The 118,171-nt window shown below is 47.0% G+C and overlaps 1 protein-coding gene across 1 annotated transcript; it reads left to right on the forward strand.

Moving 5' to 3' along the window:
- Positions 1 to 14,698: 14,698 nt before the first annotated feature.
- On the forward strand, positions 14,699 to 97,303 carry MARCHF4 (membrane associated ring-CH-type finger 4; the record flags this gene model as incomplete). Its single annotated transcript, XM_084289366.1, has 4 exons — positions 14,699 to 15,145; positions 70,630 to 70,785; positions 78,175 to 78,367; positions 96,942 to 97,303. The coding sequence occupies 4 exons, from the start codon at positions 14,699 to 14,701 to the stop codon at positions 97,301 to 97,303; spliced, it is 1,158 nt and encodes a 385-aa protein (XP_084145492.1).
- Between the last annotated feature and the right edge of the window lie 20,868 nt (positions 97,304 to 118,171).

Here is a 118,171-nt window from a genome sequence, read left to right on the forward strand (position 1 = left end):
AGCTAATCCTATCGCCTTAGTATTGATGTGAGGCCAACTTTTGAGATCCTGTTTGTTAAAGCTAACTCCAATTCTCTGCGTTTTCCCTTCTTGGGGGACAACAGACCCAGAGATACAGAGAAATTATTTAAGCAGAATCATTAGAGGTCATTAATGGTAAATAATTAACTACCAATGTAATATTAATGGCCCTTTGCCCTTGCACAAGACCAGGACATCTCCTTGGAAGTTCTCAAAGCACATTTCAGACCAAGAGGACTTGGCCAAGAGGTTCTGAACTTCTTTGGGATGCAAAGTCTGATGCCAAAGGGGTTTCCAAGAGAGACCCAGGGTTGTAGCACACTAGAGACTTTCCTAAAATCCCTGATCTTACAGTGGATTCAGGTTCTGTTTACCCACATCTGCTGTGGCCTTAGGAGCAACATATCACCACTGATTTACTGAGGAACGTGGACTCAGCACAGGAGTCTCTGCTACCTTAGTCTTCACTCAACCAATGATGCAAGAAGGTTGCTCTCATCTTAGAAACCTCCATGAATGCTATGCATGGAAAGTGAGACAGAATCTGGCCTTGGCAAACTGCAGACTTAAGGACACACTTAACCTGAAGAGTGTACTTAAGCTTGTTATTAAGCCTCCCCCTTCAACAGAGATGATTTTCCTTTATATTGGGAGTCTCATCTGCTACAGAAGGGGGGAGTCACAAGGTGATTTGTTTGTGATATTTTGTATAGCAGCCTGATCTGAAAAGCACTTGCTGTCAGCTGCAGTATTTTGCTACCAGCTTGTCTCAGTGACTTCCACTGGGCTCCTTGGGATGGCAATTATTGCACAACAGAAAGTGCTCTTGAAGTTTCAGGGCAGCATGCTCACAAGGTGCTGCTGCAGTCTCTGCCTGGGTGGTGCTATACATCTCTCCTTATAAATAGCAAGGGCTGTGGGCACTGGGAACACACACGCCTTTATTTATGGGGGTATTTCCCCATTTTGATCACAGTAAGAGTCGTGATAGCCAGATCCTGAGAAACAGCTCCAAAGGTTCTGCTTAAAAGAATGTGACTACAGAAAGCAGATGCTCATCAAGTTAAATAAGGAATTTAATTAGCCTGCATTTTATCTTGTTTTCAGCAATATGATGACAAATCGCATCTTAATAAAATAACATTAGGGAGCAGCACAATTCCAGTGCTTCAGGAAATGAGAAGCAGTATAAGTTATAGGCCTGTTCCCACCGAAGAAGGCATTCTCATTCAGAAATCTGACATGATGTTAAGATGGGTAATGTTTTAGCAAAATGGTCCTTTGGCATTTAGAAAGATTTACAGCCACTTCCAGTTTTAAAAGGCTGAATGTAGGGTGATAGGGGAGAAAGAAGTGGCATGAAGAACTCAAAGGACTAGTAGGGCAATTAATATTTTTTTATTCCTCCACGAATGGAGGAATATGGCACAGGCATGCAGGGTTCTTTACAGGTAAATAAGAAGAGTTGTCCTTTCCTTTTACGGGGCTATAACTAAATATAGATACTGTACACTGTACAACAAGCAGCAGTTTTGCTTTTGTCATGTAGTCAGATATGTCCACATTCAATTACAAGCTCGCATTTGATCGAGGAAATCAGTTTTGTGTAACATCGTTAGCATAAGACTCACCCTGGGAAAGGTTCATGAAGGATCTATAGAAATTTCATTCCAGTCGTGGCTTGAAGGCTGGAAAAGTTTGTCTAAGCTCAGCTGTAACTTCTGGGACTCAAGAAACTAGCATTATTTGGAATATTTCTGTCAAGTAAAAAGGGTTACAAAATGCAAGAGTTACAACAATTAAAGATGATGACAGTTAGTTTAATTATAAGAATACAGGAACTATGCATGCCATTCAGAGTCCTTTCTTTTGTCTCTACCAGGGAGCAGATGCATGCTTTAAGTAATAGCTTGTGGGATTAGGTTTTTAATTGTCCACTATGAAATGCACTGTTTGATATCTCGAGGCAATAGATTTCACTTGCTGATCATGTGTTGTAACAACGTTTATTCCTGGTGGTCCATTTGACATTTTCCATCTTTCAGATTCTCTGGATGCTCCATAGATCTTGTACTAGGAAAGGAAGAGAGTGCATGTGTTGTCTGATTAGACCGTGTCATGCGAGGGTACGCATATACACAGTCAGTCCATGCATTAAATTTATACATGTATTCAAACGTGTGTATATAAAAATACATATATATATATTTACTAATAGGGTCACTTTATGGTTTCATGACTTAATCCGTTAATCTGAGTTTATGCTGCTCTTGCTGATGACAGAAATCCTTCAGAGGTGAACTGGGAGTCTTCTGCCAGTAACTTCTTGGCCTCAGTTTGGGTTAGGATGATGAGGTCTGCAAGCCCTTGCTCTCTGACAGCTGTTTACTGATGTATGTGAAATGAGTTTATGATTCTTGATACAGTTCCTAGAAAACAGACATTCATGCTGCAAAACACGCCTTTGTTATTTAGACCCTCACCAAGACCAACTGGAGGGATGTTGACGACTCTGCTCATCGGTGTTGGGCAGCCTTGTATCAGATAACTGCATAAATATGGGTTGGGAGCAGGCCTCATCCTTTAACAGGCACCAAATTCCTTTTCAAATGGTCTTGCAGGAGCTAGATTTAAGACTGAGAGTGAAATGGTAAGATTTTCCCTTCTGTCTATCAGTGGAAAAATTTTCGAAATGTATTGACCTGGAAAATCCAAGCTCAGAAGCAGCAGCTGGGTTTTCAGCAAGTCCCTTGCTTCTTTCCCTGTTGTCCATCTGGATTCATTGTAACACAGAGAAATCAAGCATTGCCTCAGAGGTCAAGTAAAGTTTGGAAATAGCCATCATTTCCATACAATTCTGCCAGGGTGGGTGGTGCTGCCCCATGCTTTGAGTACAGCACTTGCCAGATACGAAGGGCTCAGGTCTGCAAGGAATGGTGGGGTTGACTTTTCTCATTTGCAGAATTAGACCTTAAGCCCTCCTGGAGCAAATTGTGAAGCAATGCACAAATCAAATCAAGATGCTGACAGTGACTGCATCGCAGCACAATATCATGCTGATAGAATTTGAGGCTAAGAGCACTGACATTCATGTCTGGCGATGTCTAATACATCATACGGTTGTAAAGTGACAACTGAGTCCTGGAGGACAAAGACTCACCCCCTGAAATGCCCCGCCAATATTTTCTACTCCACAAGCAAGTTAAAGATCAAGTCTTGAAAATCATTTGATGGAGTCTGGACTTGATCTCTTAACGGCAGAACAGGTAGTTCCCTCTGCATTTGCACATGCTGACAGGTTTTATTTACGGTCATGACACCATGTGGTATTAATGATCCCCATGGATGCAACCAACTTTTTTATAGATTTTCCAAACTTTCACTAGTTGCTTAATTGGTGCGCAGTAATATAATAAATGGAATGTGTTCCTTTAGGAAACTCATACTTCAGACAAGCACCAGACTATTTGCAAAGAGAATTAAAAACAAACAGGAGAAACATTTTCTGTTGTCCCTGATTCATCCCCAATTTCAGCAACAAAGCTGATATATTGCCATGTGCTGATCCCACTACCTGGGATTTGTCCAGGTTGAGAACTTATTAGTGCTCATTTGAGGGAAGGGAGAGAGAGAGAGAGAGAACACAGCCTGCATAAATCAGATTAAAGTATTGACAACTCCTAGGCAATGCTCATTCCAGGAACAGGCTCACTACGTGATAACGCCACTGCTATAAAAGTAGTGCATTTTGAATGCATGCCACTTTGCAAATACCTGCTGGGTCATGAGTTCCTGCAGCTTACTTCCTAGAAGAAAAAACAGGCTTCCTGGAAAAGACAAATACTCTAGATGAAGATTATCTGAATGATTTAATAGGTGAGAGACTCAACAGCCACTGGACCTTGCTTTGCCTGTAGCTGGTAGTTCAGACCCATCTTGGGTCGGAGAGCATTAGAAATTGTTACAGTTGTTATGGACTACATGAAAAAATAAGGTCTTGCCCTGGGCGAGGTACACAAAGGATTCTAGTACATACCATGATCAGCTTCAGCTGGCACATTAAGCAGGAAAGGCACAGTTAAATGCAAGCCTAGAAGAGCAAACCCCTGTCTCTCTTCTCAGTGTGGATGCTGGATGTCAGGACCATGAAATATTAATAGTCAGTGGATGTTAAGTGTCCCCCATCTCTGCCTGGGCCACAGACAATGTGCATCTGTCTCTGCTTTCAGCCACAGAGCTCAGCTCAAGCTGCAGACGCTGGTGCTTTTCGCCTGGGAGCCCTCGATGCACTCGGCAGCACAGCAGCTTTGCCACTGGTGTTTAGTCTGGGCTTGGCAGATGGCTCCAGCTTTGTGACTACCGCTCTGGCATCTTGCATTAGCACTGAAAACACTCTGTTAATTTTCATTTACATTAGATTATATTTTTTTTCCCACAAAGCAGAACACCAGCAAAGTGTTGGAGGTAGTGTGACATGACCAGACCAGTGATGGAGAGCAGGGTGGTATGAAGGAACCAGGAGAGCTACAATTGAATATGGAGAGATCTTTAGTGGCTCTACCAGTATCCCAGCCCCTTTCCCTCTCCCTCCTTCATGCACACAAACAGGAATTTGAGCAGTGGTAGATGGGAAAAGAAAATAGATAAATAAAAGTGTCAGGAGGATGGATTGGTTTGCACTTGGTCTCCTCTCATCTCTCTGCATTTATCTGCTGGTATGTAAAGATCAGACAACCGAGGGACTTAACACTGACCCAGAAAATTTGTATCGCTTAAAATGAAAATGAATCAAGAAAATCCAAAAATATAGGGAAGGGATGGTCATGGAAGAGAACAAAAGGAGATTGGCTTTTGTTTTCATGCACATCAGGACTTGGGATTTCATCGGGACAGCAATTTTGTAAGGGCGCGTATTGCCAGTGCCACTGCGGCAGCAGCTCGGCCTCAGAGAAGAGACACCAGATGGGAAGGTTCTGCAGCTGAGATCCCCCATGGTTTTAATCTTTATCAGCCTAAATGAGGGCACCTCAAAGGACATCAGAGCTGGACAGGGGCGAGCTCAGCAGCAGAATCCCAACACGTGAAGGATCCAGGCAAAGACACCCCATTTCCCTCTGCGAGCTTCCCCTATATCACGCACCCAAACCAGACCAGGGAGGAAGCTGTACCTCAGGGTACTCTGGGCCAGTTCTGTGGTGGTTTTCCAATTTTCCAATAAGCTCAGTGCCCGGAGGAAACTCCTCTGCAGGGAACCTGAGCAAAGTCCAGGCACTGCACCAGGTCAGGGTGATGGCTGGGAGCAGGGGAAACAACAGCCACCAGCTTCTCCAACAGGGCCACAGTGGCCTCGAGCACTGGTCCCTTTTCCTCCAGGGCTAGATGGGGAGATATCAGGGCCATCCATGGGCTCCTGGGGCCACTCTCCAGGCCCCCAGGCATGGCATGGGAGCCTTGCCCATGACCACAGGCAGGAGCAGGGCTGGGATGGGGTGATGCTTAAATTTGGCCTTGCCTTCTGCATGGCAACCTTCATTTTCAGAACATGCTGGAAACTTTTTTTTTCCTACAGCACTCTCTATCCTCCAGGGCATCCTTTCCTCCTCTCATTGCTAGTTTCTACACAAATGCAGGATCTTTGGTGCTTAGTCACTCCGCTGTTCCTGCTGTTTATTTCCTCCGACGGGCGTAATTCTCCGCTCGGGAGGCCTCTGCGAGTTGCTGTGGAGGAGCCGTGGGCCGTTGTCATCCCGTTTCCAGGGGGCAATAAACAGCAGCAGTCAAACTTCCATGTAACAAAGATCGTGTGGTTATTCAGCTGTAAAAAAAAAGAGAGAAGAAAAGCAGATATATATTGCGCGTGTGTTTATTTGCACATCACACAAAGATGTGCAAATTGCTCTCGGAGGAGAACCTTGCCATGAGGTAAAATAGGTCCCTACGTAGCACTTTGCTGCTGACTCAAATGAGTATTTTTTTCTCTATCCGTGCCTCAGTTTCTCTATAGAAATCAAAGGGCTTATGGGTCTCCCCACATATCAGGGCCAGGTGCTCAGTCATGCCCAGTCAGAAAGGCAGGGATGTGACTTTGGGGGTGACACGGGGAGGGAAGTGTTTCTCAGGGTAACAGCACGTGTTTTCTCCCTCATCTTCAATGAGACCAAGTGTCTGTCTGGGAGGAAGACCCAGAGAAACTGCGTTGGTCTCAAGGTGAAAGGGGCTGGTATTGGAGCCAGTAGGCCACCACAGTGACCTGCATCTGACCTGAGGAATAAAAACCCACCGAGACAGCTAAAGCCCCTTAGGAAAGAAAATCCCCTTCAACGGCAGGGAATTGATGCCTGCATGGAGGCACTGGCTCAGAAGGAAGCACTTTTGAGGGGCTGAGAGACTAAATACCTCAGTTCTGTGTGGCCAAGGCATCAAATACTGCATGACCCGTAGGGCCCAAGAGGATTTCCAGCCCATCAGGAGGGATGGTTCAGGCCTCTGCTCAGCACCTTCCCAGAGGTGTTCTGGCATCATCTATCCCGAAAATGTTCCCCCGGCCATAAAGTGTAATTATAAAACCCCTTAACTACATTAAACTTTATTCTAAATCAATTAATTATCTCGGCGAGAAAATGTATATGGTTTTGAAATCTCTCTTTAATTAACACTAAGTCCGTTTGGGAGTGGTAAATCTGGGCCATCACTTGGAGGTAGCATTCTCTCGCTTGACGTGCTCCTGAAGACCTGGCAGAGTCACTGTGGTGCTGGAGCTCCCTTGTGAATGCTGTCTCTGGGCCACGTGCAGGGCCAAGACCCCTCCTTTCACAGCAAGGTTTCCAGGCTGATGTACTCTTGCGGGGTCCCTCCTTAAAAATGGAAGGGTCAAAAATCAGCTCTTCATTTCACTGGTGTAAATCCATTAGTTTTCCCCACTCACTGCTCTCTCGTGTTTCTCTGTTTCCATCTCCAACAGCCCGGCCTTTAAATCCTACAACATTCTCCACTGTGTGCCTTTCTCTGACCTCCAGTGTCTTGCCCCTTCTCAAGACCCTATATGCAGTAAGGTCACTTAGGGGAGACCTAAAACACTCCTCATGTCTGGATCTTGGCCTCTGCCAACACAGAAACTCATCTCCTATTGATGAAACTAATAAGATTATCTGGCTTGTAAGTGACTTCACTGCCTTGTATTTATGCAGTGTACATGCATTTGCAGGCTGATCCAGAAACAAGCTGCTCTAGCTGAGGAAGTTATCTGGGCAGCCTAAGATGTTAAATCCTAAGATATGGATTTGTAAGACCTTGGGGAAACAGTGTCTCATGTTCAGCCTGCTCATTGTACTGAGGCGGAGCTGCAGCTCAAGAGGGGACCCGCCTCAGTACAGGATTTATCTCCAGGATATCCCAGCACCGTGTCACTACATGTGACAATTTTGTGCCAGGAATGGGTGCTTCCATCTACCAACCTGATTGTGCAGGGCACAGAGGGACCCACCATGGGAGAGGTGCCGTGGGGGCAGGCTGCATCCCAGGGCTGGATGTAAATTTGACATCCTGTGGTTCTCCAGTATCCTGTGGGGAAACAAACATGTAGCACCATTTAAAACAGTTCCCCTTTTTTTGGTGGGAAGCTGAGACACCAGCAGCCTGGATGAGGCCTCTCCTTCTGGCCAAGCAGCAGTCTAGCTTTCTCCAGAGCTGCTTTCTCCAGAGCCTGGAGGCTCTGACCAGCAGAAATCCCCTGAGCCCCTGGCAGAGGTGAGACCTCAGGATTAGCCTTTGCTCTGTTCTTCCCCAGTGCATCTGGGGCTGGGGCTTCTTCGAGCTGTGAAGTGCAAATGGCCCAACAGCTTCTTCAGTTTCTCCCCAAAGGTTAAAGCGTCTCTGAGATGGATCTTTTGCTGAAAGACCCTCCTGAGGATAGACATTCAGTCTTCCCATACAAAGTTGCTTCTATTTCCTTAAGCTGAGTACGGCAGTTTTGTGCCACAGTAAAATCATGATGATCCTGTGGGGAATATCCTCGGTGTTACTGTGTCTGATCGTGAATCCCGGTAGCTAAGCAAGCATCTGATGACACTCTAGAACCTATCAGCTCACCTTAATTTGGGGAGCACCATGTATCTCTCAGGATCTGCCCCTAATGGACCTGTTTAACAACATTACTTTCTCTCTTAATCCCATGTCAGACAAGCAGAGCTAGTTCTAGGAGTGTTGCATGTCACCAAAATAACTGATACATCTGAGAATGCAATTAGAGACTTGCAACAAATGTGAGTTGACTCAGGAGAGAGAGTAGTTGGATTACACAAGGGATTCCTGTGATTATATGTTTTCTCTTTTTTTTTTCTTTCTTTTTTATTTTTTTTTTTAATGTCTAAAATTCCACGTCCTTTTAGGTTTGGGATTTCATGACAATCAGCGCATTCCTAGATAGTTAAAACCACTCAGCATCTGGCTAAATGCCTAATGAAGCTATCCTGAAATGCAGCATCTATTGCAACTGCTGTGTTCAAGTTCTGACTAGTCATCCTCAGGGACAAGAAATTCCCTTGGTATTGGTTACCGTAGGACTTGATACCAGGAAAGCCCCATGCTTGCTGTTGCCTAGTCCTGAAGAGTAGTGCTCTGCCTTTTGCAGGTTTAAATTTGAAATCCTAAAGGAGGAAACATGGGTCTGTCCCCATCAACCTTTGTGTTGTGTCCTCACATACTCCTCATGCACTATGACTAGCCTCAGGACAGCTTGCCTGAAAAAAACAAAGACCTAAGCCCAAGGAAAAAGAGATGCGCAGTTGTGCTTCTTTGCTTGGATTCCTACAGCAGGACATGGCTGATTTAAAAATAAATAAATAAAATCCCTTCTCTTCCCACAGCAGAGAGCAAGCTGCTGTGGAAGTAGAAAAATTTGCTGTGTATCAGCTCAGAGGCAGACCACGATCCTCACAGGAAGAGAACAAATGCAAGTTCAGTCACCGCTTGGGGAAAAAGCAATAGCACGGGGACTCTCCAAGAGCAGAGCCATGCTTTTTGCTGCAGCCCAAGGCAGCAGGGAGACCAAGGCACAGCACTCCAGAAATTATTTCTGATCTCCTTTGCGAAGATCATTCCAATCAATACATGGATTATTTCTGGATGCTCGGAGGATGCGTAACCCCCCACCTGCTGAGCTCTGCTTCCCAGCAGCAGCATCCTTTGCGTCGGCACATATGCAACTGCCCAGCAAGAAAGACAGACCAAAGAAAATGTGACAGAGCCCCCTCCAGCCCCCATCTGTATCTGCCCACAAGCTTCGTCAACTGAGTTATGGTAATTACATCACTTGAGATCTATTTAATATCTCCATCTAGGAAAAAGAACCGGGAAGTCTGGCTGTGACAAGCAATCAGAGGGTACTCAGCTGATGAGCAGCTCCCCATCACTGAGAGAGCAGTAGGAACCTTCGATGGATTGGATTTAAGTAATGGTGTGCCAGAGGGACGGGGCCCACACCACGGCAATCAAAGCTCCCCTGCACCATTAAGGAGCTGTAAGTGGAGCAGGAAGCGCAGTGCAGCTATTGACCGAGTAGGTGGGCATGAAAATGGGTTTAGGTAACTGTTTGCTTCCCGAGAGATGGAAAACACAAAGGGATGTTTCTCTGGCAGCTCTCTGATCCTGGCTGTCCACATCAGCATTTGTGTTGTTTGTCTCTCACATAGTCATGCACGATGACTGCTATGCTGTGTTCAGGCTGTGACGCTGCAGTCCACACAGAGTTTTCCTGCTTGCATTTGCCCTCTCAGTCTCTGCCTTTTTCTTTTTTTTTTTTTCTTCTTCATTTTTAATCTCTGGCCTGACAACATCAAAACATCAAAACAAACAAAAAAGATTTCCAATATGATCTGATATCAGACTGCCACACAGGCAGATAAGTATCGCTGCTTGCTCCAGCCACCCTCTTCCTTCCTTCCTTTCTCCACCCCTCTGCACTGAGCAATGGCTTGCACAGAGAGGTGAGGAGAACACATAACCAGCAACACGTCTCTTTTCCTTAGGGGGTGGCAGCTAAGGGCCAGTGGGCCCACGCTCTGCTCCAGACGATAAGAATTGGGATATCTGCTGTGAGACCGACCTGCAGCCTGACCCCCAAACCCAACCTGACACGGGATCTGGAGCAAACTCACCTCCAGGTCTGTGCTGAGTTACCCGGGTGTCTCTGCTTCTGCCACCTCGTAACACGGCCTCGAGAGCCCACGGTGTGGATGGCAGCAGATGTGGTGCTGAGGCCTGGCCTGGATGGGTGTTTGATGGGTTCATCCCCTTTCCCAAGCCCTCTGCCCTATGCAGCGTAGAGGATGAAGATACTCTATGGGTTATTAACGCTACCGCTGTTCTTAACAATAATTAAGGGGGAAAGAGAGAGCATCGTGCCAGGATCCTGGCCTAATTTGAAGGAAGGAAGAAAAGCAGAGGAGAGGTCTCGTTGAAGGGAAGATCTGTCACTGACACAGAGAGCTAAAGGTCTGCAAAAGCTGGCTGGGCCACGCTTCTCAGTGCTCTGCAATGCCCTGACCCTCGGGTCGGTTGCATGGCCAGAGGGGGATGCTCACCCCAGCAGTCCTCACTGCCTGGTTCCTCTTCAGCAGCTGCAGAGCACAATCATTTCTCATTCCCAGATTTTGCAGAGTTCAGATGTCCCAGACTTTTGTTCTTTCTGTACCCAAGGAGGGCAGGGTGCTCTGTGCCAACATTGGTGCCTCCAGTACGCTCCTTCCCAGTGTTACCCTCACAACTATTGATGGGTTCAAGAGACACAGGGTCAAAACTCCCAGAGTTTTCCATTTTCTGCTCCACGCTGCTTTATGTTAGTTAGGCAGCCTGCATTGCCCCCCTGCTCTTCTGGGATCTCACCAAGGAGGCTGAGGCCAGCTCCTTCTGGCCTGAGCTTTCTAAGCAAGGCACCTCCATCCGTATCAAAGGACCTGAATGCATCATCCATGTGTGAAAACATTGGCCACTGTCCCATTTACTGAAGGGAATAATAGTACCCACTCACCTCTGGGAAGCATACGGAGCACCTCCGATTTATTATTTGTTTTATTTATTTTGTCACATTTATCAGCCATTCAACTCTCTGGGCACACAGCCCATACATTAAAACCCTGAGTATAATACAAAGATCTCCTCTATCCTGAGCGCATCCTTTCTGAAAAACCAGGCATGGGCAGGAGGGAAGGATGAAAGATGCTTTGCACACGCAAAGGATGACAACAATATATTTGTCTCCAATTCTGTTTATTGATGGAACCACTCTGAAAACGTTAGCGACATCAGGACAATAGGATGAGGGTAATAACAAGAGGGAGGGGGGTTGGATGGAAAGCCATGCTGGAGGTTGGGCACTGAGACAGCCTCTAGCCAGCCTGTCTCATGCTCAGGAAGTTCCTAAAATGCTCTTTCCATTATTATTCCTCTAATGACCCCATTAGACACACGTGAAATTCTGAGAAGCCTTAAATATGTTGTAGAGATCCACACTGGCGAATCTGCCCAGCTTTTCTGAGAAACAGCAAGCTGCAATGATGAATGTTTTAACATTGCAGCATCCCAATGTGTAATTTATTTGCTGGAAATTAATTGCATGTGCTGGTTTCATTTTCCTGTAGCGAGTAATCAGTTTTGCTCCCTTTTTAATTAGGTAGCAACGTAGATTCCTCTGCTGATCATGGCACAGGGGTTTTTGCATGTCTCATCTTATACTAAAGGAGATTTCAAATCATTGTCTAGGGCCCAACACAACTTTTGAGTGGGATTAGATTCTCCATCAGCTGCACCTCCTGGGTCACCACTGGTGCAGACCCCTTTACATGCCCCAGCTTGAGAATCCAGCCTGGGTTTTGGTGGCCCTTCCACCCTGCCAACTAGGAGTTTGAAGAAACTCTGTGGAGAAGCCAAGTGAAGGAGCCTGCAATCCCAATGGTGCTGACATGATTTCACCAAAAAAGCGTGTCCCATCTGGAGGCAATCCGCTGGCCCACCAGCTGTGACACCGCACTGATGCTTGCAGGACCTCATAGCCTAGAAGCTTTTGGATAATCTGTATCATTAATAGGGTTGGTCCACACCACACCCAGCACCTCTGTGAGCTCTTCCAGCAGGACAGAGTGCCATCGGCAGCCTCGTGTTTGTTGTGCAGCCGGATGGGGCTGTGTGGACACACGGAGCACGTGAAGGCTGAGAAAGCCACCTCTGCTGACGTGTGCAGGGGAAAGCTTGATGGACTCCAGCAGCTTCTACTTAAAATGTTCAAATGGGATGAGGAGAGTAACTCTCAGCTCCGGCTGCCCTTGGTCGCTTTCAGCAAACGTCAAATTAAGCGGCAGCGGTCGGACAGATTTAGCTTCCATCGGGGTACAAGGCACCCATGCTTCTGAAATACACTCTCCTGAAGCCAAACAAACCTACCGGCGAACCAACGCTGCCGGGGTGAAACGAGAACAACCGCTTCCCATCGCCACCAACCCGCGAAATCCTCCGCCACTAATTAATCTGCAAGGGAAAAGTTAGTTAGCGGGGATTCCTGCTGCCTGCTGGGGGCCTGCCAAGCGGGGCCCCTATCCCCGGGGCACCCCCCAAAAAACGCTGGATTTCCTCGTTCCCGGGGGCGAGCAGCCCGCGTGTGCCCCGCTGCTGGTGGTGGCGGCGGGAGCGCGCAGCGCGGGGGCGCGCCGAGGCGCCGTGCCCGCGCCCGGCGGAGCTGTCCGCGGCTCGTGGTGCTGAAGCCGCAGCGGCCGCCCAGCCCCTGCCTCCGCCCCCCGCCTTCCTCCCCGGCGGGGGCTCCTGCAGCCAGCCCGGGGCATCAAAGGCTGGGGAGGGTCCTCCCTTTGATTCTTCCTCTTCCCCCCCTCCCTTCCTCATCTTCACCCCGCCTTTTCTCTTTTTTTATTTTTTATTTTTTTAATTTATTTTTTTTCTAAAAGCCGGGGGAGGGAGGAGAGCGCGGCCACGTTCCACCCCTCCCTTCCTGCGAATCCCCGCTTGCACTGCAAACAATCTGCCTTCCCCATTGCATCCAAGGGAGATAGCAACAGCAACATCATCACCGCAAGCCGGATGGGAGAGCAGAGAGGAGGCTGCTGAGGGAGAAAGGCACACACGCACACGCCAGCTCGGTGTTGCCAAAGCGGTGGGAGCCGCACGAAAAATAAGCCATGCTGCCCCGTGTGTCTGGCGCATTGTGCTCCACCGGAGCCTTTTAGGAGGAAGAAGAGAATTATCTGCTCCGATTTTTTATTTTTTATTTTATTTTTTTCCTGCCAGCGAGAGTGCGACAGACTTGCGATGGTTGAATGTCAATGCCTGTGAGAGAGAACAACAGTCAGAGGAGGAGGAGGACAGAAGGGGAGGAAAATGAAGGTGGGGACGGTGGTGGAGAGAAAGAAGGAGCCTCGTCCAATGCATCAAAAGGAGGTCCCTGCAATCGCCGATAGAGCCCTGGCCGCCTTGCCATCCACAATGGTCTGTACAAGCTGCCAATGCGTTTGATGACGTTCCTGTTTTGTGAAAGGAGGAAAGGAAACGTGACCATGTAAGATCCACGTTTCTCCGGTCAATTACATGCGAAGAATAGATCCGATTTCGACGGGTTTTTTGGTCCAGGATGGTAACAGCTTAGGGAATAATACAGCTGCCTTCCCTCACCGATTTTGCTCTGATTATTTTTGGTGTGGTCCAGACAGCTGCTGGAAGAGAGAAGGTCAGAATATATAAATAAATATAAAAATATATATGATATATATAATATATATTATATATATATAATATATTTATCTCAGTACCTCTGGGATTAAGCTCATTGAATGCTAATTATTTCTTTCAGGACTTTTAATATTTACAATGAAATCTTTTAAATGCAACGCTAAAATCTGAAGCCACCTGGGAGTACAGTGTTGGAAACGTAGGGTGTTTTCCCACAAACAATGTGAAGGTCTTTTTGTCAAAGAGGCAATTTTGATAATAACGACAGCTACCAGTTTTGCATTTTGCTAGCCAGACTGGCTGCTATTTTGTCTGGGTGCACACCGGGTCTCGCGTGATCGAGTTCGATTTTTTTATTCGAAAAAAAAAAAAAAAAAAGAAGAAGAAAAAGGAAAATTACTTGAGATGCCAAATACTGTCGACGGAACCACGGCCTCCCTCTACCCCAAACCCACCGGAGACGCGGACCCTTCTTTTTTCCAGGCTTAGGAGTTGCCGGAGCAGAGCCGGGGCTGTCTCCCGGGAGCGCCGCACCCCGCGGTGCCCGCCGCCGCCCCTCGCCCCCGGACCCTTTGGGCGTGGGAGCTGCCTGGGCGCCCCCCGCCGCTGCCAAACAAACTTGAGGAGGAATCCACCCCGCCGGAGGGGGAGAAGGGCGATAAAAAAAATCCCCCGGGGAGCGTGGAGCCGGTCGCTTTATTTATTTAATTCTTTTTTTTTTTTTTTTTTTGTAATTATTCCGACCGCTGTTGCTAGCCTCGCACGGTTGCTGCCGGGGATCTCCCCCCCCCCCCTCCCCGCCCTCCGGCCCCTCTTTTGTCGTCTCCCAACCTGCGAGCGCATCCCATCCCCGCAGCGCTGAGACCCCAGCAGAGCCCCCCGCCCTCGGGGCTCCCGGCTCCTGCCCTTTCTTTTCCCCCCCCCGTCTCCTCCAGCCCAGGAAAGGCACATGTTAATACCACCCGGCGCTCTCCTTTTCTGCTACTGCTGCTGCGGGCTCCTCCGTCCGAGACAGATGTTGCGAAACCAAGGCCTCCTCAAGTGCCGCTGCCGCATGCTCTTCAATGACCTGAAGGTCTTCTTGCTGCGGAGACCCCCCGCCCCTCCGCCGCCCTCGCCGCCGCCGCCGCTCCCCATGCCCGGCGGCGCAGAGGCGGGGGCCGGCGGCACCGCTCCGGCCGGGGGGCGCGGGGCCGGCTGGCGGGGGGCAGCGGGCAGCCCGGGAGCCGAGGAGTGGGGGAGCCCCGCCGGGGAGCCCCCGGCCTCCCTGCCCAGCAGCACCTCTTCGGATGACTTCGGCAAGGGCAAGGCCGAGGACCGCTACTCGCTGGGCAGCAGCGTCGACAGCGGCATCCGCACCCCGCTCTGTAGGATCTGCTTCCAGGGGCCCGAGCAGGTGAGGCCACGGAGGGCGGTTGGGGTTGGTTGGGGTTTGGGTTGGGGTGCTGGATGGGTTCTCCAAGGGAATGTGGGGTGGGGGAAGGCTACACGTCCCCCGCGCTGCAGCTCGTCTCCAGTCTTAGGGCCGTGGTGGGGACTCGCGGACTCGGTGTTGGGGGCTCTTTGTCCCCAAGTGGGGTCCTGGATGTGCTGATCCCAGGAATGATGCCGAGGTTGTGTTTAACGTGCTGTTTGCTCTGAAAAATGTGACGGGTCTGTGTAAACACGTGGCGGGAGGCAAACCCACCTCGGCAGCAGCGCCTGGGAATGGCCAGCAAGAGCTCTGCAGGTTGGCCAACGCGGCCATGCTCCCGGCTGCACTACCTGGGGGAGGAAACCACTGGCTGCAAGTGTGCCTGCTGGAGCTGCAGCCTGGAAATACCCCTTGGTACAGCCCGAGGTTGGGCCGGGGAAGTTTGCTTCCCCCAAACAGGAGAATGACACAAATGCAACCTCACCATAACATCAGGTGCCAACCCGGGGCGTTATTCTCCCCATTTAATGACAGCTGCAAGAGGCTCATGTATTTTCAGGCTGGCAGTAACACAGCAACATTTGTGCTTAACATGTCACAACTGTAGGCAGCAGGGAAGGCTGCAGACCTCTACTTGTAGGATCAAGCCTGGATAATATGCAGATAAACCTTATTGCCCAGAGTAGCTCTGTTACCTCTGGTGATAAGCGATCCTTGCAGGAGCATGGGCTGTGAGGTTGGACTTGGCTGACACCCAGTCCCGTTTTAGGCGCGGATCCTGGCACAGAAGGTAATATCTTGAGACCTTGAGCAAAACAGGCTTTGCTCCAAGTCTTCTTTCCCCTTGGTGGACCTGTGTGCTCTGCTAAGGAAAGCCAGCACACACCTGATGGTGGCCACACTTGGGCACACATCCTGCCAGCCCGGAGGGCAATGCCCACGTCTGCTGGGCAGTCATCGTGTTTTCCATGGTGCCAGCCCGAGGATGGGAGGGAGATTAGGGAAAGTGGGGAATGGGCTCACGTTCATCTTTGGAAGAAGCAGGGCCAGCCACCGACTCATCCTAACACCCCTAGGTCTCACAGATCAGAGCTCAGTGGACTGTAGCCTCCTCTAAGAGCTTCTGCAGCTGACCGATAGCTGCGAGAGATGGTTTTCACCATAGGCTTTTAGATGTGGGCAGGGGAAATCATTCTTTTTCAGAGATGCTCTATGCCTTCCTCACTTGACTGTCTCCTCCCCTGTCTCTTCTGAAAGTTGGAAGCTGTGCAACTCCCTGACTGGGAATTTGCATTATTCCACGTTTCTAGTACTCGTCCCTGGCTTACCATTCTGCTGTGTACACGAGACGTAGCGCCCGCAAGATTGGCTTGCGTGTGTGAACAAATAGAGCCGAAGCAGAATTAAAATAGAGGCAACTCGCATCCTTGGCGAACATCAATGCTTGAAAATAATTGGATGCTAATTTTCACACTTAAAACCTGTGTAGGTTGCATTGTAAAAGTGGGACTATTTGCTGACCATCTGCCAGCCTACCTGAGTGAGAAGCTGAGCAGACGTGACTGGCATCTAATAGAGTTTCAGCAGGATTTCTCTTCTTTGCTTCTCACAGTTCCTGACTGATATAATAAGACACTTACAGCTGGATTCTGCCAGTCGTCCTTGAGTAGTACCTCATTCTGCAAATAATTTCTTCTTCACCAGCACGTCGAGGAGCGCCTGAAACCCTTTGCCCTGCAGCAGCTGGGAAGTGCCAGTCATAATGTAGGCCCAAGGTGTGGGGCTTTAAAACGTGGTCAGATCCTGACACAGTTCCCTAGAAGTACAGTTCAGAACAACCGAGAGCTGAACCAGTGCTACTCGAGACCTGCAGTTTGGTTTATTTGTCCCTTACATCTGACAGGGCTAACTCCTGAATTCCATGTTCTTTCTCGTTATGGTAGTTACTGCTGGTTTAGCCTTTATTTCCCATTTGTTTTCCAGCTGAACAGCTGAGCACAGACCTTCATGTTTCAGACCCTTGCAGCCATAGATGTCACAAATGCACATAATTCCATACCACCCTTGCCAAGATTGTCATGAAAATATCTCCACTTGGAAACAAAATGTAATTGCTAGTTCTTTACTGTGCAGATTAATAACAATGACAGAAATAAGCAGTGTTTTATTTACCTGTCAAAAACATCTGAAACTGCTGCAGCTGTGGGCAAATTTGCAGGGCTGCATCACAGTACCAAGAACAAAAGCCTTCATTATAAATTGACTGTTAGGCGCTCTAAGCTTATTTACCCAGATAAAATGACAGTGAGTCTCCAAAAGATGTTTTAATCCTTTTTTTTTTTTTTTAAATACAACAGCCAGAAAGGTTTCTTACTAATCTGGCTTCACAAGTGGATTTTGTTTAATATCTAATGCAAACCAAAATCTGTAGGGATTTTCACTTTAAATTTATGATTGCCCAACATGCATAATACTTCAGGCTACTGAATTGCTTATATCTTAAGCTCCTCGTGTTTGTTTGCGGCTGCTATGGGTAAACTGATTCTTTCATTTAGAAATGTGCTGAGGGCTGTAGGAAGGAGTAAATCTCATTATTGTAAAACTGCTCCCATCCTTTCATGTTACTCGAGAGAAATCAGTAATGCAGATGAGAAAGAGTGGATCTGATGACCAGGTGAATGCAATGTCTGGGCTCCCATTTTGAGGGTACAAAGAGCAAGCTCTGCTTAGGGCTGGCAGTTGAAAGAGGCCAATTGCTTTTATTGAAGACTAGGGCATGAAAACTGGTGGGGTGGACTCTGCACTTGGGAATGGCATTGCCTGTCAGGGACTTGCTTGGCATTTTCAAATGTTTCACTCAGTAAATGTCCTGCACCATTGTGTCAGCTAATTCTGAGGCTGTGGATGGAAAGGCGAAGCTTGGGGGAGAAAGTGAGAAAGCAAGATGCTGGAATATTTTCTTCTGTTTTGGTTAATGCTCTGTGTTTGCAGAATTGTGTCTGCTTTCCTGGATCTTTGACAATGTTCTGCAAGAGAAGGAAACTAAGATGAGCTCTGCTCTCACAGATGTTTCCTAGTGCTTGGTATAGATCCAAGCTGAAAGCAAATCATGGCGAGTAGCAGGAAAAGACATGGGTGAGAAGTCCCTTCACATCAGCAGATAAAGTGTTTGCCCATGTCACAAGAAGTTAGCAGTACGGCAGGGTTTAGGATCTCCGAGTTGGTGCTGGCTGTGCCAAAAAAAATAGAAAAGCTTTCTTAGATGAAACTGAGATCATTTGGAAATCAGTGTCTCAAGGATTGCTTGTCAGTCAGAGTGTGCATGCATCTTTTCTTACCTGTCGGTTTCTGTCTGTGTTTCTCTACTTCTCTGTTCAGAGGAAAAATACCATAAAGATGGGGATTTGAAAAGTCAGTGTGGATAGGATTGGTTGGCTGAGGAGGATCAGGGAGAACAGACTGTGACTCTTTTGCCAGCAGGCTGCTAGCTTGGACGTAGCTCAGTACTCAAAAGAAATGTTTGAAAATAGACTATTCTTCTTCCCAAAGTCCCCTCCAGACTTTAGGGAAATCAGCTCATTAATATGTGAACACGAAGACCTACAAGGAAACTGGAAGGGAAGACAACTTACATGGATAGTAGGACATGCATTTCTATGTGATATGTCATTAGGCAGTGGAGCTCCTTGCTGCAGGACATTAGCAGGACAAAGTGCTTAACTAAGTTTAATAACGGTTGTAAAGCCATGTGGATACCAAAGGATCTGGAGACATCAGAATTAATGATAACACATCTGAAAGTAAAATCCATGCTTTAGGTCTGAATCTCAAGATCAGGATAATACTGAAGAGGAGCAGAGCCCTAGGGCTGGTCTCTAGCCCCAGGGCTCACCAGCCCCTTGTGCACAGCTGGTGAGATCTGTCCCTCCAGGTGCATGTCTGGGTTTCATGCCTGTGCACGTTCATGTGGGTACCTGCCACACTCAGGATGTCTCTGGAGCTAAGATGGCCACAGATGTGAAGAGAGTCCCTTCCCCTGCACCAGGACTGCACCAGGGTACGCGCAAAGCAGCTCTGCCCCCACCTGGCAATTCCTTCCTTGTTCCTGCTCCTAATTCCTCAGTCTGGATGAAAATGCTATTCTTGGTGGTCCCAAGTAGACGCAATGCCTGCCTAGTACCGCTGAGTCAGGATGTGCCACTGGAAATAACAAGTGACAACCTCAACCCCGTTCCTGTTGCAAATACAGGGACACGCAAAAGCCATCGTTAGCTTGCTACCTGGTAGTGTCTGAAGTCATGAACTAAGCCAGGAAATATTGCCACTCTACAGACTGGGTATCTCAGTAGTACAGAGGAGTGCAGTAAATCACTGGGATGCTTGATTTCTGATTTACAACATTGTAAGACAGGGCAGAATTAGGTACCTCCTTCCTAGAGTGAGATAAAGAGGAAAAGAGGTAACCTTTGGCAGAATTTAGGGCACGAGCGTAGTAATGAATGAGAGGAAGAAGAAACAACTGCACAAGTAGCATTACAAGCAAGTGGAAAGCCGGGCAAGCTCAGGAAAGGAGATGCAGGTGTTTGGTGAGATCTGTCTAAACTGGCTAGAACATCAGCACACTGTTTTCGAACATGTTGAATCACATAATGACAGTGCAGGCGTCCCATCCGAGTCCTTTTCATAGGTGTGTTCCCACATGATTCATTTACATGGTGTTAGAAGGAGAATTATTCATTGGAAAACAGCCAGTCCTGCTAAAAATGAAGTCTAAGAGATCCTGGGATGCAGCCCTTTAGATTTCAATCTGTATATTGAAATACATGGCAGAAAGGGAAAGAGAAAGCTTCCTGTGACATTCAATCCACCTCTCTGCTTTCCTGTCTTTGACTTTCAACACCTCTATGGCTAGTGTCCCCGGATCAAATCTCTACTGTGCAGGCAGAACTTTTTTGGCTTCAGCAAAAGCTTTGCTTGAGCCATCAACTGAATGGAGCCCAGGATGTCATCTATTTTAGATTTAGACTCTGTTGCCACAGAGTTGATTGGCAAAGCTCCCATTAACTTCAACAGCAAAAGGGTAGGCATCCAGTAGCAGGGACTTGACCCCTGTATTTCAATAATGTTGTGCACACAGCGGGGTTTCTATAAATAATACTGAAGGCCACTAATCCCATTGACTTTTAATTGCTCCAGGAGACAGGGTTTTCACCTTTTGTGCCTCCTGAAACTATGATGCCTGACCCATTTATTTTAGTGCCACCAGCTAGCCTGAGGAGCAGTTTTTCTTTTCTTTCACTTTCCCCCATATAAAAGGCGTCGTGAAGGAACTTGTCTGTGTTTGTGTCACTGTTTCTTAAATATACATTTCAGACCATGATTAACAGTGGCTGATGTCAGTTAGTGACAGAACAAGCAATGCAAAAGCATGTAGCTTCTTTGTTTGCATCTGTAAAGTCACTGTTATTCCCACAAAGGCAACACTTGCTCCTGGAAGGGCTCTGTTTGTACAAAACCGACTTGCATTCAGGTTGTCTTTCAAGCAAATATTCATTCACAGCAAGGGCCTCCTGTGTGGCAGCCTTTTCCTCACATTGGTGTTTTTCCATTCAAGGATGGTCCAGAAGTCAGAAGTACGGTTGTGCCAGAATCTGGATGATTGATAGTGTCTGTGATGCTCTGTGTCCTATGTGTCCACTGCGCACGCGGCTCCAAGTCAATGAAAGGTGAATGCATCTGTAAAGCTTCCAGCTTTGACTGCACTCCCAGAGACAGGCCTTGGTCCAAGGCTTCTGGATGGAAGCTGTCCTTGTATCACTTCCCAAGGAGCTGAAAGTGCTCAGCAGCCCTTCAGGTTATGCCCACAGAGATCCATTGCCGAGGGGAGGAATAAACCAGTTGGAGATCATGCTATAGGCGTTTATTTTTATGCAAGAGACAGCAGCTGAACTACCAGCCCCACACCTAAACCCCTGCTTTTGCTGGGCAGAGAAGGAGGACACACCAGTCTCCTTCTAAAGAGGCATTTCAATCTCCGCAGGCAGTTTACTACACTTTAGCTCCCAGCAGAATACCCGCCATGGGGAGGGATGATTTAATGATGTGGACTGAGTTAAAATAATCTGAGCTGAAAAGTGGGTTATGTTTTCCTCACTCCTAGTCCTGGAGTAAGAAAATAAGATAGACCACAATCAGTATTGGTCCATATCTGTGGCTAACCTGTCTCTCTTATTGCTGATTATGAAAGTCAAGAAGCCAAGTGAAGGTGTTAGTTGTTAGACTGTATGCTCATCAGATCTTCTCTACACCTTTTGGTTGATTTCAGTCAGGTTTGGCAGGGAGTGGAGATCTGAAAGGTGTTAAATTCCTGCAAGTTTCAAGATAACCAGCTGGATGAAGAAGAAGAAAACTAGTAGTGTCCTGTGTGGGAAGGGTTGAGCCATTGTCTCCGATGCACTATACACAGTAGAGTCCATGCAGCAGGACAGAGCTTCAGCTGGAACCAAAGCTTTAACTGGATCATGTACCCCATTAGAAAAGGGAAAAAAAAAGAAAAAAGGGTATGGTTTCCATGGAAAACCAGACTCAAATAATACAGAATAGCTTGTTAACTTTTTATCCTTTTCCTTTTCCTTTGTTAATCAGGGTTACTTGCCTAAAAGGAGTTGCTTGATGTTGAAGACTTATTTAGCTTCCCCCATCCTTTAACAACTGACCTTTTATCCTTTTCTGCTTTATCAGTGGTTACAGTAGAACAGATTAGTTTGTTGGCAGTGAAGAGTGATGAGTGATGGCTTTCCTCTGGTGAGGAAAATAAGAGCAAGACCTGGAAACCTATGCGGGTAATAAATCTGCTGTTGCTCTACCCCTTTGTGAAAAGTGATGAGATAAGGCAAAATGTTGGTGGGCAGACTGGCTCCAATGACAAGGCCCAGGTCCTGAAATCCTCACACATCAGTTCTTCTGTCATGGTTTTAAGTTCTTTGGTGCTTCTCTCTCAATTCCTTCTCTTCATCTTGGTCAAAGTCCAAAGATACACCAGACCTTGGTGTATCTCACCAGACCACCCATCCCATCTGGCTCTGCTCTGTATAGGTTCTCCGGTGGTCTATGTTACCATCTTATCCAAGCACCCTCTATTTGCAGCTCAAACACCAGTGGTGCACTAAGTGTCATCTCCCATAACAGTCACATAAGTTTAACCTGCTTCCCTGGGTGGGAATGAAGGAAGGGATGGTGCAGAACGGAAGAAGGGTAACCAAAAATCTGTTTTGCAATTTGTTTTATTCTTTTCTATGGAGGCCAAAGACTGCTACTGTCTTTGTGGTGTCCCATTGTGACATGTCACCCTTAGCAGATGTTTACCAGGAGTTGGCTGACATGATGTTTATGTTAAAGGCGAGGTGAAGAGGTCACCTTTGCAGAAAATACAAATCATTTGGGATCACCTTTAAAGTCTGTAGTGCACTGAGCATTTTGGAATGTCTGCCACCATGTGATGAAGGCAGCCCAGAAGCTGTAGCCTCTGTAAAGTCTTTTCCTGTGACTACCGGAATAACCTCTGCTGCTACGTGGGTTTAACTTCTGTTACTTAATCCATGCACTGATCCTGCCCAAGCACTAGGCAATGCCCAGGTCTCAAGAGATCAATTAGTCCACCTATCCAAAATCCTGACAGAGGCTGTTCTAACCAGTTCTTAAGGGTAAGCGTGGCTGGAGACTCCAGTTGTCCCTAGGCACTCTGTTCTAGGACTTCACTTCCTTCTTGTTAGCAAATTTTATATAAAGTCTGACCTGAATCTTTCCTGCTGCAGCCCATTTCTTCTCGCACTGCCCATTAGGATGGCAGCAGATTATTTTTGCCTTTTGCTTTTCTTTTCCAAGTGGCAAGTAATTGAAGGCGTTATCCGGTAGTTGGATGTAAATATAGCAAAAATTGATCTGCTGAGGACTTACCAAGTTGAAGTGACACCTAAAGGCATGATGCTTCGTGTTCCTCTGTAGGCCAAACAATCGCAAATCTATCTTTGCTCTTATGACATGCTTTCTAGACCTCTGATCATCCTTGGTGTTCTCCTCTGGATTTTCACCAGATGGTCCATATTTTGCTTTAAATGCACTGACTGAAGTAAGAAACAATCATCCAGTTGAGTTCTTGTCAATGCTGAGCCGTGCAGAAAGGTTTTGAGTCCTCTTTAACAGATAATATACGCCATCCATTTCAGGGTGATGTTTGCCCTCTCTTTTAATTAATTTATTTTTTTGAGCAGCAAAAAGTTATTGATTGTTTTAAACTCATGAACCCATATAATATCCATGTCCTTCAGAACTGCTCCCTGGTCAGTTCTCCATCCTGGATCTGTGCAGTTGAAATTGCTGCCTTGGTGGAGGACCTATATGTGGCCCTACTGAATTTCATCATTTTTTTCAGTTTTCTCCATAGCAGCAGCCCCTTCCAGGTAGGCCTGCAGAAGCAGTACACACTCACTGTATTGAATCTTCCATGTCATTAATGACTTGATCTCTTTTCCCCTGAGTCTTGGAGAGAGCTGGGAGGAAGAGGCTGGAGGAGCAGCTTTAAGGATCCCATCTGTCAGAGATGAGCCTTACGGATGGGACTGTTCCTGTCACTGCTCACATATAGCCATGTGTAGGATGGGAGAAGGGATCCCCACTATTTCATTTCAGGTGTCTATACTCTGCCCCCAGCTAAAGTCACTCCCAGTAAGGCTGAACATGATCTTTCTTGGCAAATCCTCCAGCCAGTCCTGCCTGAAATGTTGATCCAGCTACCTATTTCTCTCCTGCTTCTGCAGTCACTCTGTCACTGGTGGGATGGCTAACATTTCCTCCACAGTCCCTTCATGAATTCCACAAAGCTCCTTTCTCTTTGTCCTTCCCATTTTTCTCCAGCTTGTCTACTTCCTCCATTATGCCAGCCCTTAAGGCAGGTTTCATTCATTTCAGTCCAACCCCAGAGGTCTTTCTATTTCCCAGACTTCTCTTGCTGAATGATCTGGCATCACCTCAGATTTCTTTTATCCAGCGTTTTCCTCTGTGTCCACCTTTTTTTCTGCCTTTTCTTGGGCCGGCACTGTCACTCAGGGCATTAACCTTACCCTCAGCTTAAGCTTCTTTCATTTCCCAGCTATGTGTACAGGTTGTGCTCAGATCTTTTGGTGCTTTCTTCCGTGTCACACAAACACTTGCTCAGATCCTCATCTCTTGACTTCATTTCTGTGATCTTTTTTTCTCCAACCTCCCCAGCGCAGACATTGCCTTCCTTTACTTGCGTCAAGACCAAGATGTGAAGATCATTTTCTTTGATTGGTACTTTGATAGAAAAAGAGGTTCCCCTGAGAACCGCCACGTGCGCTTCCCCTCCCAACAGCGCTCACTGTCATTACCCAGGTGGATCCTGTCCAGTTTTTACTCCAGTCCCCAGTCATTGGCAGAGCCAAGAAAACCTTGTAAATGAAACCAATGAAGACACATTATACAGCATGGACACTCAGACATCCTGCTGATATTTCCCCTATGTCACATCAGCATCTACCCTGGCAATTTCATGTGGGTGATGAACTAAAAGTTCAAGGGTGGTTTGCGTTTTCCACAAGTACAGGGCCATGAGCTAAACCTGCTCCTCCAAACACCCCAGAACCTTTAGTTGTGTCAGGCCTTCTTCTCAGTCTTGCATGACCTTGCCCTGTCCAGTGGATGAAGTTCTTTCCGTCTCCTTTTCCCCTGGTTAAGCGCAGTAGGACCTGTCAGGATTAAAGGTGCTGGGGAAGTACAAGCTGATTATTATCCCATTCCAAGTGATATTAAAAGAACATTAAGATGGATCAGATGAGCATTCAAGAAAAGTAGGTAATAATAAAGTATTATATCAGCAGAGAAATGGCAGTTAAGTAATTAAAGAGAAGGGTTTGCACAAGAGGCAGAAGTAAAGGTATGGGTGCTTCTGGCCTCTAGACCATTCTTTATTTTAATACTACGGTAACCTTTAGAGGGTGTCAGTATGTCAAGCACCGTACCAAGAAGGGAAGCAAGGCTTTTCCTGTGCTAGAGAGCACACAATTTAGCACATAGAAAAAAAAAAAAAAAAAGAAACAAAAAAAAAGAAACAACAACAACAAACATTTCCTTAACACTGAAGAGAGGTGAATTCTGACAAGATTTAAGGCCAGAGGGGTATTATTGGACTAGTATAGTCTGAACCTCCTTATAATTGCAGTGAAAGAAGTTCAACCAGTGAAATTCATGCTTGAAGGTTACTAGCTGAGCAAGGGCAAGAGGAGAAATACCCCATCCTAATTTCAACATCTCTAACAATGGGAAGTTGTTGCAGTGCCCAAGGAGAAAATCTGGGGAAACAGAGAACTGAAATTGTCTTTGCATATAAACTTTTGTCTTTTCTGTCACAGAAAGGACCAAATACTTTGTACAAAAAAACAGCTTCTGTAACCCTTGGGCTGCCTGGCAAAGGTTTCCAGGTTTCCCTCATGGAGAAGCTTTGTGTTTGAAGACAGTTTTACTCCACATCAGATTAAAAACAAGAAAGTTTCAGACTGGGCAAACATGCATGGGATTCAGCAAGTTAGGAAAAATCAGTTCATAGCCTCCTCTGACATATGAGAGCAGAAATGTTGTCACCTACATTTAACCCACATTTGGAAAATTTTCTTCATAGACAGGATGGCTACATCATTTCTAAGAAAAAGCTTTCTACAGCCCCCATAGCCTGCAGGAAGGACTCCCGCATAAAATTCAGCTTACTAAACTGCCATGACCTGACCCAGCTGCCATCAGCTTTCTCTTTCCCAGTCCTCATGGGTTTCTTTCTTGCCCTTCATGCAAACATGAAAATCTACAGCAAAGCCCCTGGCTGTGTTATCTTGCAGCTATTCAAGAGATTTCCTCTCTCACCTTTTACTTTATGTTGCCAGGCAAGAAGAGCTTCACCTCTTCAGAGGTGTGCTCAAGCATATGGTGGTGTGCTCAAACATAAGAGGACAGTGGCAATTCTGAGTGTCATAGCTCAGGTCAAACAAAATTACATGACCACAGAATTATTTAGGGTGCAGGAATCTCTGGAGGCTTTCGTCTCCAACCTCCTGCTCAAGCAATTCGTCCTAGGTCAGGTTGCACAGGGCATTGTCAAGCTGAGAGCTGGGTACCTCCAAGGATGGTTGTTGCACTTACCTCTCTGGGCCCCTGGTCCAGTATTTGAATTCCCTCCTGGTGATTTTTTTTTTTTTCTGATTTCTAATCAGAATGTCTTATGTTCCAAATTGCATCTGTTGCCTCTTGTCTTATAACCATGTACCTTCGAGAAGAGTCTAGCTCTGTCTTCACTCTGCTTTTCCGTGAGAAGGCTGAAGACAGCAATAAGATCTCCCCTTAGCCTTTACAGTGAATTTAGGAGGAGGTATACAAAAGATAGGATTAAATGTCTGCTCTAGCTCCCCAGGGTGGATTTGGACAGGGGTTGAAATTTTTGTAATGGTAGTCAGATAAATATCAAGGGAAACTAGCTGCCCAGCCACAGATTGAAGAACAAGAACAAACATTGCTAATAATAGCTAAGGCTCAGATATTTCTGTTTGTCATAGCCAAGACATTTCTTGATCCAATAATCACTAAACCTCCAAGAGGTGATACTATTTCAAAACCAAGTCACAGGAAAACCGGTCGTAGAAAAGCTTGATTGAGCAAGAACTATTTCTGTTTAAATTGAACAGAAGGATAAGCAAAAAGAGATTTGTAACTAAGGTTTTCAACTTCGCAAAAGTAGATTTTGAAAAATTAGGAATCTTTAAAAATATGCAATATAGCAGAAATTTATTTTACATTGCCTAATGACTACCAAAACAGCCATTAGTCTCTTTATAACAAACAAAAGCATTCTGTTACAATTGCTGCTTTCTGGCAGCTCACAGTCATTCTCCCTTCTACGGGCTATTTTTGCTTTCTGCTTTCACTTAATTTGACTGGAAAGCTGGAAAGCTTCAAAGCCTGTCCCAAGATGTATTTTAATAAAAATAAAATAAAAAAAAGAATATTCTTCTCTACCTCTAGCTTGCTTTTCTAAGCAACAGTGCTTATCCATGTAAGTTCTGTTTATAAATCCATTAGACGCACTCAATAACAGTTAAACTTCTTTGCCAAAGTCAGCCACCTTTGACAAATAAAGGGTGCAGAATTCTCAAGCTCTTATGAATTTCATGAAAACATGTGGCCAAGTGGGACATACCCCCAGGCTGGGTTTGTGATGCCATGGAAGAGAACTGTCATAAGAGGTTCACCCCTACTAGACATCAAAGAAGCCACTTTACTCCCAGGTACAAATGTGAGAGACAAATGCTCCATTGCCCATTGCTCTCAGAATTTTTTTATTTATTTTTTTCTCTGTTCTGTTAGAAGAGGCAAGAAAAAGATCCATCTGCTAACAGAGGCTGAGCATAGTAAGTTTGAATATCTACATATTTCAGAAAATTATACATTTCGGAAAACCAAGGAGCCGCATAGTAAAAGTTTTGGATCTTCTCCACTGATCACAGTCCAGGAGCTGTTATTTCAATCATTCTCTTCCGAGAGCACTTCACAACAGGGTGGTCGCACCCACCCAAAACAGTTACCCCTCAGACAGTGCAGACATGAAGGTTTAGTGTATTGCCACACAGGAAGCCCTGAAAGCCTGAACCAGCATCTTTGGTACTTGGTTGATGGCAGCACCTCTTCCCCAAGCCTGCAGAGCCGTGTGTGTCACTCAGTGGCTGTAGCAAACCCAACTGGAGCGGAGAGCCAGGTGCTGGGGTGGGGGGCAATTGCAGACCACTTAAGTGAGTATGCACTGTATGGGTGCGTACTCAGAAATATATCAGAAATAATTCTGTCCTACTTAGTGAGAGGAGGAACTTTGATAAGAGGCAGCCAAAGTGCCTCTGTAAGTGGGAAAGTGAAGTAAGCTGCTGGAACTCTTCAGAAGTTGATATTGTTGTGGTAAACCAAGGGCAGTGCCGAGACACTTACAAGGCTACAGCCTTGCGGATTTCCACAGAGCAGTCCAAGAGGCTCCACATCAGAGATTATTTGCAAACGCAAGGCATACAAATGTGTGTGTGTGTAACCGAGCTGCTCTGTGTGTGTTCAGGAGGATCAGAAACATACGGGGTAAATGTTGCAATCTCCTCTGAAGCTGGCAGGAGGTTTGCTACCATATCAGGGCTCTGTTTTCTGTTTGGGTTGGATCCAGTTATTTTTCCCTTTAGTGGATGTGAGGAGGCCACTGAGATCAAGTTTCTCTGGTGAAGCAGAAAGTGCAGGCGGGTGATCATGGCAGACTGGAAGCGAGAAAATGCGTGCTCTGCTTCTCCAACCAGCACCAGGCTGTGTTGTACATGCTGGATTTTCCCCTATGTGTTCCTGAGGGGATCCCACCACCACCAGGAGAGCCCAGTTACATCCATCTTCCACAGCCCTTGCTTCTTTGTGTCACTCCCAGTTCTCCCATCCCTGTTTGTGTAACTCCTTCCACAGGATTTATCACATCGCCCCTCTCCAGGTAATGTCCCTTTGACAAACCAGGGAGATTTAGCTCACTGTCTTTTTTCACCAGACAATCCTCTGCCCCTAAGCGCTATGATCAGAGCAGCAGTGCCAGCCCTGCAAGGCTACGAGGGAGGTTTTCACCTGCTCTAACTACATCCTGAATGTTCCCAGTTTTTCAGCGTGCTCTGCATTTCGGCCTGATTAGGCTATTTGTTCTGTTGTATTGCAGAAACAAGGAGTGGTACTTAGGCACAGGAGAGTATGTTCCCTCTGTATCCTGTAAAATAAGATAAAATTTGCTCAGCTGGAAATGAAACAACCTGGAGTTCAAAATTCACTTCCACGGACAGCTGTTCTGCATTTTCCATATGCTTACCAGCCATCAGTGTTGGCCAAGGTCTCTCCCCCAGAGTAAATGCCCCCAAGGCACTTAGCCATTTGTATGCTGGAGATGCCGATGAGGCAACAAGAGGCTGTACAAGCACATGGAGATGGGGAAAAACATCCAGATCTCTGCCATTCAGCCTGCCTTAGACTATGTCAGGGGCAAGTCTGGGTCCATTGAGTCACCTGTCTCAGACTGCCCTGTTGTCTTCTGTTCCCAGAGGTGAAATAAAATCTCTGAGTCCTCCTTGCCCACACTCTGCTGCTAGAGTTCGGTAACCCTCTGACACAGCCTCGGATGATGTACCAGGTCCCTCAGTTATGGGTGGGTGGCAGCATGAATAATAGCCCTTCCCAAGATTTATATGCTGTGGGGGGAGAGGGAGGGATCTTTGCCATATATATATCTACCTATAAATGCATATGGCATAACTGCTGGGACCCAGCTGCACTCACATGACTGTCTTTAATCTGTTTCCTTTTAAATCACTGTGTCTACATTGCCTTGAGCTGTTTTTCTTCCATCCTGAAATGCACACACAGCATTTGAGGTAGGTACCTTCAGTGCACTGCTCCCTCCTGGACTATAAAACCCTCCAGGGTTTTCATGAGATGCTGGAGGTCGGGGACTTGGGTTCCCACTAACACACTCCCGGACCCCTCTGTATTTCAAGGATCAGTGTGATTTCCAAGCAGCAGCCACACACTGTCGCAGTGTGCACTGAGCCCAGTGCTCATTATTAGGCAGGGATTTGCTGTGCACAGATTTGCGGCAGTGCAGTGGAAGGCAGATGCCACGTGGCTGAGGCAAATTGGATAGAGAAGGAGATTAAACGGTCACTTGTGGGTCAGCTTTTCCTGCAGAGGGTGGCCTGGAGCCATGGTGCACATCTGGGCTGTTAAGCAGAAGCAGCAGTTTCAGGCTATTGCAAGGCACTTTCTTGGAGGTCTCTCTGGAGCTCACCACAGGACTGGAGACACCACACACCAACCAAGAGCTCCCCATCCAGGGATGTTCCCCTGCAGAAAGCAGTCGTTTTGGAAGGTGACTACTCCTCGCTGTTGCTGGTATGCTTGTACTCAGAGACCAGCTCCTCGGCTGTTTCTGCCAGTACTGTATGCATGGCACGTCCAGTGCAGCTTGTAGTGATTTGCAGTTTGTCACAACTGGGCTGAATCACACCAGCCCACGGGCTAGGCCTGAGTGTCTTTTGTTGTTTTTCTAACCCCTATACTGGTGCTCTGTGCCCATCCACTGAAAAATATCTTTCCATCTGGCTGTCAGCCATCAGGTTCACCAGGTCATGTGTACAGGCTGGCCTGGACATATTTAAGACATTATGACTTGGAGACCAGGAGCTAAGAGGCTGAGGTGATCATTTAGGATACATAGATCCGATGTGCTATGCAGAGTTGAGCACATTCTGACACTGGGATGGATGTCAGGGCTTGACTGTGAAACAGCAGTGAGCCCTTGCTGGACAATACAAGTGGTAAAGAAAACCTCTCGATCGGGACAGTTTTTAACCCATGTGGGGACTCCTCTCAGCAAACAGCACATCATAAAATGGAGGAAAAGCACACAGCCTGCCCCCGTGAGTGCCCAGAAATGGGCAACTCTGCTTTGTGAGGAGCCAGGCTTTGCCTTTCTGCTGGGGGAAAAAAAAAAAGGTACAACAAAGGGTGAGGGGAACTGAGCAGCAAACACAGCCCTAGATAGTTACCCTAGAAATCAGTATTAGCAAAGACCAGGTATTAGGGTCAAGGTGGCAGCTCGGTCACTGGTTACTAAACAAGCCCCAGCCCAGATGCAGGGAGGACACATTTAGAGTAGTTTCACAGTGACAGCTTGACTGGAGGTTCCTCTTCCAGTTCAAGGGGATGAAGGAAGATGAACAACAACCCAAGAATCTCAGCTTCTCCTCTGAGCTCTGTAAACAATCCCTGATCCTGGGCACATCATCAATGCGGGATGCAGCTCCAGACTGCAGACACCTCAACGTGAGTGTCGCAACGTAGGTGTTTGCATGTGGACTGGGTGTCTAGGCAGTGAAAATCAAGAGCTTGACTCATGCCCACACAATGATTTCTTAGTGGAAAACATCTCAAGGTAGGTAATTGAATCGTGCCCCTAGTCAATACAGTCAGTGGAGCTGGAGAGCTAGACACCTACATTTGCTCAGCTGACTCACTCGTGGGGCTGCACTGTCAGCATTGACTAGACCTCCATCGATTATACGGAGCACAGATACCCACTGCACATATAGCTACTGCTTCTAGATATAGTCTGTCTGGACCTGGATTCACCTATGGTGATACATACAGCCATTTCATCCCGTCATAAAATGAAAGTAGGACTCTTCAGTTCCCCCTAGGAAAGCTGTAAAGATCCTTCCTCGCCTGTACCACACCTAAACCCCTTCAAAGCTAGGTGCTCCGTGGATGCAGAGTGATTGCATTATTGTAAGTAAGCAGTAATTTGGAAATGCATGCAAAACATTGAAGAGTAGTAAACAGATGGGAGACGCTGCCAAGTAAGGCCACGCTGAAGCGGTGAGTGAAAATAAGTGTTAGAGACAGTCTGACATCTTTATAAGGAGACAGACGTGGCCAGGGTTTGAAGTGTATAGCAATGAAATGGGGTCAAGGAGGTGAGCTGCCTTTCCTTGGCCAAGTTCTCCTCCTGTGGGGCAGTCCCTTCTGCACTCGGACCAGCAAGTGCTCCTCTCTGCTGGCCTGACCGGGAGTTTTTGAGATGATCCCAGCCTGACCCAGCTCCAGTGGGCAAGGCAGGAAAGATGATCCTGTTTATGATGAGCTGCTGTGTGGGAGAGAAGAGATTTTAAACACATCCTTGAAGTCACCAGGTTACACCAGCTCTGGGCTGAGTTGAACTGACAGGTACTAATTACGGAGAGAAAAATGACTCACTAAAAACCAATAATAATTGTCTTACATCTAATTAAAATGGATGATTTACAGTCAAATAGAAGACTACAGTCTAGGCACAGGGGACACGCAGGATGTGATGGACAACCTGCAGCCCCACATAGCTCTTGCAGAAAGAAAAGTTCAGAAGTTGTGCGAGGCGTGCTCTATTTCAATTAACCGGAGCCCAGAAAGGCTGTTCTGCAAACCTAGGCAGAAACTGCATGTCAGGACTTCCCGGCACAATGCTGAAAGTCCAGCCTGATGCTGCTAGCAGCAAAACTTCCCTGGCTTCTGAGGAGTCAATATATTCCCTTTTCTGGAATATGTATTTGATATATATTCAATATATCAATATATATCCAATATATTCAATATATTTGATATATATTCAATATATTCCAGTTCTGGAACTGCTGCTGGAAATGCTCCCATGGGGAAAGGAGAACATCGGCATCTCACAGAGAAATGGTGAGGGGGGCAGGCATAGTAAGCGTGTGACAGGCATTTCTGAAAATTCACGTGCCTGTTGAAGGCGTTAAAACTATTTCCTGTTGGTGTGATAAGAACGTATGAAATATCTGGAGGGATTTACACGTGCGTGGATTATAAGGAAAGCTCTTGTATTTTGAAGGATTACATACTTTATTAGAGTATACGCTGCATAAGTAGTACTGAGAAGAGTTCCTGTGTATGTGTGTGCTGTGAAGGAGTAGTAAGCAAAAGACAAGTGGTTGTCTGTGGTTGTAGGTGTAATTTGGATGAATAGGCACAGTTTCTCTCTTTTTGGCATACAGAATTTTCTCAGCTCCACAAAGTGACCTGTGGCCTGTAAGAAATCTGAGCTGGCAGCGTTGAGGCTCTCCCTCTTTGGGTGTAAATGCCTCCACCACACTTCATGGGCATCAGAGCTCCGGGGACCCGTCTCTGGATCCCAACTCACTTTTTAACCTTGGGCAGGTCATTTCCAATCCCTGTTTGGGGAGAGATTGCTCAGCAGACCTCGGTGCTGAATTTCAAGCTGCTGGGCCCACTCAGCAACCAGAGATGTCTGCTGGGGAGCAAGGCACTCAGCACCTCTGGAAACTGCACCGTCAGTTCAATGTCATTTTCTTCCAGAAAAAAAGTTGGTTTGGCCTTTCAGTTACTGTTACCTTCCCATGTGTATGTTGATAATTCCTTGTAATTGGGTCATTCCTGTTGGTAAAGCACTTTAAGGTCCCTTTGTACAGTTCAAGGCCAGCGTGGGACATGTGCTTCCCTGAGACAGAGATGTCCTGTTTGTCTCCTCTCCTCTCTCTTTCTCTCTTGCAATTGCTTGAAAGTTCCCTCAGGATCTTGGTTTTATGGTTTGCCCTGGACTAAGAATAGTAACAGCTTTAATCCAGGGGACTTCTCTAATCCTGGGGTCCGAGTGGGAGGCAAGTGATTGCTCTGAGCAGCAAGCCCATTTCTGCAAAGTGTTTCATTCTCTCAGCATCACTGTTGAGGAAGGACGAGATTAGAAGGATATCACTGGCAAAGTGACTAAGAGATTTATATTATTCATAGGCTTGGCTCATACTTAAGGAATTTACATTATTGGGATTTTTCAAAATCTGAGCTGGCTGAATCTGTCCTTCTTCCAGCAGCATCACAGACATTCAAGGGCTGTTTTTCTGTTTCTAGTTCATACCTTCCAGCACAGATGCATTGCTCTCATTTCTTTCTCTGTTGTTTTTCCACGATTGTTCCCAAATAGCAGGAGTCTCACAGCCTCCGCCAAGTCCCTAAGAAATTACCATAAGGCAATTCAGTGTCAAGATATTTTCCCAGATATTCAGCCTGTTTTTTTTTTAGTTTTGTTTTGTTTTGTTTTGTTTCATTTTGTTTTTTCTTTTGCTTAATTAATTTCTTCCTGATTTGTCTGGTTAATACTGTTGGGAAGGATTAAGAGGGGTACATCTCCCTCTGACACTGACATGTCTGGATATTTATAACAAAGAAGAGTTGGGTCTCCTTGAAATTTCTAGGTTAGAGAGCTCCTCTAGAAAGGGAGCTGGGCCTGATCACAGGATGGAGGAAGATGTTTCGGTGCATCTGTCCTGAGTAGAAACCCTCAGGAGGGGATCTCAGGGAGCCCTGGGGTGGGATGCCAGCGCTAGCTCTCAGCTTGCAGCACTAAGGGAAGTCCTGGAGTGCCTTTTCTCTGCTAGTAGCCTGTATTCAGCCAGCCTACTTCTGAAATTGTATCAGGAAAAAAAGCCATACTCCTCTGCTAATAAAGGCTGACACCTTGTTGGTGGCTTCAGAGAGGTGACAGGCTGGGTTGGGTGCAGGGTGGAGGTGGCAGGACTGGGCTGACACAGACGAGTTGCTCTGAGGAAAGGCTGCACGGTACGAGACGTGCAGTGCTGGAAGCAAAATGTCCGTGGTGAACAAAGTCAGACTGAAGTCAGCTCAGAAACTGTGTCCTCCCAGCGTGGTGTCTCCCTGCTCAGTGACTGAACCAGGAGCCGCAGGGACATGCCCATGAAAAATAAAGGAGTTACTGATGTTAAATGAGAGAAGATGGGCATCACTGAAAGGAGGCAAAAGCTACAGCCTTTTCCTCAGCATTTCAGTGACTTTCTGGTCTCTTGGTGGTGTGCATTCACGAGCAAGCTGAGCCCGTCTAAGCTCATGCTGCTACAGTGAGCAGCAACCTCAGCATTGTGTTTCCACCCTTCCCAAGCTTTAGCACCACTGACCATACAGCCAGGGACTTGATCCAACAAGAATCCTTTTTTTTTTTTTTCCTTTTGAATTTTGATTAGCTTTTGCTTGGACCAGCTCCTGGATCTGATGGACAACCCAGCCACCAAGCACCAGCACGGAGGGGCAGGGCAGTACATCAGAGGGCGAGGGGAAGGGAGAGATGGCAGCACGGACTTGGGCTGAGTGTGGAACTGCATCTTAATAGCAAGGATTTAGCTACTCCTTTCTAACGATGATGAAATTTAAGTATATTTGAAGATACACCATGGCAATTTCAAGGAGATTATCGTAAATTCAGCCCAGTGAGAAAGAGCAAGTTTGGGCTCAGCTCTTCTAGAAAACAAGCTCCCTGCCTGGCCTGAGATCTGTGAAACTATCCCAGAAGGGTGTCCCTTTCTAACCCTGTAAAAAGGAGAAGAAAACCAGTGGCACTGGGGGCATGGAGCCATGCTATTTGTGCTCTCACACACTGTATTTTTTTTCCTGTGCAACCCTGAAGTTGTTCCCACTCCTTGCAAGCGGTTGGTCTCTCTCCACATCTCATAGAGCAGGAACCCAGGGTCCAGGACAGACACATGGACACATGCATCTGCCCACTTGCCTGCCTTCAGATGTGGCTGTGCCTGCAGTTTTCCCAGTGGTGTCCCAGCTCCTGTCTTATTGACCTTTAAACGCCTCATCTGGCCCGGCGTGAGAGCCTGCCATAATGAGCACAGCAAAGGCAAGGCCTTGCCGCTGCTTCCCCCCGGCAGCAGAGCGGGGCTGGTGATGGGGCCATGCGCTGAGCTCCACATGGTGATGTCACCCTCGTGGTGACTCTTTAAAATATTCTTTAAAAATGTTACTAATTTCCTCTTTTTGGAATTTGCTCCCATGCTGATTTGGATCAGGTTCCTGCCCCAAATCCTCGGTTCATGGAGGAGCCGTCCTCCTGGTGTCGGCTCGGGGCTGGGCTCGTGCTCAGGCTGCCCTGAAAGGAGAGGAGGCACCAGGGAACGGGTACGAGGCCCCCGGGGAGCTAGACCCAAGCAGAAGTGTGAAATGTCACTGTGCTGGTGGGGAAGGAGGAAGAAAGTGTGCTAATGCTTTCGAGAAGCACGGTCAGGCCGCAGACTTCATTTCTCAGCCATCCACCTCGCTGTGCTGCTCGGCAAACCGCAAATAGTAACACCTCCCTCCCGCCCGTCCTCCGGAGAGCAGGGAAGCAAAATTAACTATTGCAAAGCCCGCCAGGCGTATGAAACAAAGAGCCCAGAACCTTTCCACGGTGTAAATTCTCACCTTTGACGTATTTCAGGCTTTTCATTTAAAAACCAAAAAAAAAAAAAAAAGTAAAAGGAGAGACGAACCAACTGCCGGCGTGCAGAGCTGGACGCGTGTGCAGGGCGGGTTTTGGCTCAAAGCAAGCTCTGCTCCTCGGCTTGCAGAAAGGAGCCCGGCCTCGCGTTGTGCTGTAAGAGACAGAGCACAAAAGGATGCGTTCTGCGACGAAGCAGCGCTGCCTTTCTCTGCCACCATTGTTCCACCTTCGTTAGGGCAGCGCGCCGCCGGCAGCAATTAGGCAGAACGCGTTTTGTTCTCGCCCAGAGCACGGGCGTCAGCGCGGCTCTCGTGGAAAGGTTGCTTTTTGCTGCGAAAACGTGGCTTGGCTCAGGAATTTGCTTTGTTAAGCGGTGCTGCCACGCAGGGCAGGGCCGGCAGGTTTTGTTCGGAAGGCGATGAATGCGAAGCCGCGGAGGGGGGGGGTATGGTCCGGTTAAAATGCAGCGTGGTGGGAAGGACGGATGCTGGCGCTTGGAAGTTCATGGTGCAAATCCCAGCTCCACCAGAGACACCTCCCACGTGTCCTCCAGTGCATCCCTGCCCGTGCGCCAGCACCCGGGGACACTGTGCTGTCCCTTCTCCCTGGGGAGCCCGCAAAGGTAAAGGCATCGCCCATCACACGTCCCCCAGACAGCAAGAAAAAGGGAGACACGCACATGCTCCAGATAGCCACTATTAACCTTGCCTTATTTTATATATTTTTACAGCTGCAGCAGATGTCTGTGTGCCTCCCTGGAGGGACATTAGGTACTTAGAGCCCTTTCAGAGCTGCCTAGAGGAGCTGATGGCTTCTGTCCTGGCTCCGCCAGGCTCCCTGCTCACGGGCAGGCTGATTGAAGCCGGCTGAAATGTCCCTGCCTTGAAAGGGAATCGCCTGCGAGAGCACGGCTGGATTGCAGCAGCCAGGTCAGTGCTGGCAGCCGCTCACCCAGCTCTAATTGCAAGCTGGGGACATAAATAAGACAAAGGATAAATAAGGAAGGATACGCTGGGAAGCCTCACAAGAGGAAATAAGGATATTATTATTGATTAATAAAGATAATAACAATAGTTGTTATCGACTCAGTGTTGCAGTGCCGGGCACACCAGCCATGTTGTGCTAATGCAGGAGAAGCGAGAGGTGCAGCAACCCCTGCACACCAATCACGCAGCTCATTTGCTCTCGCTGAGCGGAGCTGGAGGGAGCACATTTGTAAAATGCAGCCTGAATATCACAAGCTAAAGTGACCTGTAGGATTTTCCCACTACAGCTGGCAGCAGTAGTCCAGAAATATTTTTTCCATGGCATCAGAGCAGAGGGCTGTGGGGACCAGCCGTGCTGCCTGTGCCCATACATCCACCCCACAATTGCCTGGCCCCACCTGGGCTCCCCCTAGCAGAGCACAGATGATGCCCATGCCTGAGACTTGCTCTTCCAGGCAACCCGGATTGAGCAGGGACTCAAAACAGCCAGGAGCTGGATGCCCTGGTGGGCAGCTCCCCACCCCATTCATGGCCCCAGCATGGGCTTCTCTAGTCCTGGTCCTGCCTCCCACTTTCTTCACTGGCTCAGTTTCCAAAATGCCAGTAGCTACCTGGAAATCCCCGTGTCAGAGTAAAGGAATTTCCCAGCCCCTGGAGTTGTTTTGTAGGGCAGGTTTGGATGCAGGATAGCCAGAGCCCTCCACATCCCATCTCTGCAGTTTGCAGCTGCTCCGTTTGCCCTGCTGCTACCTCACCTTCCATTGTATGGGAAGGACAAATGAGAGTAGCCAGCTTTGAGAGGTGCTTGGATGCTTAATGCATTAAAGATCGCATGGCATTTAGATAGCCTTGGATGAAAGCAAATGGAAAATGGCTCCACATGTCTATTAACATCTGCATTTCTTACCCTGCGCTGTGTGCTGCCTCCCCAGGGCTACCAAGTCTCTCGCAGACCCAGTACAGGTCTCGTACTGGGCAGTGCAGGGATGCTGTGGGACCAGTTACAGGGCCCTGCTGTGAAATGGGGGGGCTCAACGCTGGCACAGCTGTCCCTGGAAATGCTGTGTTGCAGGACACATCCCTCCCACTATGACTCCCACATCCTGGCCCCTGCCCGTGGTGGGACTCAGCCCTTTCTGCGGGGCAGGGAGAGCACCCAGCTGCCCACACAGCCTTGCAGGAGCTGCAGGAAACCTCCTCACCTGTCCCATTTGTAAGGCAGGTAGCTTATAATTGAGGAAAGATCTGGTGGGAAGCTGCAGCAGCTGCTGGCTTGGAAAAACAAGTTACAAACAACCTGGGAGGGGAGGAACAAAGAGCGCAGCTGAGCTTGCAGGTGACCCTGGTGCACGGGGATGGCAGCAGCCGTGACCCGGGTACCAGGCTCACAAGTCTTAGGGTGAGCATGTGTCAGGCTGCGTGGGATCAACCCCAGTTTGCTTCGTCCTCCCACCCCTAAATGTGATGCAGGATGGCCTCATCTAATTGGAAAATTGCTTTACTTCCCATTCCTTTGGTGTTTTGGCACATCCCCTTGGCCACCCTGCTAGCACATGGATACACGTGTGCATGGAGGGGTGGTAAGCCCTTTGGAGCATGAAATGTGCTCGTCCTCCCCGCACACGGTGAACCTGCGCTGCAAAGGGAGGTGGAATTAATTGCACAAACCAGAGAAGCTGCCTGACAGCATCACAGCGGTGGGGAGGTAAGTCTGCAAAGGGGTGAACTTTATCAAAAAGCTGAGAATCGGCTTAATCGGGAGGGTTTTTCTTCAGCCCTGAGTGGGTAGCTGGAGAGCAAACACATCTGAGGGCATTGGTGCCTGAAGGCACGTAGGGAAGTTGGCCACAGATAAATCTCTGGGAATGCAGGCTACAAACGAGGGCTTGAGATGGAGCTGAAATCCCAGATTTAAGAGTGAATGTTGCAGGCGACAGTTCTTGGAGGAATCTGACCTGGCTCGGAGGATGAGGGGCCCTTAGCTGCCGATTCCACGTGAGATTCAGGCTGGTGTTTCTGGTCCTAGAGCATGGAGCTACTGCTCCAGGGTAAGGCACGGTGCCAGCTGGAGTTGCCTTTACCACACCATAGGCAACACGGACCCTAATCTGCCCTCTGACCCTCTAGCCCACTGCAGGAGGCTTTATCAATTATCACCATAAACCCCAACCATTTTGCAAAACGTACCAATTTGGGTTCCCCATTAGGACCCGTTCCTCTGCATCCCCAACCTGGAGCCTGTCCCTCCTCAGTGGCACCATGGAGAGGTTTCCTCGCATACGACCACCCAGGCTGATCACTCCAAGGCACACCGTACTGACAAACTGCCCCGTGGCTCTGCCTTTTGTTGCAGGGCTATCGCCACCTTGCCCGTGACATGCACATGAATCATTCTGCCCAGTGGTAGGGAACAGCCTCCTCCAGAACTGCTGCTGGTTACTCATGCACAGCAGTGCTACGTGCTGGCTTAGTGCTCCAGGTGTCCTCTCCAGCTGTAGCTTCAAGATGCAATTTGGAGGGGACTTAGACCTGCCCCATGCCATAGCTGATTGGGGTCAAGGCCTTAAATGTGCAGAAAGAGGGGTAGCAAATCGCCCCTGTGTCTTTATGGAGAGCAATGCTGCTCAGGGGTTCTGCTGAGCATAAGGAAGAACCAAAATTTCCATCCTTGCGTAAAATCCTCCAGGCTGATCTCAGCAGGGGCAGGACTGGGCAGCAGGACCCTCAGCCCCACTTCAGCTCAGAGCTGCTTCACCACCTGACACAAGCAAATGAACTCGGGTTTGTTGTCAGCGGAGACTTTCTCCCCACACTAATCTGGTCTGGCAGGGGAGGCAGAGCGAGGTGCCAAAATGGGGCTTTTTTCATTTCTTTTCCATCCTCATTTTAAATGGCAGTTCAGCTGATGGGCAAAACACGGCCTAGAGTAGCATTTCAGGCAGCAGAAAATTAGTTCAGCTTTTACCCTCATTAGCTGATTGCCAGTAATTAACATTTTGTCATTAACTACAGATGTTTATGGCCTGGAAGAGAAGTTTGGGTGTCTCCACATTAGCTCTCAGAAATGCACTGATTATCTCCATTTAATTGGCTGGCTGTGCCTCAGTTTCCTTATCTGTTCAGGGAAAAAAAAGATTCTCATGACTCATCCCCATCCTCCACTTCACATCCCAGCCTATAAGGGCTGTCAAAGGAGAACCTGCTGCCTTTGGATATGGGTCTTTTTAGGAAGTTCAGCTTCAGGAAATGGATTTTTTCACTCCCTCTAGCTTGCCAGCCCTGGCCTTTAATGAGCCTCATTGTCCAATAGATCATAATCTCCTTGGCATTAAGTATCTTTCCATTGAGTTCCTGGGGCTTTATTCAAACTATTATCTTCAAATGAGTGTAGATGCCCACAGGTTCATTAATGCCTGTGTGTTTTTCTTTTTCACAGCACCAGTCTCTTTTGCAACTGGTAACACTGAGGTGCTTTAATGAACCATAGCTGTGGCCCAGGTGGACCTTCCCACCCTGAAGACCCCACTTCTGGTCTGGAAACACACGTGCAGCCCAGCACGTGGGCCCCAAACCCAGTGGGATACTGCTCAGAGGTGGTGGCAGGCTTGGGTACGAGGGGACCGTGAGGTTTCTGGTTCAGAGGAGCTCGGCCGTTCGCAGCACGGGCAGGGCGAGTTTGCCTGTGCCAGCAAAATGGCACATCGATTCAGCCTCACACACCTGCAAAGCTGCTTTGGCTGCCGGGGCTGTATTTATATCACAGCGGCACCCAAGCCGCGCTGTTAATAGGCGTCAGCATCAGCAGAAGCAGATCTGACAGCCCCCGGGGAGAGCGTGTCGGGTAGATCAAGACGTGAGGGCACGAGAGGTGTCCGGGCTGGGGCTATTCAAGGCAGGATAGAAATGTTGGTGTGGGAGGTCAAGCACAAGCCTGTGTGGAGGGCAGGAGCAATGGGCTTCCTGTGATGATGCCCAATCCTTGGGTTTTCTTGCCCCGTTTCCTTCCCTCAGGCAAAGGGCATGGTATGGCCACGCCTGACCTGGGTTGTGCTGGCTGTCCCACAAAAGCTTTTTCTCACTATTTTATTTTTCTAATAAAAAAATTTAGTTCAGTCCATTGATTTTCCTACATTGGTGTTTTTTGTCTCTTCTATGTAGTTCCCTATTTTCAAGAAATAACAGCAAATTTATTATCTTGAAGACCTCTAGCTCTTGACAAATTTGGTCATATTTAAAGACTACATACCAAAGACTTAAAAAGGAGTTAGTGGGTGGTACACAAACATTACCAGCAATGTAATAAACCCCATTAACATTATTTTTATTAACCAATGTAGTAAACCCCATTAAACATTACAAATTGTGCTAAAAAAGGGACAAGCAAAACCTGGTGGGACTCCATGATATCTGATGAAATGAAGAAAGTGGTGATGGGGGGAGACAGGAGCCTATACAGTTGGCAGTGATAAGAGAGCAGAGGTGTGGTAGTCCTGAGCACACAGGAGAGATGGAAGAATTAAATTTGGCAGTGCGTGAGGCCACTGAACTTGTGGGATGTGTCTGATGTACTCAGGCCAGAGCGTGTGCTGGGATAACCAAAAAGACTCCGCAGTTCTGGCCAAAGGTTGATAGTTCAGGAGTGACTGAGCACTAGTCTGAAAGCCTCCATGCTAAGATCCTGTGGATGTCCTGGAGTTCAAGCTGCACAACCCGGACAGACCTTTGGCAGGCACTGGGAATGTCAGAGCAGGGCACTGAGTGGTGCACACATTTCTGCACACGTTATTGCACAAGCGCATTATGCCCTGGGGAAGGGCTTCAAGGTTGGACTGCCAAGGTGTCTCAAAGAGTTTGGACACGAAGGTCTCTGGCAGGTGCTCCGTGTGCCAATGAGAATGGAAAATGCCTGTGGGACATCTCATTGCATAACTGTGAAAGAATTGCCTTGATTCTCTTGACAGCACTCCCATGTCCCTTTGGTCACCAGATGGATACCAGCAGGACCATTTTGCTTCTGAGAAGTGTTTCAGTTATTCAGAGCATAATGACTTATCCAGAACAACCACTTCCAGGTGGGGCTGGAGAGGCATCTGGGACTCAATTGTGAGCCTCTGCAGCACATGGAGATCCTCGCCATGCCCCAGCAAGCATGAAAACAGGGATCACAATGTGGAAACACGTTGTGAATGGGGATCCAGATGTTCTGGCTGGCTCAAGGCACACTCACAGCTTCTGAGCAGATCCAGGGGGGAGGCAGAAATGTAAGCACCAAAGAGATCTGGGGAGAAAAGAATGCAAAAAGAGCGTGGGAACAGACTAAAAGAGCAGGCAGGTTATTCTGGTCATGTACAGGTGTGGAGAAGAGGTCACAGTTACTGTAGGGCCCTTGAAAACTGAAGCAGGAGAGGAGGAGTATGTGCAGGTGATTAAGAGCCTGATTAACATCCTCCCATGGAGAATATGTGTAACCACACGATGCACAACTCATGGCTGGAAGGCAACAGCTATTATACCGAAATTCAGAAGCCTTTAGGAAGCAAAGGTAAATTCACAGATTTTTAAGTGGGTCTTTTATGAACCAGCTGTAGTGATTTCTATGTGAAATCGTAGCAGGTCCCCTCACTTCAGACCCGGTGACATCTATCATTTCAAACATAATGAGGTTTTGTTTAAGACTTAAGGAGCTGGGGGACCTGGTGCATCTCTCCATAGGTTCTTTAATGGCTAATTGCTTTCACTGCTTCAAACAAAAATGCACCTTATTTCTAGACTGTAGCTGCCCACCTTCATCTTCCGTCCACGGGATCTCATTCTGCCTGACTGCCGGATTAAAAAGCCCTCCACTGTTAAAAGCCTTCTCCCAGTGGTAGTACTTAACAGATTGCAGTCACGTCACGTCTTCACCTTCTCTTCATTAAGCTAAGCAGATTAAGCTTCTCTCTCCACTCACCAGAGAGACAGGTTTTCACAAACATGGACACGCAGCTCTGCTTTCCACTGCCGAAACTGGAGCAGGGCTGTGGGGAGTCAGGGTATGCTCCAGATGGCCAGACTAACCTTAAGTCTTGAGGACAAGGTGCTGGATGTTTATGAGGCCCTGAGCATGCTCTGAGATGCTGATTTGCCAGAGTCTGGTCTGTGGAGATGAAGTATCATGGAGTATGGTCATGGAGACCCTTCCTCTCCACCGTATCCTCTTCCAGGATGTTTTTATAGGAATTGGAGGTCCAAGAACATTTCTTAACTTTCCTGACTTACAGTGGGTCCTCCCCATGTCTGGCACTCCTTGGGTTAATCTTGCACTTGGAAGTTTACTGATTTGCAGAAATCTCCTGTTTATTTCTTGTGTACACTTTGTTAAGGAGAGGCCCATATGTCCTGTCTGCTCAGCTAGCATGAAGAGGATTGACACAAATGAGTGGTGCCATCCACAGCCTGATCATACTTGGCATCCTTGCATTTGGCAGAGGCTATGGATCTAGTTTTAAAAAAGAAGAAAGAAGAAAAAAATGTACGATGCTGTCAGCTCAGCTTTCCTAAAGGGCTTATTAGAAAGTATGTTGTAAGAATCTGCTCAGCATTTTTGTGATTTGATCAAGAGTACCCAGGAGGGATGAGTGAAGCAATCTGGAAGGAATAAGAATTGATCTGAGGCTCAGCCTGAAACTTATTGGGAGTCTGTAAGTTTGAGCAGATTCACGTAACTGTTCCCATAACTGGTTTTGTGAGCTCCTGCCTTGCTAACATGGGGAGCAGGGTCCCAAATAACAGCAGAGCTGCTTTAAAACCAGGAGGTGCCCTGCCTGACCAGGCAGGCCAAGACTTGAAAAGGATCTCTGGCTGTGGGATTTCCGGCCAAGCCACACTCCTAGACCACATGTTCCTCCCCCGGTGTAAATGCACATTTTCTCATCCTGGCAGTCTGAGAACATGCTGTCACTGCTGCCACCCGGAGCAGTGGGTGGGATAGGCCTCTGAGCTGGGGACTGAAAGGTGTCCAATTCTGCATCTTCGCATGTTGTTTGTGACGTTGTCTTTGAAGCATGAATCCCTTTTTAGCTCACTCAGTTTAGTTCACTCAGATCATTTTTTGTCTCAGTTACCCAAAGTGTTTCTGGTCCTCTTCTCTCTGAGGAGACTGGAAAGGGATGTCTGACCAAAACCTTGGAGACTGCCCAAATTTGCCAAGGACTGAAGTGTCCTCAAGTGGGATGGCCAAGAAAGATGTAGTGAGGGAGAAGACTAAGAAGAAAAAAACTCCAATCTTCAGTGGGGAGAAAAGGAGAGCTGTTGTGGTTGGAAGTGATCCCAGTGTCACTGTAACAAGCCTGCCTGCTGCTTGGGGACCCCCTCAGAACAGACCAACAGACTGCCTGAAGCAGCATTATTGAGTTAAGCAGTTATCCCCCACCTGCCTCCAGTCCCCAGGGTGGTATTAGGGCTTGTGTTTGTCTCAAGAAACCTGCTTTTGGTCAGAGTGGAAGTGCCCGGTCCCACCAGCAGGAGTGAAAACTCTCATGATGCTTTTGGAAAGGACATCCAAAGAACAGCGTCCTGGTGAAAGGGCATCCAAACAGCAATGTGCTGGCCACTCGCCAGGCTGGGGAAATCACTGCTCTTGCAGTCTGCCTACATCTCTCCTTAGAGATTTTAAATTGTTGGAGGCCTACCAACACTGGTAGCACTGAGGGCAAATTACTACTTTTAGTAGCAGTCTGTCGCCTCTCTGCTTTGGGCCCTAATCTAACATGTTTTTAGGTACCTACTGACATACGGACACCTCCTATCCAAGTGTCATGTAGGTAAGATATACACTGAGCAGAAAATTCAGTGCCTTCAGGTGGCATTGGACCTTGCAGAACAATTCATCTCCTTTCCCAGGGGGTGATATGGTGACAGTTGGGCAGTGGCCCAGGGAATGCCTCCCATGTGTCACACCATGCGATGGAGAAGTGGTTGCAGGATTTTACGCCTAGCGTGTGAAGCTCAGCAGATACAAGGCTACATGTTAATCGTGGAGTTGTGCAAATACCACCTGCAAAAACAGGGCCCAATCCCCTTTCTCTCCTGTTAGCACAGCAGAAGTGAAAGGTATTAGGTATGTTACCCACTGAGCTGAAGCGCAGATACACTCAGTTATGGACAATGTTCAGACTAAAAATAATTAATCCTTATGAATGCTGAGAAGGAGTTTAAGGAGCCACCTGTCTGTTTGATTATAAATCCCAACTAAATGCATTTACAGTCAATCAAATATGTCACTTAACACATGGTATATTTCTTAATAAGCAATGAGATAATCAGGTGTCTGGGCAGGAGGAGTGGATCAGCGTTGGTCCTTAGAAGTCAGCACTCCTGGGGTGGTTAAAATGCCCCCTCCAGCTTCAAGTCATGGGTGATAACTTGAAGCCTGAGGAGGCCTGTGAATGCTGTACCTACTAAGACTACAGAAATTACTGCTCAGCTTTGAGGAAATCTTCTGCCACTGCCTTTTCCACAGAGAGCTCAGGGGTGTTCATAGTATATACCTGTATGGATTCACCTTCCTTTTTGCACCTTAAAAATCACAGAATGTGAGAAGGCTGGGAAAACACAAGGTGTAAAAATAAAAGGGTTTCTTTGCAGAATCAAAGAAATAGTGACCACGGCATGGGCAACCTCTTCTGGGGGAGCCTGGGCAGAGGATGGCTTCTAAGGTGGCCATGGGCATGAAGACCCCACATGATGAGAGAAAGTCATCAGTGACAGGTTTAGCCTAAGAAAGTAAAGTCTGAAGGAGAGAAGCTAGGTTATTCTGGGGGTGGCAAACCACAGCATGAAAGAGAGATATAAGCTGGGTATTCAGGAAACAGGAGAAATTGCTTGTGGTTAGAAGAGAGCTTCTAACCAGCAAAGGAAAGTCCAAAGTAGAGCCTCTCAGTAAGAATAATAAGGAATGGCAAATGACTTTTATGAGGAGCTTGACTCCTTTATTCTGGATTCAGGCCTTTGTTGGGTGTCGTGTGACTTGATCTATCCAAGTTCAAAGTCTCTTCTACATAAATGGTCATTTCAGAAAAGTGTTATATGTATCAGCCTCCCAGAGCGTATACCCCAGAGCCTGTAATCCTATTGTCCACCAACGCAGCACCCATTTGCCAAAGATAACACGTAAGCTGGCTACAGGTAGGAAGAAGGTAAGATAAGGTTTTATTTGAGAGAAGATTTGCAATCCCAACATTAAGTACATATTTCTTTATGTACAGCTGATAAATTCCAGCTGGGTTTGTTTGTTTTAGTCATTCAAGTCATCCACTAGCACAAATAAAAATAACTTCAAACTTATGACTATTTCATCATCTCTGGTTTCTTCTTCCTGATCAAAAACTAGAGCTATAAATTAGTTCATCTTTGAAATCCACATCCAGATAAAGAAATGTTCCTCTGAACACAGAGCATTAAATATGGGAAAGGTCTAGGTCTCCACACATGCTCTTCATCACACCAAAGTAGCCTGGTCTGCTGTCAGGAGGTGTGGAGAGGAGCTGAGAGTTGTTGTGGTCCAGCTCCTGCTCTTGCAAACAATGGCACAGCAAGCAGATGCAGTGCCACGTCCTGGCTTTGCCTCAGCTCTCATAGCAAGAAGAAAAACAAGACACAAGTCATTCAGGGCCATATTTAAACTTCCACTCACTGCGCAACTGGTGGTCTGCCAAGATATGGCTATCTAAGGACACCTCCAGTTAATCAGCAGACAAGTGGGTTTTGTCTTAGCTGTAGCTAATTACCTCTAACTAGTGCAGGCTCTTCAGAGGTAGTGTTGAGTGATGGTCCCATTGTTGTCCCTCAGCCATCTGTGCAAGGCTGTGCGACCTCTCCAGTACCTGAAGCTATGAACGTACCTAAAGCCCTCTGCTAGAAAATAAGCAAAACACTCCCAGGAAGCGCACCTGAGAATCAAGCTCTCTGCACAGGCCTAATCGAGGGGCACCAGATGCTATTCCTCAAGCTCTCATTCCCTCTTTCTTCCACCCAGGCCTCAGCATCATACTCTTTGCTGAGTATCAGCCAGCTGTGTAAGGGCTTGCTGCCCAGCTCTGCTGTAGGTTCATTGCAGGACACCCCTCACCTCCACGTCACACTCCCAGCTCCTGCCCACCTGGCACAGCCTTCCCAGGGCACAGTGGACCCACTGCACAGGCTGCTTTGTCCACAGCTCCTTTGCCCCTCAGCTCTAGCATGGACTTAGGAAAGAGCCCTCAGTTCTTCCCAGCTGAACACTTAATGGCTTGAGTGCGCCCTGCCCTCAGCCTGTGCTGTGGAGAGGTATAAATTACCCAGCCCCTGCCAGCTGCATCGAGAGCATTAAATGACTCACTAGGCTTTTCTGCCAATTTGGGCTATTTTTTTTTTTTAAATCTTTTTTATTATTATTTAGCCTGAAAAAGCATTTTTGGAATCCTCTTGTCTGCTTTTAACAGAATGCATTTAGATTTCCTTTTTTTTTTTAATTATTATTATTTTTTTAACCCAAGATTAAAGCAGGATTTTCTGTTTTTAAACTTGGGGTGGTCATTATCTCTGTCAAAATTCTTGGTATGTCTGTGGTTTCTTTTCTGTGTATGTTAGAGAGCGATGGACTTGAAGCAAGAACAGGCGTCTTACATTTAGACACCGTGCCTGCCATGAAAACCATCTCTTTTTGAAATGAAATCTCGTTATCTCAAAGATGCCTCTTATTTCTGCTGTGGCAGCTGCCAGAGAAAAAGCATTCCCCTTCCAGCTTATGCAGTGTGGTTGTGGTGGTGTGTGTAGGAAGGGAGGAGCATTTTTCTGGAAGGACCCTTTCCCCGGCTGCGGATGCCCTTCCAGCATAAAATCCTTGCAGCTGGGACAAGGGACATCACCAGCAGGGAAGGTGGTGTTTGCTCCTCAGGAAAACATGGGAAGAGTAATTGAGATGAATGGTGTGAGCATGTTGCATTTTTAGGAAGTCTTTACTTTCACTCGGCACTGGCTAAGGCTGCCATGCCTGTCTAGGGGGACAAAGGGCCTCTCAGTGCCTCCGAGAGGAGCAGCACAGCGCTCAGTGCCCACCTACACAACAGCACATCGAGGTCTCATTCCCAGCCTTTCCTGAAGCCTTCGCCAGCCCTGGAGATGGAGGCGTGTGTGGATGAGACGGGTGCCTCTCGGTGCAGCTCTCCAAATTACATCACTGGAAAAAAAAACAACAAGGAATGCAGGCAGGGCGCAGGGGAGGCAAATTGGAAGGATGAACCCAGGAGAAGGCAGGGGAGAGGAGTTCAGCAGGATGCCAGGAGCAGAGGCCAAAAGATCGCTCAGTGCTGTTGCCTCAAGCCTGCACACAGCCCAGGAGGATCAGACATGGAGCTTGGGGGTCCCGAGGACTGTGTGTGGCTGCCCTGGGATGTGTGGGTGTATTTGTTATCTGGCAGAGCCTGTGCAGCAGCAGTAGCATCTCTATCTAATATCCTGATTGTGATTAATGCTGTTACATGGCGTATCCAATGAATTTACAATGGCTTCCCACTTGTGGCAGCTCCCAGCCCGGCAAGTACATCAGCTCCTGCCTGGCAGGTGCTGGCACTGGTGTTGCTGGTCCCAAGAGCAGAGCTCCCCGCTGTGGTAATACGGTAGCTGGGGCACTAGCAAAAGGGCTGGAGGAGATGTGCAAAAGGCCCATGTTGGTGGCAAACCCAGCTTTGTCACAGGACGAGCAGGATGGCCCATTGTGCCAGCAGAAATGACAGCAAAGGAACAGCTTGCTGGTTGAATGGAGCAGAAGGCTTGGGGAAGTATGAGTTGCCCATCAGGATCAGGAGCCTGCATGCCTGCATCTCCCCTCTTCTGCTCTCAAAAGCCTTCCTGGTCCTTTGCCCACTGGCAGCCACGTGGGAACAAAGGAGGGTGGTGGATTAACAGCCGCCAGTGCCTCCCGTTGCAGAGGATGGGTCTCCCTCTGCCTTCCCCTCACCCAGGGACAAAGCCACCCTTTGGCATCCCCTTCCCTGCTGCCCCCCCATTGCCATCACTCCATGTGATGTCTATTTTTTGTGGATGGTTTTTGATAGCTGATAACCTGTTACCATGACAACCAGCCTCTGTTGTGACATCGGTCTCGAAGCGAGCCCAGTCCCACGGTTTTCAAAGTTCCTGCATGTCTCGAGCAGTCAGAGGGCTGCCTTTGTGCCCTCGTACATCCCTGGCATGGCTCCGAGGCCGAGAGGAGGAGGCTAAAGTTTCCCTTTAATGAGGGCAGTGGGTGCCTGGCTACATTTTTATGTATTAGTGACTCAGAGAAAGATTAAAAGAAAGAGGCTCCACTGAAGGATTAGCAGATTTGGGTATTCAACTATCTGTTTAAATTATTATCCCTTTAATTATGAGTATGATGAAAGTCCACTTGGTGAGGGATTAGAAAAGTCAGATACAGCACTTGGGGCTCTTGTGCTAGCGCCTGGCTCTGGAGAAGATCTCCATGTCGTGCTTTTGTCTGCTCTGCTCTGCCCTTTCTCATATGAGGTGGGGAACAACTCACTTAAATGTGGGGCTGAGGCCTGGAGATTTTTTTTACTTTATTTTTTATTTTTTATTTTTTTTTCTGCTCTGAACCCAGTGAGATCTCCCATGTGTAGGCAAGCAGGGGAAAAACAAAGGTGGGCAGGACCCCCATCCCCTTCCTGGCTCCCTGTCATCTCCCTTTGCTTCCAGCTCTGTTTGAACACGGTTTCTTTGTCTTCCCACCTCACAACACGATCAGAGCCTCGCCATCATTTGCAGAACCCCTCGGAGTCCTCACATATGCTCCAGACACAAAAATTATTAGCGTTTAAAACCCATTCGATCTTTGCTACGTGCGGTTCTTTTGCATCTGCTGCATTATTTTCCACTTAAAAGGGCTTCAAGGACAGGACTCGGGTTCCTGCAGCTGATGGTGCTGGCGGTGGGAGGGAAGCAGAAGGCGACTGCCACCAAAGACACAACAGGTCAAACACGGCCAGACACGGGCAGCGTTTGGGAAAGGAGTGAACAGAAGGACAGGGATTTGCTTCTAGGAGGAAAGCTGAAATTTGGGCAGGAGTTAGGGAACAACCCACCTATCCCTGCAACGTGCATGCAGAGAGGCTGTAGGTCACTTTGGGGTGCTGTTACCCATTTTCCTTGCAAGCTGGCACGCTCCTTCCTGGCAGTCTGTGGAGGCTGGAGTGGGGAATCAACCAAGAGGCAAAGATGAGCACCGGGGACCAGAAACAGGCCTCAGCTCATGGCTTGTTCTAGTTAAGCTGCCAGTCACCTGCACGGAGGACTCATGCACCCTCCAGAGGCTGAGGAGGGCCAGGAAGAGGGAGAAACATCTGGGGTCAGCAAGGCTGGGTTTTGGCAGAGCCCCATCCCACAGGACAGGCAGAACTTGCTGGCAGCTGAGAGGGGGACCCTACAGCCCGGTGTGAATTGTACCTGCCCTAGAGGTCTAGGGACAGCGTATCAGGAGCCCCAAACCCAGCCACTGCAGTGTGGGCTCGCAACATGTTTGACTGAATAAAATCTTTTTTTGGCTTTGGGCGTTTGGGGGTGGGGGAGGGAAGGGTAAATAACTGGCAAGAAATGGAAACGCAGCAATTAATAGGATTAAAGTGTCATGTTTTACAGGACTGCGTACATGATTTACTATAATGGGAGTTGTAATTATAAGCACTCCCAACTGACGGGGAAGGCGCAGCTCCGCGAGTCGGAGCGCCTTATCCAGCACGCCACAGCATCCCTTTGGGACGGGGAGGAAATGAGCAGCACTGCCTAGGAGCGGTGTCATTTTGGGAGAGGAGAGGGGCTGTTACATCAGCTCGTAGGTGAAAGCTGAGCGGTCCCAGGTGGGGGAATGGAAACCCCATCCAAAGCAGCATGGGCAGCTGAGCATCATCATCATCATCAGACTACCAGGCTCCAGGTTATGTCACGGTGACCACAGCAGTGTTGCTTCCAAACAGTGCTAACCGTGGTGTTGCTGAGCTGTTTGCAGAGGACAGGGGAGAAGATCAGAGAGGAGGTGAGAGACCATGCTTAGATCACTGCTTTGGCTCAGCAGAGACGCGTGATCTTCTGGTTTCTCTACAGCACTGACTTTAGGTTTGTGCATCTGGTGGAATGAGAGGGGATGGCATGCAAGGAGCACTACAGCCAGAGGGGATGGCAGCTTAGGGGACTTAAAGGGCTCCTTGGGCAGGACTAAGACCCAGTGCCTCACGCCACAGACATCTTCCCACCCATGTCTCTGCATTCTCCCCAAGGTGGCTCCATGCTCAAAGGGAAGGTCTATGGGGTGTGCTTAAGCCATTAACAAAAGCTGAATTTTACCTGCTAGTTTGCAGTCCTGGCACTGGTTTTGTGCTTCTGTTGTGCTGTGGCAGGTCCAGACTCAACTGGGATCGAACCAAGAGCCTGTGCTCCTCAGCACCACGGTGATTTACACCTGCTCCCATGCCAGCACTGTAGGAGCAAGGACATTCAGGCAGGATCTGCCCCTTTTGTTTGCCTGCCAGAAAGCAGTGGAGCTTCCCATAAATTGTTCCCTCAGTACCATGAGTACAGTCCATAAAGGTCTCATATTTCCAGAAAGGAAGCCAGGATCAGGTTCCCCATAAAGATCAGCCTTGGCATCAGCAAGTCTCCAGCTGCAAATAGGGTCAGGCTGCTCTCTGCATTGTCTAGAACACCAGAGCTGTGACCTCTGGCTCAGTAGGTCCCAAATTAGGGCTTTTCTTAGACAGTGGGGTCATGAGCCCCTTGGAAATACATTCATAAAGCTATGAAATGAAGCCAGAAATGGTCTAGGAAGTGGATCGTTCATATGAAAGTCCAGAGGGTGGGCCAGGTTTCCTCAAATCCAATTTAGCTGAGATTTTTGTATGTGTTTACTCTGAAATTCACAGCAAGGACTGAACGGAGCTCGTGCAACACCGGCTTCGGCAAAAATAAGTGAGCAGCTCCACCCTGGGGGGCTAATTCCCTATGGACAAGGAGAGCAGGAAAGCAAACCTTCTCCAGGAGGTGACATGCCCACCTTCCTGCAAGGTGCTCTGCAAAATCAGGCCCCTCCTAGCTCCGTGCAGGTGTTGCCCCTGCTCCAGTTCTCCTCCAGGCTGGTTTTCTGATGTCCAGCACAAAGCAGAGCAACTGCAAGCTCCCTGCCTCTTCAGGCAAAGGCTTTTCCACCGTGTTTCAGTCGCAGCATTCAAAGTCACACTCTGCATGGATTTAAAGTCTCCCTCTCACTGATTTAAGTGTTTCACAGCTTGCAGAGCCTTAAATGAGTTGTGTATTATGAACAACAAATTACATCACAGCATGTGCAATTGGGCTCAGCCTAAACATGAAACACTCCTCTTCCTGAGTCAGCGAGTTTTCCTGGATAACTTTTAAGGCCATTTGTGTTTAAATGTCATCCGCACAGAGGATTTGGGACCTGTCTCATCAAATGCTGAGGCCAGTAGCTGCCTGCTGAATGCCAGCAAGAGCAGAAAGGATGCCAGTTATCCCCACTCCTTTTGCCAAGGAGCTTATTGCTTTGTTCACAGAAGTTGTGTGTGCTGGGGCTATTATATGGGATACAACATTATACATTATAAAATACGACAGGAGATTGTTTGGTGGCTGGAGATCTGCGCTCTGTTTTGGGTTTGACTCTCAAGTCCATATTTAGTCCCCTGAGGCATTTACTCCTCCCATGACTCAGTTTCCCCATTGGGAAATTGGAAACAGTGGTAGACCCTCCATATAAACTGCTATGATGCAGTTCTGGAAAACATTTCAAGAAAGAAGGGTTATATTTCTCAATACAGTGTTAATAAATACTGCAATAGGAATCATTCGGTAGCCTTACATATAATTATATACGCTCCTTAATTATTGAGCAGATGTTTTAATAAAACATGAATCAAATAAAATCTATTCAAGGAAAATAGATGTGAAAAAATTTTTCCTGTAAATATGTACAAAAAATAATCTGTGTATTATTTAAAAATCAGAGCTGTCCCTTGCTCTATCTATAGAGAATAATTGAATAGAAAAATATTGAAGTTAGTAAACAGCAAATTAATAATTCACGCAGTATTTACAGTCACCGTAGACCATATTTTCTACCAAGTGCACACTCTCTTTTCACCAGTCAACTGAAGAGATGCTGCAGTCGAAGGCACCAGTGGCCAGGCACTTTCGTGAGCTGTTTTGTGGCCAGGGGATGCTGCTGTGAGAGGACTTGTCAAGTTGTCCTTCTGGCATCGTGACTGATGGACACTTGCCAACGTGGAAAGCCAAACGCTGACCAGAGATCTGCAATGTTTCAGCTGCAGCATCTGGAGCAGAGCACATGCCCTGCTTCATTTGAGGGCTAATGATCTCATTTGCATACCCTGCATCCTGGTGCTGGTATCACAGACTGGACCCAGCTTACGGCATGCAGAGAAATTGATTTTAAATGAATTTGTTCAATTCTGGCTCTGCAATGGTCAATGTTGGAGGTGATTGTCCTGTGTTAACGTTAATTTAAGGTGCTCATTTAAAGAGGAAACAAGGGTAGGAACCCAACTATCCCCTGACCACCTGTGGGATCTTGGTGAATCACTCAGAGCCAGCTGGAAACCATCAGTGCAATGTGTGAGATCAGGGGAAAAAGGCCTAATTTGGGTCACCTGCTCTCCTGAGAGGCCTGCACCCTCCATACCTAGATATGGGGTGCTGAGGTCTTAGTGCTTAAACAGGGCTGTAAAGGGGGTGGTTGGAAAGCCATCACTCAATTGCGGCAAGACAAGAAGGTGTCTGTAGAGCACCTTGTGGACAATCACCTCGTATCCCCCAAATCCATCAGCCTGGGCATCGCCCCCATCCTTGTCCCCAGCCACGAAAGGAGAAAGCCATCCTCTCTCCCCTTTTACCAGAACAACTCAGACAGATTTAATGTGGGCAGCACTTTGGGGAGGGCTCCAGACTTGAACTCAGCAGCTTTTGGACTCCTTCTGTTAGGATCTTCTCCAACTTTCTGCCTTTTTTTTTTTTTTCCCCTAACAACACTACCCAGGGCAGGTCTCCAGAGTTCAGTGTGTTTAAAAGCCATCCTTTTCTGGTGCTAAATCTTGGGGCTGAAAGCCTTTTTAGAGGCTCTTTGAACAGGTTTTTCTAAGGTCTAGGCTTCCATTGTGCTCCTTCCCTTTCTTCAGGTCTGAAAATTAAGTGCTGCCTGACTTTTCCAGGAATTTATCCCCCGAGCGCTCAGGTTTCTCTTCCTTTCTGAAAACCCAGAACATTCACAGCATCGGTGAACTCAGGGGTCTGAAAACGAGGAAAAAAAATAAAGGTTTTTCCTTTCCAGCTCACTGTCAGGAGAGGAGCTGAACCCTTCAGCCAGGATTTAGGAAAGGGCTCAGCCCACAGGGGTGGAGGTGTCTGCGCTGAGGAAGAGGAGGCAGAATCGTGCTCCTGACCACACGACTCCAGGCCGCGAGCCCTCAGCGGGAGTGTCTGGATCTGCTGATGAGGGTGGGGAGGCGAATCACCAGAGACCGGCATCAGGGGTTATTTTTTCAATCAGGTTCCTCTCCTGTTTCCTCCCGAGAGCCCCTGAGCGGCAGCTCTCCGGCAGGGAATCGTGTGGTGCTGTCAGTCATTCATTACCGCCGGAGACGTTATGTGCTGACGGCAGCCGCATAGGAGCAGGGGGTGTCTGAGGGACAGGAGGTAAATTTAACTCCATCTATCATCTCCCCCTCCTTGCTGGGGCTCGCGTGACTTTGTATCCACGTTGCAAAGCCAGGGCTATTATCTTCGTTTCTGTGACCGGATTTTAATGAGGCGACTCTTTTATTTCTGCTTTACATTCACTGAATGACTGGATGCAGAGAGGAGGCATTGCACAAGGATTAAACCAGTAGCAAATCTGCCAAAGTGGCAAGCCAGAGCTGCCGTCTACATTCCCCATCCCAAATCTCCCACAGGGGCTGTGATGGCCACCTGGCTCCAACCCACAGTCTGGGGTTGTGGTAGGGGATGGTCAGGGGTTTTGGGTGAAAGCTGCCCTTGAAAACCCACTTCTTACTCTTCAGGATTAAGGCTGTAAGACCACAGAGCACAAAAGACAGCCATTGTTTTCACAAATGTTGCTTTGCCACCCCTGCAGACGAAGGATCTGGGTAGAGATAATGACAGGAGACTCCGCTTGTGCTCCTATGTGGTGAGAGCTGGTAGTGCTGAGACTAGAGATATGTTGGTTACATCCTGGTGGAAATGAACCCTTTGGTTCCTCTCCTCTTGTGAATTCACCTGGACGCACAGAACCACATGAGATAAAGAAGAGGGAAGCAAAATGATGTAAGCCATACAGCAGCACCCACTGTTTTCCCATTCTCCATGCTCTCCCACATGTTTGATTCCCATCATCTGTAACCTTTTGCTTGGTCAAAGTCCCCACTACAAGCCTTGCCTTGGCCAGAGCATGATCTGGAGAAAGATGCTGTGGGTTCTACATGGTTTACATCTCCTGGCACCACTGCTATTGTCCAGTCATGGGGACAGCCCTGGTACTGTCCCATTCTTTGTGCAGGTGTCTCAATTTAAGGGTTGACTGTCCCTGGCAGTAAGATCTCCTCTAACATCCAGGTGGAACCTTCCCTTTTTTAAGGGGATGCTCCAACCCTTTATAGTTTTATCACTGCAAATACTTTACATTGCTATCATAAGAACCCTTTTTCTGAGCCTTTGGCATGTATTTAATGTATTTAGCATCTGCTTCCTGCTAATGCTGCTGTTTGTGTTTGCTTATGTGAGAGCACCAAAAGAACTGGTGAGGTACAGATTTTTTGTTCTCCCAGAAATATAAAGGGCATTATTCACAGTAAAGATATATTTAAATCAACTGCAACAGAAAGTCCATCTCCTACTTTATGTACATATAATGTAATTTCAACTACAATCTAAAAATGAGGAAATTTATCCCTATGAAAGCTAATTATATTCAAAGACAATTAGTATAAATGAGATGTCAAGTGATCAAAAATATTTTTGCATTTATAAAAGATTTATATTCTACTCAGCCTGATTGTGCAGGAAAAAATAATATCACATTTCAGATTTCTTGATTGAATTTCTGCCACTGAGATCCAAGAAGAGAAATTCCCAGGCGCACAGGGAAGGTGACCATGCTGCATCCTGCATACTTCCAGAAATGTCCAGAAACCAAGCAGAGTTGGCCCAGGACACTATTCTCAGTGATTACTCAGGGATTGATAACAGATATGGCACAGTGAGGGAGCATCAAGACTAATTCATTGGCCATGGCTACTTAAAGGTTACTGCTACAGCTCACAGCCTGAGTCTCATTTGAGTATCATCACATCAAAAAGCAGGTGCCTGCATCTGCCTCAGCCTCCATTAGGGCTGCAGGGCAGGAATCATCTCCCCAAAAATAAGTCAAACCAACCCTGCCCTCTCTCACCTGTCTTGGCAAGCCCCTAAATCAGGGGCACAGGGAGACAGCCTCAGATAGAGATGTCTGCACAGGAACATTGCATGTTAGATGTGATAAATCTCACCCTCTGTATCTCTCAATTGAGGCATTTCTCTTGCTGTCAGTGACTTTCTCAATATTCCTCTCTATTTCAGGTTTTTTAAAAAAAGCTGATGTTGTTGCTATCTATAGGTTATGCAAATGAAACTTTTTCCCAAAAATACACTACCTTGCTTTGCTATGTTTCTAGATAGAAGACAGCTAAATAACTAGATCACCTTGACTTGGCAAAGGAATAATAGTGGGGGACTATAGGATATAAATATAAAATTAAGGATAGAGTGGAAGAAGAGAACCTGTAACAATTAATTATTCACTGCTTCTTCCAATCTAAACCAAAGGAAGTCCAGATACCTGGTCTGAACACAATAACAGGAAAGTGATCCCACAGCGCATCAGCTAGGCAACTCATTTCCTCAGGATGTTGCAGGAGTGGAAAAAAAAAAATAAGACACCTGAAAAATGGATTGGAAGTTATTAAACTCAGTAGTTCAGAAGTGACCTCTGTGAGCTTTTGGTATGGCCCTGTTCTTACAAAGGTTGCTGGTGTGAAACATCAGCTCCAACCACTACCGCAACCCCAAGAGGGATGCTAATTAAAATGCAGTTCTCCAGTCCAGGGCAGAAGGTGCCTGGTGGTGATGGGAGGAGATTCAACAGATATTAGCAGCTTTAGAGGCAACATGGTCTTCTGTCAAAAAGACAAGGAGCCCAGCTGGACTCTAGGAAATGGGAGGCTGATCTGCTGTGTGGCCTCAGGCAAACCATTTCCTTGGTATTGTTCTTGACCCCAGTCTGTTTTATTAATACGATGGTAACCCCTGTAGGGCAGGAGCAATATTTTACCACTTGTGTGTTCATTTCTTAGGAGAAAACAACCCATCTCTCAGACAGGGCCTCTCATTGTGCTTGCAATATAGACCCAAATTGATAATTAGGTCTTTTAAGGAAAAAAAATCCATTCCAATGTGTATTTTACCCTGCATATTTGAAGCTGTTCCATTTACAGACACCCTCCATGTGTCACTCCACTTAGAGTCTCTGATGCAGATGGTTCAATTATTTATTAATTTGGTTTTCAAAATATCCTCAGAGCATTTCAGCAGGAGACACTTCCTTCAAGGTCCCATTTCCACTAGTCACTAAGAGTTTTGCTGTTGAATTTGATGGAGATCAGGATCAAGACTTCTCCCATCCTTTCTGACATTTCCTTTCACACACAAACAGCATCTTGGGCCCGGAAAGGTCAGTTACTCTTATGATGCACTGATATTTTTAAAATGTCTAAAACTGTGAGGATTACAGCTTAAATTTCTACTTCCATCCCTAGAGTGTCCTCACATCCTCATAAGCCATGGCAGCATGGACATGAAAAAAAGGCATGAAAAAATATGTAAATTATGTGCTGAAAAGCTGGTTTTCTTTCTGCAGTCCATCCCGGAAGACTCAGGACACCTGGGATGTTGGCTACAGGCACTGGTTTTAGTGGCAGCTCTTTGGATTTTGCCCCACTCTTTGCCAGAACATGAAGCTGACCAGGCAGTTCATCCAACTACAGCTGGATTGGGCATGCCCATGACTCAGGGTTTTTCCTTGCTGTAACATCAAAGATGTCTCACTGAAGAATAAGCATGGCCCATCTCCATTAACTAGCCATGGAGCAGGCCACCAGATGCACTGATGTGCTAGGACAGAGCACAGAAACCCAAAGGCCAAATTCATCTGGACCATGGGGGATTCAATCATCAGCTTGGGTATTATGCCCTTTCTGTGCAAAAAAGGTAGGGGAAAGATGCACAAAAGGGGTCCAGAAGGCGCTTGACCTATGCCAGCAAGCTCAGTGCCCTGCCCCACATGCAGGAGCAGCTGGAGAGGTATGGAGGACATGGACAGGTCCTTGTTTGGCCCCATGCCCTGACCCACCTCTCAGAGTGCCTGTCATCCAAATTCAGCCACAGCCAGGTTAAGCCCCCTTTTGTTGCACTGAGTAAATTTAGAAGCAGTTAGTTAATTGGTACATTTGTCTCACACACACTGAATTACAGCACAGCAAAAAAAAAAAAAAAAAGATTTACCAGGAATAAAATAATTGTGGAAAATGAAAGGAACTGTTTAATTACCTTCTGCAATGAATTATTTGGACAATCCAACATTTGAACCAACGAGCAGCAAACAAAGGAGTTCTGCTGTTCAGAAGCGCAGGTTCCCCTGGCACTGGTCCCCCATGTCCTGGGTATGAGCATCACTACACCTCAGGAGGAAACAGACCATGTAATGCCACAGAGACATAAAACAGGGCTTTGTTGAAGGAAATCTTCAGCCCGCCTGGGCTTTTGCTGCTGTGCCACTTCATGTTTTTTCTCTTGTTTTCAAACCTCCTTGTAACCAGGCGTTTCTGCCATATAACAACACTTTGTGCTTTAGGAAAAGCTCTTGCTCTGCCACTAAAAGGAGGCAGCATGCAAGGGAACAACTCAGGGTTCAGTCACAGATGGGACTTTGGCTGGTCTGGAGTTGATCTACTGGTGAGCAGTGCCAGAGATGTGGCACCCTCTCAGAAAACCTAAGTCCCTAATGCACAAATATTAGAAGTTTGATAAACATGAAATTTTCCAAGATAACTTCTGAAGTAGGCTGGTCTCACAAGGCTCTGATTTACAAGGTACCATACAAATAATATTCCTACACTTGCTACTGTAAAGTCCTGCAACGCATCATAGGAAGATGTTCATTTCCTTGCGTCAGACATTTCTGCCCCCAGAAAACTGAAAAAAGCAGAGGAAAGGTAACTGAGCTCCTTGAGAAAGCCTGGTATCAGCTCACTTGTAACACAGAGAAAGACCTTGGTGGAATAGTTGAACACCAAGGTATTTTTGAATGACCACAGTGCTTATGGGCTGGAAAAACACAAGTATGATCCTGCAACATGGTGAAAAACAGTCCCCTGCATCATCTGGGCAGTATTAATGCCTCTGTCTGGCAGCTGGGAGGGCCGAGCAAGGACAGTGCAAGGCACAGATCACCCCTTCCTAAAAGAGTGCTTCAGCCCAGGAGCAGGCTACAGACAAACACAGCAAGGTGAGCTCATGAGCAGTGGGTCCAAGGACAAATAAAAGCTGACAGGGGACCCAATTTCCTAACAGGGAGCTCTGGAAGGAAAGGAGCTGTTCAAGCCCCTCCCCAAAATATTTTGCAACAGGAATACAGTGGCTAGAGGTACAGCTGGAATGAATTTCAGTTGGAAACTTATAAGCAAGTTTCTAAGTGACAAAGTAGAGAGGTTTCCAGAAGTTGGGGCATCAAATTGAACTGATTTTATAGTGAGCAGAGCACATTTGCAAGCAAATTTATATGGCATGCAATAACAGGAGGCTGAAGCTGGCTGCTGAAGCAATCTCTGCAATCTTTTATCTGCCTGTTCAAAGCAGACTCCAATTTCTTGAAGTACAGGTGAGTTAGCAAGGGGAGATGTGTGGCTGTCCACCTGCACCAGGACCTTTCCCCATAGCCCAAATCTGCTCCCCACCATCTGGGATCTTTGTGGATATGGACTGGAGGATGACAGGTCTATGGAGATAGAGTCAAGGTAGAGGACAGAGCAACAAAAACCTCTGCACAAAAGAAATGCCTTCCTTCTAAAGTCAAACCAGCTGTGCTCTTCCCAGAATAACCTTCCTCAAATGCCTTTGGGCCTGTTTCTCTGGCTACAGGGATAGAGCTGTGATTTTTAATCCAGAAGCTGTTCAGAAAAGACGTTATGGCTCATGATACATGACGGTGGGCCAGAGTCAGAGCAAGGAGACAACCCTGCCCAGGAGAGCATCACCCAGGTTAAGGTGGCCTCATTTCTTCACTTTCTCACATTGCTTTTCTTTGACCTTTGCTAAATAAGCAGTCTCCCTCCCTGGTCCTGCAGCTCTCAGCAGGCCACATTTACACTGGGCTACCTGTTCCTCTCCAGCCTTTTGGAGGACTTCTATCACAGGCATTCTCCTCTCCTCCAAGTTTTGTAAGCTTGAGTCAGGGCAAGCAATCCTCAGGTAACCACTGAAAGCAACCAGCTCTAAACTTGCACACTTGTGAGGGATGAAGTAGACTTCAAATTGGTAAACAGCTTATTGCTGTTATTATCATTCAGCAAAGCTCCCAGTTCACTAATATAACTGGGTGATTTGATTCCAATTATCATTGAGTTGATGGGAAACAATTGCTAAGGAGCATCCTCCAAAATCATTCTAGGTAGGTGGCACTTGCCTAGCAGACAGCTCTGAGCATCCCCCAAGTGAAACAAGTTCTGTTTCCACCCAAATAGGATTTAGCAAGCCACTCAGGAGAACAGAAAAAGAGTCTAGGGGAAGAGTCATTGCTCTGAAGAAAACATCCCAAAGAAAAAAAACAGCCTCTCCAGCCTGCTGCTGGCAGAACTTGCCCCTTGGATAATACAGGTCAAGAAGTAGTTTTATGAAAGTGTGAGAACTAGTTGCTTGGTTTCCTTGAAGAGTAGTATTATAGCCCCAAAACTTACCTTGAATAACCTATCTGCTCTAATGTAGACCCATCCCAAGCAGATGCTGAGCAGCAAGACTTCAGAGGAGGAAGAACAGAATATTGCAGCCAAACCCTAACCCTCCCCTCTTTTCTGCTCTTAAAGGGTATACATGGGATGCTCAGGTTCATCTAATAATGAGGGACCAGGCTGGGGAAATGAGCCCGATGACATGACACAAGTGTCTTTAATAACTAAATTAAGGAGAAGTCCTGGGTGGAAGTCCTAAGACCCATTCTGGATATGTGTGTTGTTGCAGCAGCTGCAGGGTGGCACTTCATGAAAGCTTGCATGGCATGAGGGAAGATAACATTTTGGAAACAAAATTTTAAAAAATCATCTGCTACTGCTCATCCACTTCAAACAAGGACACAAAAATCAGACTAAGGATTTGTGTGTGAATGTATTGAACAGGAAAAGTCCCTGACTACACGGACGTGCAGGGCTACGATAACTTCTTTTCCCTCAAAGGATCTGTTCCCTTCCACACAACATTGGCAGTGCTCTGAAGGGCTTTCCACATAAACAGGTGGACAGGGCTGCCCAAATGGACAGAGCAGACATGGGCTGCCCTGGTACTCAAGGCCAGGGCATGCTCTGACTGCCTTGGCAGCAAATGCGTGCCAGCAGAGCTCATTTTCCACACAGTCTGGTGGCTGGCCACATTTAATCACCTGCACTTCAACAGCCTCACTTATTCAAGATTTCAAAGCCCCCGACAAATGCTGATAAATGAAGCATCCGATCGGCTGTGTGCAGTGGATAAGCATCATTATCCCTGGATAAAGCCAGGCTCAGGGCATGGAAATTGCCCCAAACCCAATGCCACTGGAGCTGCAGGAGGGGCTGGGGCCTGCCCATGTTGGCCTGGGGGCACCACGGGCCACGAGGAGAGCTCGTGGCTGCTGCAGCTCTTTCCCATTCCCACAGCATCACCGTGGAGGGTGATGGCTGGTAATGAGTTTCTTTAGTTTTGCCTGAGTGCTTTCAGCTCTGCAGACACAACTTCTCCGTGTTCAGCACCAAAGAGCAGATGAGTAGCTGATTACACACTACCTTGCCCTGAACACAAATCTTCACAATTAGTGGGACTTCTCTAGGTAATACACATCTGTAAATAGTGATCATTTCTCTGCTCATCTCTTTACCAATCCCAGTTCTGCAAGGGCTGGGGAAAAAGAAACGTGAACTTGCAAAAACCTCTGAAAATCCTTCTAGAATAACAAAGTGCAGGAATGGTGCGCTCACAGATCTCAGGGCCCTGTCAGGGCCCAATCCTCAAGCCTGTCAGCTGGGCCCGTGTCAACCTCATGAAGTGCAACAAGGTCAAGTGCAAGGTCCTGCACAATGGTCGGGGCTATGTCACTGTCATCCATCGTTGACACATGGTAGCTGGGATGAAACTTTTGGGTAAGAGTGTTAAATGTAGGAAGAAAGGAAAAAAGTGATGCTTTTAGCTCAGGGAAGGATGGAAGGCTGGGAAGGACATTGCCAAGGCAAAAGAAAAGCCCAACCAGGATGAGGCACTTGGACATTCCCTGTGCAGAAACACAACTTGCTAAGGTAACTGCAAGTTTTTATGGAGCAGATGTGTTGTTTGAGAGGAAAGCAGCCTAATTCCTAGCCAAGGAATATGTGGGAAGGCCCTTTGCAGCCCAGAGACTGAATTAAATAATCTAATCCAGGTGTGGTAGGAAGAACTTCACATGGCAGAAAAAGGTTCCATATTTGATAGAGCAAAAGCTATGGGGAGGGAGCAGGAGAAGTGATCTGATAGTGTACAATAAAGACCAACAACAGAGAGGCTAATAATTCATATTTCAATAGGGCATCTTTCACGCTGAAGGATACAAATGAGTTTTTCCTTTTGGCCACTGTTTGAAATTCAGCCACCTCTGGAGCGGAACATAGCCATGCATAACATCTGACACTGCCTCAATGTTGATGTATCTGTTAATATGCAAATTGCCAATCAGTATATCTTCAAAAGGTTATTGCAGAGTCAGATAATAAATCAGCCCTATGTAATGCTTATTATCTGTATGCTGACAGTGCCAAAACCTCGGAGTCCTGGCATTGTTTATGTACACACACGTCTCTGTGTGTCATTCAGTATGCCTGATATTGTTCTTCTGCAAAAGGAGGACCAAAAGAAAGAAATAGAAAATGGCCTTTGCAACCCACTTCACTGCAGTTACTTCACTGCAGTTACGGCTGTTCTGACATTAGTTTCTGCCTTTTCTCCTCTCTGTTTTATATTGTCTGCAAAAGGGAAGGCTGCCTGCGTTCTCCAGGTGGAGGAGGAAAACACAAGGCTTTCCACCAGGAGGCATAGGCAGGCAAAGTCTAAAACACGTAGATTCACACAGCTTCGGATACAGGAGGTCTTTGGCCAGGGCAGCACCAGAAAAACAGAATTAATGTAGTGCAGCTTCTCACAGCACAGCGTATCTGGCACCTTCATTCGGTCCTCTTGAGCTTCTCCCAGCTGGAAAGTTGTCATGTGAGGTGAGGGGATTTGGGGTTTGAGCCTCCCGCTCTCCTTTCCCATGGTCTATTTTTGATGCCGGCACCACAGACATCTCCCAGGCTGTCCTACAGCTCCTTCCCCTGACCCCACCAGGAGGTGTGACCAACTCTGCTGGGGAAACACTCAGTGCTGCTGGCTGGTTTCTAGCCCACTGCCAGGAAAGGCAGCTCAGCCTCGTGCAGTAGCTACAGCATTTCCAAAAGAGCTCTGCCTCTGGTGCATATTCTTTCCAGCAAGTGTTTTGAATTTTCTCCAAATATTTAAGTGACCTTCTGGCAAGATCTGAAGGCTGGGCTCTTCAGCTCCATCACCTACAGTCCCCAGGAGCCAGGATCCTCCCTTCCACTACTTTCCTGGTGTATTTTTGTTTAGTATCTCTGCTTGCAGGGCTGCCTGGGACTTTAAAAAGAAATGCCTTCCCCACTAAGATACTCTGTAGTAATAAGGAACTTGATCTCACACAAATTGGGATGTTCTGAGAACCGTTTTAATTTCTGCTAATCGGCAGATGAAAAATGAATTACTTCAGATGTCATGTACTGCCGCGTGAACCTCGTAACGTTTGGAAAAGCTGTAACAGAGTTACCCAGTAATTGAAGGGCTTTACATGACTGAACTTTGTAATTGCATATTCTTCTCCTTGGCTCTGGAAGGCAGAAAGGAAAAGCAGATCAGGCCTTGTTTTAATGAAACAGTTGAGTCCCACAGTGCTACCAAAGCTAAAAGTAACCAAACTGCTCTCGTTATTAGGTATTGCAGCTCCCTACACCAGAGCATGTTGGGCCCCGGCACCCCTGGGTGCACCGCAGACTAGCTCCCAGCTGGGATATGCTGGGAGCACTGGGAAGATCCTCTGTGCTTTTGTCTTCACACCATTACTGGGTTCCTCTTATTTAACATGCATGCAGACCCACTGGTCCCCTGCCCTTTGTCCGGGCTGGGGGCCACTTGGTGTTGCAATGTCAAGCAAGGACAAATATTGCAGAATTGGGATTCTCTCAGCTGTTATGGTAAAAGGTTTTTCAGCTTTCTTAGGGGAAAAAAAAATAAAATATATATATATATATAAATAATCCATTGCTGTTTATTTCTTTATCTTTGAAAGCAGGATCTATCATCCGAAGAATCCAAGCAGCATCTATTTCTGTGGATACGCCACAGCTGCTCCTTAGCGGCTGATGGCATAACGTTGTCTGAGATGGCCATTAGCTGAGTATCGTTATGAACAGCTTCCCAGGGAAGTAGCTGCAAAGTTCAATTTGCTGAATTATGAGCACATCTCTGAGAAGAATTGCATTATATGGTACTTGCATGCTGAAAGCATTAACTTTATACTTTGAACTTTTAAAATACTCATTGATGGATCTGATGAGGATTGAAGAAGTAGAAAGGTGAAGGTCTCAATGGATTAGAGATAATAAGGAATAATTGGTATCTTTTTTTCCAAGAAAAAGAAGTGGTATACTTAGTAGAATTCTATTTTCCTGAGGCTTTTTCACTAGAAGGGAAAAAAAAATTAAAAAAAAAAAATTAAAAAGCCATTTGTATAAAAAAATTAATGGAAAATCTCTGTAATTGGTACAAACCATAACTTAAGGGCACTTGATTTGTGCTGAAGAGCTATTTGGCTTCATGGAGTCACATCAGATTTACCCCAGCATCCTTGGGAGGTACACTCTTGTATCTCATGCAGAATAAATCTAAGCGTTGTCTAAAATACTTTATTTTTTAATTAAGAAGAAGCAGAGTGAAACAACAGTGAATTTCTCTTTCAGAAGAGACTAGATCATTCTGTCCCACAAAATGGATGGGGTCCACAAAAAAAAAAAAATTCTCCAGAAGTTTAAAACCTGGGTGAAAGCCCAGGAGCTATAGACTCGGACACTTCTTCTCGGTGCTGAGACAGCTCCCGCTCTGTATTCAGCGCCAGTCGGCAGCTGAACGCGCTCCAACACCCAGGAGCTCAGGGGTATTCAGGTAGCTTGATTTCACATGCGCAGCGCCGTGATTTCTGTGCACCGAAGGCACTTCACTTAATCGGTGCTATTATCACACCTGATGAGGCACAGCAGGTGATATTTGAGATGCTTGCCTTTTGATGCCTTGCAACTGAGCAACATTTAGTAAGAATTACTTAAATCAGCTAATCAAAAACAAGTTCAATGACATTAGGATGAAGTGGGCTTCAGAACACCTAAGCAAAGTTATTTATCTTGTGGAAATCCTTCTTTAGAAGGAAAAGCAAATAATTCCCAATGTGATCTATAAGCTCTCTGCTCTTTGGGCAATGGATAAGCAGATGTAATTCCTGAAAATCCTTTTGTTATTCCATATTTCAGGCAGTGTTTGAGTTTGTTCTTGTGGAACAGATCTTATAACCCTGTACAGCCTGGAGCCTGCCTCTTGGAGCCAGGGAAGCGGGGTGGTGGGGCTGCTCGCGGGTGGGATTTTGGTGCTGATGCATGCAGTCGGCGGTAAGGCACAGGGCTGCCCTGGGGGTGACAGCAGCTTGCCCAGAAATCCACATTTGACCCCATTCTCAGCAATGGGGGTGGCCCAAAGGGACCCTTAGGGACTGTCCTCCCCTCTCCCTCCTTCAGCAGGAGCTGTCCCTAAGCAGAGCCAGCCCCCTGCATCCCCACTGCCCTCCTTTCAGAGCCGGGTGGGGTTTGCATCCCTCTCTACCCTTCACCAGCCTGAAACCAGGGTGTCAAAATCCTCCAGAGCCCATTGAATGAAAAACGCCCTGTGATTCTCTGCTGCTTGGAAAAAATGTGTGTTTTCTGCTGCTTTAAAGTGCTTCTCCTTAAAGGAAATTGATGTTAAGCCATGAGACACCTGGTCCCACCTCCCTCTGGCCTTTCCCAGTGGAGGCAGGGATGCGTCCAGAGCTGGTGCACTGTGCCTGCCTGCAGGCAAACGCATCGGCAAGTTACTGTCAGCTAAATATTGAAACAGCTCGACCGAGCTCTTTTTCTTTCTTTGTTTCCTTTTTTTTTTTTTTTTTTTTTTTTTTTTTTTCTTTTACAGAACCCTGTGTGGGTGCTGCTCCAGGCAGCATCAGTACTCCCAGGCCAAAATCCCACACCAAAACCTTTGGGTGGGCAGCCACGGGCTGAAAACCTTTCCTCTGAGGCTCTGTGTGCCCTTCTGGCCTCCCAAAACCTTTCACCCCTATCCAGCCCCCAAGCTGGAGGGCAATGGTTATCCTTCAGAGCAAGGCTCCCATGGCTTACAGACCTGGCCGCGAGGCTGGGAACCATTTAGGAGTCCTGGAGAGATGCCACCCATGTGGCCGTGTTTGGTGATGTCCCCGCAATGTGGGAGACACGTCTGGGACACATTGGGTCCACTCACTGAGCCCACACTTAGCATCAGTCTCTGACAATACCAGAGAATTTCATTCAGCACACACATATTTATATCCTTTAATAGCTGAGAGAGAAAGCACAATGGAAACATGTGGCTTCAGGTTTTCGGAGGTAGTTATTAAGTGTCCCCTGTTGTCTGTTGCTGGCTGGCACAGCGCTCGCACACGGGAGGGGACACAGCGGAAGCATTTGAGATGCTGGTAGCAATGCGCGTGTTTAGGTTTAAAAGGATGGAGGGGCAGCTCCTGTAAGTGAGTGTGAAGACAGAGCGATTATTAGCACATATTTATTGGAGTTTACCAGCTCTGTAACAATGGGTTTCTCTTTGCCATCAGACTTAATTCCTCTGTAATTATGTTCCTAATATAGAAATCATTTGGCATTTATTTGCCATAATAAAACTTCCCATTGCATTTAAATTCAATGTGAAGTTAAGTGTATTTAGGAGACTCAGCTGAAGACCTGAAATTAAATATTCTTGGTTTCCTTTTCCAAATGAGACAAACTCCGAGGAACCCTAGCAGTCGGGTCCACGTGTGCAGCTGCTCCTGTGAGCAGTGGATGCTGCATGCAGGTACCCAGCAGGAGGTGCCAGCCCCGCTTCCCCCTGCCCTGCTCTTCCCTGGGGCACTCATCCTGCAGGCGATGCTAACACCTGATGCTACTTTTCGGAGCTGAGCAGGGAAAAGGCTCAGCCGAGGAAACGTTGCAGGTGTTAGGACCACCACCAGCCGTCCCAGTTAGCAGTACAGCTTGCACTGGTTTTCAAACTGCTGGCTCTAGTAGCTGGGGAAAGAGGAGGGTGTGAACAGGGCTCTTCCCAGCCGAGCTGGCACGTGGTTGACTCTGATGTATGTCAGCAAGGCCACGTCCTTGCCCAATGCCACCACAGGCCCCAGCCCATGAACACCAGCTGGCGGGCGAGCAGCCACAGCTTCAGCAGCAGCCTGCAGATGGGTTCCCAGCACTGGTAAATGACAAATAAAATGGCCAGGGCACCACACTGCCATCAGCATGCAGGAGGGCTGACGCTGATCCTGACGTCAGTGTTTTCTCCCTGGATATATCGAGCGTCAGAAGCGCGCGCTGGCAGTAATGTTTTTCCCATCCTTTCTCTGAATTCCTCCCAACAGGCGGAGAACAGCAGGGCCCAGGCAATCCTTAACCACTCTGCTGTGCCGCAACGGGCTCAGAGCGGGGTTTTGGAGGGAGAGGGCAGAGCTGGGAGAGCCCCGGTTCATCTCCGGCAGTGTGCTCCTCCCCGGGGTGAAGCCAGGCCATCCTCTCCTCGCCTTGCTGCTCCTGAAGACAAGCTCCCATCCTGGATGACAAACAGCAAGGCAGGTGAATTCAAAGCCTGCTTGGTTGTTCCAGGGGGACAAGATGGTACTGAGCAAGCTGAGGATGGATGAGCCAGGGAGCATTTCTCCACTGGCTGCTGCCAAAGCCAACATGCTGCTTCAGCTGATCCGAGCGAAGGGATGGAACTCTACAAAAGGAAAACTGCCAAAAAAAATATGTTGGGAACGATTTTCTCCCTTCAAAGGGTCTTTGGAGAACAGTCTCCAAATGGGATTGGTGGGAATGCCATTGTCTGAAGCACCGGAGGGAGCGCTGTGCAGAGCCTTCTGCTGTAAACCTGCAGGAACAGACGTGGGGTTTAATTCCCAGCTCTTGGGGCTGCGAGCTGTGCCTCGCTCTGGGCTTGCTTTTGTACCTTCTTTGCAGAGGTCCCTGCGCAGTGATTCCTCCGTGCCTGTCACAGCCAATGGGCCGTTCCTAAGCTGGCTGTGCAGCCAGCGACAAGGCTCCTTCCCCTCTGCTGTACAAAGGATTTATTCCTTTAATATGCCCCCGGTGTTTATTTTTCTGCTGGTACACGAGCGCCTGTGCCCGCGTGTGCATGCGGCAGTGCTTTACGAACGCCTGCTGTGGACAGAATTGGGCTTCACAGTATGCAAAGATAGCTGTGTGCCACACACAAGGATATCATCCTTCACACGGCTGGAGAAAATGCGATAAATCAGGTTTTTGCTGGATTGGCAAAAATGAAGAAATTGGGGGGTTCATCTCCACGGTCAGCCCTGAGCGCTTGCAGGAGGTGGCTGGGCTGTCTGGGATGCAGCATCCCAGTTAGGGGAGGGGGACAAGGTCCCCACGGCGGTGTGGGATGTTTATGGGCATCTCTTGGCTCCGAAGAAGTCAGATTTCTTTGTCTCATTTACTCCAGAGACCAATAAGACACAGCAAGTCTCCCCTGTGCACCCCCACAGCTCATTAGACAACACCCGGGTCATTCACTCACTCCGTGGAGCCCCACAGGAGACCCTGGTGTGTGGTGTGGTGTCCTGAATAAAAGTTCACGGATCCTAAAGCCTTCCTTGCTTCCCCCTCTTTTAGTCCCCTCCGGTGTGTGATGGAAATCAGTGGCAGGTAGAGCCGAGCCTGGTTTTGTAATGTAAACAGTTATTTACAGTTGTGCTGAAATTTCACGGAAGATGACATTTTTAGGTCACCTCGCCGAAGCAAATGAAATGATTAATGCGTTTGCATTAGGTTTCATAAAAAAAGGCATCACTCTTGCCCAGTGTGACTCTCGCTTCCTCGGGCCCTCAGACCCTGAAAGCGAAGGCAGCTTCCCACCGGGTTCGGCAGGAGCAGGATTTGGCCTCCTAACCTCAGGCAGCTGGGGCGGTGGGCATCATTGCTGCATCCAGCAGCCTCAGGTGGTCACACTGGGGAGGACCACGGGGCTGATCAAGGTATGTAAGAAGAAGAATCCTCTCTCTGACACCAGAAGTGTGATGCCAGCCTTCCCCATCCTATTGACATTCTCATCCTGCCTTTAAAAGCTTGTAAACCTCGGGGCCCAGCTAAACGCACGCCCAACTGGGGGCTCTGCTGTGGCTTCTAAACGCGGAGAGGCAGGGGGTAAAACTCTTATTTAGGTTCTTCCCTAAATAAGCGACAGCAAATGACTGTGAAATGAGCTCTGAGCTTGGTGTGCAGAGGGGAATGCAGTCCTGCGGTGAACACGATGACAGCACCTGGGTCAGAATAATATCGGGGTTTGCTGCGTACCCCTGCTTGAGCTATACCAGGAGCAAGGGAGCGAGGCAGGAGGGCAGGGCTTTGGTCACTGCTCGCAAACCAGCAGCCTTGCTCTGGCAGCAGAGAGCCAGAGGCCTGAGCAGTGGCTTCCAGTTTCCAGCCGAGCCGCATCCACTTGTTGCGGTCTGGTGTGGATGCTCTGGTGTCTAGGAAGAGCTGCGCTCGCGGAGCTTTTCCGCTAGCAGTGATATTAGGAGTCTCTTACCTACCCGGGTTTTTCTTTTCACAGAAACTGTAAAGTGTGAGTAGCTCACACCTCTACATCTCTGTCAAACTGTGTTCGCATCACCCAAGAATTACTGGAGGTAAAAACTGATGAAAGCAGCCCTATTACCCAAGCCAAACCAGGGGAAGCAGGACCAAGAGCGGATGGGTGGCTGAAGGAGCGCCTTGGCCAGCTTCTGTGCACGGCCTCCTTGCCGTGTGGGAGGAGGGAGCCCCGCTGATGCCGTCTCTCTTTTGCAGGGGGAGTTGCTGAGCCCGTGTCGATGCGACGGATCGGTGAAATGCACGCACCAGCCATGTCTGATCAAATGGATTAGTGAGAGGGGCTGCTGGAGCTGCGAGCTGTGTTACTACAAGTATCACGTCATTGCCATAAGCACAAAGAACCCTCTGCAGGTAAAGGTACTAGAGACATTTCAAAGTCTATTTATTCTTGTTCCTCTTTTTGTTTCTGGGAGCAACTAGGTTTTGCTGGCGTGGGTTTTGTCTCCTGGCACTGCAATCCACGCGTCTGAGCCGTGTAGGAAGGGCTGTGGGGGCTGCTCCAATGAAGCCCCACGTCCTGCCTGGTGGTACTGGGGGCATCCCTCAAGGGTCTGCTCTCTCTGACCTTTGACAACTCCCACATCCATTTTCTTCCTGCTTAAAACACCAGTGCGGCTATGGTAGTGCTGTAACACCTCACAGCCCTTCAAATGCGTTTATTTTTTTGGAGACTACAGGTATGCCACCATCTCCCAGCACAGATGGGGACACGAATTTGAAAGAGTGTTGGTGCGAGGGACAGAGGGGGTGAAGGGAGGGCTCTTCCAGCTCTCCTCCTGCCACCCTTTTCACTTCACTGCTCCCCAGGATCAAATGTGTCCCAGCACAGTGCTAGTGGCGCTGGCTCTGGTGCTCTGGTCTCTCCAGGCCTGATTCTCAGTGGATATACGCAGGTGTGCACACAGCAGGTAAAGACCATCCTGATGTACGTGTCTGTGAAAGGCAGCCGAGGACCCGCCTTCTTTCTCGTGTGAGTTCAAAAGCACCGCAGCTTATTAAATCCCAGGCTAGTAATTCAAAATCAAGATACAGAACGGGGGAAAACTGTGTGACTGTTAAAAACGGGATAATTTATCCTTAATAGCTATTGATTTATTGCTGGAGCAACACCTGAAGACGGACTAATTGCTGCACGCCTTTGCTGAGCACCATTAGTGCCTCAGACATAAGGAAGCATATTAGACTCAGGCACTACCATTTAATTAGCATCATCTGGGCTGGAGAGACATCGCAACAGCATGCTGTGCTTTAGACACCAGAGCAGTGTCTGTAGGGATGTCTGTCCGTCCAGCACCTGGCTGCACTGGCTCTCTGGTCTTCTCTTTCTCCAACAGCCTTTGCCAGTGATGGTGCCTAGCTGTATGGGGTGGGGGACACACAAACCCCTGCTCTCTCCCCCAAAGTGCCCTCTCTGTGTGTCTTTCTCTGGGCCTGAGGTCACTGAACACAGTGAAGAAAGAGGCACAGCCCTCCAGGGCTCCACACTGAAATGAAGCAGCAAAATTAGTGGGACATCGTGGGGCAATTTTGCTGGGGGGAAGGAAAAGTCTCCCTGCTCTCTGCAAGTCCCTGCAGCTTCTGATTCGATTTTCCCTGTGCCGTGGCCTGGAGAGATCAGTAGTTTCATCCCAAGCCCCAGACCCAGGGTACTTTAGTTTCTTGGCTCCAGTAACTCAGACCAGATTGAAACACAGGGTGGGAGATGTGGACACAGCAGCTTTTGTTTGTTTCTGGAAATCTGGTCCGTGAGTGCCCTCGTGCTTCATGCATCTCGGGCTGGGGGAGCGATGCTGAGCAGTGCTGGTGGCCGCAGATTTGTGAGCGTGTGTGTGGCCAGCACTGCCTTTGACCTCCGGATGCTCGATGCAGAGGGGAGGAAGAAGCAACTGGAGTGAAAAGCCACTCGCTCTGGGATAAATGCAGCCTGTGTGGAGCCACAGCTGTGTGCCCAGGCACCCTGCCTGGTGTCAGCACGAAGGCACTGCTGCGAAGCAGGTGCTACACCAGCACCAGCACGTGAAATCCTGTGGGAACTGGTTCATGTATGAGACCCAGACTTTCCAAGAGGACAAAGGGGCTTGGGACCCCATAACACATCACCCTGCACATCGCCGTGCTCCTCAGTGGTTCTCACCATCCTCCAGTGTTGCAGCATGGGTGGGTGGGAAGCGTGTCCTTTCTGCTCAGCCTTCTCCCCACGTGTGGACACCAGGACACACTGGCATGTCTCTAAGCAAAGCAACAATCCCTGGCCTTTCTTCTTGGGGTCCGCTGGAATTTCTACCCAGCTTTATCCCTCTTAGAAAGCTCTGAATTTCTCAGGCGCAGGTTTTGGAAGGTAAATGCTGTAGGAATTCAGGGCCGTCTGTTTATTCCAGACTAACTGTCACACAGGCAAGGCCCACACAAAACTCACCTTGGAGTCAGCTTGGCAAAAGTCAAATGAAGTTAGGTTCAGATAACGCTCTGAGCCTGGCTAGATCTTGCCCATCAAGGTGGCCCTGCCTGCCCCGTGTGACTGTCCCTGTGTCCTCTCATGGGACAGCCCACAGGCAGCTGGCAGGCCCTGGGCTCCCTGGGCCACGTCCAAGTGGGCAGAGCAGAGCAGCACACCCAACACCCCCGTGTTTCTCGGGATGTGCATGGATGTACATCATTCTCTGCTCATTTTGACGTGTGCTGCACGTTTTCTGGAGAGCCTAGGAGCACGGCATAGGCCAGATGTGCACGGCATGGGCAGAGAAGCTACAGCAAGGGGAGCACGGTTCATACATAATTAACACGGATTCCTTCCAGCCTCCAGGCTGTTATGCTGTCTCATACCAGAGAGGGGCCTCCAGCCCGGTATTTCGACAGAACAAATCTCTATAAATTAACCCGCCAGCCCTGGATTGCTGGGATTTAAGAGCAAAAGTCTTCAAGCAGCAACACTGCAAACCTGCTGAGACTGGAGGATTAAAGTTGTTGGAGAATCTGGCAAGTGTCTTGCCAAGCTGTGGTCAGTCAGCAAGTGAGCAAACACCTCCCGCAGGCTGTGGGCGATCAGAAGGTCCAGAGCCTTCATCTGTCCATCTGTCTGTCCATCTATCCATCCCCGCTGTCTTCCAGTCCCTGAGACAGGAGATATGGGCATGGAGGCTCTAAACGCTCCTCTCCACTGCAGTATTTGTGCAAAGCCCATGACTTAATGCCTTGGAGACGTAGGGTTTTGGAAGCAGGTACCTGCTGCAACAGGACTCTGCAGTGGATCTCATTCACACAGCTCCTTTGCAGTTGCTCCTGAGCCAGGTTCATTCCGATGCTCTGATTTTAACAAGTACAAGATCAATCTGAACCAACTTCCCAGACCTACTGCTGTCTGCAGTCTTGGGGAGTTCAACACTGCTTCACAGTTGTTATCTCTGACTTTTCCTGTTTTGTGGGTTATTTCAGCTCCAAAGGTCCTCAGTTATGGAGTGTTGGGGTTGGGATCCCATCCCACTTCTCCTCTGGCTCTATTTTGACTTTGGAGATGCTCTGTTAAGAGCTGATGAGTGTTCATTTATATGGCCTCTTCATTGGGACCCCCACATCTGCAAGAAATGCGGCCGAGCTTCCAAAGTGTTTGAACTTCAGCCTGAACTCCTGAGCTAAAAAAGCTTGAGATGAGTTCACTGGGGTCTCCTGATTGTCCCAGCTTGCTGGGTCACTTGTCATGAGTATGAGCCCTGGCTGGTGCCTGCTGAGCTCTTCCCTCCAGCTGCAGCCTGCAAGCAAGAGACACCGTGGGCTGTGGCTCCTAACAGGAGCTTTCTAGGATGTCAGCACTGTAGCCTGAATCTTACCAGATGCTCTGGCACACAGAGAAGAAGGAATTTCATCACAGCCCTGGTGCTTTGGTAATGGGCCCTCCTTTCTCCCTTCTCTCTTTCTTGCGCCTGAATAAGCCAAAGCACCTATAAATGTACAGCAAGGAAGCTACCACGGCTTTTAGGATAAATTTGCTTGGTGAAATCACAAAAAGTAAAGCCATCCTCCTAAAGATAATTGAGGAGGTTAGCCAGGGCCTCGGGACACCATTGAAGAGAGAGCCAGACCTAAGCCATGATGAGAATGGGCCCCTCCATCCTTCTAGGAAAACCTCTGCTCGCTTGTGATCCTGGGTCTGAAGTGAAATCGCTGACTAGCAGAGCTCTAGATGTTAATGATACGTACTAAGGGGACGTGTCAGATACAGCAATAAAAATAAACCGAACTGCCTGAGGCAGGCATGGAGGAGCTCTCAGAGGAGTGTAGGAAGGCTTTTCTAGCAAGCAAAGCTTCTAAGCAAGCTGCTGCAGTAAGACGTAGATATCTTCTGCAGGCAAATATGTGCCTTGGATCTGCTCACGCTGGTGCTTGGAGTCTTCGGAGGCTGCTGGTGCCAAAGAAAGGGAAATATGGATGAGGCCCGAAGTACTACATTAATGACATTATTAATTGGTGTTACATTAGCAGCGAGGATTTTTGGTCACAAGGCTCTGAGCAGAAGCACTGAAGCAAACAGAGGAGCAGGCTTGTCCCAAGTACAAGCCGTCAAGTATGAAACAATGCAAGAGATCAAGCGTGATATGACAGCCAGGCACCAGTCCTGTCCTGGCCTCTAAGTTTGTCACAGTCCTGGGATCCTAAGAGACCTTTTCAGAGGCGTGTGGGACCCAGAGGTTTGCAATCTGACCACCTGTAGGGCTTTCCACCTGCCTAAAACCACGGTCTTGGTTGACAACGTGGGTGAGCTGCCAGCTGGTAAAGGTGTGCTTCAGCAGAGCCCAGCAGCTAACTGGGCTCAACTCGTTATCAGCTGAGAAAGGCAGCGCTCGTTTTAGGTCTCTCCCCTGCAGGGTGGGATTGCTGGACACTGTGACATCGCGAGGGCTTGAACTTTTGAGCCGGAGATTTTGGAGGGAGGGGATTGCGTCTGCAGCCAGGCATCTGAATAAACAGCCTTGAGGGTTTCAGGCATGCTGCTAAAGGGAATCTGCAGTGTCACTGAGCCCTTTCTTGGCAGCTCTAGCAGCGTCCCACTAAATCCCTGTCTGCTGGCTGTACTAATTGTGGAGTGGGGTTAGGAGAACGGGTGACTTCTACAGGCTGCTGTGGAACCTGAAAGGCCCCGTGCTGTGATAGAGATGGGCTCCTAAGGCTGCTGGTGCAGGCATGCATCAGGCTTAGCTCCTACAGCTAAAATTCATCATATTCCACCTCTGAGCTGCTCTTGGACTCTGGCTTGCTCCGTTCTTTCTCTCTGAACAAACCTCTTACCATGGAATGTGTAACAACATGGAAATAAAAGATGAAAAATAATGACTCCAGTTATTGGTAGCTTGAGATATTTGTGTGACACTCAATTGCAGTTCTCAGAATTTCCAGAGAGGAAAGACAACATTTATTATTTTGGGGCTTGGGGTTGTTTTCTTTTTTCTTTTTTTTTTCTTTCTTTTTCTTTCTGTCTTTTTTCTTTCTTTCTTTTTCCTTCTTTTTTTCTTTTTTTCTTTTTTTTTTCCTTTTTTTTTTTTTTATTTCCCTCTATTTTTTTTTTTGGTTATTTTTCCCAGCATTCAGCTCTGACCCATTTACCTCTTTGCCAGAGGGTAACCACCTCCTGATCAGAGTGCCACCTCCTGAACAGAGTCAGGACTGCTGCTGTGCGTGTCGCTGCCGCTCAGTGCCAGCTGCCGGGGGAGAGCCTCTTTCATGACCAGCACCGGGCAGCAGCCCTGCCTGTGTTCCAGCATCTCTGTTCCCATCCAAAGGGAAGTTTGAAGCTGGTGTTCAGGTGTAGCTTTTCTGTGCCCTGACTCACATCCCGTTTGAAAGTAGAATATATTTAATACCGTATCGATGCCTCTCTGTCTCTGTAAAACAGTGGTGCCAGCTGTACGCAGCTGCTAGCTGTAGAAAATATCTCCTCCTTCTTCTTCTCTCTTTAATTGCTACCTTGGAAGGACCTGTTGCTGCCACAGGCCTTGCAGTGTGCCAGACAGATGGTGAGGAGCCAGTCCATTACCTCCTCTCGAGAGAGAAATGATGCAGAATGATTTGGCTGGCACAGGCGCATGCAGGTCAGCATGAGGGACCCGCAGCAAAACCATGACAGGCAGCACTAGGAGAGGCTCCCTGCGCTCTCATCCCCTCAGCGTCTGCCAGAGTTCATGGAAGGGGATAGGAGGTCTGGGGAGAGCTGCAAAAGTGAGGGTGCAACCCCATGCACCTACCCAACCCAGTGCCTCTTCATGCCTCTCGTCCTGGAGCTCTGAGCTGATGGCAACATTGCAAATTTGTTCCTCTTCAAAAGCAGCCCTTTGCAGGGACTGCATTCAGTTCAAGGGTCTGGTAGCAATGCTATGTGTGCCTTTCCCAGCACAACTCACCTTCTTGTCCTTCAAGCAGGGTTCAAAGTCCTCCCTACTGCCCAAAAATATGGGTGACTCCTGGCTGGCCTGGGCATTAAAGAGCAACATAGCAACTGAACTGCTTTCTTGCCCTGCAAAATGAGGGGATGGGGCTTGACAGGTGACCCTGGTGTCCCAGGATGTGTTTGACAAATGGGCAGGGTGCTCAGGACTCTCCAGAGCTGTCACCTCACAAGAACACTGAATTTGACCTGAATCCAGGCTAAACATTTTCAGTTCCTCTGAATCCTCTCCACCTGCATGACATTGAAGTCTACTTTTATTTATCCTACTACCAGTCCCACTGAGATTTCAAGGGCATGTATCTTACTGCTAAAGGTGGCCTATATACTTTAATGCCAGGAGACACTATCTCTCCACGGCCAGTTTACGCATTTGATTTCTGATTTGCAGGAGGCATTGTGGACGATGTCCCCGAGTCTTGTCAGAGAAAGCAATTTCAGCTCTTGGTTTTTACTGGGCAGTTCTCTCAGAAGTGTAAATCTGAGTAAGGAGGTTTTATTCTAGATGACACAGAAAAGTCTGGGCTTAGGATATTTATACTGTAGCTCATACAAAGCTGTTTGACATAGTGAATGGATTTGGGGAAGTTACTTTTTTTTTTTTTTTTTTCTTCTTCTGAGGAAGAAGCATTGTCGTTTACCTTGGAAAACAGCCTGAATGTGTCATCACCTAAAGGCAGGGAGCCTTGGTGGCAGCAACCTGTGTTGCTTGTAACATGTTTTGTGGGGTGTGTGTTGCCTCCACAAGAGCCTACCTAGTGTTGTCATCCCGTCACATTTCAAAGTAGCACGGATCCAGCTCATGGCTTACCTGGGAGGCCTCCAAGCATGGAAAAGCATGGCTAGCTGAGGTACTTCCCATGGTACCAGGATACCCTAGCCAAAGCTCGTGTCTGGCTTCCATTTGAGATAGCAACTGGATGTCCTGGCTTGTGATGGCCATCACAGATCCACTGTTCTGGAGATGGTATTTTCAGGGTCTTGCCCACAGACCTTCCTGACTCCTACTGGTCTTTGTGGTTTCCTGGTGAGATGCAGGATTCCTCCCTATTTGCTTTTCAGCAGCAGTGTCAAGAAACATGGGGCCGGGCACTGTCAAACAACTGCCACGCTCCACCCTAGAGGTGGGCCAGGTGAAGGCATCTATGTGTAGGATACACATATAAGTCACAGGTGATCTTTGGGATCTCCAGAACCACCACCACTAAGAAAAACAGCAGTTTCTATCATGTAACTACTTTCTTCTCTTTTTTTCCCTCCTCCCTCCCCCTTGCGCCCTCTCCTCTCCCTGTTGCTGTCCCTTGCAGTGGCAAGCCATCTCTCTGACGGTCATTGAGAAGGTTCAGATAGCAGCGGCCATCCTGGGTTCCCTCTTCCTCATCGCCAGTATCTCGTGGCTCATCTGGTCGACCTTCAGTCCTTCAGCCAAATGGCAGCGCCAGGACCTGCTCTTCCAGATCTGCTATGGAATGTACGGCTTCATGGACATTGTCTGTATAGGTGGGTGAATGCATCTCACGGCACAGCTGAGGGCACCAGCCCACCCGCTCGCTGGCAGAGAGGAGTGGGAGATGGTGTGGAGAGCCGGCTGGTACAGCTCTGCTCCCGGATTGAACCTCCCCTGCTTTCCCCACACCTTTTTTTTTTTTTTTTTAAATACCTTTTTTTGCAGTGCTCTCTGCTTATATGTGCAGCCCTGGGGTATCTCCTTGGCTGGGCTGGCAGAGGGACCTGCAGCAACCCCAGAGGGAAACAAATTTATCTTCATTGGGCAAGGGAGTGGGGGGGAGGCTGGGCAGTATTGATTAACAGTGGGAAAGAAACTCCTTCCCTTCTGGAACAGCTAATTTAGGGACTGCCCTGTGTGGGGGTACGGCAGGGTCCGGCCTGCACCTCGCAGCCAGCACCTCGCTCTCTCCACATGAAGTCCCAGCTCCTCAGTCTGGTCTCTCAGCCCGGCAGGGGCGGCTGCCCCTTCTTAGGATGGGTTGAGAGCAAGACCTCTGCCCCCCTAAGCATCCTGGGCCTAGCAGGGTCTTTGAGCTGTAGGCCCAGTGCAGGCATGCAGGGTTGGGGAGGACATAGCTGGTGATACCTGAGGGCAGAGGAACCCACCAGCCAGGCCACTGAAAGAGCAGTGGTTACCGAAATAATCAAGCGAACACCAACCACCTCCAAACACTGAGTAATACCCACCCAAGCACAGGCCACCAGATCACGGCAATTTAAATGACCCTGCCAGGAAGATAAGAGGGTTCCAGAGAGCTCCTTATGTCTGGTTTCTTCCATTGTTGGTATACATGCAGAAGGAGCTTCCCCCACCAAAAAAAAAAAAATATATATATATAAGAAATAATAATTAAAAAAAAAAAAAAAGTGGGACAAGACAGTACTCTTGCCTTGGTGGATTTGTGTTTGTATAGGTAAAGCCACTCCTGAAGAAAGGAGCACAGCCCCCCAGGTCAACCCTCAGAAAGAGCAGGACAGACCATCCGAGTAGCAGTTGGTGAAATTGGAGTACAGAAGTAAAACAAATGAAGCGTCAGGGAGAGAGGTCTGGACAGCACACCCCAGGTCTGGGTTTAAATGGCGCTTGGTTTCAGCATCCTTCCAGCACAAGACTTAGGCCTCCTGAAACTCAGACTGGTGCTTCCCATTGTTGCCATCATTGCACTGATGAGAGCTGAGCTTGGCCTGCCCCTCCATGAGGTGCTGGTACAGCTAGCACAGCTCTGCAACAACAAGAGGTGGCCAAGGAGGGTGAAAGAGAGGCAGGTAGCACCCACATGCTGGCATAGCAGCCACTAGTGGCATCCTCTTATCGGTGGGATTGGGACTAGAAAAAAACGATCCCTCTGTGTGTGTGTGTCGCCTTGTTGGCAAAAGACAGCACTGGAGAGCTCTGGGCTGGGCGGACATCAGTAACATGATTAACTGGCTTTGATAAAGCTTCAAGAGCTGAGGGGAACTGATTAGCTCATCTGTCAATAGACGCTAAATCCTCCCACATGGCAGAGAATAAACCATGCCAGCTATGAACTGAAGGGGAACTGGGCAGACAGATTCAGGTTTGAGTTTTTCTGCTGCTTCTTTCTTTACTTTTTTTAAGGACCTGGCCTCTGTCTCCCCTATCCACCTTCTATAGGGAGGTAAGAGCCCCCTTGCATCTCCAGTGATATCACCAGTAAGCACACTGGCCTAAGCTGTGAGCTTTGATTTTTCCAGCCAAAGAGCAAGAGGCCGTCCCATTCCCAGGAATATTTCAGAGTTGTGGCTGAGGCCAGCCCTTTGCCTTACAGCCCACCCTGCACAGCTGGCAGCTGTTGTGGGCCAGACATGACTGTTTTTCCCACAAACACAAAAGCAAGTGGAAAGCACTGCAGATGAAGTAACTTAGTGTGTCTGTATGTGGCTTTTCTTGCCCAGCACCTCAGAGCAGTGCCCACCCATGGCTGGCTCCAGTTGTGTTGTGTGCAGCTCGGTGCTGCCAAGCAGCCCACCCATGGTCAACCAGGAGAGATGATGTTTTGGGCCTCGAGAGCCTTTGTACACACTTCATGCGTTTCCCTAGAAAAGCTGATATGTGCATGCAGCCAGCCCTCTGCCCCTACCGCTCTCCAGTGTAAAAGTTGCTTGTATTGTGCCCTCAGTGCTAGCTGAGATCTGCTGGTCCCTCTCCTACCAGCCTCCTCCTCTTTCTCTACCCAGGTTGAAACAAGTGACAAATGAGGGCACCGCTGAGAGCTGTGACTCCCTGGCTGTCGACACAGTCGTGTCTCTTCTCTAAGTGACATCTCTCCAGCTCTGCTGATTTCAGGGAGCTGCACTAGTGCTAGCCAAAAGGCCAGTCTGTCTGTGGAGAGGCCAGGCCAGGTCAGCAGAAAGAGCTGACCAAATGGTCCATGACTGGGTTTAATTCCTCATTCATTGCAGCTTTCCTTGACTGTGATAGATGCAGCAGTGGCAGCTCCCTACAAGGCTCGCAGTGAGTTCCTCACTGCAGAACAGCTCTTTTCCCTCTCTTTATCCTTCTTCCAAACCTTGCAGCCTTGTGCAATGTCTTTGATCACTGCTGGGCAAAGCTGGCTGTGGAGATTTAGAGTTCTGCTCCTGACTGCCAGCATGGCCTGAAGCCTGTTGTTCCTCCACTTCTGCAAGTTCAGGATAAAACCTCTCACGGATAATTGTAGTGACAAGGATTCTTGAAATACCAGGGTGCTGTCTATGCATTTCAGTGACTCTTCCTCCACAGTCCAGCCCTCTTCCCCTTTTGCTTTCCAGCCTGTGGGTGGATAGGAAGAATTTAGGAACTAAGAAATGCTCAGTGATGGGGAAACAGCAGGACATTAGATGCACTCAGTTCTGTTACTCTTATGTTTTGTTTTGTTTTGTTTTGTTTTGTTTTTTTCAGCTAATGTAACACACACGTTGTTTGTGCATTGTTTGGTAACAGGCTGGGCAGACTTAGCTTGCAGATGTTAAACTGCAGGACCTACACTAATTGTGTGAATTCCAAGTGCTCTTTCCACCACTTTGACCCCAAGTTTTGCTTTCACTGGCAGAGAACTGGAGGTCTGAGAGACAAGGTATTTATTAAAGGGCAGATGTGCTAAAGCAGAGCTCCTCAGCAGTTCCTGCCAGGTCGCACTTTGGTTGCTCTTGGGTCTCTCAAGTCCATTGAGGAGCCAGTGCAATGTGTCCAGGAGAACAGCTTACTCTCACTGGAGGTACATGCACTCAGATGCATGTGCAAACTGGGATTCACACCGATCATTTGATTGTTGTTATCCTCACTCGAGCTGCATTTGCTCTGAAACAGTCTGATCTGCTCCAAACTGAGCTTTCAAAATCCAGCTGTTAACTCAGAGACTACTGAACCATGCATCAAAATCCAGAGACCGTGGGTTTGACCCTCAGCCACTCACATGCAGTAATACACTACTTTGCTTTGGACTTCACCAGATCCTAGCATGCTCAGCAAAGACAGCTGGAATAGACAGACAGCATTTGCTATCCCTTCACCCACCATGGAAACAAAACCACAACCAAAATACAATGAATCTGCTCCTCACAAGCAGCAAGACAGACGGTATGGCTCCAAGTGCCAGAAGTTATAGCCATCTGGGCAAGGCATGCGAGATGGTCTTTCAACATTGTTCTCCCCTTGCTCTCGGATACCAAACGGGAGGGCAGGATGCACTGGAAAGGTTTGCTTAGGATTTCTGGGAGTCTCCGACACTGGAATTTTATAAGAACCTGATAGAAAAAACATATGTCAAGAACAGGTTGCTGAGGGATGATCCCAGTTTGTGAAGGAGGAACAGACTAAATGCTTCTTGATATCCAGCCAGCCCCGCTGTCTTTGATTCTGATCTCTCTCTCGTGTATGCTACTTCTGGTCATGTCTATAGGACAGATATGAGACCTGTATTAAACTACAAACTGGCAATGGTGCCAGCACAGGTATTGCTGTGCTACAAAGTCATCTACAACATAGGCACTTCAGATCGGTAGCCAGGAGGTGAATGAGAAGTGAGATGGGGACAGTTCATTTGACGAACTGCTTTCCCCACGGGTTCCTGAGAAGTAAATCCAGAAACCTGGCATAGAGAGGGATTAGCAGAAATGCAGGTATTGAAATGTAAAGATAAGTGGAGTGAGCCTGAGTTACTGAGTAGACAGAGTGGCAGCTTAGAGCTGGGCTGTAAATCCTGAGAGATACCTGCCTGTTAATTAAATGACAGTCCTTGGAGGGGGGAGGAGGGGGTTGTCTCTCTCTCTCTCTGTCAAGGTGCAATTAGGGAAAGTCGGCGTTTGTAGATTAAAGTGTCATTTGGGGTCAGAAGGACGGGAAACAATCTCCTGTTAAACAAGGAGTAACTGCCAGCTAATGAGAGCATGTCACAGACTAAGCTTCAGAAATCACCGGGTCTGCTCCGAGGGGGAAATGCAGCTCAGGAAGGCCATTAGCAGGCTGGTGCGTGCAGAGCTGTCACTGTCACGGTCTGTGTGCACAGTCCCACTTGTGCTCACACATATGATAGCCCCATGATTGGCATGTAGAAGCAAAAGCAACCTGGTCAGCCTCTCCTGGGATCACTGGTGGGGCCTGATGCTTCATCCATGCCCAAGCACTCCTTGCACTCTGACTCACCCTGCCTTGGTGCTGACAGCCGCTCACTTTTGTAGGCACTAAATCCCCATGTTCTTTGAAGCTTTTCCCTCGCTTTCCTTGGCAGCCAGTCCCTGAGGGTATTTGCCTTCACAACAATAACTGCACTGCAGCTCGATAGCACAAGAGACAGGCGAAGCAGGACCATTCATCCTGCCAACGATTTTTGTTGGCACACCATGGTAATCCATTACAGATCAGGAAGTGTGTGCCCGCTGTTTTTAATCCCAGCTGCCAGCAAGTATAATCAAAAGCATCCAGTACGTCTGACGGCATCTCAGCACAACCGTAGGTAATAACATAAGAAATCAATAGCCAATTAAAACTGATCCACAGCATTTGATCTTTCATAGTGCAATGGGAACAGTAATTAATGGCGCTTCCTTGAGACGGTCACAATTCAAGCTTCCTGCCAAGACTAATGTGGTTTTGTTTTAAATGAGCTTTGCTTCCTAGAGGAAATGCCAGGCTGAGGTAGCCTTGGGGTGTTTTCTAGCCAGGTCACTTGGGCCCTGATCATTCAAAGGATTTAGGAGCTAAAGTCCCAATAAAAATAAGGAGAAACTGAGAAGTTAAGTGTCTTCAGAGTCTTGGTCTTCATCTGTATTGATGGTCTGATTCTCAAAATGAGCGGAGATGTTTTCATTCAGGTCTGCGTAGTCCCCCAAAGCACAAAGTAGGAAGAATTGCTACAGCAATAGCAAATAAGTTTTGGGGAAGCCCATGTGCTCTTGATGACACATGGAGGACAACACAGCGAAACTCAGCAGATGTCTTCAAAGGAGAAAACTGAGTCCAACCCAGACAGCAAATGTCTGGCTTCACCATACCTGGAAGAGACCCATGTGAGTATGAAGAAGTCTTCTACTCCCTTCAGGTTAATGCCCTGCTTGCCACACTGTTCACACTCTTTTTGACCCATTTGACAGGTGCAGGACAATCTGGGAGCATGGTCCCAGGTTAGACAGTCCCAAGAGGTCTCTTCAAAAGCAGATATAGCCAAGATGCCCCTGCAGTCTGAGAGGTCTCTCTCAGCTAGCATTGAAAATGCAGCCAACGGGCCAGGAGACAGAAAGGCAGTCCCATGAGGCGGAGGATAGACAGACCAGCTTTGTGTGCCAGTCGTGACTGAAAGGGGCTGTTAGCCTGTTAGACATCTCCCTGCCTGTTGCAGAGCAGTTGTGGAGCCTACGGTCATGCATCAGTAGTTCTGTGGAGGCAAGGTATAGAGAACACGGCACTTTCCCTCTCACAACAAACTCCTAAATGACATTTCCCTGCTTTTGTTATTTCTCCTCATTCTGAACTCACTCTCTGTGTCTGAGCTCTCTGTTCTTGCTGTGGAAACCATGGGGAGGAGAGGGTCCTTCTATGGCAGTGTGATCCGAGGAACCCCCATCCTAATGCTTCTCCTCGGGTTATGGGATCTGGCAGCTCATGGGGTCTGTCTGGCTGGTCAGTCAGCAATAAGCAGCACGCCTGTTTGGGAAACATGGATGGAAGTTGCCCCTCTAATTTTGTAATCAGGTTCCTCTTCCTCATCACCTTCTACCCCACACTTTTTCCCTCTCTCATTCCCCAGATTAACATTATCCCTCCAGTTTTCCTTGGAGCTACAAGGAGCTAACTGGAGTGACCAGATCCAGCCCTATCAGCAGAGCAGGTGGCTGGGAAAAAAAGACAAGCAGCTCGCTCTCCTTTTTACACCGTGAATCGTGGTTTGCATACATTTGGCCACCATGGGCGTGCTCAAAAAATCTCCCAGCAAATCATTGATTTATCAGCTGTAAAGGGGAGTGTGGAGACAGGAGCAGTCCCCACGGGGCGTGTGGTGGGGCTCTCGATCCAGATGGGCAGGGACCGTCCCTCAACACCAGTCAGCCAGGGCCCTGTCCCTGGGCCAGCAGCAGCAGAAGCGGGGCTGCACAGCTGATCTGTGCCGACCGACTTCTTGGCCGCTGTCCAGGAACAGAGGATGCTCGGCAAAGCCGAGAGATGCCACCCCTCCGTTCCTGAAAGATGGGACCTATTTTTATCTAATGCTGCATTGATTATTCAATAAGAGAGCAGAGCGGGCCAGCCAGCCTGCGTGCATGTGTGCTGCTTTCACCAGTGGGCATTTCTGCAGAGGCTGAATGCTCATCCTAAACTCCAGTGCAGCTCTGGCAGCCCTCTGTAAAGCAAGCATGTCACTGCTGAGCAAGAGCCACGGGGTTTGGACCTGGATCTGAGCTCCCTCCTTTTTTTTCAGGGCAGGGCCTTGGCCTCCAGCATCATCGTAGCAGCACCTGGCCTTTCACCTGTGTCCTTTCAGCTCCAGAGTCCTTCACCACATCTATCTTCATACAGTTCCCCACTGTTGCAACAGGGCTCTGGAGATGTATTTTGTCACCAATAACCATATGGTGCTCTCTGCTCCAGTGGATCAATGTGTTTAGCATTTAGCGAGGGCAACATAATTAACATTTTTCTAAGGGGGAAAAGAAATCCTTCTGCCTCGTGAACTGCATCCCGTGCTTCAGAGGGTGATATGTTATAATCAGAATGTCGCTGCCCTCTCACTCGATCGTTTGCTGGCAGCAAGTGCCTGATGTCACTGGGTTAAGTTCCCATCCCTGGGCAGAGGCAGAAGCACACACCTGCCTGTCATAGCTCCTACACCACAGCAGGAGATTCCCTCACAGGCATCTGGCAGGACCTCCTGCACCAGCTGCATGAATTGTGCTGTGTAGTAAGGACGGGAAAAGTCCTCAGATCTGTGCCAGGCTATGCTTTTCTGGCTGTTTTCTGCTCCTACCACAGCCTCCATCCCAGCATACATGTTACTGCTGGAGGTGAGAGGCTGGAGTCCATGGCAGGCCATTGTAGCCACAGCAAGTCAACTCTGTAGTCAAAGAAGGGATGATAGTGGGGTCAACCCTTGTGCAGAATGGATGAGGACTGTCCCCAGCTCTTTAGAGGTAAGAAGAGATCAACATGAAGCCACGTTAACCAGCCCTGGGATCACTTCTTAAAGTGGTAACTAATTAATTCTTCTCCTGGGGGTTGGCTACCCTACCAACACAGCCATCTTTCAGACCCAGACACAACAGCTCAGTGACAAAAATACTGCAAACAGGCCCACAGGTGATTTCAGGTCAAGCACTGCTGGTTTTCCTTACTAATAGGAAAAAGTCTTGGGTTTGCTAAGCTTATTCAGCCTGGAAATTGCTCCCTGAAGCAGTGCTTTTCTCCCTGAAGCAAAACCCACTGGTGGCAGTCACAGCCTGAGTCTGTCTGCCCAGAGGCAGAGCTAGATCCACAATAACCATATGACAATGCAATGAAATAATAGACCTGGCCCTTGTCCTCTTGGCTCCTATCTCCTTCCTTAGTTCCGAATAGTTAGTGGAAGAGTGCTTTGGTAGCTGAAGTAGTCGCAACAGATCTTGATCATGCATCCCTTAGGAGAAAAAAAATAAATAAGTAAATTAAAAATAAATAAATAAATAAATAAACAGTGAAATCATACCCACTTTCCCTTACAGAATTTCATTTCCTATTAAAAATAGAGAGGGAGACATTAGTTCTGCCTTCAATAAGCAAATGTCCTATTTTGATCATTACTGAACAAAGCATTTTGATTTGGCATTTAGAGATGACTGCTCATGCTGAGTATTTTAAATTCAGCATCAGAATTGGAATACATTAAAAAAAAATCAAGTCTAAATGAAACATTCTCATCTGTCTGAAAACATATATGTATACTTCCATTCTGGGGGACAGCATGACTTTTTTAAGTCTTGCTCCAAGTTGGTGTGAAGCCAGATTTCAGAGCCCTACAAAAAAACAGTGCTGTTGCTCAGCTTTGCCATTAAAGAAATGTCCCAGGAATGTCTAAGGATACAGCATGACTGCAAAGGCAACACCTCGGTCAAAGCATCTATAGCTATAGGATAAAAATGTTCAGGACCCTGACCTGGAGGACTGACCACTGTGGCACAAATGTAGCATCCACCTCCTTGGACTTCTGTTAAGGGAATGTCTGGAAACCTGAAGATATAAGAGACCCATAAAATCACCAGGATACCAGGGTGTGCATCTGGCCAGTGTTCTGTTAATCCAGTTTAATTTTCTACTCCCCTCTCTTAAAGATCTAATTGTATCTGTCGTGCACAACTGGTCTCAGGCACAAAGCCCTTTCAAGATGTGGGGTGTTGCCATCCCCTCCATTTTAAATCTGGGAAGAAAAAATATACCCAAAGGGTCTATAACATCCTAGCAATGAAGCAAGGAGGAGAAATTTTAAGAGAGCAAGGGGATATATGGATCATGCCTCTAAGCCCCATCCCTCCTGTACTGGCACAGTTATGGGTAGACTCACAAGTGAGGAATGCTGCTGGAGATGTATGATTCAGGAGCAGGAGTGTTCTGCTGGTGGAGCTTGTCTTTATTTATTTATTTGCTTTTTCCTAGAAGAGTATCAGTTTGTTGTTTTTGTTGTTGTTGTTGTTGTTGTTTTTCTTTCTTTCTTTCTTTTTTTTTTTTTTTTGCCTGCATAGCTAGAAACTGCCCTTTAATCCCGTGCTTTATCGTGTGCTGTGAATTAAATACCACAGGAGTACAAGAGCCCTCAAGGGCACAACATCCATTTTACTGTAGCTGTCCACAGCCAGCTGAGCTTACTGGAACGCTTTTCTTTATGGTCTGTCTATTTCCTAAGTGAGGATTATGTAGAGTTTTATGTTCCCAGTTTTTTGCTGTTTTTTCTTGGTTTGTTTGTTTGTTTTGTCCAGGTTTTGAGGCAGGGAGTAAAAGTGCTAGCCTGGGCAGGGCAGGAGAAAGTTGTGGAGGTTGGTAGCTCATATGCCTGGAGCTGAAAATGCTGTGGCATTTCTAGAGTGATGGTGCTGCTGTGTGTGGTTCCCAGGGTCAGCCCAGCTCCTCTGCCACAGATGGCATCCTGCAGAAAACTGATGTTGTTTTCCCATTGCAAACAAACCACGTGGGAGTGCTAAGTGAAAAGGAATTTCCTGTCCTTTGGACACCTTCCACTAGCTCCTAAATTTTTCCAGCCTTTCCTCATTTTGGGGCTTACCAGCTCAGCCCAAGAAGGACCAACCCATGTGTTGTAGAGGAGCACAAGGCTGGGCAGTGGACGTGACTGAGGATGGCTGCCTGGGATGGATGGAGGTAGTAGCTCTCAGAGAAACTGGCATCTGCCTGGCAGCCTTAAAAGCTCAGTGCTGCTCCTACAACGTATTGACAGCTCCCACCAGCTCCACAAGCCCCACAAAAGTCAGTCTCTAACCTGTTCTCTCCATTCATCCCCAAAAGTATTGGATAAAGTGCAGTGTCGCAACCTGGAAATTGTCTCTTGCTGTACAGCTCAGCAGCATCCTGCAAAATCACAGTGCTGCCTGGAGGAGAAGCTCTCCCAGCTGTCATGCCAATCCCTCCCATCAGTGCCTCAGGCGGATTTAATAAAAAGAGCTGCCTCCTCTCCAGGAGGAAAGGAGGAAACGGCTCTGCCCCAGCACGGCATGGGGCGAGGTCCACCACGATTGCCCTCCATGGTGGAACAGCAACTGCGGTGACCTTCTGAGATGCCTGCATGCTGGATCCTTCTCCCACCCAGCAGGGCTCTTGCTGAGTCTGGGGGTGGTGTTAATGGCTGTGCAGAACTTGGGGCCTAGCACAGCCACCCGCTGTGGGGCCTGCTGCTCCTGGTGCTCTGCCAGACGGAGCGGAGGAGGCAGGGAAGGAGAAGGGCTCCTGCTGCCTTTGCGGGGTGTCCTGGCCCACCTGGGGATGAGGAAGCGTTGAGGCAGAGCTGTCCTTGAACCCCAGCTTGCACAAGAGGAGCCAAGCCATACCAAGCACAAGGTTTGCTGGTTCCTCAGCGACTGAAGGCTCGGGGGGCAGCCTGTTTGTGCTGTTTCCAGGGACTGGAAAGGGAAGAGTCCATACCTGCAGAAAATACCTCACCGAGAGAGCTGGGAGCAGCTTGTCTGCATACACTGGTGGAGCACTCACTCTACATACTCTGCCCAGGCAACAGGTCTGGCCACAGGGACCAGAAACTGGTCCAGTTTTGCCAGAGCTGTGGCCTATGTGACCTGCAGGGAGCCAAGCATGAGACGCACATTACAGCAAATACACTTAAAGGGTGATGGGGAGAAGGAGGAGAATTTTTTCCCCAGGCCCATGGGCTCCATGATATCCAGTGACTGACAGCCACAAACAGGACCTGGCCATGCAGCCACCCCCGGTTCTGCTCAGCCAAAGCACAGCTCAGCCTTCTGCATATTTAATCAGTTCTCTAGGTATTAAAAAAAAATGTGCACGGAGAATGACTGATAATAAAGTGCCTGATTATAATCAGCTATTTTTTTTTCCCATATGGTAAGCATTCACCCAACCTCGAATTTTTATGAATTTTCAGTGCATGCTGTGTATCTTTCAATACCGGTCATTTCCCAGCTTGCACACCCTCCTTGTGTAGTTCGAGCAATATTCAGAGCACACCTTTGCTAGATATCCTGTGGACTAGAAGTATTCTGCTCACTGGGCAGACTACCAGAAATGTCTAAAGGATGGCACCAGAGGTCTCAGGTCATCCATTACCTGGACTTCCCCGGTATTCAGAGTAGACTGTCCACTAAGCTCTTGAAACATGCTGTGGACGAAATTTATGTTTTGGAAAACAGAGGTGAGAGTTGTGAAGGAATCTGTCCTTCCTACTTGATTTTGCCTGAAAGCAAAGAATCCCTGAAAATCTGAACGTAGCAGCAGTTTGTGCGAAAAGTGACTGTGCGATGAAAGCATTCCTGAGCTGAAGAGATCTATGATGTGAGGATAATGGACTCCAGAAAAGCAGCGGCAGCAGCCTCAGGGGACCAGAGCAGGGAGTGTCTCTTGGGAAGAGAATCTGAAGGATGAAAGAGCTGTGAACAGCTCGCAGTTGCCAAAAGGGATGATACTAAAGGCACAACAGCAAACTGTGCCTGTGCAGGGGAGAGCTCAGAAGCGTGGGAAGAGAGCACTGAGGCTGCATCAGGAGCTGTTTGAGGACCCAAAATCAGAAGCTGAAAACACAAAAAGGCAGAGAGAAGAGCCTGCAACTAATGGCAAGTCTCTAGGAATCACACGGCCATGGGGAGCAGTCAGACCTGAGCCTCAGGATGACCGTTCAGAGAGAGAGACGGAAGCAAGAAACGGGTCTGTAAGCTTATGCTAAGACAAGCCTAAGAGCCCAAATAATATTTGATGCAAAAAAGGCCAAACATTAAATGTTGCCTTTGTCTCAGTCTTCAAAACTTAACTAAAATAATTTTAATGAGGAGAAAGGAGCCCAGGGCAGAATCCAAAAAGAACAGACTCAAAAACATTTAGATGAGTTTGCTGTGTCCTTGTCAGCACGTCCTAATGAACTTCAGAGGAAGCCGCAGGAGCAATCTCTGACCCGTGAGCACTTTATCCTCACGAACTCAGGAAGGATGCAGGAGGTGCCAGGCAGCTGGGGAAATGCAAGCAGAGTACCTAGCTTTAAATATAATCTCTATCATTAAAGGAGGTGTGAACAGAAAATCATGCAAGTAAAGGGCAAATCGGTTTAACTGATTCATGGAAAGATACTGGAAGAAACCATTAACTGATCAATCGATGAGAAAAGGAGTAAAACCTCATCCAATCTGGGAGGATAACTCTCCTGGTGGCTAAGGAGGAAGCAGTGGTTTGATATCCCATGACTTGGGCAACACGTTAGATGTTTTGCCTTCAGATTCCCCTAAATAAAACAGAGAAATATGATTTAGATTAAAAAACTGTAAAGCAGATGTACAACCAATTGAAAAACTGCTTTCATAGTAGTAGTCAGTGTTGTACTATAAACTGGAAACACATTTCAATTAGGACTGTTTTGGACTCTACTCTCTTTATTATTTTTATTAATGGCTTAGATAATGAAATAGAAAGTGCTGTTATAAAATTTGCAGATGACACCAGGCTTGGAAAGGCTGCAAGCACTCTGGAGGATCAGATCAGAATTTGAAATGATCTTGCCAAATTGGAGAAATCAACAAGATGAAATTCAATAAAGAGAAGTGCAAAGTGCTACCCTTAGGAAGGAGAAATCAAACTCCCAAACACAAGCTGGGCCAGGCAGTCACACTGCCAAAGACAGTGATGCTTTGACAAGACATCAGTTTGTTTTGTCAGGGTACTGAAAGGAAGGCAGGGTTACATTATTATTCTGCACCTTTGCTCTGGGGACTGCACCCTCTTCGGGACCTTGCTTGCAGAAAAGGGGGGACAAACTAAAGAGATTCTGGAGACGATGAACAGGAATGAGGAGAGGGCAGAAAAGACTCGATTCCCAACATGATGAACTCTGATATTCACATCTCCCATCCCAAATCCAGCCAAGTGCAGAGTCCCACTGATGCCATGACATTACTCTCAAGGATAAATGTACCTCTCCCCAATCTCTGGTTTGCCCGCTTCCCCACTGCCTGCTGAGCACAGCTCTGTAGCCTTGAGCCTTGTCCCTTGGGGCTTTAAGGATGTTAGGTTGTTTAAAGAATTTGTCAGATTCAGCTGGAATAGTCCCTGACTCAACGCAGAGGGATAACAGATACTAGGTGTCCCTTTCCCAGCCCATATTTCCAGGAAAAGGTCCATCTGGTTCTTTTTTCCAGGTTTATCACCAAGAGCTACCTTGCACCATTAATGAGGGATAAAATACCGGGGATTGCACTGAAAAGTAGTATGGACTGGAAGGGCCCACTGGGAGCTTGGTGACTCATCTCCCGTGTACCACGAACTTGTGAAGTTGACAGAAGGCAGAGATTCATTGCTATTTCTAAAGCGCTTTTTGGCATGGAACTATCTCATGGAGACTACGAGAATTTGGGGTGTGGAGGGCCAGCCTGACTTGAGCAAACACAGAGCTCAGAGCAAAAGTCAGTGCACTTTACTGTAGTACACTAGAAACCTATAATGAGGGAACATCACTAAACCTAAAGAGACCATCTGTGGCTGGGCATGTCCCCACAGAGCCCATCAGGGAAAAGTCACTCTCCTGGCTTTGTTTTTACACCACTCCTTGTGTGGTTGGCCACTGCTGGCGGCAGGATGCTACCGTAGCCAGACCCCTTCTCTGAACTCGTACAGCCACTTTACTGCTATTAGGGGAAGATAAAAGGAGGATAAGGATGGAGCATGTAGGATGAGATAAAGGCAAAGAGATAAGTGAAGGCTGAGCTGCAGGAGCTTTGGAAACAAAGGTGGGGGAACTTGAAATTGCCACAAAAGATGAAAGAATGCAGGGAAAGGGAGTGAAGGGTTAGTGTGTGCAATGATGTCAGCAGAGGGAAAGCCCGGCAATGAAAGCCTTGTCTCCCAGGAGGATTGGTTTGCCTTGGCCTGAGCCATCGCTGCTGTGGATGCAAATATTAAGCTTTGATCACAGCTGCCATAATCTTCCCCCGACACCCAGCAATGAAAGGGACTGAAACAGGCAAAAGCAAGGCAGCTCTCTGGCTGAGGTGAAACCGCGTTGTGTAAGGAAACCAAAGGGCAGAAGAGCTGCTGATGGTGGAAACAAGGTTTTCACCTTTTCACAAAGGCCCTGCCCTATGCTCACACAGCAGGGCAGGGGCTTTATGTGAAGCAGGACAGAGTAACTGGCTAGAAGGGGCTGTGATTTTTGTTCCTGTAGATGAGTGACAGCACAAGGGTAAAGTACGACACTGCAGAAACCTTCTCTTCATGGTTTCTCAGTGGCAAACAGGAGAAACAGTTTCTGCCCCAAGAACTTACCTGTCTCCTTCAAGAAAATGCACAGCGAGCATTGAAATGAGAGGAAGGTTAATTAGAAGCTGAAAGTCCTGGAGAAAAGATTGCTTGGTGGCAGAGGCTGACAATGTGCACAGGGTGACTGCTTGTCATTTCTGGGAAGCTGCTGCTCCAAAGCTCTTTTAAATTGAAGGCTCACAGCCACTCAGGTTAATCTCACGGGATGGTGGTACCTCAGCTGATTCCCCCTTGCCTATCCGGAGGCACTAACCCAGGTCTCTTCACATCTATTTTATGCCTGTGCTCTGCCAGCAGCCCCTCTGACTACTCTCTTGACCAGTCTTGGGCAGGTATTGCAAGGCTCAGAGAAACCCTACAGTGATCAGCCTTATCTCAGGGCCATGGTACTCACCGTGGTCACACTCTCCTCCTCAAATCTTGCGTGTTAAGCATGCAGAAGCTCAGGGTTAGCTGTGGCGATCAGTAGAACATGGGAATTGAACTGCTTTCACCAGTGCTAGCTTTGTTGCAGGCTGCAACTTGATTATCTGGAAAAAAAAAAAAAAAGTGGAGACACCAGTCAGATCTGGGCATGAGAAAATGGGAATGAGAACAGCACATCTTCAGTGCCCATGTTCTCTCGGAGCTTCATTCCACCACCACCACAAAAAGGGATTTCATACACCAGGCAACAATCTGGACCAACATGGATTTGTGTGAAACTCACAGAGATTTTCCCTCTGAAGAGGCCGTCTTTCACACAGGATGCGTTGAGAACAGATTTTGTGGAGCAGAAAAGGGAAAGATAAACTTGGGAGGAGTGGGAAAGGATTAGGACGCTACTGGCAATGCATCTAAAATTCACACGTAGACATTTCTGAGTTCATAGAATTATAGAATTGTTGGGTTGGAAGGGACCTTAAAGATCATCCAATTCCAGTCCCATGCCATGGGCAGGGACACCTCCCCAGCTTTCCTGTAGGTCCCCTGTAGGTACAGGATTAGGAGTGGGATGGACCGAGGTTTCCCTCCTCCATTAATAATAGTTTAAAGTCCTAGTTGAAAGAAGAGAAGTTCAAAAAGGAAGAAGTTCACACCAACCTGCTACTTTCCCTGCTTATAGAGGATTTGGCTTACAGAAAAATTGCTTCTAGCTGGTTGCTTCCAGTCGCATACAGTTCTTCCTGAAGGATTTTCCACTTACGTCTGGCCTTAAATTGAAAAGATTCAGCTCTGTTAACCAGACTGAACCTTGAGGGAGGGGTGTTTCTGGAAGGGGGTACACGCAGCTGAACATAGGAATTCCAATCCTAATTTAACTCAGGCAGACAAAATTTGTTTCAATGGGAGCATTAAGCTTCCTGCAGGTTGTTATAAACTGATGGACTCTTGCTTAATCTTAGCATTCACTGTTGCAAATGAATCACTGTTACTTCCACCTCCCTGCCCACCCCTCTGCTTGGTTCCTTTTTAATTTTACAGCTTCCTGAGCCTGACACTGGGAAATCGATAAGTAATTTAGAGCCCCGTAAATACAGAGGGAAACAAGTTATTTTGTACTTTTATAAATATTTTGAAACCAAAATTATCTAAGAAAACAGGTGCTCAGTTGACTCAGCAACCCATCCATCAGCATCACACAGTTAATTGCATAAGATCATAAACATTTATAATTAGAAGGCAAACAAACAAGAATTTTATAAACAGCCCTCTTGAATCAGGCTGTGCATTAAATATTTGTGATAAGGTAATTAAGAATAGATTTACAATCCTGGCTCAGTGTTTAATACTTCGGAGAATGGATTTGATTCTATGGAGGATGTTCTACAGCCAAGGAGAAAATATTTGATTTTGGTTCTTTTATCCAAGGCTTAAAGAGGTCTCAAAGAATCATTGGCTCTGTCATTGATCAGACTGGAATTTCATTCATTACAGATCAGACAGCTCATTTAAATACGTGTCTAATGTCCCTTGCCTTGGGCCAATCCACTTTAGGCCTGCTTCAAAGCTGTCTCCTTGGCTGGATCTGTAGGCTTTCCCTAAGTCCCGCTTTTTATGGTCGTGCTTTGATCAGATGTCAGAATTCCCAACCACGTTCCAAAGCAGGGAGGAAAAAAACCCAAATTTTTCTGTGATGACATCACGCTATTTGGCTATGAAAAACTGACATCACTACAGGACTACACCTGTGTAACTTCAGTGGTCTATGGGAACCGGAATAGAGATCTCTCTTGTACTGTAAGTCTGAGTACCCACCTGTATTTGCTGTCCCAGAATAGCCAGGCTTGAATACTTCAACTCGTGGAATTTCTTCAGCAGCCAGTAAGGAGACTCAGCACCATATTAAAATGAATGTGAGAGTCTCCCTGAAGCTAAGCTGTGATCAAGTCAGCAAGGTTTCTAATTATGCTTAGAATCAGAAAGGCTAGGAACTCAGATTGTAGTGAACCTGGAACTTACATTCAGTAAAATCAAATGTAGAAACCAGGTGGCTGAGAAACTAGATGGCTGCACTCCATCAGTGAGTAAAGGGAGGTCAGCCCTAAGTGTAGGATGACCTTCAGTTATTTTTATTATTATTATTATTATTATTCTTTTATACAGAATAGGTTTACTCCAGTAGTCAGCTAGCATCAGAAACTAGAACAGTCTGGAAAAGCTGGGTGAAGGATAAAGCCCTAGCATCTGATTCATCAGAAATAGCAGCAAACCTCTTTATTCTGTGGTGACCATCATCACCCCTCGCTGGTCAAGGCAACCTCCTCATTTTCACATTTGTATTTATGCTCCTGGAACAAGTAGGCAAGAGAGTTGCTCTTCCTGGAAATGTTTCTAATAGTCCTGATACTGACCAAGAATGGTGAAGCCATCACTATTAAGAAAAATTAAATTATTTGTATGCTAACTCAACAAGTACATGCCCTATCTGCTGCTCTGGCTTCAGATACATGGGACTCAAAGACACTTTCCTAACAGACAGACCGCTGCAAAACCAGGACACCCAGACCCTCTCATTCTGCATAAATCCCATTCTCCGTTAAAGCTTATTAATTATATTGCAGTGTGTCAGCTAAGCCAGTCTACATGAGAAGTTGCAGCTTCGCTCAGCCTCAGTGGGTAAGAACAATGCAGGTGCTGCTGTTTCCATTGCATTCAAAGGGCCAAAGCCTGGTAGCTTTAAAATAACAAAGCTAAATAGTCAAATAACTTCAAAACAGCTGCGACCATTATCTAATCCTCCCAGCCCTCTTTCAAGTGTGGGGAGGATGACAGCGAGCTCTGGGAGGTGAGCTAACTGCTAGGTGGAAGGGCCTGAGCTGCTCGTTCTCTTCCAAATGTGAAGACCACGAGAAGGCAAGCATCCCAAAGCCTGGCTGCCACCCCAGCGATATCAGCTCTGCCATATGCAGACGGGTGACGGGACAGACGCACTCTCTGCGTACTCAGAGCAGACACTGTGTGAGTGCATCATCTGCACTTTCTTCCAAGCGTGCTGTTTTCTCCCCTTGGAAGCAATAACGTACGATGAGGTACCTGGTTTGCCAACGAGCAAATGCTTGCACAGGATGACAAACCGCTTACAGGTACAGCCTGCCCCGTGTTGTCTTTCATTGCTGTCTCTGGCCCTCATGTGCGTGTCTGCTCCACCGCTGCGTGTGTGGGGAGATGTGGTCTGTGCCCGCTCGTGACGTTGGTGCAGCAGACGTCACCGGCACGTCAGCTCCAGCTACACCCCCTCCAAGCACACGCCGCTAGCTCGGTGAATCATGCCTATGCAGCGTGCAAAAGTAGCCCAGCGATAGATAAACCTCGGGCGTTTATTGGTAAACAGACACTGTTTTTGCTGTAGGAGCATAACTCACTCTGCTGCATTTAAGACCTGTTTATTGATTGCTGAAATAAAGCTGTAATCCTTTTAATTCAAGGGAAAAGGGATCCAGCCGAGCAGGAGCACCGGTGCTCTGCCAGTCAGTAATTAAAAACATGATTTATCACTGAATATACACTGGCGAAGGGAGAACTGAGCTAACCAGCTAGCTAGAGGGCACAATGCTGGGGTAGGCTTATGGTTCTTTCTAAAGTTTTGTTCTGTTTTATGTTTATTTCTTTCCCCCTTCCCTCCAGGTCTAATAATACATGAAGGGCCCTCGGTTTACCGGATTTTTAAACGGTGGCAGGCGGTCAATCAGCAGTGGAAAGTGCTGAACTATGACAAAACAAAGGACATGGAGGAGCAAAAAACAGGGACCAGGACAAATCAGCGCCCCTCCTCCCAAACCACCCACTCGTCCTCCACTGGTGGTACAGCCACTAACTCCGCTCCAGCCGACAGCGGGGCCCGGGCTGCCGGCCAAGCCACAGGCACCCTCTCTGACCACCACTGTGCTTACACCATCCTGCATATACTCAGCCACCTGAGGCCTCACGAACAGAGGAGTCAGTCTAGTAGTAACAGAGAGCTCGTCATGAGGGTCACGACGGTCTGAGCCGAGGAATTCAGGAGGCCTTAACACGGAGCGGAGGAGACAAAGAACTCATAACGCAGAGGAGCATGGTGTGCCTTTTTCTTTCTCTTCCCTTTTTTTTTTTTTTTTTGGTTTTCTTCTTCTGTTCCTTCTTTTCTTTTTCGGTAACTGCACAAGATATAAGAGGCGGCACCTGGCCAGCTGAGGAAAAAGCAGGTGGAGGGAAAGCTGCACACTCATGCTAAAGAGGTTAATGTTTTCCAGCCAGTTTAAAAAAAAAAATACAAAAAAATGAAACTAAACAGAAAAAAAAACACAAATCAAAAAAAAAAAAAAAAGAAAAGAAAAAGAAAACAACAACAAAACAAGTGCAATACAGACTAAAAACTGAGTAGGCAGAGTTCTGGGGGAGCAGAGGAACAGACGGTTTAGCATGTCTTACAAACCCTATTACCTGGAATAGGTAACGCTCTGTACACACACCCCATGCACACACACACGCACACACACGCACACGTGTGAGATTTACAAAAACAAGGAAGGGAATGAAATATTTGGAGTAGTTTTTTTCCAGACTGTGATTAACCAGGGCTATGAGTCGTTTTGTTCATGAGTCACTATGGAACCTTGTTTGATTTACCATAGGATTTCTGAAGTGAAATGGCTGGGAACGTTTCGGTAGTGATTTACAGATTGAATCATCTCGCCAAGAAAATGTGACAAAACCCAGGTGTGCCCAAATTTCACCAAAACAAAAATCCTGATTTTTCGTAACGTTCCTGACAAAGGGTTTGTGAGGGTGGAGTTGGGAGGGGGGGAGGGCGTTCCATGACCTTTATTCGACGTATAGGCATTTCTGGCAAATTTTGTACAAACTCTCCACAGGTGTTTCAAGCACAAGTACTAGTGTGATTTATGCCTTCATAACCCCAAATCCAGCATCCAAATCGTCCCACTGACACACATCATTTTCCATGCAGACATCCCAGGTTAATTTCCTTCCATTTCACTCCAGTCACAAGAAGCTGACCCACCTCTGGGGGGTTCCTACTACTTTGCTGATTCAGACACTCATACATCCGAGATGTACATTTTTTTCCAGTGTCTTTATCCCTGCTGCTCAATTTGTAACAATCTCACTCAGTCATGTAGGCTGAGCCTTTCGCATCCAGTTTGTTTATTACAGAGTCTATTCCGTTCAATCATTCAACAGAGAGTTAGTCTGAAGAGGGAGCACAGTTGCTGATTGAATATATAACACTTCTAATAAGTCTCCTTCTCTGGGATATATCCACGAAGGTACTGGTTGCTCTTCAGGAACATTCTCTTTCAATGCACAATGGCTGAATCATTTGTGGATATTAAAGGGACACTGTCAAGTACTTTTTAAATAGTTTTTAGGGTTTGGGCTTTTTTTACTCTCCATTGTTTGTAATATTCTCTTACAATCTTGAAAATAAAATTTCTTTCCCTACTGATATTGTTCTTTTCCATTTGGGCATGTAGCGTTCTCTCTACTCACCCCATTCCTTTCACCATCCCCGTCCTTCTCTCCACCTTTCATCTGCAACAGGAAGAAATCCATGTGACTGATTTCCTGCTCACTGTCCTCACTCCATGGAGGGTAACTCCCAGCTCTGCGGGGTTGAGCTGTTTTGCCACAAATCAAGTGTAAGAGTAGGAAACCTGAAAATACAGAGATCAGCTAATTGAGGAGCACCAGTTCAGCAGTCCCAAAACAATGAGCCTGCAGCAATCGAGCCTGAATCCAGCCCTTCCCAAAATTACTCTAAGGACTTCAGCCAAGCTGAAGCACTGAGCAACATTGCACGATGGCTGTGTCTGACTGCCCTTCGTCGTTGTACCAGCACCTCTCACAGCTTTTACTGGAGCCATGGCAAACACAAGTCACCGGCTCCTTCGGCAGCTAGGCTGTCATGGGCCAGGTGTTTCTGGCCTGGGGAAGGTCTCAAACTTTAACCTCCAGGTTTGAACGTACCAGCCATTCTGCAATGTTGAAGGTGGAGGTTAATGTCTTAAGGCAGGTCATTTTTTTTTTCATCTAGATTACTTGACAGTGTCCCTTTGAATATCAGAATGCAACAGAACAGGTACTTCTCTGGCAGAGAGTGTGGGAGGTGAAACACCAGCCGAGAAAGCTGACTTACTGAGGACCAATGTGAACAGCATGGTTTCTGAGGCCACTGTACCTTTATCTGACCAACCTTATTTATTATCTACCAAAGAGTGCTTTTGGCGGTGAGGTGAGGGAAGAGATGTTGGTGGGAGGAGGGAGAGGGAAGGGGCAATTCTGATCATCTGTAAAAGCAGATACCCCTAGACTGAAAGTGTTGCAGTGAATGGTCTCTGGAAGAACCGCTTCTGATCCACAGTAGAGAGAGAAACCTGGTCAAAGGAAGCAAACTTAACAGCCTCTCGCCCCCATGCCTGTCCTGGAAACTGTGCTCATTCCCAGAGACAGGTAATTGCGGTGGTTTTGGGAAGGGGAAGGCAGACACCAATGAAGAGAAGGCTGTCAGACATAATGTTGTTTCCCTCCCTGTCCTCCACTTGTTTAATATGGAGAAGTCAAATTCCTTTAATTTGGCAAAAGGCTAAAAGTTTTTAAAGTCAGAAGCACAACTGCCGTGAAGGAGTGGTGTGACCTAGTGGTCTGATCACACAGGACTCTGCGTACTCTCGCTCCAGCTCTGCCACCGACTCTGTAGCCTTGGGCTGTTTGGCTCAGTCCCCCACCCACACAAAAGGGGGAATAACAATACGTACCTACCTCACAGGGGTGTTGTGAGAATCCACGTTTCGTAAAGCCTGCTGAAGTGCTAAGTCACGTGCGTGCGTGCCACAGGTAGTCCCGAGGCGCGTGGTTGGGGGTGAGCAGCACTGCCCTTTTGCTGGTTACAGCCTGAATCGCTCAGCAGGAGTCCCACGGGCCCTCTCCTGCTTGGAGATCCTCCTTGATCCGAAGCAGAGGGTGTCGTCTGAGTGCCCTCTCCTCCATTGCATGACATTTTAAGCAGCTGTGAGGTGCAGGGTAGTGACCAACATGAAGTCCTACTTGACCAGGGATTTGCTACAACGTTTTCTATATCTGTGGGGTTTGTTGGTTTGGTTTTTCCATATATTGTGCTTAGAAATAAACTTTCCACTTAGGGCTGGCGGTTCGGGGTCTCTTCTGTTGCATGGCAATGTATACAAGTCTTATTGTCTGTCTTACTGTGCAAATGATCCCGCAGCCCAATTTCAAAGATGGGTATGGTCTGAGCCTTTTCATAGCGGCAGAAGACTCAAAAGCCTGTCTAGATTGTTTAATATTTAAACACCACTATGAACTTGTCAATTGTATGTGTTCTGTGCAATACGAAGCATGTCATTACCTGGCTTGATGGGCAGAGGGGCTAAAGGAAGGTCAAAACTTGTTCAAAGAGCTTCATACACATGCCAGCTTGGAGCCGAAGGGCTGCCACCAGCAAAGCAAACTCGGTGAAGCCATTGCAAACTGTTTTCAGGACAGTTTATTCCAGAACAAGGTCATTCCGAGTTTATGAACTTCTAGGCTGCCGGCCTGAGAGAACAAGTGCAAATTTAGCGTGGGGTTTGGGCTTTGGGATTTTCTTTTTTACAACTCCCCAAAGAACTGATGGCAGAAATACCGACGAGGATCTCTTCCTTCCATAGCACAGTTCTCTTGACTCCTGCCACTTCCTTTTGCCATTCCCTTTGTGCTACTATGCAGGACTCTAAAAGATGCAAATAGAGATAGTACACTCCTGAGACATGCAAAATACATTGTGTATCAGAGGATTCTAGCAGACAGAAGAGATGAGGAGGGCCCGTGTTGCAGGTCTCTATTCTTCTCCCACATCTTTCCTCCAGTCTTGTCTGCCAGGTTCCTACAGAAATTTTATCTGTATTTTGTTACAGAGCAGCCACATCAGCTTCCACCAACAAACAAAGCTGAGTTTGGCAGCTGTTTCTCCCACTGGAGAAAAATTCCAGGTCCTATCACTGTGGAGACCCCTCAGTTCTTGGGCTTTGTGGTCCTCCAGCACCACTTGGGGTGGAGGACTATGTTCAGCCATCATCAGAAGTTGTGTGTGTGTGGTCCTGCTCATTCTTGTGATTTCTGCTAGTCTCCTGATTTTACATCTATTTTGACAGGTCTTTCTGGTAATGCTCTTCTAGTTATGCTCTTCTGAGATGTTCTGCTCTATGTCAGTTCTCACCGCTGTTATCACCTATTACATCAGTGCTGGCCTCCAGCTTCCACAGCTTTCCCATTCTTGCCATGCCCCTTCTTGCTAGATATCTGCTACCAAGTCCTGACCCTCTTCCTCTGTGCCTGCAACGGCTCAAGCATATGCACCAAGGGTGATCAGAAAACATTGGGACCATTAAGATTCTGTATCAACAGTCAGGTTCAATAAAAGCCACTCAGTCCTCTTTGATATATATTTACTTTGCCAATCTTGGTGCTTGCTGTTAATTGGCTGCCACAGAAGACCATAATACCAGCAAAATCCATACACCCAGCTAACTCTTGGTTTCTTATTTCAAATATTGGAAGTGATGGGCTGTTTTTCAAGTAAATCAGGTGTGTTCCCTGTTGTGGTTCCCTGAACAAGGTGCTGTAGAAGTTAATGTCCTACCAGACCATGATGGATGACCATCCAAGAACAAGTCAGCAGCAGAGCTTTGAGTAAATGGATGTGTCAGCTGCCCGCTGCATTTTCAATTGGGGAGACAAGGAAAATACTGGTCATGTTTGCCAGTCCCCTAACACTGCTCAGAGCACCTGTATCTGGCAGCAGTAAAACATCAGAGCCAACACCTGTACATGGAAAAAATCCTGAAGACTTTCCAGATCTGAAGGCTACCCTACTCACATCTGGTAGGCAGTCATTCAAACTTCCTTTCTTTGTTTTCCTCAAGAGAAAAATGTTCACTTCGACTAAACAAAGCACCGCTACTCTTCAGTAAAGGAGTAGGCTGCAGCATTTGCATTTCCAACCTGAGGATCATCCACCAGGACTCCTATACATCTCGTTGTGAGAATGCAAAGCCAGAAAACCTATTCCTTTCCCTTACTATTATCTGTCAGTTAAGGAGGGAAAATTCCTGCAGTAATTGACTCAACAGTAGTACAATTGCCCTAGTGGCAGGGTATCCTAACCTTCTCTTTGCTATTCACCTAACTTATAACTCCTCATTCTTGAGCCAACAGACTCCTCACTCTCTCGGTTTCCTAAACTCCAGCTCTGGAGATCCCCAGTCAGGCACAGGCACTGGGTTCCTTACAGACTTGCTTTAAAGTCTTGCTTCATCCTTCATGCATTCAGACAAGCAAATTAATTTCATTGATAGACAATGACAAATTTGATTCCTGAGAGGAGAAATCAGCGTAGGAACTTATTGCGTTGACCTTCACCTCCCCTTCCACATTGAGGGAGATACAGTGAAAATACCAATTGGCTTTCATATGACAGCAATGAGCTGATCGCTCTAGGAACGTTTCCCTCAATAATGCAAGTCTGACATGCTGCCGTTACTGAAGGCAGTCTTTGATCTCACATCTATCATGTAGGATACAAGGAGAACAGAATCTGACACTTCTGCGCTGTTTACACAAACATCAAAAACTAGCTTAGTTCATTATTCAAATTACCTCCAGGTCAGTGGGTGAATTTCTCCTTTGATGAAAGAAGGATGTTTTCTCTTCCAGAGATGGAATTGCAAGTTAAAGTATATGTACACATATACATATATATTTATAAATGTTATGCTGCAAACAGAAAGAAAAGAAAGAGGAAAACAAATAAACCTGAAAGAATACTTAACTGTATTGAAAAAGTCTTGACAGGAGCTAGGGAGTTATCGTCTGGAAAGTACTACGTATGACTTGACTTCAGGCAAAGAGAATACAGAAGAGTGAAATGCTTTTATGGGATCTCTGGCCTGCCTCTGGTTCGTCTTCATTACTGTATAGCATTTAATTAGCGCATAAGTATGTGGAAAACAGACGCTCAGCTCCAGCAGTGGGAAACAGACTGAAGACTCCTCAAACTTATCTGAGCCATACTCAAACAAGCACAATGATGCAAAAGCACAAGCACCTGCCATTAAAAATGTTTGGCAAGAGATGGATTTCCAGACAGATACCAGGACCCAGAGATAAATTATTTTCCAAGCTACATTGACAACATTTTTCTTAACTTGTTTGCTTCCTATTGTTACCCCATTTTTTCAAGCACCTTGGGTAAAAGAAAAAAAAAAAAAGAAAGAAAGAAAACAAAAAAGATTCTGATACCCATGACATAAAGTATTAAATAACAGTAGAGAAGAGGTACTAAGGTGAGATGCTTCTTTATATATTATGTTGTGCATCAAGATGTGCTTTGCCACACAGAATTAGTTTCTTGCTTGCTAAAAGAAAGTCTGAGTGATTGAGTCTGCTCATAATCAAGGAGCCTTCCTAGAGCATAACCTTCTATAGGGGACCAGAGATTCCCCCTGGATAGGATAGCCAGCAACATTCAGAGGTGTTTTGCTTCCTCTTGTTCCCTTCTTTGGCAGGATGACCACCTGTTTGCTACTACATCTTATCTACACCATGTGAGCTGGCGTCTGTGGGCTCAAACACTGCATGAAGGTCAGGCGTATCATTTGTTCATGGTCACTGGCAACTGGTCAAGGAGAAAGCTTTTTTCCAAGAGGGAGAAGGCTGCTGTTAGCAGGTCACTGTTGGGCAGCAGGAACATTTATCAGCTTATATCAGTTTTGATATCAACAATAACAAGAATGGCAAATGCCCAGCGTACCCTCACAAGTGACCTATCGCATCCTTTTACAGTTCAAGGTGGTGGCTCTCTTTATTGCTCTTCCTTACAAGACAGCTTTCCTTTAAAATCTAGCTTGCCACATTTCTCTGGAAGTTTTTCCACTGCACATTACAGAGGTTCAGTTTAGTCCTTTTTCCTAGAAGGACAGACAGACTTCTACCTAACCCACCTGATCTTCTTTCCTAACTACAGAGACAAAAAATTGATGTCCTATAACAGTTGGTCTCAGTATTTGTGTTCCCTTTCCCTCACTACTCCCTAATCTTTGATTTCCCTTGGAAAGGGGCGATTCTTTGCTACTAAATGGCACAGCATCTCTTTGAGATGGGAGCATGGACAGCCCTTCTCCTCCTTGCTGAGCTAAGAGGCACACAAACCTTCCTCCACCTCCCTCCAGGCTGGTGTGGCCAGCAGAACCCTTATTCAGAGTTTAGCTTCTTGACCCAGAAGAGCAAACGCTTTCAAACATTTCCTTCACTGGTGTAGAGCTGTGGAATAATGGCGCGGGGAATCTTTTGTTTCTTAGCCTCAGGGTAACGAGAGTGGATGATGTACCTGAGCCAAAAACACAGTGAAGACAAAGCACTTGTGTTTTGGATGGTGATAAAACTGGGTGAGGTTTGCCCAGATGAGAGAGGAGCAAGAATCTTTGTCAGATTTATATGGCAGCAAAAGAAAATGGCCTTGTCCCTACTGTTTTTAGCTCATACACATCAGCTCTCCGTTATAAACAAACCCTCTGCAGGCCAGGCTTAGGGAGAAAATCTTCCTCATACCAGAAGCACAACCAGCCCATAGCTATGCATCAACCCCTTCAGGACTTTTGCCCCAGCGAGGCTGAGAGGAAGAAGGGAGGTAGCTAATGGGGGTGGCAAGAACACTTCCCTGGATCGTCAACCCTAATGGGCACAGTCCCCAGTAGGCTAATTCGACATCTCATCACACGAGCCCCCTTTGAAATCACTCCCAAGGACTATGGACTGATCCTTCACTACTGCAGGGTCTGCCCAGGAGAGAGAGCAGTGTTTCTGCATGGATCTCCAAGGTCTTAGTAGGGTCCCGAGCTGGGCCTGGAACAAATCCCCATGCCCACCGAGGGATGAGATGGGTCAGTGGTGTAACCACGCAGAAATGCTCTCGTTGAGATTTTCCACAAAGATGTCTGTGGGGTTGGGGAGAGGGAGGGGGTTGCTTTTGTTCAGGGCAGGAAGCACGGGGAAGGGAAGGCTGCGGTGTCCGAAACAATCAGCCACAAGGGAGGGGTTGACTGAGAGGAATGACCATGTCAACTGTGTTACTGTCCCGTCATTCTCCTGAACGCAGAATGGAAACTTCCAAGTGCTCTTCATGAGCTTACGTTTATTAGAAAACTATTCCTGGGTGTTTAAGGTTGTTTTCTAATGAAAATATACATAATAAAAAAAAAAAAAAAAGGCAAATGAAAGACTCTTGTTAATCTTTTCCTCTCCTTCTCTGTTAACCTGTAACACACTGTGAAACTTACCTCCTCCTTTGTTTACTGCCATTCCTGGTCAATAAAACCTCTTTCTTTCTGGCCACAATCTGCACAGGGCCCTGTACAGCAAGCTTTCATCTTCTGCCTACACATCAGAGATCAAGACTTCATGTAAATGAATTTGGAAAACAAAACAAACCAAAACAAACAAACTAACAAAAAAATGTGGCTTGGCATTAAGAGCACAACATGTTAGCACTTTGATTTACTATTTGTTTACAGCATGAAACAGCTATAAATGTTTACCAAACACTACTATAAGGTTCATGTGTAGTGCCTTCCCTACGTGCAAGGGAGAAGCTCAAGGCAAGTGGGGTAAGTACCTGCAGCACTGAAGGAAATGCTGCTGCTTTCTGAATACCTGCTCTAGTGTGCTAAGTCCTTCCCGGGGACAATACAGAATGGCCCTTGACAATAAGCATCTCCCATCGAAACAGTACTGCAGTCAGCCCTTACTCCACAGCTGTATCATCCACAAATTGTTGTGTGAGCTTCAACACACAGGGAAGGTTTTGGCATTGTCTACTAAAAGCTCTGAACATCACTTTTTTTTTAGCTGATGTGCCCACAAGCACATTGCAACCAGCTGCATGCTCTTCCCCGTGGCAGAAGAAAGGCAGGGGCAGCTTTTCATCAGACACAGGGCTCACAAAAGACACACACACACACAAGAAGCTCTGAAAACTCGTCTTCTGCTGAAGGGCCACAGAGCTTTCTCGTGGTTGGACACGTGAGGATTCTGCCCTGGAGAGGCTGACAGACTCTCTTCCTTGTTCTTTTCCTGGAAATGAGATAAGCAATTTTTTTCTATTTTTTTTAATATTTATATATATATACACACACCCAAAATTGTATAGGAATACACAGAGACACAGAGAGAAGGGAACAAATAGAGAAAAAGAAATGGACAAGACAAAGAGCTGACTGGAAAGAAACAGCACGACTAATCAGAAAGTAGAAACATATGGAGGACAGAAGAAACAAGGGGAGGGGATATGACAACAGGAGCAGCCACACACAGGGGAGAAGATAGGGAGCAGGGACAGGACTGGCAGAGAGAAGGGAGGAGTGTGGTGTGAAGAGGCTGGTGGCAACTATTGATTACTGCAGCAACAACACAGATGGTTTGGAGAAAAAGAGAGCATGACAGGCTCTAGAGGATCCTTGAGGAAAGGAAAAAGGAACTATAAAACACTGGTAGACTGGACTTCGAGTTCTGTCCTGCCAGCACTTCTATGAGTTTGGGACCAAATTTGGGTCTTCTGCACATCGTAGCCTGGTTTGTTTTATTCTGTACACACAGATGCATTGTTTAAAAAAAAAATAAAAATTTATATGGCCTGGACCTGATCAGACCAAAATTAATTTTCTACACCAGCCAGCCAGAGATATGCTGAATTGTAGTAGTTGTAACACACTGTGGATTTCAGAAGATCTGGGATAGTGAAATGCCATTTTGCTCTAAAGAAGGTTTTCTGTAAAAGAAGGTTTTTGTGACACTGCAGCCTGGATTCCCTCGCACACAGACAGGAGTGTTGCCAAAACATTGGAATCTGAGCTCAAGCTGCAAAATTCACAGCAGAATTGTAAAAATCACAGGCTTGAGAGTAAAAAGAATTTCAGGCAAGGTGGTAACAGGAAGAGGTTTTAACCACACAGAATGTGAAACTATTTTGGTTTGGATATGAGTGAAAGTTTCACGGTCTATCCTGCAGTGAATCTAGATGCAAGGAGGATATATTTACCTGAATCTTAAAGAAAAAATAATTTGTTTGGGGAATTTTAAGCAGTGCACAACGGTGTCTCCCCTGCAGAAATTACTGGTCAGTTCCAGACGTGATACAACCGCCTTCTGCTCCATGTCCAGAAGAGGATGGCAAACTGGAGATCTGCAATCTCAGTGATAAAATTCCAAAAGTAATGTAGGTCTATCAGACACCTAATGTATTAATTTCAAAAGATCACAACTTCATAATGTCACTAAAATCTTGTCGCCCTTTGGAGCAGTCTCAGATTTGGGCACAATGGATCATTTTCAAGGTTACAAGCAGAGGGAGGCTAAATCATTTCACTAGATTCCCACTGTCACGTACAATCCACATGCTTGTCCTTTCCATTCGGATTCGTTTTAGGTGAAAGATGCCAGATGTGGAATAGTTTCTGATCACAGCACGTGGAATGACCCTGGAACCTACATCTGTCCTCAATCTCCAGAAACCACCCCTATGAGTTGAGTAATGCTTGGGTTGTACACACAGGGCATATATTTCATCCTACCTCTGGAGGTATGCAACCTAGGTATCTACAGCTACATCTCAACCAACTTTATATTCATCTAAAGGCCACTTGTCAAATTCTAAGCTGTTTTTGTAATCTTCAGAGAAAAATAGGAGCCTCCTAAGAATTATTCATCCCAATTGTATTCAGCACCAAACTGCCTACACAGTTGTCTAGTATGATTTGAGATGCTCGACTGGCCTCCAGTGTTTCAATTTTAAATTCACACCCATCTCTAAAGTTAGGAACAAAGCACCCACCCCTCATTTTGCATGGACTGGGGAGCCAACAGTCAAATTAGTTGTCTTTTTCCCTGACTTTATTAATCCTAGGAAATAAGTTCGGTTATTAATCATATTAATCATAGACCAACATAGTAGGTTAGGCTGCCCAGGCTGAATCCAAGATGTGGTCCCTGAAACACTGGTTTATTCAATCATCTTACTTAAAAAAGGAGAAGGAAGGCTAAGGGATTTTTGAGGTGCTCTTACCATCCACAGATTCCAACCACCAAATATCTTAGCCATGCAATTAATTGTGCTTATGGCTTGCAGCTCCAGAAATGTTTTCTGGAGGAGGAAAAACAAAAAAAAAAAAAAAAAAAAAGAAGCTTAAAAAAGCACAACCACACACACCCCAAAGGAAAAAAAAAATACATACACACACCAACAAAAACCCTCTGTAGGCGTGGGTTAGGGCCCTCAAATTACTGCTACCTTCTAGGCCTGAATTCCTAAACACAAAAGGGAAAAACAGCCTTTCTTAAACAGCAAACTCTGCAAGGCTGTGAAGGAGACCTGGCAAAAAGCTGTTCTCTAAACAGCCAGGCAGCTGGTTCCGTGACTGCCACAATTTGTGGCTCGTGATACTGCGGAGAGCTCTAATCATTACAGTGCATCTTGTATCAGAAGCATCTTTCAGAGCTTTGGGGAACTGCTTGTTTGCTTGTTTAAAGACTGCAGGACAGGGAGAGAAAAAAAACAACAACAACAACAAAAAAATGACAAAACAGAGAAGGGATGGTTGAGAGAGGGTGAACACTCAGTCAGAAAGGAGTCAGTACAGCCACCCTATTCAGCTAACTGGCCTGACGGAAAATACAGCCTTATGGAAAGAAGAGAAACCCTGGATTAGAAACCATCCCTGGGAATGTTTAACTAAAGCACTTGCCTGGTAGTCAAAGCAAACAAGAAGAATACAGGGATGCATTGAGGCTTTAAAACACTGCTTGCAAGGTTGAAGGGGATCAGGGGATAAACACACCAAAACTATTGACGCCTGTTTTATTCTCCAGAGTAACCAGTCTATAATGGGCAATTGGCCCACGTCCCCACACAACAGGCAGTGATGATTACTGACCACAATGAACTAGTGAGCAACTAGTTCCTCAAACAAGGAAAAAGACCTTCGTGTTTTGCAGGGACAGCCCCACAGCCTGAAGACATTCCTTGTATCGCCTCTCTCATCTATGCAAGCAGCAGGGCTCCTCTCCTGTCACTTGACCTGCAGTCTCAGTCTCTCCTTGTGGAGAGCCAAGGCTCCCTGTTCTTCAGAGCAGGGGCAGACGTCACTAGCTCCCAATTAGCCCTCCATCCCCACCACAAATGGGCCTCAGGGCCGGAGCTCATAAGCACCGGCACCTGTGCTGGCATCACATTTGCACTTCAGTTGGGCACCAGCAATCCTATTCCTTTTCCTGGGCTTGATTTGAATGCATCACGTTAGGCTAAGAGTACAGACCATGGGGTATTTGAAGCATTCACTGTACATCTCTAAGCATACTGTTCAGAGCACGTGTAAAACAAAACAAAACAAACATTACCTCTCCAGAAAAAAAGTCCACTGTTTCTTTGGTATCTGTCTCCACAGTTCTACCACACTTTTCTCTGGGCTTGTGGTGGCATTCGCTGCTGTTACCAAGATGCACATGATTATGTAATGCAACTGTCTAGCATGTTGATTTAATCAGCTAGGGGAAAAAAAAATGTTCCACATTCTATTAATAACCGACAGTCAGCTCCCTCCCTCCCCAAATTCCCACAGAAGGAGGATCACAGACAGATCCCTGCGAGCACAAACAAACAGCCTGACTGGATCAATACCATCCGTGGATCCAATTTTGCAATGAATTCCGGGTAATTAATCTGCCAAGGGAAGGGAATCGTAATTAAGAAAAGCCAGGCTGGTCTTTTCCCAAATCTTTTGATTAACAAAGCCCCAGGATTGGTTTGGCTGAGGATTTTTGTCTAAATTTTAATGGTTTTGTTGTTGCCGTTCCTACTAAATGGTTTTGAAAACAACTGTGCAGGCAGCAGGAGAGTCTTCAAGCAGCATAGGGATAAAATTCTTTGGCATCATACTAAGGCAAATGTTCTCATTGTTTAGAATATGGCACCAGTGCTAGGGAAATGCACCAGCCTCACATCTTGGATGGACAGTGTCGTGGAGAGGCAGCCCCACCACCGTGTAAAGTGGCCTCAGCTGGGCTAAGGCTGGGGCCCTCCCTCCCTTTCTTCTCAGGAAGACAAAAAGCTTCCTCAGAAGGCCAAAGGTCCGGCTTGCACATCTCGTTCAGGTAATCCTGGAAATATCATTTGGAAGCGAAAGCAATCTGCCAGCACCCACACTAGGTTGCAAGCAACCATTTGGGGATGAACTTCCAAGGAAGGTCGCTTCCAAGTTCCTGAAGCAGCTGTGGTGAGGCAGTCATAAGTCTCCCCAGGCAACCTGTGAAGATTTAGGAGGAGTATGGGGTGTATTTCAGAGACATAGGATTTAGGTTCTCAGTTCTTTTACTTCTGGTTCTACTTCAAATTCCTCATTTTGTCACGTGTAGTATCTATAACAACACATCCTAGTGCGCTTAATGTGCTCAGGACTTTCCTCTGGTGCTAATGCTAACGGGCACAACCTCACCTGAGTCCAAACTACTTTTATTCCTCAGGGCAACAGAGGTCAAAGGGTGCCACACCAAAACTGCCTATTGCTTGTGACCTCTTGAAACATGTTGAGTACTCTTTGGGAGATAGCCTGGGCTAAAAAACATGGCAAAAGTTAAGCTAACAACTTATCAAGACAGTTCCAACTTCTGAGACTGTTCCCTAGCACTAATTCATTAGTATGGGCAGAGCCTGCTTACCTTAGCCTGTTTGTAAAATGGGAATCAAATGCCTTTATCTCATGGTGATATTAAAATATTCACTATGAATCTTCAGTGTTCACCATTCATGGCAGAGGACACATCTCAAACCACTTTGGCACAGCACATTCAGAAAGACCCAGGAAACTCCCCCCAAAGGAGGGTTATCCCCCAGCAAGGGCTTTGTCAGCTGCAAGCAAAACTCTCCTGCAGCAATTTGCACATCCCGTTCTGACAGCCTAAGAACGTGTCTTCTTTTTATTTCCCCCAAGATAAGAAGGCTCATCTGTGAAAAATGTGACAATTGATCATGTTTCTATCCTGACATGGTGCAAAGAGCCAGGAGACCAGACAGCTCAAGGCACAGGATGTTTCTGGAGGTCCTAGGAGAGCTGGGTGAGTGGCAATGAAATGCCAGAGATTTTCAAAGGGAACTCAGCTTTCACCAGCCCTGTTTATCTTCACAGGTCAAACCCTACTCACCTGTCTGAAGCCAAGGAGGGCCTCACATATTTATTGCCAAAAATTAGCATTTTCCCTGATGGTATCCTGGATACAGGGTAATTATGGTAAAGACTGATGAAAATCATTTAACTCCTGCTATGGGGACAGCATGATGGCAGCTAGATTAAAGATGTCCTTTATAAACCGTCACAGAGCAAGAGAATATGATAATGAATGAGTTAATTACACCAGCATTCGAGGTTGATACTACCCATCTGCCGCTTTGATTAATTAAAACTCTGACAGACGACAACGAGGCCTTCTCAGGTCTGAAAGTAATTAATTGCCAAAGTCCTCAATAAATCTAACAGCATCACTGACCGAACTGGCGGAAGGGATCACTCTGAGCAGCTCCCGAACTGAGGCAGCAAAGCAGATTAGGGAGCCTGAAGTATCCTCAGCATGATGCATTACTGCATGGATGTAACACAGAGCTGCGGCCTAGCAATTCCAGCTTTCTCTTTGAACTCCCCTCTCTCTCTCTTTCCTCTCAAGATCAGATGAAGGAGTCTCACTAATGGATACGAACTGCTAAAGGGGTTGGTAAGAAGACACTGGCCCTTTTTGGCCTTTGTCCAGGCTTCCAAGCGATAGCGAACTGGTTCAATTTGTTTCTCTCGTATGTCTGCTCTCCTCAGACCAGTGGAAACCAGTCCTGACAGAGGGACGTTTTGGAAACGCAACGGAGAGCTGAACTCTTCCAGTGCTTTCCCTGTTCATCATTCAAAGGATGACAAAATGCAGCAGCAGTTGCCCAGACACAAGTGGCAAATCAAGTCCCCCTATGAGCAGGAGAGACCCAGCACAGAGCAGGAATCTGAGGAGCCATATACAGGCTGGGGGGAGCAGGAGCAAAGGCAGGGCAAAAGGAACAGAAGATGAACCTGATCAAAGGACTTCCTATTGTGAGAAATACCAGACTCCAGAACCGTTTTCCAAGGTAGGTAGAAATGGAAAGCACTGGTACACAACAAGAGCAAAAAAGTCAGTCAACTGCAGAGAAAACTGGTCACAACCAGCAGAGAGGGAAGAAAATCATGCTTTTCACTTCTCACTCTTTGTCTACACTGAACGTGAGTCTTGCAAAATAAGCCCAGCTAGGACACAGTGGGATTTTGAGGCAACACCACAAAAGATCTCTTCCTTTTGCAGCAAACAGTGCTAGAGGACAACAAACCATCCTCAGTCAGTACAGTTCAGACGTGTGCTTTTGAGACCTTTCACTACTAGGTGCTGCTTTTTCAGAGATGGAAGGGAAAAAATATTTCATGTTTCCTTCCATTTTTATCTTAGCTTATACGTTGTTAAGCATCTGTTGCATTTCACCTCGAACAGTTACAATTGAAGAACTAAAGCTTCTTCGTAACACAGATCCAAGACAATGATTAATAACAATTATCAGCAGTGATTAGCTAATACGACCAGAATACAACAATCCCACTGCCTGCCAGTCATTTGCAGGCATCAGCACTGACGCATGACAGCTGTTCTTATTAAATCCTGCCTCGGTCCTGAGGCCAGAAGGAGAATCCTCTTTGCAGCAGCACCCTCAGCCGAATGCGATACAGGCTGCAGCTTCCCGTGCTGAAACGGGACAGGAAAGACTGAGTTTAGAAATACTGAACTCAACACAGAAATCTTTATAACCCTGTTAGAGAGAGGGGTAAGCATGTCCTGGGTGCGTGGCTTTCCTGCTTTGTGCATTATTGCTGACTCTTTGGTTGAGTGACTGAAAAAGAACCACATATAAAAGGGTTATCAGGGGTAACTAAGCAAAGGACAAAAAAAAGGGTTTATTTACAGTGTGCCTGTTTTAATTTACAGAAGCTGATCCTTGCAAAAGGGTTCCCTAAGGAAAGGAACTTGTTATGTGCAAGTGCAGGAAACAACAGGCCGATTTTCCAGTTACAGAACGGGAAACTAGTTCAGGAAAGAACCCTCTGAAAGGGGTAGTAGGAAGGCACTTCCCACCAGATGAAGTGGACGTTTGCAAAAACTACTAAATCTTTGTCTCCATGTACACAAAGGAGGCCGAGAGACAGATGTCACATACATACCTAGATTTCCCAGGAGAATAATGGAAGAGAAATTAGGACAGAACAGATGTTCCAGGAATTAAAATTTTGAAGGGTAACCCAAACACCCAAGGAGCTGCTCAGGTGAGCTCCAGCTGCCTCAAGGTATGCCTATATCACACGGTACAGAAGCTTACAGCTGTGCCCTATGCACCTCAGAAAAGCCTGCTAGGTTGGGGTCATGCAAATATCTCTTCGGAGCACTGCACCCTGAGCCCAAAGGGCAAGAGAAGGCTAATGTTCTGCCAGGCCATTTTAAGCCATCTTCAGGAAGCAGATAAGAAGGCGCATCCCTGCAGATCATTTGATGACAGATACACACAGACGTGTGCATCCACTGCAGAGTGAATCCATCATTCAGCCTGAGATTTGGGTCAGGTTTTCTGGCTCAACCTGAAACTCGACTGATGACCATTCAAAAAAAAAAAAAAAAAAGAGGAAAGAAAGAGGGACAAGAATGGGGGTGGGGAGCAAGAGGTGGTTGTTTTCACACATTTTTGCTTCCTGTCCTTTCTAAATGTCACACATTTGCCTCATGTTACTTGGAAGTCCCTTCTTTGTAGCCAGCAAGAGAACACACTTTCAGGAAGGGAACTGAGAAACCTTTCAAGGGCAGGGATTTTTTGTCCAAGTTTCAGGCTTAAACCCATTTCACATATGGCCTGTAATGTTAAAGACATGACAACTCCCTCCAAAACCCACACAATTTAGAATTTATTTTTTTTTTCTTTTTAGCAGCCTTGAAATCTTACAGCATACCAGGTGACAAACAACTGTTCTAAGCTCCCTGCCATATCTGGCTGTTGCAAGTTAAGATGACGATGTGACGAGGTATAACTTTATCTTTGAATTTCTTTCTGATCAATGTCAATTCAAGACAAGCTCTGATGTCGTTTTCTTCTCCACTGAATAGACCAGGTGCTACAGAAGCACTTGGTGTAGCCTGACACACTGCAAAACAAGTGTCGTATTGAATTAGCAATTCTCTACTACACTTCTCTTCCTCTACAAGCAGGCACGTAGTAGAAGCATAATCAAAAAAAAAAAAAGACCTACCACTTTAACTCCTATTTTATAGGGCAATGAATACCTTCACTTGCATAGCATTATTGTCATGGACTGTAAAGAGAAGCATTAATTAGACTAGCACATTAGACACTTGTTAATTACAATCTCAGTTCTCAATGTCAGGAGAGTTTCATTTGTGCCTTCAGAAGCTGTGAAAGGAGGAAGGATCTATCTTTGGGGGAAAAAAGAAAAACTGTTCTCTGATGTGTAGTTTTTGAGTTGGGTAACCAGCTACTCAGCGTAGCTGTCTTATTTTTGTCACAGGCATCTGGATATTTGGGTGGACTGATTTTATCTAGAAGAATACACAAACTCAGCATCTCTGAGCTGAAGTCAATGAAACCGTGTTAGTATGTAAAGCACCAAAACTAAAATCAAACCACAACACTCATTACTCCTAACTTTTTAATCTTGATCTGAGATTTGCATTCACAGATGAAGTTTCAGAGTATCCATACACGTCTCAAATTGAGCAGTCATTTCAGACAACTTCAGCTGATAAGAACTCAGTTCAAGAGACAAAAACACAACCTAGGTTTGAAGGAATTACTTCTAGTGTTTTTGACTCAGACTTAACTCTGACTTGAACAGATTTCCACCTCACCCATGCATATTAATACCTTCCTCTCCCACAAATTTTTACTCTATTTCCACACCTCTCCAACTTCTGTATGAAATGCAATATACTGCATTTTCACAGCTCTTTCACAGGTGGTCTCTGAGCCAGATATCCCTTCTGAAATTCTCTGAAGCGTAGAAAGAAAGATAGCTGCCCAGGAAAAAAGATATGTTGAATGTACCAAAGGACTTGAGAACTGACTGGTAGGTTGCACTCAAACAAAGGAGCACTGAAAAGAGGAAAAATCTAGGATTAAAGTCAACATCCATCTTGCACAAAAACTGAACAAAGCGATGGGTGTACCAGCAGCAATGGCAGGCAAGCTCATGCACAGAGTAGCACTGGAAACGGTCCAGTTAAATTTCTGCTCAACGCTCTGCTCACACAATTGACCAGAACCACTTGCCTCTGGGGGCAGACAGATAACTCACAGCAAAACGAGCAGAACTCAGAGGTCCCAATCACAAATCTCACCAGTTAACTACCTGCACATAAAGTCCGTCTGTAAGTACATATGGTCTTTGAACTGCTTTTGTATGCTTTGACTCACCAGGAATAGAAACTCCACCTTCAGGGACACGTTCTCATACTGCCTCTCCATCAGCCCAGCTGAACAGGCAGCGAAGAGCACACGAACAATTGAACTCTTGCAATGAAGCACTTGTGTCTGGAGCCCTTTTGCAAGCTCTCGCACAATTATGTGCAAATAGATTATTAGACTCCTCTGAAAGTTTTGGAAACGTTCTTTGAGGCTTTTTTTTTTATAAGCAATCAAGGGAGTGCAGGCCTAGCTGAAAGGGAGTATGTTTGGTCCCTTCGGAGTGAGGACTGCAGGCAGCTGCGTCAGACAAGCCCCTATACACTGGGCTTCAGCAAAATGCCCAGAGAACAGCCTCATATTGAAATGTGCTGTGCATAAAGCAATACAGGCTTTCTGTACCTCTTGCTTTTTAACTGTTTGTTTTTCCTGATGGAAAAGGGCCATACATGTTGGCTTCTACTAGCACGGCAACCTTCTTAAGATGCTTTACAAAGGATCAGTGAACCTACCTCGAACAAAAATGAGACGTTTGTTCTTCCTCCATTGATTGCATGGGAGAAAAGTTGCCCTTTCAATAGCTTGCGTTAGCTGCTACCAATCTATGCCATTGTTCTATCTTACAGGAGAGATCTGAGGCAAAATAATCTGCTCCCAGCTGCCTTCTTCTCTGTTCAAGCATGCAAGGGAAAGCTTGTGCAGAATCTTGGATTTCTAGGAGGAGAAGCAACAATTGGATTATACATTCTGACTTCTTCCAAGCCCCTTAGCTCTTTTGGCTAGTAATGCATTTCCCATAAAACCATCCAAAGCACTGATGTGAAGGCTTCAGAATGTGTAAAAATCCATCAGTTTCCTCCGTATTTTGATCTAAACTGTCAGCCAGGAATCTGGTCTCTCCAGTTCTTCTCCCTTTGCTGCTTTTAATTATGAGACCTGCAGCAAATCACTTAACTACACATTACAAACTTCAAACAGAGAGACCAAAGGTGGCTCTCTACCAGCCCACCAAAGTGCAGGGGGATCACCACAAGTAACACAACACCCAATTAAATGCAGATTGTCTAGAATTCAAGCACTGTCTGCAAAGTGAATCAAAAATTAAAGGTGTTACTACAGACAAATACATGTGCTTAGAAACAACATTTCTTTGGCTACATCTACTGTCTCTCACAGTTGCATCCTATATTTAACAAGGGAAGCAGCAAGACATGCTTACTTTCAAAGTGCATTTCATGAGAGAGAATTTGCTACACCATGCCCACAAAAGAGGCTCAGATAGCAGCAAGAAGATGAGCTGGTAGCAAAGTCTGGCTTATATTAGGCTCGGTAACATTTGATTAGAGAGCTATCGAAGGCTGGATTTTGACAGATGACAGGAGAATGCTAGACTCAACATAGGCACATTTTGAACCCACAGACACACAGTCTGTTACCAGGAACAGCAAGGGTATTTTTGGAGTCACTCAGAATCTGCCTTGTAGCAATGTCTTGTCGCCCTTCTCTTCACCCTCACGTGCTTTCTCTACCTCTTCTCCAAATGTGCAGTGCAGGGAAAGTTTGGATTTTTGCATTATTTACATCCCTAAGGGCAGGTGACCTTCCAGTTGCCACTTTCTGTATCTTTCTACTGACAAACCAGCACTGAAAATGATTTGCTGGTAGAGCGAAGCCCAGTACTAAACACCTTAACCACAGAGAAAGGACTCCAAAGGCATACCAGATGCTTATCTTTTACAATCATAAAGGACCTCAAGAAGTCCCTTAAGGCTTTTGTTGCCACATTTGAGGCTGGGCAAGGTGTGATTCTGTATCAGTGGCACACAGAAGACTAACATCATTTCCCACCTGCTTTGACTTGCCCAGGTCTACCACGAAGAGCCAGCCCACAAAGGTCTGTAGGAAAAACGTGACTTCCCTTTGTCAGCCTAGAGCCCTAGCTGAGGGATGGATACACCTCCCTTCCTTTAACAGGCACAGTCGAAGAAATGGGTGCATGGGGTTTAGACCTGGGTTTTACAGATCCCCAATTTTTGCTTCTACCAGAGTTGTGCACAAGCCAGCTGGATGCCAACAAATAAGGAGAGTCCTACGTAAAGTTTGCTTTAACCAGACCAGCACCCTGCTCACTGCTTGATGGACCAAGGGCAGGTGCTGTCTTATTTCCATTACATAAACTCAGACACGGTTGATCCAGGCAACACAGTGACCCCAAAAGCCTCAGTGACATGGGCTCAGCCCAATGCCATCTGCTCTGCAGAGTAGGGGGAGCCAGCATCACATGAACTGGCTGGAG

This window comes from Netta rufina (assembly GCF_964035555.1).
Source record: "Netta rufina genome assembly, chromosome: 6".
Taxonomy (NCBI): domain Eukaryota; kingdom Metazoa; phylum Chordata; class Aves; order Anseriformes; family Anatidae; genus Netta; species Netta rufina.